The sequence below is a fragment of the Seriola lalandi genome, unplaced genomic scaffold (assembly GCF_002814215.2).
Source record: "Seriola lalandi dorsalis isolate HSWRI2012SDOR001 ecotype SW California unplaced genomic scaffold, Sedor1 jcf7180002054546, whole genome shotgun sequence".
Taxonomy (NCBI): domain Eukaryota; kingdom Metazoa; phylum Chordata; class Actinopteri; order Carangiformes; family Carangidae; genus Seriola; species Seriola lalandi.
Genome location: NW_019525099.1, coordinates 552,064 through 681,184, shown reverse-complemented (window position 1 = coordinate 681,184; position 129,121 = coordinate 552,064). Strand labels below are relative to the sequence as shown.

The window sequence follows — 129,121 nt, the reverse complement described above, 5'->3', positions numbered from 1 at the left end:
CTGTTTTTATTCCTATTCCTTCTTGCACATGAAAACTATGAGTGGTTTACCTACATCTCTTTGTTATATGATTCCATAATCTGATCTGAGGGATTTGGAGCTGCTGGATAAATTGCCTGGGGTATAGGCTTCATTTTATTGGCCACTAAGGGTTGTGTGAGTCAGTAAAGCAGATGCATCTCTTAGCAACACATCCAAAGAATTTATGTACTTTCCTACTATTACTCTCTCATTATCTTCCAGATAAATGTTCCACAATCTAACTCAATTTAATGTCAAACCTTTACTGATTCATGTTACATAATAAGTTATATTATCTTAATAGCTCTCAACTTTAAAAGGTCAGTCTAATCTCTTTGAACTATTCCTGCCTTCAGTTAATGTCTAAAAAAACTGTCTATGGTATGATTATTTGGTATGACTTCCCAAATCCTTGTGATTTCAGTTTGGCGATTATTGCTCCATTAATTCTGATAAAATATATTGTCAGTTTAATATGTAACTAATAAAATAGATATCAGATATAGCATCTACTGCTGATATGCCTGCTGTTATACCTCACCTGTGTAAAAGTAATCTCTGAAAAATGCTATGGTTGTGTTCATTTAATTGTTCAATAATATTGTATGTTATCAAATTTTAAAAAGTTTCCTAAGCTATAATATGCTTTCATATGTTTTTCAGTTTAAAAACATTATACAAAATAATTTTTTGGGGGGAAAATGCTACATATTTTAAATACTGTGGCACATTGTGTTCACGTTTACAGATACTAATCATTGGGACATATTAGCCGAAATGATGACAAGGTTTCTGAAGCATTGCTACTTTTTCATTTTTTCACTGAAGTTTATTTTACTGGGTAAGGAATATTACTTTTTATAATATTCCACAACTGTTTCTTACACGAGAGAAATTTTTTAAGAAGCTTAATATGCCTGTTGTTCTACAAATCCTGAAGGGTGTCTGTCAGTTGGGATTCATACAAGGCACGATTCTGGGATCCCTTATCTTCTGGTTTGGTTGGCTCGTTTCCAAAATCTACATTCATTACAGTCGAGGGGATAGAGTTCATGTGGCTACTACTTTATTTTCCTTCCCGTGGAATGTGCCACATAAAAACAGCTATTATTGCTATTATGTCTGCAGTTCACTTCAATGTTTACCGCAGAGACACTTGTCTTTCTTTCTCTACTGGGAATGCAATTATTGTTAATTATCCTTACAACAGAAATAAAAATACATATGACATATTTATATGCATGCATTAAACCTGACATGGATAACTAAGACAGACTTTCCTCACTCACAAGCAGCATGCTGAAGGCTTTCTGGATTTAAAGTGAAGACATCCTCTTGGATTTGAGCCTTTGATCACATAATAATTGCTATAAATCTCGACATAGACCAGACAGCTTTTACAAGGTGCTAATATTCCTAAAAGCTGCATGAAGAGAGACTACTGCAGAAGTTTAGTTTGAGCCCTATTTGCCTGCATGGAGGTCATTGCATCTCTTCCAAGTGCTCTTTTCAAACAGAAAATATAGCCATTTTTTCCTCACACTGCCTGTATTGTATGGTTGGACAGGGAAGACAACATCTACAGTGTATGATATACACTATTTATGCTGTTTGACTACCACAAAACTAGCTTTTCTTTCATTCAACTACTGCTTTTCACAGATATTGTGGTTAGAGGCCTCATGTCCACGGTGGTCCTCTGTTTTGGCACCACATCAGTATAATGATTTTCTATCTTTTTCACTTTTGTATATATGATTTTTAGTGAAAATATCCAGTTATAAATAATGGGAAAGTGTATCCAAACTTTTGAGTGGTACTGTACATAGTCACTGTAAATTGGCCATTCAATCTGGTTGCACAAATTGTCTATTTGAATACTGCACTTGTACTGTGCAGCTACATGTAGATGTCGAAGAAAAATGTATCTCTTGATTATACATTTCCCTGTCTATCCAGTGGTTACCTGCAGCACTGCATATTTGCATTGGAAATATAGTCACTCCATGACCATGTGTTCTCACGCCACTGATGCACCCTGAAGTGTGCATTTGAATAATTCAGAGTATCTGGAAATTAACAAAGTAGAATACACGAAAGTAGACCGCCAATGTAATCAAAGTGGGGGGGGGGGTTCAGATTCATAAGCACAAGTGTGGCTGGAAGATGAAATAGCTGTTAGACAGGAAGTGGTGTGTTTGTGTGCTTTTGAGTTCATAACGTCAACGAGTAAAGAGTCTCACAGAATTGAGCACTGTGCAGAAAAGGAGCACCAGCAAAAGATTAACTGTGCTCAGTTTGAAAAGGCCATGAAACTCAAAGCCAATAACTAAGCAACACACTACAGCAAATGACACAAAGCAGCTCACACATGCCTGGAGGTCTTCCTTTTGCAAAATAATACAATATAAATGTGCATATTGATGTGTGAAACACCTTCAAACTGTACGAAGAACTTATATTAACCTCACTTGTTAAATGTTACATCACTTAGACCCAACTTGGCAAATGTTAACAACCTGTGAATGTCAGCTTTGTTCTTTCTTATTGGAATCTCTAGGAGGGAAAAGAAAACACAATGTTCTTATTGTTGCAACAAAAAGGTGAAAATTAGTACATCACATCACATCACATTTTCTTAACAGTTAGCCTAATTAACGCTGTTCTCTAATTGGTAATAATTCCATGCAGTGTGCAGGATCCTGTGGTATTGTATGTATTTCTGCTGCTATATGAAACACATGCATTTATGTTTAGTTATCAAGCAATACTACCACTTTAGTCCAAACTGAACTATCTCAACAACGATTGGATGGATTGCCATTTGAAATTTTATTCATGTTCTCCAGAGGATGTACCCTTGTTGCTCTGGTGATCCCGTGACTTTTGCGCTAGTGTCATCGTGACTTTGACATTTTTGGTTTAGCTCAAGAGAGCCACTAGTAGACTCTTTTCTTTCATTGTAAATATTTAGTTTTCACATACATGAAATGCTGCCAGATCTCTTTTGATCAGAGATTTTTTTTTCTGTTTCCTTTAAGAAAGTAATACATTTAAGGATTCTTTATTTTTCTTGGCAACTTTGTCAAGCAGTCTTTCAGAATTCCTCAGAATTAATGACTGATTGTGTTGTCTTTGTCACGAGTCAACCCTGTCTATGTATATTTACTAAGTTGCAACAATCAAATACATAAAAAGAAAGAAACATATTTGGAACTGGATTATGTTTCCTGTTAAATACTGAGGAAATGTTGTTAGTTTTCATATTTGGAAATATGCAAATATACTTTCCGTATCAGTAAAATGTTCACAGACAGCATATTTGTTCTCCCATGAAATATCTGATCTTGAAGTACAACATCCAGTGACTACAGCCTAATTCAGCTGTTTTATGGCTATATTCAGACTCTCACACCATTTACAACATAATACAGAAAAGGTTCACAGTGACTTGAGACTCAATGTAACCAGAGCCACAGTTTTTTTAAAGGGCTTTTGCTGCCTTAACTTAATCGCATTTATGACTATCGATAAAAACCGCACTCTCTATGTTCGCCATCCACCACAACTACCCCCTGCTGTCTCCGCAACTGTTAATGTAGCACCTCACTCTACTATACCAACTACAAAATAATTTGTAAGAGACAGGGTTGACATGAGTCGACATTTGCCTCCTAAAATCACTCGGACATCTAGCATGTGCAACTGTTGCTCGCTCTTAGGGATTATGATGTCATTTCCATTTCCAAACAGGATTTGCTGTATTTCCACTGTTACGAAAAGTCACTATATTTCCTTAGTTCACATATTCTTTCTAGTTACATTACAAGTAAATTACCACAATTACTGAAATGTTATAATACAGCATTTTCAAACCTATTGACGGTTTATAAACATGATACTTTCTTTGCCGACAGTTTGCCCCATGTGGCCCCTTCCCATCCATCTCTCTCGCCCACTCTCGAGCTCTGCATCATATCGCCACTGTCCAGACACCAGGCAGGTTATTTTGGGCAATCCCTCTGACACCACTTTCTCCCTCTGTGCCGGGATAAAAGAGTTCATACTCCCCCTACTTTATATCCCTCCCACCTGTTGGAGCTGTCCGTCTCCTTGCTGACATGTCTGAACACACAGAGCTTCAACATTACTTCTAATAACTGCATTTAAAATCCCCCAGGGGTGATGGACTGAGGAGCCACATGTTGCAGCTGCCTGTATACAGATTGCACATAAGAAATCAGTTGATTTCACAGGATGTTTAGCTGAAATTGAGTTTTTAGAAAATATATTAAGTGGAGTTTTCCTTCTGGTATAAATATCCAATTGAGTTGCTATTTGTGTCACAGGTTATTAGGCAATATGATATTTTTTTTAAATAAAGTAACTCCTCAAATATTCAAATATAAGTTTATAAGATAATTTTTGTATCTCAGTGGCAGTTTTAGGTGAACAACAACATTTTGCCAGAAACAAACAACTGGTTGTTAGGCCATTCCTTGCCAGGCCTTTTGCATAACATTAGTTTGATAGAGCCCATCTGGCTGCAGTTAACGCTTGTATGGAGCCAGACTCTTCTTAATAATGCTTTTGCTGGCTGAATCATTGTGTAATTCATTTTTGGGGCACTGTGGTAGCAATTTCAGGAATTAATTGTTTCAAAATAAAGCTTCGATTGTTCCGAGGACGAAAACCCTTATTGTCTTGCATAATAGCCATATGCAAATAAGCAAATCATTTCCCCTCCACGCTGATAAAGCACCACTGCTCATGAAAACACACAGCCAGATTCCCTTTGACTCACAATGAGGCTCGATTTTGAAATCCCACATTAGTTCCAAGCTCAGTGTCGACTCACTTTGTAGGATCTGCAGCCTTGGCACATGTTCCTAGCTCTACGCAAGACAAAGCAGCGATATTTAATCACTGGTCGTTTTTACAGCTTTTCCACCATCCAGTGAGACTCGATCAATTGTAAAAGAAAAATACAAGTCACTGCTTTGAATTTTATGGTTGATGGAATAATATCTTATCAATATTTATGGCTGTCAAAAGCCAGTTACTCAAGAGGGATGATCTTAGACATGGTGGAAGAGTCCCAATGTAATAATGTAAAAGTATTCAAAATCCTGCACTAAGTAAAAGAGCAGAATTATTATCAATAAAATACTTAATATATCAAAAGTCAAAGTATTTGTTCCGCAGAAAATGAATGTGTCATATATACTATTATATTATGATTAGATTTTTACTACTGATGAAAAAATGTATAAGTCCCTTTTTTTAAATGTAAAATCTTAATCTGAAATGAATGAATAAACCTTCCACATTAATGTAGTGGAGTAAAATGTTCAAAGTTGAATTACAAAGTAGCATAAAATGGAAATACTTAAGGATCTTAAAATTGCACTTAAGTTCAGTATTTGAGTAAATGCGCTCATAAAACAATTTTATTTCCACCACTGCTTTTAGACAGCGTGGCAACCTGTTGAAAGTTGCAGTGTGATACACAGGAAAATCAGTTCATGGAGTATAAGGTTGTTTTTCCATCACAGCACTTGTAAATCCCTCATCACTCATATCACTGTCAAATCCAGCTAGTGTTTACGATCATTATATTTTGAGGTTTAATATGCAGTTCACTTTGGTACATCCACTCAGTTCCAGTTTTCCCACCCTATTAATGATCATATTTGGCCAGAAAGTGAAAAGACACTTGCTATGCCACCACCACCATCTGCACTGTCCTTTACCGTCACGGCAAAACATCAAGGTATCTGACACCTCTCCAACACGAGATGGATGTCTCTCTTGTCCTCTTTGTTGTCAACACAGCCGAACCCAGCTGGGACTGAGGGGATGAACACGTAAGCAAGACAGCTGCCCGTGCCTCCAGAGCGTTCCATGACCCCTGTCCAGAGCCTATTATCACCTTCTACATGTTTCTGTGGGGGCTTGAATCCCACTGTTACCCATCAGACCCTGTGTCAGACGAGAAAGGTGGGAACCCAAGAGGAAGCTGCTCGCTAAGGGGGGGTTTAATAGGAGCTCTGATTATGAGCAAGAGCCCGATGTGATTAGTAGAGAAATCAAGACCGCCAAAAAGTCATAAAAGTGGTGCAAAGCTTTTCAAGTGTGCGGTTGTTTGAAACCAAATAGCATGTCCCTGGCATATCTCCAAAATAGCATAATGAAGAGTTGTAATTGTCTGTGACGAACATATCTTAAAAGAAAATGGTTGGATAAACATGAAATTTGCCGTGACTTTTTGTTACTACCAAGAGAGAGAACGATATGGTGAAACAATTAGCTTTTAAAAAAAAAAAAAAAAAAAAAAAACCATCACAAAACCAATTTTAGTCTTCCCCTGTAATTGAGGGGAAAATATATTACAATAGAATATAATCCCAGAAAGATTAGCACCTGGGTCACAAAAATAAAACATTATGACCTTCATGAAAGCATTACTTATTGCAATGCTGTTGCATTGGATTTATAAAACATAATAATTTTGGATTGGGAACTATAGAGGGGAAGTGGGAAATGGGAAGTGTGGTGTGGTTTCTATGCTGTAAATTAGTAGCCAAAAACATCAAGTGCATCATACATTGTCAAATTAGATTGAATTGTATTTTAGAATTTAGTGCATTTATTTATCTTTTGGAATACATGAGGTGTGAAATACTAATATACTCTATACAATAATTACATTAAGTGTAAATTTAGGTCTTACCCATTCGATATTATCACTCACTGACTTACCACAGTGTGAAATGGCACTTAGAAAAAAAACAAAAAAGCAATTATTCTTATACTATACAATTTTAGAGAGGGAGAGTGAGACATTGTGTGGTCTTTGGTCCTGCTCAAATATAGTCACATTTAATCTTATCAGACTGCCTGGAAAATCAAATCAAATTAACAATTATGCTGCTGCTTTGTATTATGGAATCAGGATCAGGCTACTAGATCTCAAATAAACACCAAAACATGGACAAATATATTTGGAACAAAGAGGCCAGTGTGTTTAAATGATAGTTTTGCATTGAAAGCACATGTCAGGCACAGAACCCAAAGGAAAAAAAAATTGTTTTTCAAAACTTCAGCTATTCTCACAGGGATTTGTTTTGCACATTTTTTTTTTCTCTCCAGACTAAAGTACATATTGTATGTAACTTAAGCATCCCGACTGGCATCATTATGAATTATTAGATGTATGCAATTATCATATCAACCACGGATGAGCTGAGAAACGTTGGGATTTGTTCAACTTTCCTATTGTGAGTCACTCAAAGGGTTCTTCCCAGTTACCCATCACAGAATGTTGTAAACCACATTTTAAGACTGCTTCTGAACATGTTGTGCATGTCCACATTTAAAATACGGCATGTAGCGCAGTCACTTTTTGTCTCTTTGTTTCAAGAGATGGGAACTGGAACCAAACGCTGTCTGGCTTCAGATCAGATCCCACCACAACATTCTCTCCTGTCTTTCCACTGTATCCTCCCTATTGATTCCCACTGCTTCGGTACAGAATAAAAAAAAAACACCAAAAGGCAAGTGGGAGTGCCCACACTCCTTTCTTTAGCGATCACTCTCCCCCGGAAAAGGCTTCTTCTTTCAACTAAGTTTGGTTCTTAAGCCCCTACTTGGAGTCCATGCCAACAGCCCAGACCTAAATAGACTACCCATATGATGCAGCACAGCAGTCTCATAAAAGAGGAACTCTCTCTGTGCACACACAGCCCAGCAGCTGGGTCAGTTGGAGTTACAGCTAAATGCAGTCTGCGTCAACTGGGGGATTGTTGGTGGGGGGCTCCAAGGTTTCCATGTATGAGGTTTTGATGAATCAGTACCTGGGGGACTTGGAAAATGTTGTGCCTAAAGTGTAGGCCAAATACACGTCTGGTATGAAATGCCATGCAGTGTTAGAGCAAAGGGGCTGACTTGTGATGCAATTTTTTTCTCTCTTATGGGATTAGATTTATGATGGCTTTATTTCTAACTCAACTCAGCAGGAAGCGACAGCAGGTGGTATGGGTGTAGAAACGGCCAATGATTGCTAATAAATGACCAGAAAGTGAACTAAGGAGGGGTCTAAGGCCACACGACACCTCTTATGGCACCTCCCCAAATACTTTGCAGACTAAGAAACTGGATCCTGTTTGTCGATTGCCCTCTGTTGCTTTACACCTTCTCAAGTTTGATATTCTATCAGCCTAACGCTGTGTGCCTGGCTGTCTGGGATCGAGGGGCTTATTATGCTCTAGGTGTAGTAGGTGACTATAGCAACACGTTGGCAAGTCTGAGAACATTTTGCCACAGAGGTACTATAAAGCAGATGTTGTGGTGTGATTCAGCCCTTTCAGCAGCTGACACATTAAATTTCTATCCTCGCTGTGCTGAGATAAGACATTTGGCCATGCATCATACTTCACAAAGTGTTTTTAGTTTCAGACGGTCTTAATTAAACACAGATACAAGTAGTCTGATTAGTGGTAAATGGTAAATGGTTTCTGCATCAGCCGTATTTCCTTGTTTCCTTTACCTCTGGCAAGACACAAGGCTGAGAGTAAAAACAATGTGCGCTGTAACTGCAGCATGGCACTGGGGAGTTAACAGTGTCTCTATGTGTGCGTGCAGCCCTCTACATCACATGCATTTGTTTGTGTATGTGAAAAGCACATGGGAGACCATTGTGCATGAGGACAACACTTCAGCTTCCATCACAGCTGCACTCTCTCACGCCCAAAGGAGGTGTCCCTCGGGGGCAGCAAGATGCCCAGAGGATAGCCTTTATGATGAGTGCAGCTGAGGCTGCCACTCTCCGCTGAGCCTTCCAGGGCTCGGCTCAGTCCCATGGAGGGCAGTTTGCGATCTGTTACATCAATAAAAAACATTACAAGCTCACCTCTCCCCAGCGGCAGTCAGCAGGGCTGTTTGTGCATGAGGTGGAAGCATGAAGAGATGACCTGCTATTTTTTTATCTGAAGATGCTGCACAGGTGCGCTCTCATGCTGCGTACCGTCTATCTGTGCTCTTCCATGGATAAAATTAGTGCCTCTGCAAATCCACCCAACCTTTGGTGCCCTACCTTCCCTGAGCTGTCACTCAGTATTACAGGCTGTCAACGGTTTCGCTTACAGTTAGTGTTCCAATGGATCACTGGTAACCTGAGAACATCACCAGGAGATGGGCAGCATAGATGGAGGCTACCGATTTCATCATAAAACGTGCATATGGCATTCTGACACTTGAGAGGCTGATCGGCTTTCTCCCTTTACCTTATTTTCACCTTGTGGTGGTCTGAGAGTTAAACGGCATGTTTAATTTACTTCAGCTATAAAAACTCATGCATATAGTTAAACCATAGGAGGCAGTGAAAGCTCAGACAGGTGCTTATATGCAGCAAGTAGTCAAGTAAATTCCCAATTAGCATATCCTAAGCTAATTATATCAGTTGAACAACAGCTTATTTGCACTTTAGGTCTTTAGGTCATTTCTACTTCTAGAAATATTGTTTTTACAACTGTGAAACACATATAAGGGTAGTTTACATCATATAAATTATATTTATTTATTGATCTCTTCCTGCTGGCATTTATGGGCCTGCATGTTCTTAAAGGTCATCTCTTTAGCTGTAACTTCATAGCAATGAATGGATGGCATATTTTATGTCCTGCTGGTAGAGGCTCAGGGCTTACAGCCAGAACCTTGAGGTCACTTTTGCAACTGAGTAACATAGTGAGGTGGAACAGCAGAGTTCAAATTCCCAAAGCTGAATCACAACTTGAATCACTGCTGGCCAAACACACCTAACGGCACACATGGAATTAGCTTCTTCACTTGAGGAGCTGCAAATATAGAACAAAATGTGAACATTGTTATATTATCAAGGGCTGCTTCATTCCCTCTGATCATATAGGGGTAAAAGCTGTGATTTTAGAGAGGCACACACTGTTACAGTCTCCAGTTCCTTCAGTTTTTGTTAAAAATACATGAAGTAAATCTACTATGCTTTTTAATCCTTCTGCACATGGAAAAACCCGTAGCTGATCATATGCTCTAATTTAAAGCTGAGGTACCTTACCCCCCTCTGTTTTTTATTATTACACAATACAGTGTTTGAGAGGAACAGCCCTCTTGGAGTGAATTAGACTGAATCTTTGGTTCATTAAGTGAAGGCAGATGCCTACTACAGGGTTTCATATAAAAGCGCACCACTACCAGTGGATATTAATCAGGAACAGGTACAGCGCGACGAAAGAAAACAAACAAAAATAAAAAAAAAATAATAAATTACACATAATTAAATAAATACAAAGAAATTGGATTCATCTGCATTTAACTATCTCCTAAAAATATATCCAGGGAATGGAGAGAGACAGGAATGCTTTGGGAAGACCACAATGAGTCACTTTTGGTTTAAAAAAAAAAAAGAAAAAAAAAAGAAAAAGAAAAAAGAAAACACACCGCCAACACCACTTGTGTAGAAACAGAAAAATGGCAGTATGGCATACATCTCTTCTTCTATCACATGGCTTAAACACATTTTAATACATATTAAAATGATTTTAATATACTTAAGACACTGGATATTGGGTGTCAACCAGAGCGACTCCTTATCCTTGCTGTTGTCCTGAGCTGCTATTGTTCAGCCGTGTGGTGATATGGTCATATACTTGCGGTCTGAGCACGATGGCTTTTTGAAAGCTCTGCCTGATGAGACACACTGTGTTTATTTTCTCCTCTGTCTGGACACAGGATGCCTCTCATTGGCCCCGTAGCTGTAGGAGTGGTGAACTATAGGCCTTTACAGCCTGCTGACAGGGGCTAAATTTTTCCCACTCAATATGAAATAGGTGGATGTCAGTCCCAGCATTCACTCATTCACAATCGTGTCAGCCTCAGTTAAGCGCAGGCCTCGCTTCAAGTCTTTAAATTACTTGGCTGGCAGGTACTTTGTTGCGAGACAAGACAACAGCTACGTCTGAGAATGTGCGCTTATATATTAAAGGTAAGGTTCAACTAAATTACAAAAAAAAAGAATATTTCTGTATACCTAGCTATGCAGATAGTTTAGGTTTTATTTGTTCATGTTTTGAGATTAGTCTCTGAGATATCTGCTGCTACACTAATACAATGGAAACAAATAGATTTAGTTTGTGTTGCTGGCGGCACTGAAAACAAAGAATCCTCATTTCAGAATCACTTTCCCTGTCCACATAGAGCGCCATTTTTAGAGCAATTAATTTGCATGCCAAACATGGCAACGACTTACATGTCATTGTTCTGTAACAATGTTGGATCACTATCTTGTTTACGTCTGGAGGCAGCGACTCTCTTAATCCATTGGCCCTCTGGAACCAGTTAGCAGTCAAATTCTTTAATAACATGCTGTAATAAAAAAAGATGCAAACAAGTCCACAAAGGTGCACAGGTCCTGGTATTGGTGCACACATAGCCTACAGCCTGTAACAGGAGCTAATTAAACTATTGACATGATTTAAAAAGGTGAACATCTGTTGGTTTGCCACAGCCTTGGCCTCTGTGGATTTTATGAATGGAAAATAGTTTGATCCAAGCAGGCCAAGACCAGTAACCTCCTGACAGTGGGTCTGGGCTGGTCTGTCCTCGGTCTACCACCCTGTGGAATTTCTGGCCACTAGTAGTGTGAAGGCATAAGGTTTTTGTAAAAATTTAGTTTGTATTATTGAGGACACATATACAGTGTGGGTGAGAAACACTGAGTGTATATTCTAACTTTCTTGCCAGTGAAGGTTCGCAGCAGGAAGTGACAACATATCCTGCAGGGGCTGCCGTATGTCTTTGTGGTGGTAAATGTAAATACTTTTGATGCAACATTTCCAACAGTGAATTTTTTGTTTTGTTTGTTTTCTATATGTAAAAGGGCCTTTAATATGTGTAGTCCACAAAACACGCTGTTTTTAAACTGTTTTTGGAGGGACTTTTTTCCCAGAAAAACTGTTCACAGTGTGTTCTTTGGATTATCCAGAGTAATCAGATCGGGACTGTATTGTAGTGGCAGCAGATATCTTAGAATCTGGATAGATAAATCCAAAATTATCTGTATGGTTACTGAGAAAATATACGTTTTCTCTTGTAATTTGGGTGAAGCAACCCATTGATCCTTTTGGTTTTCTTCAGACTTTCAACTTTAACATCACACTATAAGAAAATCATAATCAGAGGCTCTCTAAAAAGTTATTCTTTCTGCAGACTATGTGCTTTAGAACATTTTAGCTCTAACTCATTTAGACTTTCTTTCCACTCTCATTAATAGCCTTTGGTGTTGCTGTTCCATTTACTTTGGCTATGTGAATGTTGCATGTGGCCGTTCAGTAAGGACAGACTGTCACCTGAAGATATAACTGAGGTTAGTCTCAGCAGTGTAGACCTCTGCAGTCGTTTCACAAACAAAATAAAGTCAGCGTGAATAGGAATGCATGTGCCAATTTAGCCTGAAACTGACATTTTTAAGTGAAGTCTTTACCACAAAGTCAAGTCAAAAAGTTTGTCCCCTTCTCCTCCTTTGGGAGAGATTAGTGCTGCACAGATTTATGTTGCATATGTTCATTTTAGGACACGTTTGCTCTGCACATATTTTGCTGTCCTTCTTTACAACTACAGCAACACACAGTCATAGTCAGACTGTCCAACATCCAAAGCATTTGACTGTTTGCTGACCAGCCCAACCAGAGCAGTAAAGCTCTTTTCTTAAAGGCATGTCGAGGCATGTAAACTGTAGCTCGCGAAGAAGTGGAAAAAAGACACTTCTTCACATTTCTGTTCAGCCAATCAAGAGACAGGGAAACCAGTGACCAGCTGGTCACAAGCCCACGTCTCTAACCGAGGCACCTAATGGGATGCTGAGTGATTTGCAAGAATATGCCATAGCACAACTCACTACTGCAACAACAGAGACGTTAGTTTCAGCTGACTGGATTTGTTGACTGTGTTACCCTTAGGCTGCATTTTACATAACGCTCCACAAGCATCACATTATAGTCCTCCATCTCTTTCCCTATAAAGTTACATAATGTTGTACAATGGTCCTTGGAATAATTATGTAATATTCATTAAGTCATCTTTAATAATAACGGTATACCTCTGCAGTTAGAGTTATTGTTGTATAAAATGGCTGTTATACAAAAAAGTCCCTCCATGACTGACAACATAGCAACTAACTGTAAATGGAGGCTGACACAAATAAAAAAAAATATATACAAAGAATCCATTTAGTCAGCAAGAGTCTGAATCTGGTCTGAATAATCTACTTGGAAGAGACACTCCAATACAGCTTTGGCTTTTTCCTCTTGAAAAGTAGCTGAATAAGAAAATGAACTCTCCTTTGTTGATTAAGTGAAGCGTTTTGTCAATTGGCTTTTTTTCTTTCTTTTTTTTTGCGCCGTATTTCTTGTTGCCTCTCAGCCTGATTTGCCCTTTTCTTGGCTGCTGATGACAGAAATGACAAACAAGACATTAGCTTTTTGTTAGGCCAGAACAAAAAGTGACCGTAATTAATTTCACATGGGAGAGAGTGATGGGGGGGGGAAATCTGGCAGTGTGTATCTATGTCTGAATGGGTATAATCTTCTAGATGATTTAAGACTCTGATGTGTCTGGACCCACATGCTCTCTAAGTCAGTTAGAAAGCTTCAAAAGGCTTAAACCAGAGTGGTATTGCTGGTTATGTTGTACATAATTTTGACTAACAAGGCTGTTGTTAAAATTCGGATTGACACTGGTTGATAGAAAAGAAAATGAAGAAAGCATTCCCTTGGTTTAGAAACACAATGTTAACCATCGCTGTTCACAAACAGCTGAGGAGATGTTGAGACTTGTAATTGTTTTTCAGTGTTAAAACCCCGGAGAGTAGCATAGTGCTTAATGAGTGAAGTCTGTAGGGAAATCATCATATCTGCAAATGTGTCACATCACTCACACACACAAACACTCACACACCAACCACAGCCAAATGCAACAGGTATGAGGTATGTCCTTTTGAATGTTTTTGCATTTTTGAGACTTCAATGTTTTAGTGTCCAGTGTTCCCCAAAATGACCAAAAATTGATTGACACTAAGCCTCAGTTTTTTTTGGGGAGAAATGTTTGCATTAACATTCCAAGATTAAGTAATTAGGGTAAGCCCTAAATAACCCTAAACCTAAATAAATTTGAGTCTTCTTTTGTAAAGTCTTATCGTTCTGGATGAATGTATTAATGACTTTATTAAGCTATTGGTTCTATGTTGGCCTTCATCAGGGCATACAATACCCCACCGTACATTACTGTTGGTGGGTTGCTAATAAACACACAGCCAAGCGAACCATGCTTATGTTTGACTGATCTGGCATCACATGAGCCTATTTCTCTTGAGTATCAAAGGATATGACGTTTTCAGAAGTGTATTTTTATAAGATGACTACGTGCTATAAAGTTGTCTTTCTGCCCAAATTCTTTTGACATTATGAAATGGAAACATTATCCAAAACAACAAGAACAAAGTGCTGTTCTTCAAACATGATAGACTACCTGAGATTTGTAAAAAACATTTAAAAGATGAACATGTTGGTAGAGTGCCAGCAGTTCACTCGGTCTCAACTCTTTACATGTTCACACCCAAAATGGCCATGACAATGAAACACGTTCAGTATAACCTAATATAGCTCTTTATAAATGAGAGCAGGCAGGGCATCTTAGAGATACACAGAAAGAAGCCATTCAGTTTGGTGATTCTTTTCCTGGAGGTGCTCCCGTCCACTGTGATGTGCCAGAATCCCATCTGGGTTTGATTCGCTCTCACTCTCTGTTACTTAACTGAAAATAATTGTTTCCCAGAGACTTACAGACTTCACTCAAAGTACATACAAATGACAAAAATGGTTTTAATTTCAATCAGATGTGGTGAAAATGTTTTCTTGGAAATTATATTTATTATTCCTGTGTTGTAGTAAATAGTTTTGAGACTAGTTAACACCTAATTCAGCAGCTAATGATGGAACAATAGATGACCAGTGTGCAGTCAGGTTATTTAGTCCTGTTTCCTTAATGTCAACCTCATTTTTAGGTAAATTTGGATCTTTTAATGTGACTTGCCACATGGTTTGCATAATTTAGAAATTTATGAATTTTCAGGGTGTGGAAAATGTCTACACTGGAAAAAACATTAATTATAATTTTTTACAGCAGTATACCACTGTTGTTTGTTGTTTTCAAACTGAAAGAGGAGTGGAAAGAGGAGATTTAGCTGTTTCCCCATGGTTTTGGCATTTCAGATTGGACCTTGAAATGACCTGAAATATCAGTGTCAGTCACATTATGATGGGCCAAACCGGAAGTACACATCACCTGATTCAGGCCAAAAGAACAGACTACTGTCATCTTTCACAGGAATTATCACCAAGAGCTCACAATATCAGCAAATGTTCAGATAACAACATCATTAAATGACAGCTGGTTTAATTTTGTGCGTTAGGGTTCGGCTGTGAATTTCTTAACTTTTCCCAAACTTGGGTGAAATGAAAACAATTTAAAACCTAGAAAACATGTGGATGCTCTTCAAAGGGGCATGTTTGTTCCTTTGATTTAACTTTGGTGCTTAAAACACTTTGAGTGGGGGAATCACACCAGTAATTGTTTGCATGTTTGTTCCTTGAGCCTGTGTTGCGTAGTGAAGGTCGGCAGTTTCACATAACCTTACAAGATTATAAACAATATTACAGTACATTGGAAAACGGCACGCACATACACAACAACAACAACAACAAAAAGAAAAAAAACCAAAAAGACAGCAGTTACTTAAGTTAGATTCCACTGCTCTTATTTTGCCAAGCCCGTCCTACAGAGGGAACCATACAATATATATCTCATTATGCTGATGATGTTTTGATATATTTTTTAAATTGTAGTCAACTTATTCAACATTCCTCATATTATAGGATTTTTTTCCCCAAAGTTACCTTGACCATTTCCCCATTATAACTATGTGAAATAAGAGTAGTTCTTGCAGCATAAACAGCCTAAGACATGTTTTTAATGGGTGGTGTGATGCCAACACTGGCATTAAAAGCTTTTTATGACAACTGTTGATTAAAAAGTTCAGCTGCTGCTGGTGCTAAAATAGCGACACTGAATACTTGGTCCCTTGCCATGGATTTTGTCAAGAACTTTATTTAAGTTGTAACCACATAGCCATAGAGTGCCTACTCAGGTATCTGATGTACAGTGTGACAGAGTGTACAGTATGCTATGTAAATGTGTTAATAGATGTTTGTGTTGTGTTGATGTGTTGTCTGTGGTTTTTCCATCCACCCACTTAAAGTGCATTCACAATTCAGACCCTTTCAATTTTTTTTTAGATATTTGTAATGTTGCAGCCTTATGCGCTCATCAATATACACGAGATACCCCATAATGACACAAATTCTAGACATTTTTGCTAATTTATTAAAAAGGAAAAACTGAAATATCACATTGACATTAAAAACTTGAAATTTAGCTCATGTTACTCCCATTTCTGGAGAAGGATAGAACAACATTTCTGCTGCAGTGAAGGTTCTCAAGATCACATTGGCCTCTATAATTCTTACATGGAACCTTCCTAGTGCCGGCCGCCCGGCCAAACTGAGCAATTGGAAAAGAATAACGTCGGTAAGAGAGGTGACCAAAACCCCTATGGTCACTCTGGCTGTGCTCCAGAGGTCCTGTGTGGAGATGGTAGAAAAAACAACCATCACTGCAGCACTCTACTAATCTGAGCTTTATGGTATATTCGCCAGAAACACCTCTTCTTCTCTTGGAGTTTGCGAGAAAACACACCCACCACCACTCATCACCGGCCGAAACCCACTGGAAAGGTGAAGCGTGGTGGTGGGAGCATCACGCTGTGGGGCTGTTTTTTCAGCGGCATGGACGGGGAGGTCATGGTTGAGGGAAAGCTGAACAGAGCCAAGTAGAGAGATATATCCTTAATGAAAACCTGGTTCAGAGCGCTCACAAACTCAGACTGGGCCAGAGTTTCACCTTCCAACAGGACAATGACCCTAAGCACACAGACAACACAATGCAGGAGTTGGTTAGGGACAACTCTGTGAATGTTGAGCAGCTCAGAGCCTTGACTTGAACCCAATGGAACATCTCAGTAGAGACCTGAAAATGGCTGCCCACCGACGGTCCCCATCCAACCTGACAGAGCAGAAAAGAAAAGAAAATGCAAATCTTGTTGCATCATACCCAAAAATACTTTTGACAATGTGATATTTCAGTTTCTTCTTTTTTAATATTTTGTTTTCACTTTGTCATTATGAGTGATTGAATGTTTTGAATTTTTAGCACAGCAACATAACAAAGGCTGCAGCTGGTCTGTGTATTTTTTGACTGATTCAAGCCATGAGGCTGTGGAAAATGATTCAATCTACAAATTGTTTTAAATAAAAAAAATTGTTCAGAATGAACTCTTAAAACAGGCCACGGATATACACAAATCAGCCACAACAATAAAAACAATTACCTGTTTTAATGTTTTGGCTGATTTGTGTATGTTGGCTATTAAGCCAAGCATTTGTTGGATATTGTTTTCTTTCTTAGATAATTTCCTTTTTAATTCGGGCTTTTCAAACCTGTCGTATTTGGCACCTGGAAGTCAGTGTAGCTTGTGACTAAGATCACTGAGTACGTGACGGCTGAGATGAGCCAGTCCACCTGTTTTCTCTCATGGGGTTTTTTTTCTGTCTCTAAACCATATATATAAAAAACAGGAGTGACAGAAGAAAGGCGGAGTCACGGGGGTCAAAGTGGAATCACACTTTGAATTTATTTGTCCGGTCTTACTCCGTTGAGGGAAACATTTCCAGTCCCTTCCACTTCTAAAAAGAAACAACTCCACCAGGAAAAAATGAGGCCTCATTAGCGTCAAACCAGACACATTTCTGTTTGTTGTACTGCTCCATATAGCTATATGGTAAAAACCTTATTGCATGCAAAGATGCATTTGCTTCAGCTGCTGTTGTGGAAGATGGAAAGAATTCCTCTGTTTTCATTTAATTTTATTCTGACATTTCTGTGATTACAAAAAAAAAGAGTGATCTCATTTTATACCCATTCAAACTGGTGCCAGGGAAAAATGGTTTGGTTTGAATGGAACCACTGTTCTGCTCTGTTCTGTCCTGCTAGACGTCTCTACAGGGCTCAGGGATGCTGGACCCAGAGCTACTTCTGTGGCTTTTGGTTCCGCTCCAACGTTCGGTTAAGCGGCATTTCCCCCTTTCCCCCTTTCCCCCTTCTGTCTGATCTATGCTGCAGAAACATGCACAGTCAGTGCACACACTCGCTTTTACACATAATGCAAAGAGCAGCCACGTTGTCACACATGTTCCATCACTCTCTCACTCATGTTAACACACACAACATCTTTGAGCTCACAAAGACATTTTTTTTTTTTTTTAACAGAACAGGGGCATTCACAGTTTCCTCCCTTAGAGGAGTGACTGTTGAGGGGAAGAGTGAGCAAGCTGTCTGTCAGCATTACACCCAAGGCTTTTAGGAATAGTAATGGCGACACACTACGCCTTCATAAACTCGCAAGTGAGACTGAAATTGTTCCTCTCATAAACAACCTAAAGCTTTGATTGATGAAATCGTAACAGGTTCATTGGAAGGGCACAAACTTTACCTCCTCTTAAACTGTCTCACTCCTGCACCTATTAAATACTTTTTTCTCTCGGACCTCAAAGCAACACACAAGTGCAGCTAACTGTTGCTTTTCATAGGCTCCACAAATAAAGCGTTTGTGCAATAGCTCTAAAGCACAAGTTGTAAAAGCCCAGATTTTTTGCTATATTACAGAGCAATGTTTGTGAAATCACATTTGGACAAGAGCAGCCAAAACATCCAATTGCTATATGCCCTATGCAAACTGACCATACTATTAATCTATCACTGTGAAACTATCATGAGAGATTCAGTGTTCAAAAAGATGTAGCTTGATGTGCTTTTGGTCTTCCTCCAGTTCTGAAACTTGTACGTATTTCCCTCTGTCCCAATGAAACTCAAAATGTTGCACAAGTTGGACATCCTCTCTGCGTCCATACAAACATTATAGGCAAGGCCAGGCCTGGGGAGATGGCTTTTTATGATCATTGTGTGCAAAGATGCTTAGCTTTGCAGGGGACTGCTATAATGAGGAAGCACCCTGGCACTGGACCCTCTGATCCCAATTCCCATCCAACTGCGCTCATCCAGTTTTTATCATCCTCCCACAGCTCCCACAGCCTATTGAGACTGCCCTTTTTTGTGTTGATTTAGTGCCTTTTTCACACCAGATGAAGAACATATGTAGAGGACTTTTCGTTCTGGTTCCTCTTTCCATGTCTGTTTTCTTTTTCTTTTTTTTTTTTTTAAGAAAAGTAAAAACAGAAGATAATTTTCTCGTGTGCACAAGGGTGCAATAACTTCATCGAGAATAAATAAACATCAATAAAGTTATTTGGACTGCTTCCTAAAAAACGCTACATGATGCCAAATAAAATTTACTTGACGAGGCGCTTCTGCCTTTCATGTATGATGCCATGTGAGTGTGTCATTTGGTAATAGTGAGCTCGGTTTAAATTCAGTAATATTCTTCATATCTGCTCATTTTTATCTCTCGTCTGATCCTAAACTAATAAAATGCTACAAGTTCACATTACCTCTGATCGGCCTCTTCTTTTACTGTCACTCATTTGGTGTTGGTTTTTTAAGGAGGAACAGATACACATGGGAACTGCTCCCTCCTCCTGATCCACTGCAGTGTGCATTGTCAACACAAAGCATGCTGACAAACAATCTGGCTCCCTTCAATTTTTCACAACAAAGCAAAACACAATCTTAAACACAAGCTTCTCCTGCAGAATGCACACATGTCTCGGGTGAGAGTGCCCAAAACTACATGAGAACATGTATGTACAAGAGCATGTATGTGTGTATGTGGTGTGTGTGTGTGTATATATGTGTGGCAACGTCTCCCAGCGGCGGTTCCTGGCTCGCTGCAGCCTGTCTTGGCTGCACCGATTGTTTTTGGATCTGAGTTATGCAAGTTCATGAATTCAATCAAGTCCAAGGCGATTTCAAAGTAACCAGGACCAGCTTACTCTCCTTCAATGCCAACCCCACGGCTTTATTGATGCCAGCCTTGGACAACTATTTCCTTGTTTGGCAATATCAGAAGGAGGACAAAAAACGTATGCAGGACTCTTTTAAACCCATGCAGTCTGGAGACACTTGAAGTGATTAGGCAAGATGCAACCTGTTTACTATGCAATGAGGAGCCTGATGGAGTAAACACGATGGAGCAGGAAAGGTTTGGGTCAGCTGCCATATTGCTGAACAAACACCTCCCAAATAAGAATCTGAGAACACAGGACAGAGGGGCAGGGTGCCGACAGAGGCAGGGAGCAGATAGATGACACCCAGTCAGAACCCTGCTGTGGGGCTATTTGTTAAGTGTCTACGAGTTTTCTTTCAAATGCAAAACCAGAGTGCAGGCCTTTTTTTTTTTTTCCCTCATGATGGTAGAAACTGATCTTGTGGTCCCAAGTACCACAAGCCTGGTGGGCGTCCTGCAGGCAGCTGCTGTTTATTTTTAATTAGTGCTGGTCTGAGAGGATGGAGGAGAAAAAGTACCTCAAGTTTCACTACGAAGAAGCTTTTGTCTGAGCTGAGGAGTCCCAACTCTTTAGTGTGCAGCTACTAAATTGTAATCAGAGGCAGAATGTTTCACACCAGTAGTTTATTAGTGAAGAGCACACGCAGCTGGAATCGTGAAAAAGACATGTTTGACAACATTACCGCCTATATGCTTCAGTCATGTCATTTTGATTAGCATCATGTGGTTATAGTTACCTTATATATTGTGACCATCTGCCTTGTATGGTCTCAATATGTTTGGGACAACAAGAGTTTGAATATTAGTGTTGGTTCTCAGTTCAAAGATGTTCTTCGTTCAGGCTTCAAACAGCGTAGCTTTTATGGATTTCCACCTTATTTCCATTCCTAAGCCCAAAGACACGCTGTGAGGAGATCTGCAGAGTGATGGCCCACAGGGCATAGGAATGGCCTATTGCATTTGTTTTAAATAACATTTCAGCTGCAGACCCACACATTATTATATGGGTTTGCATCTCATATTCTAAACACGATGCTGTTTTTAAAAAAATAAAAAAAAAAAAATTTCTGGATTTTCTGTCCCTTGACTGTTAAAAGACTGTGGACACCTCCAGGAAGCATCAGTCATCTTCACTGATCTGCAGAGACAAAAAAGGGGCCCGGCCACGTCACATCCAGCAGCACCGAACCAAAGACCCAGACAGACAGCTGATGCTGCTGGCAGGTCTGCTTCCTCTCAATGTGAGAAGGAAGGAGCAAGAAACTGAAAAAAGGGATGAGCAGAGTGATGCGCAAAACGGGGACTTTCCACGTCTCAGAGTGAGAACCAGCTGTGTCTGATGTGCCCACTGGGAAAGTGGAGAGAAAATGTTCAACAAATCAGGACAATGGTTAGTTTCTTCACAGATTAGTGGAATAAAAAGACCTCAACATTTATACATTTTTTTTCATTACAACATCATAAGAAAATTATTCAATATCATGACAATATCATTCTAGCTTAGTGCTTGTCAGATATTGGAGCATATTTACTGTATATATCTTGTCATGCTACCCCTCTGTGGTTGCAGGAGACTTATACACACAGGTACACCAAACACCAACAGAACTCTTTTATATAAAGCCTCACAGATACAGCTGGTAACTGTTTCCTGTGTTTTGCAGAGAGCTTAGTTTGATGAATGAAGGGAAGTATCAATAAGCTCCTTCATCTTTTCCTCTGGGAGAGTTCACAAAGCGAATCTCAGAAGTGCCACTTAACTTTTAGAGCAAAAGAACAATGAATATTTTATCATATATATGTCTCTTTTTTTTCAGTACTGTATCTACTTTGTTTTCTGTTTGTTTACCTTCTATTTGCTGTACCTGTGTGACTATAAGTGAACTTAGAACGGTTTTAACTTATGGACTAATAATGACCAAGCAATAGTATGTTATGGAAAGCATCCCAAGACGTGTAATTGGTTAGTTTTAGAGAGAATCATTTGGAACCTTGTAATATTTTAACGATAAGCCATGCTGAAAATGTCAGGCGCACTCACATTTGCTGTTTCTGCAGAAGACCATCACTAAAGCCAAGAGTCACACCATGTTAACAGAACACCACAGCGTGAAAAATAATGCTTGGAAAGAATTTGGTTTAATTAGCTCATTTAAAAAGTGCTTCGTCAAAGAACATTCAAATGTCAAATGCAGCTGTTAGTGTGTTTTACTTCCCCCTCAGCATCAGTGAACACTCACCAGGTGTTTTATGGCAGTTTATGTAAATTATAAATTTTCAGTCTCTTTTTCAGTAACGTTTCTATCACTTTGTCTAACCTGGGGTTGATCTTTGTCCCAGTGTGGTGTGAAACAGAAATGTGCCACTGTTTTTTTTTTAAACTTGCCTTCCACTACACGAATGCTTTCACTCTGACAGCGGTGACAACTCAGGGCCACTGTCGCCGGGCGGGATGGTAGTTTCAGCCCCCCTCCTCGATACTCACTCTCTGCTCTCCAGGGTCCCAGGCGGCTGTTCTTGTGTGTCATGCAAACATACTTGCTTGCTACCTCTCTCTCACACACACACACACACACACACACACACACACACACACACACACACCCACACTTAAAAAAGTCTGTGCACATAGACATAAATCCACATACAAACAGAAGTGTGGGAATGCAAACACAAATTCAGACACTGTCTCTTTCTTTATGTTTTTCTCTTTGACACACATGCAACCTCCCACACACAAACACACACACACACACACACACATATACACACAGACACACACACACACACACACACACACACACACACACACACACACACACACACACACACACATACACAAACACACCTTATTAACCCCTTGACAATAAATTATTGCAATCTTAAAATGGAAATCCTTCCATGTACTTTCTTAAGATAAATAAATAAAACAAAACAAAACAAAAGTTAGTGCCTTAGCAACATTAATTTAATTGACCAGTACTTGCTTAGGGTCAAATCATTTTGTCCAAACAATATTTTATGCTCTTGTTATGGAGCAGGAAATGTGAGAAATCACATTCTAATTCAAAAGCTGCTTTAAATTTGAGGAAAATCTCCCAACATTAAAATCAGTCAGAAAGAAAAGTTCCCAATGGAAAAAAAAAATGGTCGATTTGATGTGGCTGTGATGTTCCAGTGTGTCACAGCAACCAAGACACAACATACAGTATTGGAATGAGGCTATACTTCAGAGTCACCAGACACTGGAGGTGGTGCCAGTCCAAAAGTGAGAGAAATCATCTATAGGGGTCCTTCCTCACTGAGCCAATATAAACACAGGTCGACACCGGGGAGGATCTCTCTTCCTACTTTACACATATTTTGCTCCTTCTGTTATTCCTCATGGGCCTCTGTTTTAAGAGTTTTCCCTCCAAATGGAACACAAAGAAAACTCAGCAATCCAAAGGCCCCTACTGTAGCTGGCAGCGAGTCCGCAACAGGGATTAATTCTCAGTTATCCCATGAACTGAAAATAACCGAGTCTGCAAGCAGGCAAAATTGAAGCTGCTTGTCGTCTCCATGCCGATTGGAGATTATGCTGTAAAACTGTCAGCTCCATGATGAAGAGACAACAGATCTTTGAAATGAAACCTGTGGTGCTCTCTAAATGTGAAACCTCTGGGGTGTAGCTTGTTATGCTGTTTTTTTAACCACTAGCCACAGTAGTGGTGTGGCTATAGCGACGGCAGTGTTTGTTGGTCGTTTGGTGCGGACTGAAATATCTCCATGACAATAGGATAGATTGCCCTGACATTTTGTACACACATTCATGGTTCCCAGAGGATGAAGCCCTCTGACTTTGGTGAGCCCCTGACTTTTTGTCTAGCGCAACCATGGGGTGGGCATTTCAATGAAATGTCTCAACAATTATTGGAAGGATTGCCATGAAATTTTGATGAAACATGTTGACTTTGGTGATCTACTGATTCTTTTCTCACTTGGGCCACCAGCAGCTCTTAGTTTTTACTTATCTGGTGAAATATCTCAACGTGGATGGGCACAAAATTTGTACAGAGATTTATGGTTCCCAGATGATGTTACCCTGACTTTTCCTCTTGCATCATCATGAAGTTCAAATTTGTGGTTTTAAATGAACTGTCTTGACATCTGGTATGGACATTCATGTTTACTTCAGGATGATCTGTAGTAAGTCTCTTAGCTTTTTGTCTAGGGCCTCCTCAGGCCAAAACTTTCATTTGTCCAAAACTTTGGTTTTATCACTAAACAACTGCTAAACTAATGACATTCCCTGTCATTTTTAGTGCTGACTAGCAATTGTTAGCATGCTAAAAGGTGAAACTAAGGATGTAAACTTATAAACGTTATACCTGCCAAATAAAAGCATTATCATCGCGAACTAGTTAGCATATTGATGTTAGTATTTTTCTCAGCATGGCTCCAGACTCTTAGTCTTGCTTTCAAGTGGATCTTACATTTGTTATATTTCTCCAACAGATTGTACAGAAGCTGTGTCTTGCTTTCTTTTTCATTCTGTCTATATTCATAACAGTTGGCAGAGAGCAGTATATCAGTCTTTTTAGTATTTGTTATGGTGCAAAAAAAGCAAAGTAGGTTAGCAACACAGTTATTCAGGCCTACATTATTAGCAGTTAACGAAAGAATCTCAACACTAGTCGACTGCCAAGCTAATGCACCCATAAAGTAAATGCCGACTTGTCCAATAAATCTGTTCCCACTTTCTCTAAGGATGCTTTTATTCGCATGCATCAAACACTGGCTCTCAATCGTGTGAATGCAGAGTGCACCATTGAGGTCAGGCTTCTTAAATGCTTGAGGTCTGGTGGAACATCATACACTCTGGAGGGACCTCATCAAAGAGCGTCCATATCCGACAGGTTGTGACGATGATCCAGCAGCTGTCTATTTAAACTCAGCTGTTCCCTGGCCACCCCTGATAGGATGTGAGGCCTTGGGTTCTCTGTGCAACCTCAGAAGGTGGCTTTATGGTATCGAGGCGCTGTAGGGGTCTAATGGGGGTCGCTCTAAATCTTACCATCTCCCATTGGAATAGCTGAGAGGTTGCCCACCTCAGACAGCTCTGACAGGGATCAAGAAACAGTGCCGGCCGTTCTGTGGCCTTTTACTAATGTACTGCCATCCGAGAGCAGCTGGGTGACGGGAGCCTGTTGCCGAGCAGATAAAGACAGATGTGTATAAGAGACAGCGTCTCTTTAGAGGGGTGGGGGGTGGGGGGGTGAGCATAAACACTGAGCAGAGGTTGGGTTCGTAGGCTTTGATGGCTGTGATGTACGCATAACTGTAGCAGTGGTGGTCTTATCTTGAGTGGGACTGTGTAGTGTGACCCAGTGCTGACCCCCCACCCCCATCTTGTTTAAAATGGGGGCTGAGCAGGCACACTTGCCATTCTGAGATATTTGCAAGATTCCTCACAGTCCTCAAGTGCAGAGATTTATTACTGTAACAACAGTGAGCGTGTGTCTGAATGTAGGCTGGCTGCATGCTCTGCACAGGGCGAGACAAGAACAGCTTTAACACAAAGGCTTGACAACCGGCCTGTAAAGTCCTCCCACATGATGGGATGTGGTTAGTTTTTTGTTTTTTGTTTTTTTAAAGATGAACCTTAACAAGAAGTTATTCATCCTCAGCCAGTGAGGAGGAGAGTAAGAATAGAGTCAGTGTGACACCTCCAGCTCACCCATCGGAACACTTGCAGGCTGAGGAGATAATACGCCCATCAATCAAAGAGGCTGGAACCTTAACTGGCAGAAAGCACATTTATTCATTGACCTTAAGTGTCTTTTTGGATCAACCTTCCCATTTACAAATTCTGCTCCTTTTGTTATTTTTGTCAATCCTGATTCTGCGTGAATTTATTCAGAAACTTGACACTACTCAGCCTTTAACTGCGTATGGCCTCACTGACACCTCCCTAAAAATAGTGCCCACTAATCCCCAAGTCCCCTCCGAGAAGTACTACACGTTACCAGGGATTCACTTGCAGATAAAGTGCGTCCAAAACTAGAGAGAGATTGTGACTTTTAAATACATCTCCGCAGCTGTGTCATGTAGACACTTAAATTTACATGTGTGCAGTTTCTATGTTGACACACTGTTGTATCAAACTGGATTCAAGCAGGCAGGAATCCAGAGAAATGTAAGATGTTGTCTATTACCTCCGTGCTGCAGTGCTGCACCCTCTGCTGGGGTTGATGAATACAGCTTTTTACAGCAGACTCTCATGCAGGACATCTGCAGTAGCAACATTTTAAAACCAGTGAGCTCATGTTGTCGAAACTTAGACTAAGACTGTCGGCAGGGGTTTGCATCTTGCTCCAGAAGTTTGGGAAGCCAGTGGCTGCTGTAGTTTCAAACTGTGAGCTAACATGAGGTGACGTCTTTGTAAATTTGTGGTCATATTGGTGCCTCATTATTTCACTTGTCAAAGAAACAAAAGCAGTAAAGCATTCATGCAGATACAGCTGGAAAATCATTTTGGTGCTTCAACAAAAGCTTAAAGTTTGCCAGCGTTTGGCTGATTGAGGGATAATTTGTAGGAATGACAGCATCGTGAGAATAGCACTGTTTCCAGTGAAGACTTCCATGTTTCAATTTGTTAATAACTTTGAAAAGTCAATTCCCACTTACTTTAAATTTTGGTCACATGCAGGTCTGGTCTCTTTAATGATGAATCTTTTCCTTCTTTCCTCTTTCTCTTTTGGTTTCTGTTTCATTTTTGATGAAAACATTTCCCTCTAAAAAAGTAGTTAAAACAAAACAGAGGCTCATTGCTCAGGGCTTTCCAGTACATAATGATCAAATCTAATGCAGCCCACTGGGAGGTAAGACGCCATCTGTGTGTCGTAGGTTCAACTTAACAAGCTGTACTCCCTCGTTCTACTGGGCTTCACTTCAGTTACATTTCACTAGTGGCTGTAAGTCATTTAACTCTTATAAGTTCTACATGATGATCAGTGTGGCATGTCTTAGCATTTGGTAGAAGGGGGCATAAATCGTGTTTGTAATGCACTTCGGCTGCCTGAAAGCTGGAAATGCAGTGTGCCAGACCTTCCACTGGCCACTAGAATACATTAAAAGGGGGGCAGCACATAGGGAGGCATGTACCCCCTGTAGGGGTTTTGTAAAAGGAGACCCAAAGTGAAATGGACAGCTGAGCCAACCCGCATGCCTTGAACATCAACTGTGTAAAGCCTGCCTTCTGGTACCATCTCTAAATCTGTTTTCCTGTGGTTAGTATGCGCTCCATCTTTCACAGCTTTCAGTGGGAATGGGTATCTGCCCCCTCAAATGTCAACACACTATTGAGCCTCAAGAGTAAACAAGTCAAACTAAAATACAAAACATTTCCAAACTGAAATTAAAAACAAATGGTGACCAGTTTCTGTGCCTGTTTCAGATTGATGAACCTGAGAACACGGCCTTTAACATTGAAATTCAGAACATCTGCATCGTTTTCTCTCTTCTCACAAATAATCCCTGAACGTATCAAATCCATATTCATTCAGGACAAAGAGATGATGAGACCACAGACTGGACAGCTTGTCTTTAATAAGACTTAAGATACTCCCACTGACCTTGGAACGCACATCAAAACATATTTATAGCATTTACACGCACCAGAATTTCAAATACATATGAGTCCATGAATTCTCAATGCAGATGAGAGAAAACGGAGTCATGCTTGCACATGTGAAAACTGTTAAACAGTGGAGTAAACCCTTGTTTTTTTTTTATTTCTTAGGGATTTGACCTTTGATGACTTCTGGTTTCTTAATTGTCATGGTTGCACACTCATTATTACATCCAATTCTGCATACAATCAATCATAGCTGAGGTTTAGGTATGAACAGAAAGTATGTTTACACACAGTAAGAAGCCATTGCATGTGAGCTTACATTTCAAATCTCTCTTCATATTTCTCAGTTGAACTTTACAAAAAAAAACTGTTACAGGTAGCTTTTTACAGACCAGGATGTATAATACCCGGGTTTTACTTAGACCTACTCATAGCAGAGTAGCATACAACGACTCCCTTTCATACAGCTTTAATCTGCAGACCCTCTCCTCCTTTGTCTGACACACAAAGTTCATTTACATTATTCACAAATGTACCCAGTCTTTTATATTTCTCTTTCAGTTAAATAACTAAAGAACAAACAAAACAAAACACTTTTTTTTTTTTCACTCAGCTGTACTGTAATGTACAAAGGATGATACTGTCGAGTAATAGGGTGCCTGTAATTGGTGCCACAAAGATCTTTACAAATGTTAACACTGATGCACCTGTGTTGCATGCAGCAACACCTTTCATTTCATCCTGTTATGTCTTTCTCTCTCCTGTCCTGATGGTTGGTCATCATCTGCTGTGGCCCACTTTATCTTCAGAGAGACGTATTTTACTTTTTAGGAGCTTGGAAGAAGGTTGTTGATTGGCACAGGTCACAGGGATTCCCCCCCATGCGAGCGTTGGCAGGGCTGGTAAAGGTCAGTGGCCTAAGGCGACCAGCACTTCAGCACTGGAGCATGTCACAGGACCTCTGAAGGAGGCAGGCAAGAGAGGGTTAAGGGTCAGAAGGAGGGCAGCAGCCATTGAGGATTAATCAAAACTTGCTAACTGACAAAACGGATTCCACGTCGTTGACCTGAGTTATGACATGGTCTGTAAACTTCTGACCTGGTGACAATACTAAATGCTAAACCATGTTGAACATGTTGCAGGAGGCATAAGCCCATAAATCTTTACTGTCTCGTTTACATGAGAGGAATGAAGAGGCCACCAGAACAGCCAATAAGTGATATAAATTCATAATTTATGTTACACTGAATTATTATATGAGCGCAAATGTAAGGCCACACTCTCAATAAGTATGAACACTCAAATAAACCCTGGAAGTATGTCTTGAACTAAATTGACCTCCTTTGGTAACATTAAATAGTCCAACATATAATTATTCCCAATCATAGCCCACGACATAAATGTCTTGCCAGGTCAGAGTCGTCTCAAGTATCCAAATTTCCAAGAGTGAAGATGAGAGGAGAGAATGTTCACTTTTTTTATGACTGGGTTAACGGAATGAGAAACTAGAACAAAAACTATGATTTTTCTTCTTTTTTTTTTAAGGGAGGCATGAAGAGGGATAGCAAAGGTCATCACCCTCTGTTTGCTTTACATGATATTTATGACTGCTGGCTTGTCTTCAGGTGAACAGGTGAAGGTTACGATCTAGAGTGAGGAGGAAGAGTAGGGTGCTGCTGACGGTGCCACTGGGAGAAGGGGTTGAGTGATGGGTGATATGCTGCTTAATTGCTTCGGGGTCCTGTTTCTAACCTCTGGCAGTGAAGCACTTGTGGATAGTGTCTCCTCATTGCCTCAGCCATTCTAGGAATTCCTCCCTGGGTGCAGTCCCAAGTCAGTGGGGCTGCTGAATAAAAGCTGTCATCAGTATAAAGATACCCTGCTGCTCTTCACCCGTCCCTACACTATTTCTTCCATGTCCCATCTCCACCCTTTTGTGAGTGTAAGTGGAGCCCCCCAGGGCCACACCACCCTTCCCACAGGGGGTACTCACTATTACTGGGGTGATGACCTGCACATTAGATGAAGTTCAGGTTCATCGTCGCTTCATGCCAAGGACAACAGTACTAACTATGGTACTTTGTACTGCAGTCTTTATTGGGTAATGTGAACTTGGCCTGGTGTAAAACTAGCTCAGTGCAAATAAGCACACAAGCTCATTGCAAATGAACCATGGCTGTGTCTGCAACTACTTTTTATTCGGGACAGATGAAAAACCAAAGCCAATAAGGAGCCATAACCAGTTCCTTTTGCTCAAGATGCGACAGTGTGGCTACGAATATTAAGGATATTGTCTGATTTTATTATGTTGTTTTTTATTTTAATCTTTCTTTTATAGGCAAGTGAAAATTTATTTGTGTATTTTCCACTCTGGGGATCAAACCTTGGACTATGGCCAAAATTAATCCAAAATGCTGCTATTAAACTGTGACAAAGCCAACCAGTGCAGAGTGGAAACAATACACCCTTAAGTTTTAGAATCAATTTTGAAATTTTTGGAGTCCACATTTTGGAACATGCACCTTTTTATTTAGGTGGTTAATTAGGTGATATGATCAATACCAATCTCAACTGTTAGGCTACAGCAAATTAGCTTAGTTTAGCATAATTTGCTTAGAGGTACAGAAAATGCATCTGCCTGCATTTTCAAATTTCACCAATTAACAAAGTATATCCTGTGCCATTTGTTAATTAGTGTGCTGGTAGTCTGTAACTCTTTTCCCCTGCTTCCAGTCTTTATGCAAAGCTAGGCTAATCACCTACTGGCCATAGCTTCATGTTATGTAGCACTAACATGAGTGGGCTCCTGCCAGACTTCCTAACCAACTCACTGAATTACAAACTGTGAGCAGATTTCCTGCACAGGGCCCACCAGTTGTGGAGCTACCTTCCTCTCTCTTCCTCCGTTCATATTTTCATTTTTAATTTTTACCTTATTTAAGTCTTTGCCGAGTTTGTTTTCTATACAAGTTTTAGATTATGGCTTCTCTCGTGTGTTGTAAAGCACTTTGTAACTCTGTACCTGCAACATGCTGAGGCTTCATGGGGCCTGTCTTTTTCATGAATGACTCCTCACTGTCAAACGTCAGTATCGGCTCGGTGGCAATGCTGGTGTCAGACTTATCCCGTGCTCCGTTTGTGGTGTTGCCATGATTGGCAAGATGGATGATATCTTCAAAGTGGGCAGTGTCTGCTTTGCTGGACAGACCATTTTCATGCCTGGTAGGCTGGACCCCATTGACCACTTGGACAGAGGGGTTGCTGGAGAGAGGAGACACAGAGCAGAGCATGGTTATAGTTATGAAAGGTCAGAATGACAAGAAATGAGTCATTCCACTGCAATCCAATTATTCTTTTCAAGTCTACCCCAAGAAGCGTGTTCAGAAAAAAAGGGGCAAACATTTCAAGAACCCAGTTCATTCTCCCAGTATATATTACAGCTGTTTACTGCGAGCTTTAATCGTGTGGCTCCTTGTGTTTTCGGTTGAGGTTTACAACAATGCAAACCTCCTATACAGACTTGATTAGTAGTCAGCTCCTGGCTCGGTTTTCTGGCACACAAGTTTTATACTGTTCATGGTGGTCGTGCATTTACATGAGCGCAAAGAAACTTTCACATGGATTAAAAAAAAGAAATGTTTTACCTTTCTTTGACATCAGTCTGTCCATTTTCTGTCTTGTTGTTGGGCACATTGACCTCTGGCTTTGGCTGATAGTCAGCAGATGCTAGTGGAAACAAAGTGAAACAGCTGTTTAGCCAGTGGTAACCATGCACACCAACGTAATCAAACAGTATTAATGATCATCCATAAGCTTTGTAAGGCTAAGTTTATCATTCATTCCAGATCCCCCCCTTACTCAGCTCTACTGATGACATGGCTGTGGTTGAGACAGATCTCCACACCCCTGACTAGAATGGCAGCACGCCTGCCAGGCCTCTGACCACATCAGTGGGCTGGCTAATGTCTTCCTGCATTGGGGAACTTGGCTACAAACAGTATATCACCAAGACCACATTGATCCCCCTCATCTTACTCATCTACTGTGTGTGACGTGGAAGCTCAGACAAGGAGGATGCGCAAGTTATATACTCAATACAGTTGTGTTACAAACAGAATTGTTCCACAAGTTGCAGGGAGAGTACATAGGGCAAAAGGCTGTGCAACATCACATGTATCCTTATTTTATCATTTGTCTCAAAAGTAAATGTTTGGTAACTGCTGCAGGCTGTTACCATGAGCCCACTCTTCCTCTCTACGCCCTCAGTCCCCGGGCTTGGACAACAAGCAAGCACACATGGGTCCTATTGTGCAGAGAAGAAGAACTCAAACTGCAGCTGTACAGGATATGAGGCAGACATGTAATCTAATAACTTTTATACAAAATGGTTCAATGTGAATTTAACTCACATGGGAAATGAGAACAAAAGTACAACAAATACCTGTGACTATTGTAACATATGGAGGAGGGAAAAGAAGCAGAGGAGAGATGGTGCGGTCATGTGTCATCAGGTATCACTCTAAAGGTGGGATAACTAAAATGAGTTCCTCTCAGTAACAGATGAACAGAGTCAGACGCTGTCTCAAATTTACTATGTAGTTGTTGTGGATTTGCTAATTGAATCGGATAGAGTTAGAAATCTACTTTTTAAGTGGATTCTGGAAACCACCTGGTCACAAAGCGTCCACTTTGTTTTAAATCCCTTCCCAGATTACACATTAATGAAAGATACATTAAACCAATTATCCTGAACGATTGTTGCAGATTAAAGGCTTGGGGTGGGTAATGATTTTCCTCCATCGCTTGAGGATTTTTTGTAATAGGCAGACTACTCCAGACTGATGTTCTGCTTACCTTTGCCGCTTTCTGCCTGTTTGTCATTGACTTGTGCGAGGGGGGAGGACTTTGTCTCTTTCTGTGAAGACGGGAGATCATTTCAGTCATTTTTATCAGAATAGTTGAGCTTCTGCTTGTTCTTTTTGTTAAAACTGAACTACAAACGTACCTTGTCGCCTCCATCTGTCTTGCGTGTCCTTTTCATGATCTCCTCTAGACGCTGAGAAAAGAAGAAAGAAATTGGGGAAGATGTGTTTATAAAAAACGGGAAATAAAGGTTTCAGCTTCCATAACAACAATCAAATGTTGAAGTTCCAGCATCCACAACAAAATAGCTTTGTTTAACTTTATTTTAAAAAACTGGGTGCGTTTAGTGGGCTAGACGAGCCCACACACCTTGTCAGACTGCTTTGCTGGAAACTGAGGTTTCACATTTCGCTCGTTGCTTCTCTTCAAGAATGCAATAGGTTTCTTTGTCTCTTGCATCAAAGGCCATTACACTAAAGGTGAATGCACCGAGTCAAACTGAGGCGCCGATGTCATCAGGTGGAGGGCTGTGTCAATAAAGCTGAAGCAGCACTTGTGTACTCAGCTGGAACAACAGAGTAGGACGGTTGAACGGTAGGATGGGGGATAGGACAGGGTTGTACTAAAATACAAACCACTCTGTGTGGATAATTTGTATGCACAGAAGGCAGAGGGTTGAGACAAGGTGCGACCTTCATCTAAGGACACAGCTAGCCTGAGACAGCTAGACCATAACCGCAGCTGTCACTCATAAAAGTGAAGCATTTTTAAGTTCCAAGATTATTCATGGCCAGCTCACACACTCATGGCCTTGGCATCTAGATTGGCTGCAAAACATCTGGACTAAAGATTCTTGTTGTCTAATAAGTTGCTTTGTTGCCCCTCGGGATACTTTTAACCGCTTGTGCTTGTTGATTACAAACTTCTTTGTTAAGCTGATAACAGGAAGTGGGCCAATCAGGTTTGGGAGAATAAGGTTACAGTATATTGTGCAGTCTGACTAAGCAGTGAGTTTTTTAAAGAACATGCTGTTCTTGCGGGCTAATTTCAGGACAGAGCCAGGCTCCGGCTCCCTGAGCCAGGCCTGGCACGCCTAGATAAGAGCCTTTCACACGTGGAGAGAAGTTGAGCGTAGGGAGAGAAAGAAAGCTAGCACAGAGGCGTGAGCTCACTGTTGATAGGGGTGGCATACATGAGTGGTTGGCTATGGTCACAAAACGTGTGTGAGCAACACACACATACATATCAGCACACATATCAGCACACATGCAAAGATCCACACAAATCCACACATAGATGACTGGCATAGAAAGCTCTCCATTATTAGTGTTTATATATAGCTTCACACTCACACACACTCTAAGCCCTATTAAATCATGGCATGCAGACAGCCGATCCAGGATAAGCCAAAAACATCATTCATCTTGATTTCAGGGACACAGTTTTCAAGCCTGCGTTTGTCATGTCACAAGGCAAACCACAGAGTATACCACAGAATATAATACCCCTCACTGAGGCAGGAGAGCTTACTGTACTCTGGGTACAGAGTAAATTTTGTGTTACTCGGATATGTGTGCAGTTCAAAGGAGTGCTGGGACTTCAGTTACTTTCAAATCAAACAAGGGTATGATAAGGATATTTTCTTCCCCTAAAAAAACTACAATAAAAATACTTGACTGACAGGGAACGTTATACTTAAAAAAAAGTACATTTCCAATTTAATGTGTGACTTTAAAACCAGGATGGAAGGACAGATGTATCGCCCTACCCTTTTCCTCTCCAGCCTCTCCTGCTCCTCCTTCTGGAAGTGTTTCTCCCTCTCCAGACGCTGCTTCTCCGCCTCCTCCCGGGCTTTAGCCTCAGCCTCTTCTTTCTGCAACACACACAGGCGAGAATGCAACCACAATTTTAATGCTGGCAGGAGGGGAAAAAAAAAAAAAAAAGAAAAGAACTTCTGCCAAAACAGCATGCCTTTCACGTAACAAGGGTGTGGTTGCTGCCTGCAATTATTGTTTACAACCACAAAAGGGATATTTTCCTGCATCTTTGAGCCAAAAAGATCTATTTTCTACATTTATAGCCTCGTGAGGACCAGTCACAGTGAAATACAATACTTTGCATAATTATATTTGATCATGTTTAACCACAAATGACACTTCTGTGAAAGACCACAAGGGGGTGGCAAAGCGTAAGGACTAGATAACAGACCATTTAGACCATAGAGATAAGATAAGTGCCAGGGCTGATCAGGATAAACAGTCTGTCTGCTTCTCCATGGCAACATCCACAAACACAGGAAGAGTCAATTGCACTCGTGCAGGTTATTTGACAAACTCAAATGTAAAAATGGCACATTCATTGTATCTACTGGTTCATCGGTTTGGACTAATATTTGCCTTTGAGGATAATGACATCCTACTGATGTATAAAAAAGAACAATATACCGGATCACGTTTTAGGAAGAGCCTGTTATCAGATGAGGTCAGTGTGAGGTGAAAAGCTGGGACATCAAACCATGGACACCACAAACAGGATGTTTACTGAAGACAGGGGAGTGTGTAGGTTTGGGGTGTGAAGGGCAACGTGCCAGGGAACAATGTGAGGATGCAGTGAGTTTGCATGTGTGTCATGACCTTTACTTGAAAAGCAATAATAACTGTCATACTATAATGGGCTTCAACCACTTCAGCATACCTGTTTCTGCAGGCGTAAATTCTCCTCTTGCTCGGCTTTGGCTCTCTCCACGGCCTCCTTCTCCTCCTGCAGCCGTTGGGCTTCGTCTCTCCTCCGCTGCTCCTCTGCCATGGCACGGGCCTCTTCCTCCCTGCGTTGCCTTTCCTCTGCCTCCCTCGCTATTCGCTCCTCTCTCAGGATCCTAGAGACGTCGGGCATAAGGCCGAGGATAAGCATTTTCCACAAACTCACGTGCCAAAGACTTTGAATGCAGTAAACTATTTAATATGTAAATGATTCCATTGACAGGACATTTCCTCTTTAGTTTACGACATAGCTGCTTGGTTGACTTTGAAGCGCAGGAAACCAAACTATTTAGGGAAATGGAAACAATTGGAAGTATGAGTGCCAACAAAAGATCACATCAATACCCTTTCTGTAAATAGGAACTTGCTGTGGTTAGAGTCAGTCAACGGGCTATCAAATTCCTAATGCTCACACACATCACAGCCAGTGCTGAGTGAGGTCTCATTCAGACATGCATGTGCTGTGACAATGCATGGATTAGTTTTACTAATGCCTTTTATTTTATAGAAAAAATAAAAGTTTGTTGTGCAGCATAAAATCTCCAGCAGTGTACACACCACCAACCATCTCACAATGGCATTACATAAATAATCACTCATGAAAAAACTGCATACAATAATCCAGTATCAGTTCAAATGTCAAATACTGTCTTTGAGGGGAACTGCATGTTCACATAGTCCCCAGTATGAACTGCAGTCTGCTCAACTCTGCAATGGAGGCCAGAAAAAAGGAAATATAGGAGCACAGCTTGGGCAGTCACTCAGCTGTGAGACTGTGATGTTGAAAATTTCTATCATCGCTTGTAAAGTCAAATAACTCCACAGATCATTCACTGTGCCGGGTCAACTCTAGCCTGCTCTGGCCCGCCCTGTGTTTTGAGGCATATTAAAAATCTCTGACCTCTCCTTCTCTTCCTGCTCGCGCCGTTCCTGCTCCTCCCTCTCCCTCTGCTCTCGGGCTTGACGGCGTCTCTCCGCCAGGATGCGAGCGGCCTCCTCTGGGTCGTTGGTGCCCGCCATTGGCTTGGCTGACGGAGAGGGCGTTGGTGATGCTGCGGGGACAGAAGGAGTTGAGTGGATTTGCTCAGGTGAGGAGCAAGAGGTTGTGGTTGTAACTGGTGTGCTCGATGCATGGGGTGAGGCGGCGGCAGAGGATACTACGATGGCAGGAACCACAGGGGAACCTAAAACATGACAAAGCAACAACGTGCATTAGCCAACCTTCAATGTTAATGTTTCTTGACTTTTTAAAGTGGTGCTTTCTCAAGGGGACGCCTATCGATGATTACAAATAACACATTCAGTCTTTTCCCTTCACATGCACTGAGACATTCTGTCCCCTGCAACTGGAATTTGTAAACAAGTATAGCTTCAGCTTAAGAACTTGGTAATTACATAATTTAGGCTGATTAGAGCAGACTCTTAGCTCCATGGTCTGTGTCTTCGCACACACAGCGCTCTGTGTGGCTCACTCAGTACACTCCCTTTGTTTTCATGCCTAATTAAGCCTGATGGTAATCTTTACCTACTGCTCCTTTTAAAGAAATACAGATTTTCCAGAGGCTCAAAAAGATTTTCCAATAGATCCAGTCTTCTGGTCAGTGACAGAAAAAGTCAGACAGTGGAGAACTTTTTGGGTATATAATGATAAAAATACAGCATGACTCAGCCACAGAGGGAAAATCCAGATGTTCTGTATCTTATGATTGTGCAAATTGGACTGTTGGTCAAAGTGGCAACAAAATACAGATCATTTTAACACAAGGTCCATTTAGTAGCTTCTTTGGGCTGTTAACTGCTTCTCCATAGTCTTTAATCAATATATGGATATGGATCAGTGGCTATCTTGTGGCTTAAATATTAAACTTCAGTCAACTTATAACAGTTGGTCGACTAATATTCACATGGCGACAACTGAGCCATTTCCATGACAACTAAGGAAACTTTAAGCTGAGATCTGAAAAAATAGTAAATGAACCTTGAGTTAAATGTAAAATATGTAATGTTCTGCTGCTAGGGGTCTCTCATTCAAAACAATAACAAAAGATGAAGTTTGGTGACGTGAAGTAACGTGGGATTCTTCATCTGGTTAAAATATATAGTTAAAAAGTGTATCATAAAAATGCAGCTTAAAATGGAATAAAAGTCTGGCAGACAAACACAACGTTGATACATGCGCATAGGGGATATGATGGGAATATGATGCGCATGACAGGCAACCAAAGAAAACAGACCTTTATCTTGATTGAAATCACAGATTTTTCTAGGTTTGAAAACTGCTGGAAACATTTGGGATAATGTAAGTACAGAACTCAATAAATATAATATACATGTACAATATATAACATACTTCCAGTCGGTTTTAAGACATTTCAATGCAGAAAGGTTACATACTTTACCGTTAAGAATATCTTGTCAAACTCTTCCCAAAGTCAAAAATGAACCATTACGCTCATTTTTTAAGTTTTAAGTATAAGTAATCACTGTTGCATGACTTCCGGGAGGAAAGGAATTCATTTAATTTAACCTTAACTTCTTCACCTTACTGGAAATATGAACAGGAAGTCTTGACTGATGGTTGAGCATTGACCACCATCACCACTTTCTTTTGAACTCACTCTTTCGCTCCTCAGGGGTGGCGGGCCTGCGAGGCTCCTTCACTCTGTTGAGGGGGACAGGGGAGGATGTTCGGTGTTCTATCCTGGCAGGGGTCCGGGCTCTTTTGGGCCGGCCCTTAGGAGTCGACGGGCTTCCACGTGTTGATGGAGGTTTGGGGGAGGCAGCAGGGCTGGGGGAGGCAGTTCTGCCCTTGGGTGTGGCTGGGGATGACGGCCGTTGTCTTGACAAAGGACTGGGACTGGAAGAAAAGAGAATAGAGGGGGAAAATGTAAGGCTGATGGGAAATGATGTCAATAATGATTCTCTCATGGAGTTTGACACATTATTCTTTTAGACGTGGGCTGAAATGTTTGTTTGAAATAATGTCCTGAAGAAACCTGGCTTCAGCAAACAGATTCACACCAGACAAAGCACTCAAACATTGCATCATCCTTAAAGTGCATTATCGGTCAGCATCCCGGCAACAAGCAGACAATGCAACACTTGGAGGGGAAACGTCCATTATGCTGAGGAAGAAGTTTTTTAGGCCACTGGTACTGCCAGCTCTGTCAAGCTCTTTGTTGAGTCAAAAGAGTATTTTTTTTCTTCTTTTTTCTGTCATGGATGTCATTTATTTCTGTGGCCTGGGGATAAGAGAGACCTTTCATGCAATGCCTAGGCTCAAACAGTGCATGAAATACGCAGTCTGTGTGATGCAGACGTAAACATGGTCGCTGAGGCTAACACAGTTGCTGACCAGAAAAAGGCTGTGGGTCAATGGGATATGAGGTTAAATCTTGTTTACAATACTGTTTCAGTGAGCAAATAGTGGCTGCAACTAACAAATATTTTCATTGTTTAATCTGTGGATTATTTTCACAACTGATCGTTATGTACTGTACATAAAATGTCAGAAATAGGAAGAAATACGTTTTGAAATTTCCCAGAATTCAAAGTCACATCTACAGATTTTGTACAACAAACAGAACAAAATCTACAATTTACATTGTAATAAAAAGAGAGAGCATCTCAGAAAATCTTTACATTTGAGAAACTGAGACCTGAGAACGTTTGGAAATTTACTTGCAATATTGCTGAAATTATAAATAGACTATCAAGAATATTTCTTGCATTGCTTGCATTACTTTTCAAGTTATGACTAACTGATTGACTGACTGTTTCAGCTGTAATGTGATTACATCTACAGCAGCGCTAAAGGGGTAAGCTAATTTTTTGATTGATAGAAAATTGATCAATGAGGAGCTTCCATTGTAAAATTAATACCTTTTTGTGGTAAATATAAACAAAGAAAGAAAATAGCATAATTTTCTTAATCATTCAATTAGGAATAGGATCAAATTAAATAAACAAACTGAATTGAATATATTTGTAAATAGTAAAAAGTAAAAACTGTATGTTTTACCTTGGATCGGGTCTGTGTCTCATGCTGGGTAGAGACTGTCTCTTCTTGAGTACCTTCTCCTTAGTGAGGGCAATTTTCTCCTTCTCATTCTCCCGCTCTTTGTCTTTCTTTTCTTTCTTGTTTTTATCCATCTGTATTACAAAACAGATTAAAAAAGGGTAAACACAAATTCAATCACTCCCTGGAAATTAAAATTATAATAAAAACAGAAAGTAAGACAAGAAACAAGTACATGAAAAGAACAGAAAACAGCTGGTCAGGGATCATGTTTTGTTATATAGGAAATAGTTTCTCAAGAACAATCCAGCAATTTCACCATTAAATTTTCATATAGTTTCAGGTGAATATTAAAACCCACTTGTAGAAACAGAATCAGCTGTTATAGATTTCATGACTTGTTAGCTACGCTCCTACTCTGGAAAAGGACTTCCTTAATGAGTCTCTTGATACAGGTCAGGTTCCCTCTGTAACCCTGCCGTAACTTTCTGAAGACTGTGACTACACTTGACTGTGAGTGGAGAATATGTTAGATGCATTTAACAACAAGGCAAGAGCTAATAAGGCAGACATACGGGTGTGGAGCTGCGTCTGTGTTGGCGCTGGGTGATGTCCGGTGTGCTGGACGTCACCCTCCAACGGTCGGAGCAGCGGTGGTGGGGCTGGTGGGCGCACAAGGTGAGGGGACTGGCCGAGGCCGAACGGGGGCAGAGAGGAGAGTCTGGAGAGGAAGATGACGTAAAATTAAACCATATGTTAATGTATTTATAGTGAGTCAGATATTAAATTAATACTTTTTTTTTTTTTTTTTTTTTTTTTTTTTACAACTTACGACCATCTTTGCCGTTGCTGAGGACACTGGCGGCACTGCGGCTTCTGGCAAGGAAAGACAGTGTCGGCGTCATCAGCCGGTCAACTATACTGCTCTCCCACGCACTCAGTGCAAGGCTACGGGCTGCAAGTAGGAAAAGAAACATTAATTAATGTATTTTTTTCGATTAAATTGAAAGATGGATCTAACGGATGTCCTCAGTTGAACCAGAGCTCTGTTGTTAGTATATCAGCCCCAAACTTGTCAAACCTGAAGTATTAGTAGAACTTAGACACCTTTGGAATCTCTCCCTCATTAACAAAATATAGTAGTGAAGGATTTTTTTTTACCAGAAGGAAATAAAAAGAGACAGTTTCTTAGGTTACGGCTTACATGTAGCATATGTCTTCAAGCCATAAAGACCCGCTTAAATACACACAATCCCAATAAGACACCTCAGTGCCACCCACAGAGATCATGAGAGGAGGGGAGGTGGAAAATGAGCCCAATAAATGTGTCTACTATAACACTGGGCTGTATGGGTACCACCCAGGAGAGAGAGAGAGAGAGAGAGAGAGAGAGAGAGAGTTATTTGAAATGCTTGTCTAGACAGTGAGTCAGTTATTTATAACCACAGCCCTGAGCACACAAGCGGAGAGCACGACGAGTGGAGACTCATCAGGATTTAGAGAGAGAAACTTTCTTCTTTGGCTGTAAGGTGTTAACACGAGAAAGATGTTACGCTGAATCTTCATATGGTTGTGTAGTGGAGTGTGTGTGGGGGGGAAGAGAGGAGTGTGACAAGAAGGATAAAGTAGTTACCCATCTATTTTTTTGGGTAGCAAAGAGGAACAGTACCTGCTCCCGGGAGTTTTCAGAATATATTATCTCCTGAAAAATGCTGACTCACTGACTCACTCACTAACTTTACTTTTTTTTTTTTTTTCAAGCTCAAAAGTTTCTTTGCAGAAGTACACGGTGGCCTGGTTAACTTAAGACCTATAAAAAGGAGAGAGAGCTGTCTGAATCTTAAGAATAAAGAAAGATTGATTCAAAGACACAAAGTTGATTCAAAAAGAAAAATTGTCATAAATAATCACACCCATCAATCAATCAATAAAACATTTAGGACACCGAAAAGACATCCCATATCCAGCATGTTGTGATGAAAATGAGCACAAAAGGATCCATTTCACTGTGCAAACCCACCAGGAATGAAACGACCATTACCACACAATGAACCAACCAAAGGATAGTAAAAGACGGCAGAACAAAATATGAATACTGTACATAACCCATATTAAAATATGAGCATGCAGAGCATGTCAAACAAAGCCCCGAACCAAATTCTGGAGAAAACAAAAACAGAACTCATAGTGGTTTTGGAAGATGGAAATGGGTCTCCTGAGCTTGATGGTTGACATCAAGCACAGGAGAGGGACTAAAATCAGAAAGGGGAAGAGGTAACTAAGGAAAAAAAAAAAAGAGGACAATGATGGACGGGTTCGGAGATGTTGGCAGTGGCAGAGTGATGGACACATTTAACGAGAGGGGGGAGGGCATTCCAGATGTTGCCTTACTTCTGCTGGGGGAGTTCCAGAGCGTGGCGGAGGACTTGGAGAGTCGCTTGTTTATAACAGAGTCCACGTGTTTGGGCAGGTTGACCGTTGACACAGAGCATCTGCCTAAGAAGCCAAAAGAGCGCCACACAGATGTTCACACAGGTCACATGGTTGAGAGGAAGAGGAGGAACTTCGGTGGCGTCATGCGTTACGCTCAAATGATGCCCCCACAAACATACACCCACTCACTGCAAAGGCAACTACACTTACGTATTTGAAATGTGAGCAATGTTCATTAAAGCAAATTCCCATGTGCTGACCGTGTGTATAACAACATCACCTGCTTTACAGTCCATACACGCACACAGTACGACATCTGTTCACTTCAACTAGCCTTTAGGTGCGCAGGCAGGCACAGAACATGTGTTTCAAAAATGGTATTTCATGTTGTTATAATTCTTAAAGGGTCAGTGCACCCAAATAACAAGATTTATGTTTCCTCTTTAACCTCTAACCCATTTAGCATTGCAGATAGTTTTGGTTTTATTTGTCCCGGTTTTTGAAATATATAATAAATAATAAACTTTTAAAAACATGTTACACAGTCATTCACAAGACAATAAAAACATGAGCTGTGTCTCTGAGATTTCTTCCATGATATCGATAGAATAGGAATGAAAAGAAAATGTGTTCTTGCTTTTGCTTAAAAAATGGACAAATGAACTTTAAAATATTCATTACCGACATCTCTTTCCAGAAATTCTGTCCCTATTATTCTTGATAATCCACACAGTGCAGTGTCAACCATTTCCATTGACACTGTTTCTTAGGTAGAGAAGTAGTAGTAGAAACTGGAACTGCTTGAGCTGAATGGATTATTCAGAGCAACTGGGGCGTGTTATTGGGGAAAACAAGTTGCTAATGAATATTTTACATGTCATCTTTCAATGCGAGTGAGAAAATAAGGTTGCTTCTTTTGTGATATGGGTGAAATTATCCTTTTAAGGTTCATGCTCACTTCACAACAATTCCAATTCCAAAAAAGCAAGTAGATATTCCGAGGAAGAACCTTCACAAGACACCACACAATCCCAGTGAAACACAACTCAGAATAACCATAACAACCAAACAAGTGATGGAAAGCAACTGCTGGGAAACATGTACTCGTTTCAAGGCTTGATGACGTGAACTGGCGCTTCAGAAAAGAGCAAAATCTCAAATCCATGAAACCATCCATCTGCAATACTTGCATCAATTCCCAATTCTCTATCCCCTTAACACACTGCAATCAAATGAACACACTCTTTCCCCAAATGTCGTCAGACATGATTCAGAGAACATTACAGCAACAGAGGTACTGAAGCAGGCAGAGCGTGAATGTCCTCATTTAAACACAAAAGACTAGGAGACATGAGACAGCATGCTCTTTTGACAGAGGCCAACGTGGGTACTTTGTAGCAGTTCCTAAATAGCATCTTGAACTCTCAGCCATTCCACTGCAGCCTGTTTACGCTTGTATGCTTTCATCATCTGACAGACGGCAGGCTGAAGAGGGAGGGAGGAAGGAGGAGGAAGGAAGGGAGAGATTGATTTCAGTGTCAATAATTCCCCGGGCATATGGCAGAGGCGATTACATGACGTAAAATGCAACTAGAGACTCTTCAGATTTAGAGCTTCAAGTCGGGAGGATGGAACAAAGGGACAGAAGCATCTATCAAGCTGTTAACACATCATTCCTGCATTACCTGGTCTCTGCAGCTACTGTTGCACTATGAGGACATTTATCAACTCAAATTAAACATAATCAGACAGCATATTCCATTTTAGCTGCTAGTCGATAGAAGCCTGCTTAATACAGCCGGTTCAGTGAAGCAGCTGAATACATTTTCACCTTGTGTGCGATCAATACAGTCTGATCATGATAAGGGGCTAATGACCATGAACTAATGTTTAAGAGGCAAACAGTCGACAAGGACAGGGCGGAAGTAGCTTATACATCAGAGGAACTGGTATATTAAGGTGGAGGAGTGTGATTGATGCAGCAAAGGCACACCAGATTAAAATATAACAAAAGTGCTCAGTGCTGTCCAAATCTGTCTGGGCAGCATTCCTGACTGTGCTCCTGGCAGCATTATACGCCAACCCCAGCACTGAGCATTGAGCATGAAATACTGAAGACCAAACTAAGCTATCCATTTCACTGTTTGGATTAAGAAGCAGGCAACAAAATTCATTTCTTTATAATTCACCTGAATGGTGATAGCGCAGTAATTTCAGGCTGCACTGCTTCAGATCTACCTCGATGGTTCAGTTGTAAAAGAAACGATCAGAAATAACAAAAATTAAAAACTTGCTGGTTTCAGCTTCTTAAATTTGAGGATCCTCTACTTGTCGTATTATAGGATGGTAAATTAAAGACATTTGGGAGTTGGACAAAATGAGCAAAGTGAAAACATCATGTTGGGATTTGAGAAATCCGGGAACATTCTTACTGACATTTTACAGACTAAATGATTAATCGAAAAAACAATATCATTAATAAAGAATGAAAATCATTATCAAAAATTCATTATTTGCAAATCTGTGACAGCACAGCTGACAGACAAGCCTAGGAGGAAAAAAAGAAACTTCTGCAAAGACATGAGCCAGCTGCAGCAGGTCAGTCACTGAAAGAGAAATTAGCGATGTCAGGTATGCTATTGATATAACTGCTTCATATTGGCTACATGAAGCAGTTATTTTCCCTTGTCTAGTGCGACTTTATGAGGATGTGTGTCCAGGCTGGACAGTACACTCACTTTCTTTCTGGCTGGAGTTCTGACTTAGCGCACCGGCCCATGACCATCTTTGCTGGCGGATTTCTGCCCACGTCTTCTTGGTTGACCTGTGGATGGCAGCTTCATAGCGCTCCTGGAAAGGACACAAGAACACACACACTGTCAAATGCATCAAACCCAACACGCAGGACAGTGTGACACAGTAAAAAGCCTGGATTCAAGCACCCCGCATTGCCAAGGTGTCCTTGAGCAGAAACATAAATACCTTCATCTGCAACTGACCCTGTTGAGCTACCATTCCAATGAAGGAAGGTATTAACATTTCTCCTCCGGGTATCTAGCAGTAAGGGTAACTAACCCATCCCCCCCTACCACCTACAAATTAATACAGCATCATCTATTGAATAGATAATTTTCGACAGAGGCCATTGTCTCGTCCAAACATACTTTGTTCTTCTCCAGTTTCTGCTTCTGTCTCTCCTCCAGAGCGGCTCGCCGTTTTTCCGCCTTGATCCGCTGCTGCTCGAGCTTCTTGCGGCGCTCCTCCAGCTGCTGCTCCCTCAGCTGCTTTGCCTTCTCCTCTTTCTCCAGCCACTGGGTCTTTTTGGCAGCTAAAATGGGAGAGAAGACATGGTCAGGAGAGTAAGCTTTTACCAAATAAGCACAGGACAGAGGAGCTCTCTATTTCGTCCCTGTCTTTTCCAAATAGCTATAGTGCACATCGTCTTTCAAAAGATGCATTCTTTGAAAATTCTGTGTCGGTTTTGTCTTGAACGAGTGGTGTGATATCCGTTGAGAACCACTATTTAACACAAAATTACTGTTTGTTTGGTTTTCAAGCTTGAAGAAAATATGCAGAGTAAGGCCTCTCTGAAGTTTACTTCACATCTACAGCTGTCTTTCAAAAATTATTATGTTGCCTTTCACCTCAATCCCCTTTTGTGTTTGCAATTCAATTCAATTACTTGACTTTTCCACAAAGTAGCGCATGACGTGAAGTTAGACAGATACAGCACTTCTGAAGTGACACTTTTACACCACACTAATCGCATCAAGCCTGCACGTCAGCTTCAATAAACCACACACTTTGATATGGAAATCGTTTCCTTGTCCCTGAGCCATTCAAAGAGGGCGTAAAGACGCCTTTTGCAGCTGCCTTACTTTGTGTACACAACTCGTCCTATTTCTTTAAACTACAAAGTAAAACCTCCATGAAGAATCAGCCTCTGCAACGAGGAGAGGCTCAGTTCTCTAAAGCACTTGATGCAACAAAAGCAACTGGTTGTGGATTTCAGATTATGGTGACGGATCATTGCAGAGATGCTGGAGGCTAGCAGGGTTAAAATTTATTGCCAGACACACAGTTGGGCTTTTATCTGAGAGAGGGAAACAAAAAGCTGAGTTATACCAAGGCACTGCTTGCCAGCACCTTGCAGCCAAGGAAATATCTGCTGCAGTGCGTATCTCAGCTCATCGCAGCTTGATGGCCTCGACTTGAGAGAAGGCTTTTTTTTTTTTTTACTTCCAGTGGAAACAGCTTCATAATTCATCCGTTGTGCTTTTGATGAGGGAAGAGAGAACTGTCTCAACTGCCCACAAATGCAATGTTTAAGGCTTGCTAAAATAGATTACAGTTTTCCACATCCATAGTATTTCCTCCCTCCTCACAAGGGAAAGTCACACATATTTTGCGACAAAACTGCACCCACACTCTCCAAGCAAATCAAGTGTGTGGCAGTGTGACGCTCAGATTGAATATTTGAATTGGACTCATTCAACAGTGTTTTGTAATGGTTTTCCAGACTACACAGGTGCTGGCTGCAGGAGGGAAAATGAGCTGGAAATTGGCTGGGGGGGCTTCATGCTTACACTACGCTAAGAAGAGTTAGTCTGACGGCGTTCAGCTCACGATTTAACACAATTTTCAATTTTGAGTGCCACTCATCATCAGTCATTTATGAATCTATTTCAGGGCTTGAAATGATGAACATATGTACAATTCTGAATTTATTTAAGCTGACATGGCTTTAAAAACACATTCCTCAACTCCCTGCTGATGGTTATTGGTGCTGACATGTACCAATGAGACCTACTATAGTAAGATCATTAAATAATCATAAACAGAGCGCTGCTGTAAACCCTGGTGCATGAAGTATTCATACTACCCCTCCAAAGACAGACAAGGCAGGAGAATAGCTCCTGTGCTGTTGCAGGCAATTCTCTGGTGCAATTCTCTCAAAGCTTCACTCAAAAATAACAAGGACCCAATAACACACAAACAATAATATGTAGGGATTGGTGACTCTTTACTTTCTATTAAAATAGAAATACCACAGACGATGGTTGATGAGATAAGTCTTCCTGATCGAGATCTCTTTTAAGCTGATATTGTAAACACACGCTTTGGCAGGATCTCATCTTTTATCCAAGTCTGAATGAGAGTATTAGATCAGAGCCGTACCATCTGGCGTGCCCCGGTGATCGCCCAATTAGACTGATCCACGCTATGAAGTGTGTCAAACTCATCTTACTGCTGTTTAACACACAGCTGGATTAGACAACATGGCATTACTGGAAGTATGATAACAGCTAGTTTAAAAGAAACCTGCATTATGTGAGGATAGGATTGTGAATTTATTCTGCATTTGCCAAATTAAGTTAAGCTCTAATAAAATTGAGACCATTTAGAGTATGTTTCATCCATTTTTCCTGAACTCCCAAGGTACTAAAAAGCAAATGTGATGAAATATGATTTTTAAGAATTTTTATCTACCATGTTGATAAAGCCTTGTGAGACAACAGCAGCAAAACAAATTTAGCCGTGTAAGCTGCAATAAGAATTGTCGTTCAACTCTGTATCTAAACAAGTGAACACTAATTTAAATATTTTGCTATTCCAGACAGTTTTGAACTGCAAGATTTTTTTTTTCTTTTTGGCAATATAAGGTTGTTTAGATGTATATTCACAGCCAAGATAAATCTGGCTGTAAGCATCTCTAAACCCAATTTCTCCAGTCAGATGGTAATCATAGTAATTTTGTGGCATGTGGTTCAAACGTGTTATCTTTAAATACGAAATCGCAGGAGTTCTGTAGCATTTGCAGCTGGAACACGTGGATGAAAGAAGATTAAAGTCAGGCCACGCAACATCTTTTTCTGCGTGAACAGATGGTCAGCCACAGTCTGTCCTATTGTTTAACAACCAATAACATTTATTTACACATAAATGATTGGTTACATGATCGGTCTATGGCTATATGAAACTTTTGAGAAGTGAGAGAAAAGCTTACAATTAGTTGAAATTTGTAAGATAAAGAAAAACTAAAAACAACCACGATTTTAAAACAAGGAACACCATGAGGATTAAATGAATGAAACACTAGGGCTGGGCAATATGACCAAAACTCTTGTATATATAAAACTGTCAATAAAGTTTAAATATATTGCTTTTTGCCTCCAGTCAGATCTCCTACAAGTCTGCTATATATCTTTCTAAAGCTGGTATTCTGAATTTGCTCAGTTAGTGAAGCATTAGCATAAGTGCTCACTACCGCTTTGCTTTATCAGAGGATGTACTATGAATAAGAAATAATGTCAAAGCATGTGACTACGTGTTATCTTTATTTAAAGGGATGATTTTTCAAAGCCATATGGGAAGAACTTACCAACTTATACAACATTGAGTCTATATTTAATTTCATTATTGATATGTTCTTGGTGTGTTGCCCAGCCCTAGTTTAAACTACTGAACTTTATTAAGCTGAGACATCCACGTGAAACAGAGTGCTGAAAAACAGGCTTCACCACCACCACCACCACCACCATCACCACCACAGACACATCGGTGAGTGGCTTACCTTGTAGCTTGCTGAGCTCTTCTGCAGGAGGAAGGGGTGAGAGAGAAGACAGAGGCAACTGTCAATCATGCAAAGCAGTGCACCACCAGCGTGTAGCCGGGTGATAATGTGACAGCCATGTGTTCAATAAAAACTAAAGACTTGGGCCAAAGAGATGTAACAACTGACACAAAAAAATACAGCAGTGTCATTTGATGTGAGGCCCAAGTGAAAGGCACTTAGGACATTATGCACCAATTGATCAAACTGTCAGATTATGTGAGGATAAAATGCAGAAGAAGGTTCTGTGCTTTGATGACTCAACGCTGTTGCGTGGAACAAATTTCAAATAAAGTAAAGCCATATGAGATATTCATCACACTGCAAAAAGCTCACAGGTTTTTGTTTGTGTGTAAAAAGCGTACAAGTTTCTGTCAGTGTGAGGACTTCAAACTGTATTAACATACATTTCAGTGCAGAGGTGAGCAGAAGCAAAGTCAAACAATATAAAATAAGCAAATGTTTGAACACATTTCATGAGTATTTCAGCATGCATGCAAAAAAAAGGAATGCTCACTTGTCTGTAGTAAAATGGAGGCTTGGCTTTTGCTGAAGTCTGTGCAGAAGCCCAAATTAGTCTTCTCTCCTCTCCAAGAGTCTGTGCTACATGTGCATGCCATCTGCAGCCAATAGCCAACCCAGTAGCAACACAACCACAGACACAAAACAACCTCTTTCGCCCCAACACTAGGGGGCACTCTCTCCCTGTGTAAAGGACGTGCCCCCAACACCCCTTGTTTCCACTTACCCAGATATTTGGCCTTTTCCTCTCTCCGCTCCTTAGCAAGCTTCTGCCTCTCTTCTGACTTCATGATGTCTGAGATGAGAACAGAAGGGCAAGAAAGGAGAAAAATAGGGGCAGGATGTGTAAGTGAGAAGCTTCTTTTTACAAACTTATATCAAGTTTAATCCAGTCAGGCATTAGTCATAAAGCATTTATGTAAAAATGTCATATTTCTTTGTTTCCTAACAAATATTCAAAACAAACATTTGTAAATTTCATTTGATCTGCTAGATCAACACAGCCTCATTATAGTTTTGGGCTTGCAGAGTAAGATTCATGACAAAAATCCACATAAATGAAAGATATGTTTTACACACACACATTGCATTAAAAAAAGTACAGCTACTAACCCTGTATGGATGTAATATGATTGCAGTCATTGTTATATATGATGTCTCAGGTTAAACCCTTTGTAGAACATGAGCAGATAGATGAATGCCATAGAATCTTTCTTTTATTATTCAATTTGACTGTTAATAATTAAAATAAATAAATAAATGTAGGAATAAATAGCATTTCCTATGCTAGTTGTCCTAACACTAGTGCCACGCCAGAAAATTAAAGCTTTGCATACTGTACATGTTGCCTTTTTACAGCTGGGACTTTTCAGTGTAACATATTGCCAAATTGCTGACATTTTGCGAACGACTAATGTTACTCTATTTACTGGAAATTGATTCTTCTTCACTGCTCTAAAACATTATTTGCCAGTGTCTACACATTGCAACTTCCTGTCTCCTACTTTACAGCAGCAAAGAAGAAAAGATTTCAGGGAAAACTGACGTTTTATCCGGGTGTGAAACCATAAAGTTTATTAGTAAATTACTTAGGATCCGATTGGTATGGACTTTAGGTATTTGTTTTACTAGTATCAGTATCGGAATAACTCTTTAAGAAAAGACCTCAATTAAAGCTGGTTAGTCAAGTTGACTTAAACTGGAAACATTCCCTGCGGTGAGCTTCTGTTATGCAGAGAATATTTTTACAGAATTAAGTAAATTTCCATGGCATAACATATCCATAACGGAGAGAATGTCTTCTTAATATTCAATATATGTGAAACAGTAAATTATCGACAAAGCACTAAAGTTACCATTAAAACTTTTAGTTCAGAATCCTGTAAATTTTCTTTTATTTGTACAATACGTTCTGTGACATGGATATATTTTTCTGAATAGTACCTAAAACTGCCCTTTGATAAACATAACTATATGCATACATGTTTTCCTCACTACTCCCAAGTCTGTGTAGAAAAGGCTTTTAACTTTTAAATGTCACCGCAAGGAAATGCAGGCCTCAAAACAATGACAGGAAATGGCCAATGTCAACATTTCAACACAGATGCTCAACACATGGCTGAAAACTGGTGTGTACTAAATTTTCTTGATATAGAAAAACAAGAAAAACAAAGAACAAATGTTTGAAGAAAATTCAACAGGCAAGCTAATCTCCTCCAAATAAAAGCTGTAGCATGTGGCAGGCCCACTAAATCTCCTATGCCATCTGGATGTGTGCATGTTTGACTGTGATATGTTATGACTACAGGGGAGCACTTTCATACATTTCTCCTCTCTGTGACACCTCTGATGTTTGCTCACACATAACATTCCTTCCAAATACCCCGGAGGAACCACTCAGTGAAAGAAGGCAAGCGGAAGAGCAGCAGTGTTAACAAACACTGAACTGAGCCATTTCAAGAATTCAAAATACATCCTCTAATGGGAACTTGTGCCACTTCCTGAGAAAACTTCATAGAGAATATCCAAATGGAAATGACTGACAATGAACTCAAATACTACAATATTTGCAGTAATTGCTTATTTCATGATGCTGAATCATGCCGAGCATGATGCTGAATTTTTGGCTAGATTCCTGCAGTTTGTCATTTATTTTTCAGAAATCATGGGATGTTTCTCCTACATACTACATATTTTATTTCTAAAGCCCACAAAATTAAATTGTCTTGAACTGTGTAGTGATCAAAACAGCTAATGCATGAAATCATATTTCTGCATGTTTGTATATACACACATTTAAGTGTGTAATTCCAGAAATAACTTGTCCACCACTGCAAAACACTGACGCAGACTGCAGTCTTGATCTTTCTTGAGCCCTCATGCCTCATCATCCCCCTCAGTCTTCACAGACCAGATGTTCAGCATCAAACACAAAGGAACTCATCCTTCAGCAACATCTAATAGGGGGAGGCGTGAATCACAAACATGAAAATAATCTGTCATGCAGCCTCCCCTAAGAACAACCTCTGACCCACTTTGATATTTATAGGACAATGGAAAGCCCACGTGAATGTTTCTTGGTCAGTGTGACGTGCTGCTGTTTGCAACTCACCACCATGTTAATTATAATGTCGTGCACAAAGCTTTTGAGACAAAAACTGACATGCTCAGAAAATACTAGATGGGTCCGGTGTTTGGGCTCTGGACTGTGCACACGCGCACCCACACGCGCACACACACACACACACTGCTATCCTCTCAAAATCTCAGGCTTGTTCAACTCATAATTGGGGCACAATAGGTAAAGTACAGGGTGTAATGTATAGTCTGACTTGCAAGCCTCATTCAATGGTTGCACAAAAGAAACAAGATGTCTTTACAAAATGTGTTTTTCACTGTGCTCCACACCACCTGCATGAGGAGGTCCTCATGGACACATGTAAATCACTGCTTTCACAGGAAAATGTTTGATATGTGACTAAATACACTGACTGAACAGAAACTGCAGCTCCCAACCGAACTAAAAGCCTCACCATTTCATTTTACTAATTAAGGAGCCACAGAGTGCTTTTCATCCTCATCACACCCCTCTGGGTGCAAAACCTCACAAGTAATGAGCTTTACAGAACAAGCGGAAAAGGAACCTGAAGGACAAAAGGGAAGTGTGGGTCATTTTTGGAATCAGGAGACTTAGGACTAAACTACATATTCCTCTAAAACAGACAAATGAAGAATACAGCAAATGTCTTGATATTACTAATGTGGCAAATGTAAAGTAACAAGGTATCCAAACCCTAAACTGTACATTTATAGTTTTGGGACAAGGTTTATCCCCATCACCTCACGCTAAGGGAATAAAGACCACAGTGAATGGATTAATGGATAAAGAATAAAGAGGCTTATACTCCCAAAACCCTCAAACATGTTCCTTAGAGTCTGCATATGCTGTTAGCCGGTGGCTGCAAGGAGTTCAAGTGGTGGCCTTGTGGATACAGCTATGATGCAACTGCCAGGTCAAAATAAATGCCTTATTTGCATCACTTACTGAGAAGGGATTCTTATTCAGGTTCCCTCTGCCCACCATTCATTCGGGAACAAAGCTTATTTGTCCATATTTTACAGGGATATTCTCTGTCCTAATTTAAATCTGCCTGAAATCTTCAAACCCAAACCTGCACTGTTTTCACGTAGCACCTTCTCTTCCATGCTTGTGCCAGCACCTAAAAGGTAACCCACATCAGCTGTATTGGATTTAGCTTCATGTCTGAAAGCATGCGGTCACTGTTATTCCAATAGCGAAGCATTACCTTGCCTCGAGAGAGCTGACCTAACCCCGCAAGAGTGCAGATGTAATTGCTCCATTATCAGAGCACTGCCTAATATCAGGCCAAATTCAGCCTCGGTCCAAGTTTAAGCAACTGAACTCTATACAGATGACATGGATGGTTCAAAGGTGTAAAGCTTTGGTTTTCCTTTACCTTGTTTCGACCTGGGGATAGGTGATGCAGGCGATCCAGGTGTTCGAGGGATGATGTCAGATTTTCTGGGAGTAGTCAACCTTAGGTCTGTATCCTTCTTAACTGGAGACTCCATTCTCTGGGTGTTGTCCATCTTCGGGGGGCTGCTCTCACCCTCTGGGTCAGGCCTCGTAGGGTTTGTTTTCAGATCTGAGAGGGGAACTGGTTTACGAGAGAGACAGAATAAAAACAAGTGAGAAAATGACGAGGTAAAAAGGTGAGACAAGCACACAGACGGAGCTCAACCAGTTAGTCTTCATTCCTTTCACTGCCGGGCCTATGAGGTAGTTGAGTGTGGATGACATAAACTTCCACATCTAGGGTGAGGGGTGGAGTGCATGGCTAAAAGAAGACTGATTTCTATGAGACAATATTCAGTTTTCAATACTGTAACAACATAATGAAACAGAAAACTGCAAAAGAAACAATCTAGGCTCCTCTCTTTCTGTACAATGCTTCTTTCAGTTGTTGAGCAACATTATCTGCTGCAGAGATTACACCATTTGCTCAGAAGCACAAGATAATAGGTCTTAAGCCTGCTATTCTAACTCTACGCCTAAAACCATCTCTGCTCTGCGCGACAGATTGACAGACTGGCCTAAGTAAATAGCCTGACTTCCTGGCAGAACAAAGCATAATAATTGTTTTTTGGCATCCTGGCAATTCCATTGAGGTGAAATGAATTGCTTAGGGATAAAGAATGTAAGTGATCAACTTCCCAGAAAGTATTCAAACAAGCACTATCTGAGATTTTCAAAGTTTGTTTATAAAAGAATAGCTGGGCTGGTTAGTGGGGAGAGCAGCTTCACTCGCAGCACCATGACGCACATTTGGCAGGCTGTTGAACTTGAATCTCCTACTCAAACATCGGTTTGCCCAGGCTTTGACGGCCGAACAAAGACCCTCGTGGGAGGGACACTTGGCTTTGTCCACTCAGCACTGTACCCCTGTGCTCCCTGTGGAACCATGTTGGAGCACAGTTTCTTCTGCATAGTCTCTGAAGGTAAACACTGGGGCAACATGCTGTAAATTATTCAGACTTTGGCTAAAAACAACACATACAGTAGGGGGCTGTCACATCAAGACAGTAAGTGCACTGAAGATTTACTATATAAATGCTGGGCTATTCAACAGTTTGCAAGGGAGCGCACCAATGAGGAGCGAGACCAATGCTGTGCGACTTCAAAGAGAATTGATTATAGCTTTGTATAGAGTATGCAACTGTACAGTGTCCTTCTTAAGCCAAAAAAACAGGCCATTTAACTTTTTTCAAACAAACTGCTCCCTCTGGAGTAAAACTCTGATTATTATTAAGCCTAAAAGGCATATAGGTGAACAAAGGTCTGCATGAATAGGCTTCAGCTTCTCACTGCTGCAACTGCAGACGCTTAGTAGCAGTCAGTGAGATATCAGGCCTTATGGCAAAGTTGTCTGAGCTCATCTAGGCACATGGAAAGGCTATGTCATCACACTGGGAAATGGAGGCAGTTTACTGATGACCTTGAGATGGACAAAGCCTGATGGGCAGAGAGAGAGAGCAGCAGCATGAGTCTATGAAAGAGTTCAGCTGGGAGACAAGACATTGTGTATCCCTTGTCAAAGCATGCCACTATTAAATAAGCATTCCTCGGGCAGCGATGTGCTCTGACAGAGAGGGGCCATTGTTGTGGTCTCTGCATGGCAACGGGACAGCAGCCAAAACACTGCAATGACAGTGAGAGGGGAAAAGACGGAGAGGAATGGTAGAGAGATCAACTGAGAGAAGAAGAGGAATACCCCCCTACTCTCTCGCTTGTTAGGTAATTGCAATGCAATTTTAGGACAAAATGCAGCTTTGTGGAAAAAAATCTGAAAGTCGGTGCTTGTTATGTATTCAGTGATGAAATAAAAAATTTAAATTGCAATGCCTATAACAACACAGCACCAAGGGTTTCGACTGACTTAATTTAAACCTCAGTAAATGCAGTCACAGTGCGTGCTCTTAGTTTTTTCTCCTCCACTCGTCTCATGTTACTGTATTGAGGGAAAAACCACAGACGATTTTTACAAATGCAATTATAAAACAGTCTGCAAACAAACGATGCTACACACAACCCCAGGTGTTACACCATTGTGACAACTAACGTGACTCACACAACCCCTTGTCTCTGAATTTATCATGTTACACAATTTTCGTCCCTTGGGACAGATTTGACAGCGAGGGTATCAAGGGTGATAGGAGCATGTGCAGCCCTGATAGACGGGCATTGTGTTGCCCGATATCCTGCAAGCACTGTCCCATACACCTGGGAACTGGAGCCACTAAGAATTGGCTGGCTGACAGGACTGTGGGAGACAATTGCTGTGATCTATACTGTCAATGTTTGAAGAGAATGAGAGTGTAACAAACTCTGGTATGTAGGTGGCCCTCACAATGAATGCCAATGAAATCTGAAGCTCTCAGGAGGGAGAATGGGATGGGAGCTGAGGGAGATAGCTGCTGCTACTGATACAAGGGCTGATTGATGCAGTGCTCAATTGTCTGGGCTAACAGGCAACTGGTGGTGAAGAGTGGGAATGGGAAAAAAAATCATGGAATGTAATACAAATTTTGAACTTTACTTGATAAAGCATGCAGTCTATGTATTGTAACTGTTTTTTGTCCAAAACCCAGGGAAATTCCATCTACTATGATATAAAAGTGAGAAAAGCAGCATGAGAAATGGCGTAGACATGAATATATCGTCAAAATGGTTTGTCCTTGTTTTTTTTCAATTAAATAATCAACTACTCATTTGAGAAATAGGTTGAACAAATTAATTAATAAGTTACCCTGTGGAGTTTTTGACCACTAACAACTCTATGGAGCTATACAGATGTTTTACATACAAACACGGAAGACTGTGTCCCCGCTGTGTTTGTATTAGAGCTGAGCAATTTATCCAAATATTATCAAAATCACAATATGGCCAAGTGCAATATCCAAATCACAGGAGCTGCAATTGCCTACAGATCATATTCTCCAGCCGTGAGGGAACATGCATTTTTTTTTGTCAGTGAAAATTCATTTCAAAAACGAATCATTCCCACTGAAATTGTGGCTCATATCGCAATATCTGTCAAAACTATAATCACAATATGATTTTTCATTTCATTTTGTTCAGCCCTAGTTTGTGTCGTGCACAATACCACACATGCATGTGTGCAATGCAATACAGATTTCTACTGCCAGTATTGCACCATTCCGCTGATTAACAGATGCCAGCAGTAACACACAAAAAGAAGCATTACAATATGTCACCAACAGCAGTGAGGAAGACTGCAAGCTAGAAAACATGGACATAATCAACGCACAATTTAAAATATTTCTTTTATGGTTCTGAAAATATTTTGAGGAAATACACACGAGAAGAATACAAACATGCATTTTGGTGAGGAAAACTTAATGTAAACATAACTTTGTTTACAACAAACCTCCACAGTGCACCTTCAACAAAAAAAGAACAAGGAAGTCTGCTAAGCTGAATCACTCGGGGACTTTTGCCTGTCCTAGACTGACATACTGATGAGTACAAATCTGTTTGGAAAACTGTCCACACAGTGACCCTGGCAAACAAGATTAGGACATACTCATGTGGTGCTTTGAGGAGAATGCTTAAGTAATATTTGCACAGCCGTACTGAATGCAGTGACAAAATCTGTTCAGGAATCCACAAACTCTGTGTTCTGGCTGTTGTCACAGATAAAAAAAAAACAAAATGACTTGAGCCAAGCAAATTATCCAGTTTTACATAACAGTGTTCTCATGTGGTCCATAAAAGTGTGAAATCATTGCATAAACAGCAATATCAACCTAATTCTATTTTGATATTAATACAGGTCTTACAACAGAGGGGGTTGCTTGTATCACCTGAATAGCTGCCCCCTTAACCACATTTACGCTCCAGCTTCCTCGAGGATCTGCACCCAGGGGACTACATGCAAAAACCATTAGACCACCCTCTTGTGACATCACTTGCATTATTCATATTCATAAAAATCAATGCACACCAGCTTCCTCTGAGATGCTGGAGTCTCCAACAAGCCTAAACACGGAAAATCACTTTGATGTGACTTATTATTGGAAAGCCAGGGAGAAAAAATACACAGGACAAAAATTTGATCAGCATTTCACAAGCTTGATGACATCTCAGGCAGGCTGAAGGTTTTGGTGTATGCCACCAGTCCATCTCTAGCATGAATAGTTTGGTCGAACACGATTATTATCCATGAGGGGTATTATCCATTTGAGTTTTGTCTATGCTCCTCTCCCTGCTGTGAAGCTGGCAGGGACCTGCTTCCACATACAAATCATAGCTTTACAAAATAGTTATCAGAATCTGATGATAGCTGTTGGGTTGTATGTGTATCATGCCAGGTAAATGACGCCATACCTCCACAGCCCTGATAAAAATCGTTTGAGTCCTTGAGTAATAAACTCATTATGTCTAAAGATGTATTGTCTAAAGGCTACCCATTGCCACCTGAATCAAATCAAGTCACTACTGCTTCCTTTCAGAGTAACTTCTGGGTCTGCATCCATCTACTTGAACACAATCATACAGCCTTATGCTCCTTCTCAGCCACTGCGTTCCTCCAAGGAATGTCGTCTGGCATTGCCATCCCTGCACACGAGGTAATCTCAGTCCAGACTGTTCTCGTCTGTGGTTCCCCAATCGTGGAACAAGCTACCCAATGCTATCAGAGCAGGGGTGTCCCTCTGTCTTCAAGAATCTCTTAAATACGCATCTCTTCTGAGAGCACCTCCTCTCCTAACACTTTTAACACCCTAACATGTCTAACTAGCATTTAATATGCACTTTCAATGCACTTCATTACTTGATCTCCTTGCACTTATTAAATAGATGTAGTACTTATGCCAAGCTTTCCTACTGCACTGAATCTTGAGTAATGTCCCTCACTTGTAAGTTCTTTCAATAAAGGCATCTACAAAAAGAGTGAATGTAAATCTAAATGTTTTTTCAAACTTTAACTTTGATCATGCTTGTTAAGGCACAAATATAAAATGTTATAAAGAAATACTAGAGATTTGAATTTCCCAATTTCCCACTGAGTATCTAATGGGTATTTGACCCCACGAAGTGGGTCAGAGGAAGCTCAGGAATCTGCAGCATGTTATGTGTGATCATTGGTTGAACATCACACTGTCACCCTGCACCACAGCTTAGTTGGCTCCTTCATGTCTCCCTATGGGGGCCTCTCCAGCTGCAGGTGTCAAACAAAGCCTGAGGCACTCAGCTGAACCCATTTACATGCAAAAAGTGATACAATAGGATAAGATATCTGTAAAAGTCAGCAGAAAGAGAAAAGGAACCCCTGCAGAAGTGGGTGTATGCATGCATGCATGAGCACAGTGTGGGAGCTGAACGGCAGGTTGAGAATCAGCAGGTAAGTAGTTGCCATTTCCTAGTCAGGGACATGTCAGGTTGGACAAAATGTGTTAGCAATTCCAAAAGGTTGGGTTGCGAAAAATGTGATGCAGTCTCAGAAAAGCACCATTGTACATTCACTCCCAAAGTATAATTACAAAGGAATTTACTACTTTACAGTTTGGCTGATGACAATGTGAATAAAAAGCTAAGTTAAAACTGGGACAGCTGGTAACGCTGCCACAGAAAATGTGATTTAGCAGAAATCCAATTTCACACCATATTTTGCTGGGGCAGGTTATAAATACAAACTGCAGAGCCTGCTTCTCCATGTAGTCCTGCCTCAGTGCCATTTAACAGTCACCTCTAAACCTGCACGACACAACAGCCCTTCCAATTTAATTATTTTAATTATATTGATAAGAGTATGAATATTTATGTCAAAATAAGAAGAATTCCATGATAAAAGTATTTAAAAATACAGGATATGTCCTTGCAATAGCATGTGCCTACATTATAATTGGAGTTCTTATATCAACACAGCTATACATGCTCAGGGATCCGACTATTGTGAGCACAGCCTTCAGACAATATACCACGCAGCTATTTTTCTACCTGTTCAACCTCACTAGGGGACGTATGAATCAGGGCAAGAAAAGCTTGTGTCTTTTACAGCAGAACAAAACACATGACTCACTGTATGACAGAATCAGCAAACTATGACAACACATTCATATGACAGTGTTTGCTCATTAACAGCTCAGGGAGGGAAACTTTCGGTCGAGAGCAGCTGTAAAAAAGCAACCGAACTGCCAAACTGCTGGATACAAAAACAGCTGACATTTCTAATACGGAGAAAATACAGTAGGGTCCAGAAGTCTGAAACATGGGACGGTGTACTCAGACTTTTGGGACCTCACTGTACATAGAAGTAATTATAAGCTTTAAAATGCTCTTGGTTATGCGATAATGATCAGTCATGAACACAACTTACAACTGCTGCTCATTCCCAATGCAACACCCCGAGCACTGCCAACGTCTTGCCAAGATACTGTGCAGAGTAAAAATATAGAGCAAGGCATGGAATATTTATGAAGCCAAGAGCTGAACTCTTAAACACAACCCTTTCCGTCTCCTGGCAAGAAGATAAGAAAAGGAGTTACCACACTGTCAGACCACCAACAAAATTAACTAAATGCTCATAATACAACATTGTACGATTTAAATATACCCAATCTCTAAAAAAAAAACATGGTAAACAGGGTGTAAATGCAAGACATTCTCCTGAAAAATGGAAATGAGGCAAACAAGAGCTGAGGAAACAGTATTGAGTGTGAAATCAAAAGACTGGAAAGGGGAAAAGGGCGGCACCAAAAAAAAAGAAAAGAGGAACTCTGAAAACCCAGAGAATGGATCTGCATCTCATTTGGGATGGGCCAGGGGACTAATGAACTACCTCATCGCTTACCCCCCCTAACCCGTCGCCCCTTCACCCTGTTGTGTCCCTCCTGCACCGAATAGGGTGATGTAAGAGGGCAAGGGGGCCCAGACACACAGGAAGCGCAGTGTAAACAACAAGCACTGACTCCACGCCTGACCAGGACCTGTGTGTTTAGAGAGCAAAGTTTCCATTAGATGTGCTTACAACTGAGGACTACCATCTGAAATGGGAATTGGGAAAAAGATAATTAAATTATGCACATAAATAGCACTTGAATACCAGCAGCACTGCAATTAATGAAAATTATAGATTACACCATTCTTTGTTTAAAATGAATTGATTTGCCTTCTAAATGTCTCAAATCTCTACTGCTGACTATTTCTCAATGAATTAATTCATCTTTTATCCGATTAAAAAATACTGAAAGATGTCCATTACAATATCCCAGAGGCATAGATAACATATTCAAACAATTTGTTTTGTCAGACCAACACTCCAAAGCCTAAAGATTATCAATTTATGAACTCATAAGCAGCAAAATTGTTTTGTGAATTTTTTTTTTCGATGGACTAATCAAATAACAGTTTCAGCTCTAAACTGAATAACACAAAAAAAGAATAGGTTACAGATATCTGATGCAGACCGATGAACCCTGTCATCAGGCTACAACTGACCTCTGCCTTAAAAAGACAAAAGTGGTTCTGCATACCAGCCAACAAAGCTGAAGACAGCATTCCTTCATGGCATGTCAATCGGTCAGTGAATACTAATGTCTCTGTCAGTGACTGCAACAACTCTCATCCCATCACCTGGCCCAGGCAGAGGACAATGCTTAGCATTTAGTTGCTGCTCTTCTCCTGCACTGGCGTAGGTGCCAAAGCCTCCGCGCTGATGAAAACGCTCAGCTTATCTGAACTAGCAGCAGCTCCCTGGGGACCCTGCATCTGCCCTCTGCGACCAACACACTCCAATATAAACGAATAAGTAACCTTGACAGCCTGACCAGTGGTGGTCGAGAAGTGTCAAGGACCGCCAAACTTCAGCCTTTCTCGTTGGTATTAGAGAATGTGGTTGGATGTCTGTGCCGCACAGGCACAAGCTGCCATTCATAACTCAAAGCATTATATCGGCATGCCAGACAGTTGCTCCTGGCAACCTGCTTGATTTCCCCTTTGGGGGTTGGGAAGTGACAGCATGATCTAATTCTAACTAGTCTTAATGGGGGGGGGGGGGGGGGGGGGGGTTTGGGCCAGTTTTAGGCAGAATAGGATGTAACCAATTTGTACTAGTTTTGGAAGAGTTTGATCGTTTGTAATTTAGTTTGTGATGACCCCCTATTTCATCTAAAACTAATATGATAATGCCAAAATCCATTTCCCTAGAAGAACAATGCTTCACCGAGCCGTCAATGGCAACGTGACCAAGATTTATAACTAATGACTAGCTACACTGTTTAGTTTGAAGGAAATGGAGCTATGTTGAGCTACATTCATATTAGGTTAGAAGTATATACAGTGGGATTTAATGGCCTGCGGTCAGTCAGGTAAGCGCTCACAAAGCTCTGTCTGACTGGTCCTCAAAGCCCCTGCAAAGATCTGAGATCTATAATCCCCTGAATGAATTTAGTATCTGTGTGGCAGTCTGCGTGGCTGTGCGCATTCATGTCTGAGGTAACTCACCGGGCCGTTGTTTGTCACCTTGTTCCAAAATGGTTATTTTTGTGAACATTACCTCAAGTAAAAACTCTGCCCCAAGCCATAATCTTGTGACTGTTCAACATACAATTACTCCCAACAGTTATCATTAACTGGATTTTTGTCTCCCCACACAAAAACCCAGTCCTTCTCTACGGGCAATGGGGTCCACTCATAGTCTTCATAAACACAGGTAACTACAAAAAGGCAAACATCCACTCCCATCTACTCATTTAGTAATGAGGTTCCAATCAGGATCCACAATGTTTTTAAATATCTTAGAAACAGGCACAAGAATGGAAAATTGCAAAAATGGGCCGCACAATGACTCTGGGTTAAATATGGTACACCTGCCAAGGAATGTTTAGGGAGATCAAGATGTGTTTACAATATAAGAGCCAGAACAAGGACGGTCTAATATCAGCAGATAGGTCTGGTGACTGGAACTTTCAGACAACCAGAGAGCACAGAGCAGACACGTCTGGGATATTTTCAGACTTGATGGAGGTGGCAGGAACAAGCGACACAGTCCAAATCAAGACTTCCCTCCCCTTGTCCTTCTTCTAGTGTCCCAGGAAGAAGGGTGGTACAGCTGACTGATAATACATTTAAGCCACAGCACTGCAGCATTGGCCTTCTTAACGTATGTCACAGTTGAGACTGAAAGTCAGAAAGGGGTTAGAGGAAGAAGAATGCCCCGACTAGCACGTTTGTACGTTTCATGGGTCTTGTGCTTTTAAAGTGAGGGGGTTAGTAGTAAGAACGGCATGTGTCTTTGGCATTCAGTCACTGTCTTACTGCAGAGCCACAGCAGCTGTGCAGCATCCATAACCAAACTTAGACCTAGATTCTCTCTATTTGTTTTTATGTCTTACACTGCATTTTGTATGCGCTTTAAAATGTCGTTGCGCATAAGTATGATCAATAAATAAACTCACCTTGCTTTTCCTTGGTCCAATAATTTGAATACACTTAGCACCTTTGTTGCTCTGGTTCCATCATGCTTTGGTGCTGTAAATGTATTGGTTATAAATGTGTTTCATCTTGGAAACAATTTCCCCCATTCTTATAGTTACAAGAATAATTCAACATTTTTCAGAAATATACATTCTTCTTGATAAGTGGATTTTGTTACCTTTGGACAGAGCACGGTTAGCTGTTTCCTCCTGTTTCTGGCCTTTGTGCTAAGCTAGGCTAATGTGCTCCAGACTGAAGCAACATCGATCGTTGTCAATCTTCTCAACAAATTCTTGCAGTCTCATCTTCATACAGTTTGTACTGCCAGGGGGGCAATTGATTGGCTTTCATATATAATATTCCTTTATACAACAACACGCCTACTAGTCACCAAATAATTTGGAGTTCTGCTGCCAACTTTTAGTCCTGCAGCTGAAAGCAAAACACAGGTGGTCCTTAACAAGACGTAGCTCTCTGAGTGATCAACTGTATTATATATCAAAGGGTCTTGTTTGTTAGAAGAAAAAGACTAAAGGAGGTGAAGCGTTGAAGACAAGTTATAAATCATTCTTCAAGGACATTCTCCAAAAGCCATATACATTCTTGGGCCAAAACAAGGATCTTTGACCCATTTTCATTTATTACAACCTTAGCCCCCAGACATTTTTTATAAATGTGACTAATAACACACATAATGGGACTGAGTTACCATAGTCAATTAATTATCAGCATTTAAGTGACATTAGCTGTAATGTATTAGACTGATTATTCACAAGTTGAGACCACACAAAGAGTCCCTGTAGTATCTGAGCTACCAGACGGGTTAGAGGTGGTTTAAGGCTAAGCAAGTTCAACTCTAATCCTAACTTAATCCATGTTTTCACAGTAAACACTGTTATTATCAAGTTTCTTACAAAGTGAAATAGGAGCTCTGAAATTAAAGACCTTCAGAATCTCAATTAAGTCATGTCCATCATGAAGGATTCACCAGCGTATACAAGAGCAAACACGAACTGTGGCAGCAGGCATGTATTGACCACTTTCAGCAGCCATTTCCTGGTAGAATACTGCAGAGACTGAGAGTTTGCACACTTTGAGTGCTTGTTAATGGGAAGGCTTTCCGTATGATTTGCCTTTCCAGAGTGCTCCGTTAGAGATCCACCTCTATTCCCTTATGAGAGGTCAGTGTCTGGGCAGTGTGATTTACATCATCTCGGTGTTACAGAGTGGACCAACAGTGACGTGATGCCTCCTCTATGTGGAGAGTTCCGAAGAAGTCAGTTTTTGTTTTTTCCCCCCACATTTTTCACATTACTGCTCATCTTGCCTTCTTCTTGTCTCTTTCGGTCTTGATTTTGTAACTTTAGTCCTCTCTTTTGTTTGGATTTGTTTTTTCTCAGAACTGGACTATATGGAACAGGAAGGTTGCACTCTGCCAAAAGGAATGCTTCCTGCTTTGATACTTGTATATAAGCACAAACATGCACATACTAAAGTTTGCAAATATATGGATTAATATTATGCATTAAAGGCCTTATATAATAGAGAATCACCTCCTTCTCGTGGTTGGCACCAGGAGAATATGAACATACTTGCATACTAAGTGCCCCCCTTGAGTATTTGGACATTACGTTGGACATTTTTCTGGCTCAGTACCCCATAATATTGGATTTGAAATGCAACAGTGACTCTGCAGTTTAAGTGCCAACTTTCAGCTTTAACTTGTGGCCTTGAACAGTACAGGAATTGTAGCCCTTGCACTGTCACGTTGTGCTGCTCATAACGGGATGAAAAAAAAAAAAAAAAAAACAATTCAACACAGAGATGCAAATCAACTGTTCAAATCAATATGATGTGGACACCCTCAAACACTCTTACAGCTGTAACTCAGTTCTTTAACCTCAGTTGGTGTTTCATTTTAAATCCAGTGTAATGGCGTAGAGAGGAGCCAAAACAGCTGAAAATGTGTCACTGTCTAAAAACTGCACTGTAGTTTTAAAAGCAGACCTCAGCGCCACAGTGCTGGCATGACTTCAGTCAGTTCTTTGTGACTCAGATGTTTCTGTTCATCTCTCGTCTCTCCCTAAACCTCATAAGGACAGGGCTCAGTCCCTTGTATAATATGCGCTGAATGTGGGATTTGAACATATCTGAACAAGTGGGAACTGGGAAGCCCCCAGTCTCCTACACCACCAAGTAGCTTTAGAGGAATGATCAATTACATCTAAAAGAAAAGTTCTATCTTGTGAAAGAGTGTGGTACAGTTTAATACTTCTCTGTTTGCTACTTAAATCCTTTTAGCCACAAATGCAGTTTGTCATTTCTTCAAAAAGGTAACAAGGATTAAAATGCCATTTGATTGACAAACTAAACTGTGCCATATATGCTGAATTAAATGGATTATGCAGGAGCCTTGACATAGGTTGGTCCGCTTTGTGCACACTACCCAGTAATGTATTAATTAGATTAAATAACAGCAAGAACAGCAGGATAAATATAATATTGTACCATGATTTTCTCTCTCAGATACAGACAAAAAACAGCACATTGCAAGAGAATACTGGCATAACCAAGCCTATTGCCTGACCAATACAGTAAAATTCATATTCACGTAGTGTTACAGCTAGCATGCAACATTATTGCACTCCCACAAATACAGCCGTGGAGGTAGAGTACTCATGCTCTATGTAACAGAGGATGTTACATTGCTTGATGACACATTTCAAACATTAGTGGTTTCACATGTGTCTAACCTGTCAAGAGTCATATGCATATATCTCCTGCAGAACATCTCATTATGACACCCACTTCACCTCTACACCGTTCACATTTAATCCTGCACAAAAACAATGTCTCCCCTCTGTTATTATCAGGCAGTGAATCTAGGAGGGCCCATGGGATCCAGCCCACTGCTAATTGACAAAGATACTAAAGCGCTTCTCTCCAAAAATGGGACACGGTTGCACATATTCCCCTGATTACATAACAACTCCCGCGGCTGAAGATGTGTAGGTGACTGATCCTGTTCACTACAGGCTTGACAGCCAAAGCCGGCGGATTCTTCCATATCACACAATAGACGAGGACTATACACTATGATCTGCCTCCCTGTCAGACTGCTGAGGCTCTTTATCCTAATTATGGCTGTCGTGACGCAGCTCATCTTTTTGGCTTAAAACAAAGTTTACATAATTGCTCATTGACAGTTGCACAGTATGTTATACGTACTGCACCTCCAGTTAAGTATTTGCCTGTGTATGCCTGTGAATATACTAGAAAAGGCTAATCACAAAGGACAGGAAGATAAAAGTTTCTATTCATCTCAGCTGGTCACAGTTTAGCTGTTCAGGTATGGAGATTTGACTGTCAAAGAGGGTCAGAACACAGAGCACAGAGAGAAGAAAGCCTGCGTAAAGAAAAGAGGGATTAGAAGATCTTCTCCAAAAGTCCTGACAGCAGATATTCACAATGCTGGGCTGGGCCTTCAGAAGCTCCACTGCAAGGGCATCTGGTTCACAACCAAGACGGATCCAGTGAGCTTTCTTTAGAGGCTGTATTCTAGTAAAAGAAGTTGCTGCTTTTAGGTTTAAATATTTTGCTAAAGGGTGTTTTATGCTTGCAAAACACAATCTTGTGGGTTGATAAGGCAGGAAAACATTGTCTTTTTATCTAAGGTTTTTAGTAATGGGTGTGCTACTCCCCTTTCCCCTTCACCCTTCATGTTCTGGTAAAGATCTTGCTCAAGAGCAACATTGTGAGTTCAAGCTATGTTCATCCTTATGTGATGCAGCTGTACAGATGTGTGAAAACACATGAGAGTAACATCATGAGACGAATGTTGCACTTTGTCCTTGAGTTAAGCACAAGAAATGTCAGAGCTCTGATGAGCGTAACTTATTAAAGCAAGCTGGAAAAACAACTTTAGATCACTCTCGATAAGCATGAGAAGCATAATGGTCTGATTGACATACTTTACATCACATGAAACAAGAGGCCTGATGCTAGTGCTTTTGCCATGTAAAGACTGCTGTCTAAAGACACCCCAGTCTGATTCCCACAATCTGGGTGGATGCATGAGTCTCCTCCTGCTTGATGCAGAGCCAAGACAAGCTGACCTCCCTCCATGAAGCCCCCTGTTAGCAGGAAGGAAGTTTTCTGTTGTCAGAAGGAAGGGGTCACATTGTGAGTCCCCCTTCTATTTCCAGAAACAGTCAACATGTCAGTGCACAATGCTTTGGCGTGGAGTTTCAAACATTTGCCCAAAGCTTTGTGACTTGCAAGACCAACGTCACACTGGCAGGTTTCCAACATGGGAATTTCATCTTGTCTCGAACTGAGACATTTGTTATGGCTGAGTGAGCAGACATGACATTGGCCTCAAACTGTATGGTCACGGGATCACATAGTTTGTAATTGCACAAATAAACCTGTTACTAAGCCGGATCTGACCGGAGTGTAAGGTGGAGTCTTTATCCTGCACTTTGGCCCTGAGCTGATCTCATTAAAATTTTCTTGATTTCAGGAGTTGGTTGATGCATCTCTGCACCAACTGAAAAGAAGCCTGACTGCACCTGCGCATAAACAACTATTCACTACATCTTCTGGTAGAGCAGCAGGAAAGAGGAGATAGGAAGGGATGCCAGACCGCCTGTGACTGCATCATGATAGTAGTGAGCTTAACATAACATAAGGAGGGGGATGGGATGGGACTATAGTCACATTACCTCATCTAGCGCAAAGTGTGTTATTATAACGCCAGTGGCTGAGCTCTTTGCCAAAGAAATCACAACATACATTTTAAAAGACAGTCATTAGCAGTCAGCTGATGATCAACACCAGTGATTTGTTTTTATCATCAAAGGATTTCCAAATTGATAAATCACCTTTTCATCAGCACAGATTAAAATCTCACTTGAGGTTTAGGTGTTAAGCTTGGCGAGGACAAGAAAGTTGCGTTAGCTGTATGATTTGTGGGCTGGCTCTATCCGCACCTCCTTATGGATGATTCATAATTCATCAGACAAATTAATGCCCGACCACACTTTCCATCGCTTCTCTTGCAACACTGTTTCCCAAGCCCTACATGGGCTGGGCTATGAAGTTGACACTAGCTAGATAACATTTTAAATAATTTTGTTACTACGTAACAAAGGATATGAATGACAAAGCACTTGTGCAAATTATTTTAAAGATAGACTCTGCTCTAAGGTAGACTGGACTACCGTCCAGAAAGACTTACATGTTGCTGGCACTGTATTTTCCTCCATTTCGGCGGTAATACCCACGCTTTCCTGTCTTTTGTTCATTCAAACATGCGAGTTTCTGCTCTTCCTCTCCGGCGGTCCTCTCATTCCTCAGGCAGAATAGGAGGGGGGGTTGGGGGGAAACTTGGTCGAGTCACTCCAGTTGCACCCGATGTCCTGAACGAACCGGGCAAGAAACCCTCCTGAGAGCGCCCAAATGGACCAGAAAATAAATAAATAAAATAAAATAAAACAGAGCCCGGCAAATTACCAGCCTGTTGACGGAGGCAACGGTGGCTGTATCTGCGGCTGCTCCTCAGAGAAACTGAGTAAAAAGGTGTTCAGGGAGAATTTGGGAAAAAGAAAGCAGGGGAGGAGTGAGGGAAGTTTCTCCCTCTCCGACACACCACAGCTGATGCTCGTGCGGATAGTCCCTCATTGGCCTCCTGATCGGACTGTACCATTACCAAGAGAGGGGTGTGTGGCTCTTCACTAAAACTTCGTTAAATAACAGTTCGTTTTAACGTTATCGAAGACAAGTATAGGTAATGTTGCGTTTCAGTAGAATTTAATGATAATGTTTTGGTGGCACTCACAAAGCAAAAATACACTTTTCTGTATATATAAAAACATTCGTAACCTACAACTTTATCCATTCAACCTCCCACAAAACTACAGTGCTCCCACAGACAGTTCACAGTTCACATTTAATATAAACCTTTGACTTGGAAAACACACCTTTTACAGGTATGTGTGTCATATTATCTTCTGTGTTTATGTCTGGTTGAAGCACTTACCTTTAGCAGAAAGTTAAGAGCCCGTACTATCACTGTTATAACAACCTATTCTATTGAAATAACCTGAAATCGTTGTAACCTTCCATTGCAGTCAACATACACACCAGCATAACAGGATTTCACATATTTTTGTTGAGAAATAATTATGATGACACATTTAATTTTCTCTGCACAATTCATATGTTTTTAGTAGGCATTTTAAGCATCAGTATAGCTAACCCTAACCCTAAGCAATGAATCCCTGCTAAGCTACCTAAATGTAGAGAGCACAGACTGAGGATAGTTTCCAAAGTGAGCACCAGCTGAGTACAGGGTCAGGACAGAAGCAGTATAAACACAGTGTTTCAATGTTCAAGGTCTTAGGCAAGACAAGTTTTTTGATTTTTTATCAAAAACTTTTGGGAGATAAGTGTGCAAACTTGTTTTCTCACATAAATATAGAAACCAACAGAGGTCTTTCTATAATCTTTAATTTTCATTCTCCTGTTATATTTAAAAGGAAGCCTGTGGCTGTCTTGCTTCTATAATAGTAATCTGAAAAGAGAAGAAAGAGAATTTTGTTTTAATCAAATGTACACATTCACCGCTTTTAAATGATTAGCCTTAGTAGCCTTCTTGCTACAATGTAGACTCAACCATAATCTGTTTGGCTTATTTGTTAGAATTAATAGGTTGTACATGCATGTAATTTCACAGTAAAAAGAACACTAGATTTTCCTGTCAGCCTGGTTTTTGTTTTGGATGATGGATGTTTGGTGTGTTAAACAAGTTACTCCACCCAAAGTAGAGCTACTAGTCATATACTCAGTTTTTAATTTAATCAGAGACATGAACCATGTCCAAACATGTGACTTAGATCTTTGTTACATAACAGTTTTAAAAACTCCAGGGTGTCTTCTCATCTACCACCTGTGGATCTCTTGGAGCATCTGCCAAGGTGGGGGCTGGGCCAGGGGCTGATCGGCACGCTTGAGAGGGGACACCCCGTCAAAAGGACCCCAGTAGGGCTCTTTTGTGCAGCTGTTGAGTAGGGTTCACCCAAACCCCCAAGAGCCACCTGTCACTGCAACTGGAAAGTGGGGGATGTTGAAGGAGGTGGGGGTTGGGGGTGCTGTCCTGTGCGTGGTACTTCACAGATTTAAAATCAAAAGAGGGACTGTTTAATGTGTATGTTTCCAAGTCTACTTGTATTTGTGATCACATTCTTCTCAACTGTCCTTGATTGATTCACACCTTGACTCAAAAGTGTTTTGTCAAAGATCTTAGTTCCCCTAAAGTCATTAAAGTCTGTTGATTCAAGAACTGTCTGTAATTGAATCACAGATAAGTATGGTATTTTATTTACTGGGGAAAAGGAGCTATTAAGAGTTATGTTTCCACGCCTTTCAGGTCAAGGAAAGATTGAAGGAGAACACAAAATACATTTAATGAAAGATTAAGGGCTTCATACCTCAGCCAAGAATAGACAAAAGGTTTTGTTGTTTTGTTTATTTTGAGAAAACAGAGGCTAGACAATGGAAGGTCTCATTTGCCTACAGGGTGAAAGATGCATCATTCCCTTCCCACCAAATATAAAAATCATGTTGTTCTCAGTATTGTGTATACTGAAGAAAACCGCAATCATACTACTCTGAACTTCATTGTCTCCTCTTTATACTATCCTTTGTATCCTGTGGAAAGAAAGCAAAGCAAAGCGAATCCTGAAATCATTCCATTTTGAAATGAGAAGATAGCTTTTATAGCTTCCTGTTATGAGTTTTCTCTTTACATATGTTGGGAAAGTAAGGAAAACTATTCAGAAATTAACTGAATTTTCATGTGCTTAGTAGATGTATGTCGTTAGATCTTTTGTGCTGCCTCTTTAGCCAAGTATTGAAACCCTTCTGTCCTTTCATCCTTTCATTGTCATCTCTATAGCTCCTCAGACAACGCGTGCGAACACTTGCACACGAACACCTGTGCACACATACACACAAAAAACAATTTTCTGTATTTTTGAATAAGTATAATGTTAGTGAGCTTGTTATCTATTTTTGCAAGACACATTGAGAAATGTGTCTTGCACTTCTGTAGTGTTTTGGTTTAGGTTTGTTGAGAAGAGCTCTTATTTTGACACGCTGACCTCGGACACAAATGAGCACATTTACTTTTGCAGACTTAAAAGCAACATTAATTTTCAAAGAAAAATGTCAATGTGGTTCATGCCATGTTTTGATTTATAAACTGTAATATTAAAACTGAATGGATGTTTTTAGAGTGGATATGACTAATACAACATTAAAAATTACATTTTAAATGTTCTGAGTTTTCTAATACCAATAATAATAATAAAAATAATAATTTATATCTTACCAAAACAAAGGTAACTTTGCCTTTTTTTTTTTTTTTTTTCAAAAGATCACGTGACAGTGTTACAGATAAACCATTACTATTCGACCCTGCACTAGACAGAGTACCTGGTGCTTGAGCCAACAGTCTGATAGGAAAATTAAAGGGCAGGCGATAAAAGCATACCTCAAAGTCAGAAGGCATGTGTCCATTTATCACACAGCACTGTACCATGCTGTGCTAATGAGCCATTCAGAGTAAGGTAGATGCAAATAGGAGAAAATAGCACAGTTGGCCTCCCTCAGATGTGTTGAAATGTTGCGTGTCTTGTAAGAGGTCTGCACACTGAAAAAGATAAACACAAAAGTGCAGTCTAATGATACCTCTATCTGCTATTCCCATCTCACATCCCTCTCTCCTTTTTTTTTTTGTTTTGTTTCGATTTCATGACAAGTTTTGTGAGCAGCCCGTGAACCCGTGTCATCTCCATAAGAGTGAACCACTTGTGTGACCTCATTGCACACAGGAAGTGGAGGAACCCCTCCTCCTCTATCCATCCCTGAGTGCTCAAGAAAGGACTTGATTTTGGAGCTGCAGCTGCACCCCTCACTTAACACACAGAGACCCTCACACACACACACACACACACACACACACACACACACACACACACACACACAACACAGATCTCATTAAAGTGCCACTGATCGCTGTAAGCAGTTCATGCATTGAAAGAGGGCAGTTAACAGAGAACACTAGGACTAAGACAATACGCAAAAATCATTACTGCAAAGAGGACATGATTTCATCAGTAAACACACATCCTGAAAACTAGAGTAACTATTGGAGAGACAATAAAGCAAAGGAAAAAAAAGCTCAAAGGAAAAGGAAGAGGGAGTTGACATCTAGTAACAGACTAGAGTATGGAACAACTGATACTGGGAGCTCATGATGAGGGCTTATCTGTGGAAAGATAGCATTCTAAAGCCTGTTGTGGCTCTTTCATTGCACCTCTTTTGAGTTATTGTGTTGTTTGAGCAGGAACCAACAACAGCACTCCTGCTCCTGAAAGGGACAAGGTACAGTCTAACGTGACAAACAAAAGACCCATTTGATCCCATAGTGTTCAGGGATGGACGGAGTGCTGCAACATCCTGCTCAAGTGGAACTTATGTTGCTTGATTTACATTTAACAAAAGTAAGCTTACCCCTTTTGAAAACCACTCAGTAAAAATTCAAAGGTTGCTGTGTTGGACTTCTCTGAGAAATAGTTTTGAAAGTATGTAAATTTCCACCATCTCAGAAATGCAGTCGAATATGGTCCTTGACTTTTATGGAAAAAGGCTCAAAGGCTATAATAATGTCTAAAACCATAACAGCCTAACTCTGAGCCACTCTGTATCAACCATCAAGAGACTACAACCATGCTTGTGACTCTGTGAAACCATCCTCAGCCTCAGCAGTGCTTTGAATCATCAGTATGCTAAACTGCTCACAACGAGATTGGTAACATGTTTAACAGGTAATGTTTACCACGTTAACCATCTCAGTTTTGCGTGTTAGCATGCCCTAGTTTGCTAGTTAGCACCAAACACAAAGTACATCGGAGTCTGATGGAATACTATTAGTTTAGCAAGTATTTGATCATTATCCAAAGAAGCTTGTCTACCTACCTAAATAACATCGCTTTTACTAAAGAAAAAGCTCCTATCTCACAAACTGTCTATTCCAAGGAACATGGTCACCACAACCGCCACCGCCATTGAGTCTAGAGGTCAGCTACTGTGAATGGCAAGGGTAACCCTCAGCATGGTAATGAAATAACAATAGCAGGAATGTTCAGAATGTCCCTAGAGAACATAGGCCCAGTCTATGTTATAGACTACTGAATACACTATCTGGGCAAATGCTAGCATTTTAAGCAGCAGGGGGGGTGGGGTCGCATAAGGGAAGGGTGGATATATATGGCCAATTAACTATGATGGATTTAGTGCTGAACTATGCTTGTTTGCTAGTAGCTAAGACATTTAGCAAAGACTTTTTTAACATTTCAGCAGTGTCATCCCTGGCGTTGAGGTTGGCGAACAGTTGCTGGTTCAGGCTGTTGTCTGGTTTCAGAAAGGGACACTATTTTTGTTTCCACATCACTGTCTCGACTCAGCGGGGTCAAAGGTCACCATCACCTGTAGGGGGCTTGTAGATTCAAATAATTTACGACTATGTTGTCTTTTGTTTCCTGTAGTGTGATTTAATCAGGCACTATATCACATGTCACACTGGAAAAATGTGTGTGTGAGCTCAGGCAGAGAGGTAGGGAGAGATAGAGTGTGGGAGAGTTGCCTGTTTCTTTGTGTTTCTCTCTAGGGTGCTGGGAAAAAGCGTACTGTTTGGTCTGAATCATCTGAATTTGGTCTGCCTCTTATTGTGGGCTGGAGTTTTGACTGGAGCTGGGAGGTCTTGCAGTATTGTAAGCTTCACATCCAAGAGTCTTGTAATTTGCATATTTTAGATACAGTATGTTTGGACCTGCAGCTACATTGTTTTGCGATTGAGCTAGGCAAAATGTCAGTGCATTGAAAAAATGGTTCAATATACCTGACCCAGAAATAATAATAATAAATAAAGTTACAAACCAGAATACCCATCAAAGCGTGAGACACTTTGAAAAATAATGGTCAAAACCATAACAGAATAGATATCCTGACTTTTAGTCTATTGTGTGGTCAAACTCCAAAAACAGTTGACTCTATATTTTCCAAACAGTAGAAAGTTTCCTCCAGAGCCACAGAAACATTACACAATCATGTTCACAGAATGAATAGTACTTTAAGTGAATAGTAAACTGACCGTTAGGGTAAAATCAGCTTTGTCCCCCTTTAAAAAAAAATCAACTTTTCTCATTAAAAAGTGAGATTAAAAAAAACGACTACTCAGTCAAAGTGTGCTGACAAAGCCATAACTAAACAACAGCGAGCACTTGCTGTGTCAAAGGTCAACCAATAAATAACAGAATCAGTCTTTGTTCATGGGTTTGTGAAGTCTATTTATAAGTTCAACTGTTTTAAACTGTTCTCCATATGGCATACAATAAAGGCTGCACTTAACACAGGCCACCACTGCTCATTAACGCCTCTTGCACTGCTCTTCCTCGTACAGTTTTCCCTGGCCTTTCCGACAACAGGTGGCGTTACCATGGGCTCATTTCACCATCTTCCATGAGGAATGTGATTCCGCAGCAGTATGTCTCAAACAGCACAGAGCCTGGCAGACCATGACGTAATGGCCTAAAACGTGCTATCAGTTAGAAGCAGGGCCAAAACACGTGGAGTTGGCTTCTCTCTCTCCGCTTGCCCCCGAGGCCCCTTTCTATTCTCCTTTTCCCCGTCCCGCTCTCTCTCTCTCTCTCTCTCTCTCTCTCTCACCCGCAGCCCCTCCACCTCCCTTCTGCTCCACCGCACTCTCTGTTTATGAGTGCATGAATCGCTCCATTTCACTATACCCAACTCCCAGCCCACCACCAATCCCACAACTGCTTCAATAATAGAAGCCCCCTCCCTCTGCATTCATTTCCATGACAACCCACAAAAAGGAGGGAGAGAGAGAGAGAGAGAGATGGGGAAATAGCAGAGGAAGGGAAAAAAACGTGAATGAGAGGGTGAGAGTGCTTTTCCTTGACCCCTGGTTCCATTTGTAAGGAGGGAAAACTTCACTACAACAGCCTGAGTTTCAGTGAGGTTAAACTGACCAATCAAGAGAGCACCAGCAGCAACATAGCTCAGTCATCACACCCACATGCACCCCTGAGTCGCAAACAAGCAAGTTAACTTAATTCCGTAACTATGCTTTAAAAAAAAGAAAAAGGAAACAAAGTTACAAAGTACTTTAAAGGAGAAAGAAAGAAAAAAAAGAGAGAAAAAAACGGCACTGAAAGAGGTAGAGAAGAAAACATAGGCTAAGTGTAAGTCAATTAGCTGTGTGGAGGATGTAATGAGGTAGCTAAATGGTGTCTCAGCATGCTAAATTGCTCATGACAATGCTAACATGCTGATGTTTAGCATGTGTAATGCTTACGATCTTAGCATGCTTAACATTTGCTAATTAGCCCTATTGAAAGTGTAGTTTAGGCTGATGTGAATGACTTTACAGCTTTACAGGAAATTGGTTATAAATAAAGTATTTGCCTAAGTAAAATAATCATCACTGATAGTAGATGAGGTCAGAGGACACAAAAGTTGTTCCTGTGGGGAATATGAATACGTGTATCAAATACTACAGCAATACATTCAATGGCTCCGGAAATATTTCTCTAACAACAGAGAAAGTGTCATGTTCCTAAGGGTTACTTACTACTTTTAAAAAAGGGTACTTACTACCTTTAAAAACAAATTGATTTATTTCCTTTGCCACCTTAGGAAAGGTCTCATTAATACTGAAGGTCAAAGGTCACTCCACTGTGATAGAAATCAATGATTCAGTGCCAAACAGTATGAATGGGTGGCCTTCAGAAGAACACAAACACAAGAGATAACCAGAGGGTGAAAGAAGGTCTTGAGGTCAAGCCCCAGAAGATTTGTGACACACATGCTCTTACACATGTGTACATATGCACACATGCACTCACACATAAGATTAGTTTTTTAATTCAACTCCCTGGATTACAGCCGGGATTAACTCTATACCCTCCAGAACTAAAGGGGGAATATTTCTGTCCAGCTGTAAACATCATAGTCATCCATCCATTATGTCTCAGCATGGAGTCTGGCCTGCTCTAATACTAGCTGCAGCTTATAAGCTATTCTTTTCCAAAATGTGGCAGAGTGGAACAGATAACGTGACAATATTGGCTTCCAGTTAATTGCTTGTAAGATTATCATTTCCTCCTCCCGAGGATCATAAAGATAACAAAGTTCCTATCAAAATCTCCTGAGGAAGACAAACCCTGATGCATCAATTAACAGTTAAATGCAAAGGCAAAAATATTTCATATGTCTAATCTGTGAATGACAATTACTATCTAATCTAAAAGATTAAATTATACTATTTATATACAGGTCGAAATTCCAACACAGCACTCAAGGGAGTGACAGCAATGCAGAATATGTGCCCATAATGTGTCATGTGATCATGTTGCACACTTCCACTCTACTGTAAACTGTATGTTGTGGAGACGGTTGTGGAGACCAATTTAGAATGGAAATCAGGAGTAGAAATGCCCTGAACTGATCTGTGCACGCATGCAGTGCGAATGTGTAAGCACCTGCGTGCATGAAAGCATTTGAGTGCACACTTCATACAGACCTCACTAATAGAAGCAGCATACAGTTTGTTCATGAGGTCTGTAGTTAATGATATGTTATAAAACAAATGACGAATTGGTAATCAACAAGCACTCAATGGCGCACTCAAGACCAGAGACACACTTCACTCTCCAGAGCAGAAGCAAAAGTCTGAGTCATGCTGCATCCCCACTGCTGTATTTTTAATCAAAACCTGCAAGAAATGGTCACATTTTGCTTTTCCTCCGAGTTCAATCCAGGACATCCTATAGGAGCTGGTGAGGAAGAGGGTGAGCTCAGTAATCCTGAAGGTTCTGGGCCCCCAGTGTGGCATTCTCAATCCCCCCAAGACCTTGACAAAATCCCCCTGACAGCAGTCCTCATTATTTGCCTATCAGTGGCTTAGCTCCACCTCCACACAGAGAAGAGATGGAGAGATTAGTTAGAGAAGGAAGAACAGAAGAAAAAGAACAATAGAAACATGTTTTCCTTAATACATCCCATAGTTGTACTAAAAATATGTGGAAGACAAGTGAATGTGACTGTGAATGTGAATGCAAGCTTTAGGACAAGAGCTACCTTGTCAGTGCAAATGATAAAAAAAAAAAAAAAACACATTAACCTTGACTGTTAGCTCTCTCCATTGTAAATAGATAAATTCTCCCACATGAGCAAGTTGACACTGACTGTGCACCATTATGTCTGATCAAAGCTAAGAGTTTGCATCCAATTAGATGGACAATCCTAATGCTATTGTGTTACAAAGCTTATTAGAATAAGGGAGACTCAGGGGGTTGCACTCACATTACATTCAATTATCTGTAATAAGACATGAGTTTGAGGTGACAGCCGCTGCCGTCGTTGTAGCTGTTGGGCACCGTGACTCACAGTAAAAGTAGCACATTAGCATTAGTTTGTCAAGACAAGACAACAGCCATAACATGTCAGTTTACATTAAAGAAATCTGTGTTTGTGCCAACCATGTGCAACCAAGAGCCACATGGATACAGGTGTTCGATCCAGGCCGAACAGTAATACAGCTGATCTCATTTATTAGCAGTTGTAATCAGAGACAGGAAACCTGCATGCAGCTCTCTCAGTGGCACATGGGTAGACAGGACAGCTTTATACTATAAGAAAATCCTCCTGTTTACCACTGACTTTAAATCCAGGATGAATATACAGTAAGCATTAGCATGTAGAAATCCCACATTAGAACAAACCTAATTTCTTTTAAATCAAATATCAAGAAAATCTTTCTTTGTATATGTATCACAGTATTCATTTATGACACAAAAAATAGGGAAGAAGGGGAGTGGAATGAGAGGACAGGATGATACCAAATTTAATTTAGTTGATAAAATCTGAGTATTCATTTTCTTTCCGATACCATCCAAGGACAGAATTTGTGTAGTTTGATTTATTGGCCTCCTACCTTCTCATTTGTTCAGCATTCTTGATTATTGCAAAGGTAAATCAAAGACTGTGACCTTCGCTGTGGGGATGGCAGGTTTTTTGGACTTCATGATGCTGAATAAATAATGGTTGTCATAAATCTATGAACAGAGGAAAAGGAAATGCCAGTTTTAAATTACAGCAGGGGATGCTGTTGTATATGAGATGAAACGCATTGAAGCTTATGTTAATTATTTGTTTGACAATGTATGAGCCGAGCAATGTTGAACATACTTAACATACAAACATTTTAAATTGATCAGGGCATCGTGCACTCCAACAGGTAGGCGGTTACAGTCAATTCTTCAAAACCAAATACTGAGTGAATAAGGTATTACTCATATCAGTGAGTGCCATAGTTATAAGGGGCCAAGCCCAGTCTCCCAATGAAGTCATATCCTTTTCGACAGAGCACCGGAGCTGACATGCATGCGGCGTTTAACAAGTCTGTCTGCAGCTCATCAAAAATAATGAACATTTTCTGATCTGACACGTGCCTACGGAGAACAAAAGGCAATGATGACACACTGGAAAAATCTAATCTGATATGTGCCCAAGTTTCTTACGCTTGTGAAGAGTTTTCACCTACGACGTTAATTCCCTAACATCATGGTGATGCTAACCTTTGCCTTCCTCCGTTTATTTCCATTCCTATTATTACACAAGCCCAGTTTCAAAAACACTTCTCTCCTACCTTTTAGAGGTCTAGACTAGAAAAAATGATTCATCAGAAAGGGTCTAAAACGGTAGACCTGCTCAGAAGAGCGGCAACACAATAAAACCCACGCATACAGCACACAGAGACACCAACACACACTGAGTCCTATTGCTGTTCCTAAGGAGATGTCAACATTGTGAAAACAAGATGAGGAAACACATGTGGAATTTAAAAACTGTTCACCACTTCATAGCTTCTTCCATTCTACGTCACTCCCTCAAACCCTTCCCCTGCCTGTTACATGCAGATAACAAGACATTTGGAGAGATTCAGTGTTCTTGTTTATTATTTGAATGCATTTTAATAGGTTATATAGTACAAATCAGTCTCCTAAGAATGCAGAGACATTCAGTTTAAATATAGTATACCCCAAATAACTTAGGTCCTGCTAAGTTTTCTGTAAAACAGTGTCATCAGAAGACAGCATTAAAATAACAGTAACAACTTTGTTTGCAGATAAATCAATACTTTTAGTCCCATTTGCAAAAGCCCTGAGAAAATGTAAAAAAAAACAAAACGCTGGCAAGGTCTAGCTTCGAAGTGAAGATTTTTGCATACAATAACTGGAAGAAGGATACTGGTTCAGTATCTTTACAAAAAAAACACATTCACAGCTCAACAAGGTTCAAAATCTATTCTGCTTTACATCAATTCCCTGCAAGTCAGCTATGTTCACCAGCACTGCCTCTCTTCCTCCAGATAGCGCAGGACCAGCCTGTCGATAAATCTGTTCTCTGATGTACAACATCAGCAGCCACTACAGAGAAGTGTCCTCACTGTCCTCATTTTGCGTGCTGAGCTGGGACTTCCTGCGAACTGTGATGGCCGCCCAGATTCGACACAGCATGCCGCCTCTGAAACGACAATATTAGACAGATTAAAGGAGATTTACAGTAAATACGGTGTATCTCAAAAACCAACTTAAACTAATGAGGCAGACTGCATCTTTTCTCTACCACCACCTCAGAGGTCATGCCTTTCTACATCCTGTGAGGGTGATGCTTGGAGGAAGCCTCACCTTATTCCACAATATATCAAATCATCCCTGGAGGCCATGTAGAGGAGACAGTCCAAGGTGAACTCATGAGAGAGCAACTGCAAAACAGGATCGCACATGTGTGGATTAACAGTGGGTGGATGGTTAATACCGACCAGCCTCAGGAATTAAAAAAACAAACAAACGTAAAAAAACAATGCTGGGTTTCATTGAATTTACCTTTTCAATGGTGTCTTGATCTACACGGATAGACTTGAGCCAGCGCACCAAAGCCATCGACTCCGGATTAGAGCTTTTCTGTGAGGCCAACTCACCATCTATGATGTAAAGAGATTAAAACCATTCAGGCTGTCTGTTCTGAGATTTAATGCAAATTACGATGTTAATGTTACACACAACTGGAAGACTTATTGTGTTTCCGCAGGCAGACTGTATAATCATTATCTCAAGTAATGAGTCAAGTTTGAGCACATTGGAGAAGGTCTACGCCTCCGTCAGAAACCAGTCAGGCTGAAATCCAGAGCCTGAAGCTGAGGTGTGGTAGGGATTGACTGGTACAAGTGTTAAGAAACAGTAATGAGAATCACTGAGTGCATTGATAAATCTGACAGGGCTTGGTCCCGTGACGTACTGCTGCTCATGTTGCAGCTTGTGTGGCTAATTATTGGACTATAGGCTGAGAAACAACTTGCATGAAATAACAATATTAGTTATCAACGTGTGTTTAATACCCTTATTTCAATTCGGTATATTTTCTTACCCAAATATTACAAGTAGTCATGCTACAGTAACCCAGACAGTAACTCTCTACCCATGTGAATATTGTACAGAGATAAACTTTAACAATCTATCTAAAACTACAGTATGTGAACTGAACTGTGGTTAAAAAAGCAAACATTACCCTCAGTGACGGCTGCTTTTCTCAGTCTATCGATCTGTTCCTGTTTCCTCTGGACAGTGGTCTTCAGCAGCTCCTGGTACTCTCTCTCCTTCTCACTCAGCTGACTCAGCAGTCTGAAACACAAACAGCCATCATCACTCAGCAGAAAGCAGTGCAACTAAAAATCCTTATTAATTACTGTGCACTGCCCGATGGAGATGCCACTGTTATGCTTAGTCACACTTTTTTCTTTTTTTTTTCCAGCATGAATGTTGTATTTAAATTCCAAATGTCAGATTATGTCGCCTTGAAATGAAATTTTATTTTAGTAGAACTAATACGTATCTGTAGTTTGTTCAATGCATATTAAAACCATCAAAAATGTAGCTCAACAAAAATAAACATGATGGGGGGAAAAAAAAAGACAGCTGAACGCTACCGTCTGGTCTCTAGTCGTAGATCTCTCAGATTCTCGCTGAGGGGACAGCTGGTATTGAAAACAAGGTCTGTAGGAGAGTGGGGGTCAGCTGCCGGCATGATATCACGTATTGGTGCTGTCTGCTGCAGGTCTGCTAGCGCCCCCAGCTGGTCCGGCACAGGAACTATTGGAGTGTCTGGGTCAGGAGAGAGCTCCTCAGGAATGCTGTCCTCAATCTCAAATGAGGACTGCAGCTGGATTTTCAGCTCTGAGAGGCAGAGAGGGGGGTGGAAGGGGTGACGAGAGGAGTGGGGGTGAATGGAGGAAACAATGACACTGAATAAATAACCAACAGAAATCCCTAGAAAGTAAACAACTAAATATATAAATTAAAAAATGTACACACTGGATACACACGGGGAGAAAAATATAAAGTACAATTACAACAAATCTCAAATTAATGGACTTAAATAGAGAAAGATGACGCTCTACCTGGTAGGAGCACGGTGATGGCATCCTGTACTGCTTGTCTCAGCAGGTTGTCCAGAGCAAACATCCAATGAGGTTTCACTTGTTGTTGCTTCAACACCTTCTTCACCTGCAGTCACAGCAGTTAGTTGAACATGATTGTGAGAGTAAGCTGACGGCTGGATGATCATCAGGAACATCTGTGAGTTGTCTCAGAAACAAACTTACTGCATCTTGGAAGCTGAAGAGCACCGCCTGCAGGCTGTTCAGAGGTACTGAGGCGGCAAGCAGCGATGCTCTGAGGTCCAGCAGGCCAACGGTCAGCTGCTTCCTGTCTGGGGAGCGGATGTTGTCTCGCAAGCAACCAATGAGCTTGGTGATGTGGTCTGCGGTGAGCGATGATCCTTTGCCATACTTTTAACGGGGAAAAATAAATAAATAAATAAATTAAAAATAAAAAGACTGGAAAATGGCTGACGTATTTGTTCTGGGGAAAAATGTTGCCATGCATAAGACATAAAACGCTTTTAAGTGGAAAACAAATTCCAAACTCCAAGTGTAAAATAAGACGGCAACTGCAGACAGTCATGCCAAGATCATGATTTTCAATGTCCAACATGTCTGGGCAATCTGAGTGATATCAAACTAAGATGGGATCCAGACATCCAGAGCTCAGTCTTTGCTTAGACTTAACTGACACTGATAAACAGCATTTGTGAAATATAATAACTGGCTAATAATAATCAGTTTGACTCGAGGACTTTTTGAGAAAATATAACGAGTAAAGTGTAACACAATATTTTGACCTGCGTTGTTGTGACTTTTCTTCACTCACCTGAGGCACGGACTCCTGTATATTACAGATGACAAATCCGATATAGTCAGTGAGAACTCGGTGCAGTGTGTCTCTCCTCTCACTATCCTTTCTCAGCATAAAAAGACCAATATTCTCCTCTGTTGAGGCTGGACTGCTCATGTCTGATGCAGAGTCCTCTGGTATTCTGGACAGCAGGGGGCAATAAAGAGATAAATCACACTAGATCAAACGATTCTTTTTGAAAAAGCATGTGGTTTATATGCTGAAATTAATATCAAACGAAAATGACAAAGGGAGATATGGTTATCAATAATTAAAGTGTGATTCACAGGTGTATGTTTTTACCAGTGTCTTTTAATTTAACTGATTTGCACCAAACTTGGTGTAGGGGTGGATCATAGGCCAGGGAAGAACACATTAAATTCTGGGGCAGATAATTTCCTATTAATTTGAATTTTTTCTCAGAAGTCTGGTGTATGTTGTTTGACATTGGCCTTGGTGGAGGTCTGCGCTCTTCGAGTGCTTGTCTAGTTTCATAAGCAATACTTGGTTAACTGCAGGGTTTGACACACTGGCATTATGCCCTTTTTATACCTACATAGCATGCAGGCTCAGCGGAATATCTGACTGCAACCTCATTGTGGTTTGCCAATGATGTAAGATCCCGTAACTATGTTCCATTACAGAGTTTATAAGGCTTTTATCTTCAGTTGAGCAATAATCTAACTCACAGCAGGAAGCTGCTCGTGGTGGGTGGGCTCTCTTCACTTGGTCTGAGGGTGGAGTGGTGCCTTCTGAAGTCCAGGGAACAGGACAGGTCAATTGAATCCGAGTATGAATCAGTGTCCTCCACAAGGATGGATATAGGTACCGACAGGCTGCGTTGATAGTCAGCTGCAAAATCCAGCAAGATTGTGGTTAGATACTGTATGCCACCGTTCAAAATCTCTGACATTTACCAGATTTCATAACAACACTTACCGCACAGGTGTCATTACAGGTGCAGTAACAACAGTGTATTAGAAGAAAAAGACAGCAGAGGAAGAAAGAATACAAGAGAAACAGAAATGTGACTCAAAGAAATGTGATAATGATGCAAAGGAGAAAGATAAGATGGTTTAGATAAACTTGCTGATGAAAACAGGTACCATATGAGATAGAAGAGCACTATGTAAATTTGACTACCAGAAAGGGCGTCTGTAGATTCTGATTCCTGCAGAGCCTTGGCCCTTTTCCTGGGGGACGACCTGAGGAAGGCGTCCATGAGCAGCTCTGCAGCTGTGGCTCTGTCGTCTGGGTTTGGCTCGAAGCAGTTCATGATGAAACCCTTTGCCTCGTCTGACATGCACTCTGGGACTTTGGGGTGGATCTTAAACATGCCCACCTTAACGGGATTGTTTAAATGTTACTGACATAGTTTGGACAAGATTGCATCTTTTAGCATTAAAAGGAAAATGTTCATGTTCATTAAAATGACTTTCAGATTGTCTTACTTTTAGATTGTGCATTTTAAAAGAGAAAAGGTGGTAGTTGCTCATATTTATTAAACATACCTGCACATGCTACATGCTAGTGGCTCTGTGAGGCTGCACAGCAGTACTTTGTGCTAAATGCTAATATCACCATGCTAACAAGCTCACAGAACAACTCTAACATGTTGATGTTGGTCATCTTAGCATGCCAACATTTGCAAATATAGTGCTAAACACAAGATACAGCTTAATCTGATGAGAATGTTGTTCGTTTTGCAGATATTTGGTTAAAAAAAAAAAAAAAGGAAAAGGGATGACGGAGTCAAGACAATTGAATGGTTGAACCAAACTGAATGGCAATCAATCCAATACTTGTCGAGACATTTCACTTATAACCACAAATGTCAACCTCATAGTGGAACGCAAGGAAAAATTGGGGTATCACCAAGTCACTAGGATTCATCATCTGGGGATCAGGAATGTCTGCAACATTTTGCAGTCCATCCAGTATTTAAATATTTCAGTCCAAACCCATAAAGAGTAACTTTTATGATTTTATCTCAAAGCCCCACAAATATCCACCGTCTATATAAAATACAACTTTCTCTTCCTTACCTTGAACATGGCTGCCTGAGGACTTCCCAGCTCATGGAAGGGTGTTTTGCCTGTTGCCATTTCTATAATAGTGCACCCCAGGGACCAGATATCAGCTGCCTTCCCATAACCCCGAGGTCCTTGGTCTATAATTTCTGGGGCCATATACTGGAGAGTTCCTGTTGGAAAATCATCAGAAATTGTTGAAAATGCAGCTACACTAATAGTCAACTTTGCATATGGGCATCACAATATACTCATATACACCATACACAGCATCTTACCAGTAAATGTCTCCGTACAAGGGTTGATCCCTGCTAATCGTTTGGAGGTTCCAAAGTCAGAGATCTTCAGTACGCCACTATATGTGTTGATCAATACATTGTCACCCTGCAGTAAAACATATATACCCCAATTAAGATGTTTCACAAATACTGCTATCTAATCCCACAAAGCTATTTTACAAATTTTTCTTCAAAATAAAAGTCCCAGGGTGATCTGCTCACCTTAATGTCTCTGTGGACTATCTGATTGTCATGAAGGTATTTGAGCCCCTCTAGGATCTGTTTGGTGTAGAAGATGATGGTGGCTTCATTGTCTTTCAGAGGACCCCATTTGGAGCGCAGGAGAGATGACAAACTGCCTATAAGCAAGAATGTAAAATTTAATAAGACAAGTTACTTTAAGCAACAGAATCTTGCGGTAGAAATATTTTTTTCTCATGTTCATGAAGGCAGAGCATAACTTCTACTTTTAGTGTCACACAGAAAATGCTGGTTATTTCTCAACAGTTTCTTAAGAAAGCTATGGACTGTTAGCTTCACTGCACTGGCTCCCTGCAAAATCCAGAATAGAATTTAAAAACCTTCTCCTCACCTACAAAGCCCATAGTACTCCCCCACTAGAACACTGTGCTCCCAGAATGCAGGCTTAATGTTGTTCCTAGAGTCCCCACCAGTAGAATGGGAGCTGTCAGGCTCCTCCACTGTGGAAACTTCTTGCAGTTTGGGTCAGACAACCTCTCCATGTTTAAGGCTCAGGCTTGCCTAAACTATCCCCTAGTTATGCTGCTATATGCCTTGACTGCCTTACTTCCTATGATGCAACATGCTCTTCCTCCTTCCTCTTTCCTCCTCTCTCATATCCCATACTAACTCAGCTTCTTCTCTCTCCTGTAGTTTTGTGCTTTCGCTTCTCCCTCCTCCTGTTACTTTCTGTAGTTTCTGTCTCCAGAGCTTCAGAGTCTGGATCTGTGTTTGCAAACTATCTACTGTCCCCATGATCCTGCTCAACACTCACTGCTACAATTCTCTTTCCCCTTAGTCTCTCTCTCTCTCTCTCTCTCTCTCTCTCTCTCTCTCTCTCTCACTCTCTTTCTCAACCCAAACGGTCAAGGAAGAAGGCCGCCCACAATGAGTCAAGTTCTTCCAGTTAAATGGGCGTTTTTTCTCACCACTTTCGCCAAGTGTTTGCTCATGGGGGACTCTTGTGTCTCTGTTAATAACATTATAACAGTCTAGACAGTCTAGTACTGTCTACACCTGCACTATATTAAAAGTGCTGTGAGATAACTTCTGTCATGATTCGGTGGTATATAGATGAAACTAACTCGACTTGACTTGTTCACATTATGCAAATAATGTCAGTATTTATTCTCCAACGAGCAGGATGTCTTTGGAACCACCCACTTCCCTAAAACTGGCTTCCAGTATATGTTATGCAATCACACATGCACTTACAAATCAAAACACATAAGACAGGCCCAAACTTCCTTGAGACTTAATATAGGCATCACCTGTAAAAACAAAAGCCACGCAATAACTAACAGGGGCAGCGCTTCCTTGTCTTTTGTAACTTCCAATGGAGCAATGCAATGTGGCTGTAGTCTGTTTCTATTCTGGTGAAAATGTTGAGAATATTACTTATCTAATCTTAAGACTCAATATTTTAAGTGGAAACAGAGTCATGTATTAGTCAAGCTCCGTAAAAGTTAAACGTCATTAGCATTCGCAGAAGCAGATGAATGGATAAGAATAAAACTAAACAGAAAGAAACAATTACATTACAATAAAAACTCTTTCCTCAAACTTTCTTATTCATTATAGCCAATAACTAACTTAAAGCATTAGAAATTTAAATCTTGGGATGTCTACCTCCTGGTACTTCCTCCATTAAGATCTTAATGAAACCATCCTCACTGACAGAGCCCAGGTACTGGACAATATTCCTGTGTTTTAGCCTCTTGTGCAGAGCTATCTCCTCATGAAGGGGCTGGGAGTACCTGGAAGACACACAAAAAATACAAGTTTGAGGTTTTCTTAAAAATAAACTCAGCTCTCCTACTGTGAAGAACTTGAAAAACCTATATGCATTATATCACATAACATCTGCTATTGCACAACACTGAAAGCTGCTTTTTTTTTTTCTCTTCTTTCTCACTTCAGTTAACAGGATCTTTACTATTTTTTTGTCTAGCCAGATAATTACAACATCAGAATAGTGACATATGATAAACACTCTGCTGCATTCTGGACTCAGAGAGGTTTGGCAAATGCTTATAAAGTGATTTAAATATCACATTTCCTTCCACTGAATCCATCATTATTTCCATACGACACTGCAGTCTGGGCCAAAACTCTTTGTGCAGATTATGGAATATTAAAGAAAGAATAAAAAAAGTCTAAACACTCATCCATCTCCCCCAAGATTCCTCAAGAGCCGGAGCAAGCCAGTGAGTGTGCAGTCTGCCAAATCCTTTCCCATTAAGGGCATTACAGGAAAAAACATTCATGTGAGAGACACTGCAGCCTCATCTCTCCCAGCGAGAGATGAGTCTGAATGAAAAATGGTGTGTGTTTCCCATACGTGCTGTCCTTCTCCGGGATCTCTTTGATGGCGATGCGTACTTGGTTGCTCAGGTCCCTCCCGGCGTAGACCACACCGTACGTGCCTTTACCCAGAACCACCTTGTCGCCATTCTCATTGGTCTCATAGATGTACTGCGCATTGAGAGGAAGATGGCAAGAATGAGAATTCAGAAGTGTTAGCAGAATTGTGAGGAATTTCACATGCAAACACACAAGTAATGAAAGAGAGAAATGTTAAGTGTGCGAGAAACGATGATTCATTCAGGCACTTCTGACATGAAAATACTGTACGAGCTTGTCATTATGTTAAGGGAATGGTTCTGTTCTTGAGAATTAGACTTTAGCCAGTAATTGTAATCATTTTTCTACTTGTTGTGGCAAGTGAGACCTAAATATGAAGCACACTCTGTGTCAGAAGTATGAAGGCCTTTGACCAACCTCTAGTATTCCTTCAGTCAGATGGTCCAGGTCCTGAGCAGAGTCTTCAGCCTGCTGCAGCAGAGAGTTCACCAGCTCGCAGAAGCTAGAACAACATGAAAAGACATCAATGTAGATGAGAATATACTCTTAGTGAAGCATGTGGTTACAGTTTCTTTCAGTTAATATAAAGCACCCAATGACATAATAGGCGCCTGTAGACTTCTGAATTTACCCATAACAGGCCAGTGTGTGGAAGAAAAATTCTCTTAAAAGTTCACCTAAAGGCACCTTGTGGAGTTTTGTAGTATATATATAGTTTTTTTATAGTACAGTTTTTTGTGATTTGGGTCAAGTGATGTGAGAGGGGGAAAAAAACCTGCCCTATGGGGGCGATAAAGGAAATATGACTCATACAGTGTAATTACATCACACTTGCTTTCACCAGGGCACCAACCATACAGTCTGCAAAGCTAGCTTGCCTGTTGTCCTGTCGACCTCTGCAACGATCTGTTTTATCTTTTACCTAGCCAGTCATTTGCACTGCCTCACACACGCAAAAATACACACACTCTGCCTTGCCGTATCTTTGCAAATTTAGTAGCCGCTCACCCTTTACAGTGAAGCTCAGAGGGGAAGCAGATCTGGAAGTCATCTGAGTTGTAGTGGACGTACAGGAAACAGCTCCGCTCGTCAATCTTTGAAGCACTTTAGATGGAAAGAAGCAAGATTTTAACTATTCAAACAGTCATAATACCTAATTTAAATGTTGAGAATGTACATGGCTGTGTCAAAAACTGTATGTAAATTATAAAGATCCTGACACCGATTAAATCCCTGTCAACCCCTTTTCTGCTCGAGTGAAGCAATGGCTAATGTTTGAATTTCAGTATCAGCTTTAGGTAAACAAATGGGGGCGGGGGATTGATTAATTCAGTAAATGCTGATGAAGAACAAGGCCCTGCTCTAACAAAAACAGTTTCTCTCTTCTCCCAATGATACGACAATCTAATAAAGTTGTTTGTTTGCCTTTTTTTTCAAAATTCCCAGCAGCTGACTGTTTTCGGTGAAAATTACCCAAGTGGCAAATCAGCAGACAAGACGAGGCTAAAGTACACAGTGACACTGATGAGTAACCAGTATGGAATTAACAAAAAACCTGCAAACAACAGCCTGAAATCATACTGACAGAGCAAAAATTTGACCGACAGCCAAAGTCTCCCAGACAACCCGCATGTTTTGGGTCCTCTAGCTTTGCTGCTTGGACAAGCCCAGAAAAGAGAGGTAGATATTTTAAACATATTAGCACATGCTGTACTCCACTTTACCTCACTCCACGGATTGCAGAGGCTGGGAAAGTCCACTGGTGTAAGCCTTTCTGCAAAAGCAAAGATGACATTAAAGAAAGGATGAAGACAGTTTAACTGTAAATACACAGAGCGCTGCACATGCACAGGTTTCAACAGGTTTCATATACACATGCAAGAGAAAGAAAGTAAACAGCCCTGAGGTATGAGGTCATTTTTTCACATCCAGCGAACACACCTACATACTACCTAGATCAAACATTCACTAGACCATAAATGAGTGGAAGAAAAATGACTTCTTCCTCCTGTTATGCAATCTATTCTGCATTCTGTGTGAATGGCAGGTACTCAGAAACATCATCAGATAAGAGGGTGGCTCTGGCGGTTGGTGGGGACAGAGGGTCTACGTACCTTTAAGGGTGTGACGTGTTTCAACTGGACAGTGCGACTTTCGTCCTCTTCACTCACACACACAATAGCTGGTTGAAGGACTTTACTGGGCTCCAGAATAAGCACCTGAAAAGCAGCAATGCAAAAATTCTATTTCCAAAATTTTATAATACAGACATGACTTTCATTTATTTCTAATTATTTCTAATCATCTGTCTAGTTTTCTCCATTATTTCCTGACCATATTGTAACAGCATTACAGTAATGTGTGTTAACCTTAAGATCATAGTGGGTCCACTGAACAGACACCAACTTTCAAAGAGGATTCAAGTTCAACTGTTTCGTTGTAATTCTGTTATCTTACTGGGCAGCGGTCTGTGGAGTCGGTGGGTTTACAGGACTGCAATAGCAGCTCCATCCATAACTCCATGGTTTCCTGTTTAGGAGATGCCACCTCGGACAGCTTGGCAAACTGTCGGTACAGGATGTATGTCTCCATAATAGATGCAACATACCTGAAAGAAAGACGCTGAAGTCATGAATCCACAGAAAATGAATTTGGAAAAAAGGCAGGATCCCTCTAAATGCTTTCTAATGCACAGAGATTTTTTTTCTTTTTTAATCAAAGCAATGAAATTAGAATAACATGCTCCAATAACTGAGTACCGATGATGATTAAGCACCTTGATCTGCATGATTATTACTATTAATCAAGAACTGGTGGTGAAGCCTCACCAGATAGGAGCCTTGAGCCTGTAGAGTTTCTCCGAGGCCTCGATGACTTTCCGGTGCTCGTTAGCTAAAATGTTTGCGCCGAGGTAGAAGCCGACATCCCAGTAATCCCTCATCTTCTCCAAGCTACCCTTCCTACCGAGAAGGCTGCTTAAGGTCACACCTAAATAGCAACATATCAACACAGCACAAAACAATTCATGGACCAAATTAATTTTAAAAATGTATTTATACATTTTCAAATGAAAACCTGCATTAACATATGATGAACCTGTGCACAGCTATCAGCTCATTCGAGTTGCAGGGTGTTAATACATAGTATGAACAATGCAGCAATATAAAGCTATTATTATGTGTATACATACTGTGTGTCACCCATTAGAAATGTAACACTACATTGATTCTAATTGAAGAACCAATGCTAAAGACTATTACATATCTGCATCAATCGAAGGAACATATCATGATGTGTATTGTTAAATGCATATGGAGAAATACTCTGCGTGTGACTTGCGTGTTGGAAGAAGTATTCAGATCCTTTACCCAAGTAAAAGTGCCACACAATAACACAAACAAACTAACTGATCGAGGCAGCGGTACGGCAGAAACTCCTGAGGTAAAATGACTGTTTTTGTCAATGGAGTCTTGTGGCTTTGAACAGAGCGGTAAATTGGCTGTTTCCAGTTAAACAAAAAGGATCGTACTCTTTTAACACAAAAGTATATGTCTGTAGGCGTCCTATCCAAAATGTTGTCAGACACTTACAATAACAATGTGAACCTGTGGGTGGCAAAAACATGCATTTTTAGAGGACGGACTTTGACGCGGACAGATGCACCATGTGATTACACTGCAGTAGATGCTTTAACGGTTCCAGGTATATGGTTCTTGCTCAATGGTAAACCAAGGGAAAATAAGGACTGGGTTAAAAAAAAAAACAGAGTTATCCTTTAAGTATAATAAACTTTATGACTATATCTATATAACAAATCTGCAGACTATAAAGCTGTATTGCCTCCAGATCATCAAAGCAATGTTATTTGTCATCAAGTCTCTCTAATAAACGAAGCAGGAAACATAAAGCACCTATTTTGCGCAGCTCAATAGAAGTGTCGAATTCATGTCCGGCTGCCATCAGGAGGACCACGTTGTTGATACCCGAGTGAAGCGTTGGCTCTGTCTCAAAAGCTTTTCCATACCTAAGAAATAATAAAACGATGACACTTATAGAATATACCACAGCACTGTCAGACGGGACAAAATTAACAACAGAATAATGATGCGACGTATAATCAACAATCACATAGTAGGCAGCTATTAAACAGGTATGTAGTGACATCGTACTGTAATACAAAAGAGTCAAAATCTTCCTTTCTCATTAGGGGGGGAATACTTTGCATGAGCAGTACTAAACACACACGCACACGCACACACACACACATTGGTCGTACCAGTAGCAGGCCTGATCTCTGCTGCCCTGATCAGTGAACCCAGAGCTCATGAACATGTCTTTGTAGATGCGTCCACACAGGCAGTACACATCAGATGCCACCATGCCCCCCGACTCCACGATAGGCAAAATGGCCTTCAAAGCCTTAGCACGATCTCCAGGGTGATTCCTCCTGGCATGGTAAAAATGCGATAATATCAGCAATATTGCAGCTTTAGCAACTACCTTTTATATCCTTGTATACACACAAGATGAATAAAGGCTACAGGATGATAATGGCACAAAAACACTAAGCTGAAACCAGATAGGAGGAGATTTCAATCGTTTAATTATGTTTACTTATAAAACAAAATGCGGATTCAAAAGGAGCCATGTGGGTACCTGTTCAGAGCAAATATATAGTGGAACTGAATATTCTGATGTCTTGCTACCACACACATGGGCAAGTGGTTCAGAGTCTCCACCAGTTTGATTATGGAGTCATAGTCCTGAGAAAAGAGGGTGTAGAATTACAAATTATTATTTACAGTGCTCACATTTCATGACATGTTAGTTTACTTTACAGTATTACAACATTTAGTACTAGTGTTGTTTAGTTGATCTAACATATAATCAACAATTGATCTGAGTAATTTACCAAATAAGAATGCATTTGTAGGTTCCAGCTTCTCAAATGTTTTTGCTTTTTTTTTTTCTCTACCTCAGATCATTATAAACTTTCTGTTTAAATAAAAACCTACAATTTCACAACATTAGAAAAAATAATTGAAAGATTAATTAATAAAGACAGAATCGATGTTTGCAGCCCTGGGCCTATTGCACACTCCTTGCAGGTTATATTTACTCCTAGCCACACAGATGCATGCACACATAGATATCCACATACACACCTGAATGTCCCTGTAGGACAACAGCAGGTTCATAACTATATCAGGGGTGAGCAGCTCCACGCTGTCGAGGCGTTTCTGGATGTGGCTCAGCTCTTCACTCAGGGCTTGTCCGCTGAACCGCTCCCGTGCCATACGAATCTCGTGCCTGATCGACTCCCGGAAGTACTCGCTGTCAGCATAAAGAGCAGAGGGGTTCATGACATCCCACACTTTCACGATCTTCAGCAAATCAGCCAAGTGAACTCAAACATAATACTGTGAGTTACAGCATAGGCAAATGCACGTGTAATCTGAGATGATAATGTTATTTTTGTGCAAAAAGCACATGGTGGTGAACAGAGCCCTGCAGTTTGTGCCTGACCTGGACTGAATGTGTACATTGTTCAGCAGATTCACCAGCCTCTCCACCAGCGGGGTGAGCAGGGGCTCCAGCTGGAAACTAGGCTGCATCAACTCTTTGATCCCAGTCATTATTGAGGCATCGCAGGCAAACACTTTACCTTGCGGTGACACGACATAAGGGATGAACGTGTAACTTCCACACTGCTCCTGAAGGAAGACAACGCATGCATCATAACAAATTCACACTCAGTAGGGCTGAAGCATCTGATATTTTTTTGCTTTTAATACTTCATGTTTCATTTCAGTTAAATTCTTGGATAAATATATGTGATTTGCTCTTGATTTCAATTATTTCCTTCATCATTGACATACCTTCTTCATGAAATCTCTCTTAAATAGGACCTTTGATCAACTTTTTAATAAAGGATTTAAATCATTTAAAGCAAAAATGTCAAACAGTTGTGAAGATTTGCTTTCCTCTGTTTTACATTATTCTAAATTTGAAAATATATTTAGATTTTGCTCTGATGGTCAGACAAAACAAAGATCTGAAATGTCACCTTTGGGTCTGAGAAAAAGCGATGGGTATTATTCAGTATTTTCTGATATTTTGTGGACTTAACAATTAACTGATTAGTGGAAAAAAAAGATCATATTAATCAATAATGAAAACTGTTATTTGCCCACATTGACATGCCAGGAGCGCCCTGGGCCAGAAATAAACTGTGTGCCAATATTACCTCCCACTTCCATTAAGTACAGCGCACACAATAGAATACATTTGAAGCCCAGAGGACAACCACAACCCCCTATGTACATGCATTGTAGAGGGCCCAAAATGCAGGGGCCTGCTGCAAAATAGGCCCCTCAGGTAAATTAATAATGCAGGACAAGCCTCGGGTAATTTTCCTTACAGTTCACATTGTACTTGAGAAGTGTGCATTCTGAAACAAATGTGAAAATATTCAAAATCTCTCATGAACTGTTATCCATTCATAATTCAGACCCTGTTTACATATAACAATAAACAACGGGTTGTTGCTGTGTTACCTTCACCGCCTGTAGATCACTGTCTTGCTTGTAACAGTACAGGATAATGTTATTGGTCATACTGAAACTTTCTCTCACACCAAGGTGATAGAAGAGGGAAGGCTGGCAGAAAGTGTCACTCATCTCAACCACTGCTACATCTGTTGGGTACATTGTAAAGAAAAACTGGGTCAGTTTGACTAACTGACAATGTCTCGCGTGTAATGTGTCATCCAAATTACCCTTCAGTCAGCATGCCTGAACTTGCCTGCATTGTAGAAATGATCCAGGATGTCAGTGGTCCCCAGTGATATTCTCTCAAATGAAATGGTTTTGAACACGGCGTGTACGTCCGCGCAGGCTTCCTTCAGACACTTCAGTGACAAGTTCTCCTCCGTCTGCGGCACCGACGCGTCCTCGTTCACAATATATGCCACGGATACTGCCCTGGTCCGGCTCCGAGGAGAAACGATCTGTTTACCCGAGCTGCTGGCGCTCAGCTCCATGGCCAGAGTGTCCTGCCACAAACTCCCAGCAGACACCCACACTGGATCTTTCCTCCTCAGCTCGTGCAGGCTCATTCGCCTGCGCTCTGTAGTGTACATTTTCTGCTTTGATCCGCAGCTGAAACTCAGCGCATGTCCTCGGTCAGGACAACTTCCATTAAAAATGCAACAGCTCGGTTACTTGTTCTGGTAATTCCCCAGGTGCGTCGCTCGCACCACGCATTCACTGACATTCCCGGCACTCCTCTCCACTCGATACGCCCTCGTCTCCTGCCCCGCCCGCTGACACTCAACTATAAACTGTACGCCACACAGCCCCGAACTCTCGCGTGACCTCTGCTGCAGGATCACATTTCTGAGGAACACTGACGATGTGGATGTACAAATGCACTTAACAAATAGCCTGATAATCTGCGAATCAGACAAAATACACACATCTCACGTGGTGTCCACATTAAAACAAGACACAAACAGAAATTTTCTTCTTTATTTACAGTACAAAAATGGAAATTTACTATGAATGCTGTGGGCCTGTGACCAGACAAAAATAAAAAGGGGAGTCTTTACTTACACACAACAGCATCAACTATTTCCCTGCACTACAAAGCAAAAAAGGCAATATCATTAAAAGTTGTATGTATGTATGTTTACTCTGACAATAAGCAATGCTTATTAAACATGAATCTAAAGTTCACATTCCACATTATCATGTACATTAACATATGCAGCCTGGACTTAGACAAGAAATTAAGTTTTCAGGTATACTTTGTACTCAGTGCTGTGATCCAAAAATATAAAATGAACTATTGTATTTAGCAAGATATCTTTATCTGGCACTGAGCACTTCTTTTTTATTTATTGTGAGCACTGTCAGTTGAGAGATCAGTCATGCATCACACAGACATTGCACAAACAACCTGAGAATAGGAAGTCTTCCTTGAGACAGTTGTGGCAGGTTTAAGCAATAGTTCAGTAATTACAAAATACACAAACCAGCCCTGCTCCATTATTCTAATAAAGTTCCACATTTACCAGTTAACCAGTAATTAATTGTTCCATTCACTGCAGAAACCGCTATTTATTGAAAACTGGTGATGATGGTATGTAACCTGAATGAGCTTTAGGCAATACAGTTCATGGGAACAATTTTACTCATCAAGGCCCTCATCATCATCTTCCTCTTCCTGCTTGGCGTCCACCTCACTTGTGTCTGAGAACTCGTGCAGGAGGACGTACTCGCGGCTGCTGAAGCCAAACTTTAGTACGTCTTTTTCTTTGAGCTCATAATAGCGCTGGGCATCGATGCGCTGGTTGTTCAGGTAGGTGCCATTGCCAGAACCCAGATCAATGATGTAAGGCCTCACCCTGCGGCCAGTGGTGCCATCTGCACGCCTAAACTCCACCAGTCTGGAAAAATACAGAGATAATGGTAGACATGTTTATTTACACAGCAAGAAACTAAGTATAATGCAACACAATGTTCAAAGATTACTATAGGTTGAATCTACTTTGTCTAAATTATGCTGATTGAAGTTATCAATATTTCTAGACCATACCAAAGTAAAAACACCTCAGCTGATGATTGTTATTCTTACCTATATTGGAATACCGCATGTTGCTTGGAGCAGGATGGATGGTCAATGGGGATATCAGCAATTTTTCTCTGCCTCCCCAACAAATAGGCACTCTGTCTGTGAATGTACATGACTGGAAGAGGTTCATCATTCTTGAAAGGGTACAGTCGCCATCTGCGCTTGGGAATGCGAGCCTCAGGTGGCTCGTTGTACTTGATCACAACCCCTCGGAATGTGTTGGTATCTTCTGTGAGCGCCCCTGACAGTTCAAAGTTGGGTTTCTCTTTCTCAACGGGAGCAGCATTTGGGTCACTGCTGCCTCCTTCAGACTCTCCAAAAGCATCTTCTTGGTTTTCTTCGCGCCGCTGGTGGTTTTCCCTGCGCCGCTCATTGTGCTGCTGACGCTCAGCTTGTTGGGAAGCAAATGCGCCTCGTTCTCTGTGTCTGTCTCCGCCACGGTCTCTCTCCCGTGGTCTGTCTGATTCCCACCTGCTCCGTCTCTCCTCTGGCTGGTCATTTCTTCTCCTCCGCTCATCACCACCAGCTCGATGCTCATCTCGCTCCTGTGAGATATGGCAGTTAAAAGAAATAAAGTTTATTAGCCCAAGATACATTTGCATAGTTAGTTTTATGCAACCATTACAGATTGTATTGTATTACATTCAACTGGACTGATAAGACTGAAAAGTGGCAGTTTTTATGCCATTGATGTATCTAGCATATGACACTGCTGACTATGCCGCTGCTGTTCAACGTGGCAAGAACAACAGCTATAATGTTCTGTGGGATTATCATTTAAATTGATAATCATCAGATTATGATACTTGTAGATACGTGTGTCTTCTGTGTAAGAAAATATCTTGGTGGCAGGAAATATTGAGTCTGCAGACAACGAGCATAGTGTGTGGGTTTCAGATCAAGTTTGACTGACAAAACAATTAAATTGTTTTGTGTGTATTTGTTGATTGGCACTTAATGGTACTAACAATTTTATTGCACAACATTCCACTTGTTTGAGCATTAGATACCAACAACCACTATAATACCTGTGCCCAAGTGGGTTTATGCCAGTGAGCAGTGGTTTCTGTCAGTGAAACACAAGTAGCATACTTACATAATAAAATACCACATGTCAGTGCAGCAACAGTGACAGCAGCAAAGAGAGGTAACAATTACGAATAATGTAAAATGCCTATGAACTGGTCTACACTTTTTAGGTGACACACCAAAAAAGTCTCATCAAGACCTGTTGTACATGACTGAAAACCTAATCACCCGCTTTATTTTGACATCAGCACCGCGATGGGGACTGCGACTTCTCCTGTTTCTGGGGGATCTGCTGCCTCGTCTGGCGGGAGATGTCTCTTTTCTGCCCGGTGAGCGGTCCTTTGTCCTGGCAGGGGACCTACATAAAACAAATTAAGACCCCTTACATAACGCCCATCTTCAAAACAAAAACTGATTCCGTTAAAATGCCAATAGTCCTAGCTGTAGCCTTGTATGTCAAAAGGCTAACGGACGAAACAACTATGGTCGCTAATATTGACTCACTTGTGAACATCCGACAAGTTAAATAGCACAAAACACGTGGCAATAGCGACCGTATCGTGTATATACCTGCTTGTTCTTCTCCTCTGTGGACTTGAGTTGCCGCTGGATCTCGACCTGGAGCGGCGTGATGTCTGTGGCCTAACAGGGCTAAGCTTCTCCTGCTTTATCTTAACTTTAGACTCCCGCTCGGGAGATTCCCTTCTCCTGTGTCGCTTTTCTTTGGCCATTCCAAAATAATTACGCAAAGTCAACGATTAATGTGACTAAACACACATCGCCGACCTCACAAAAGTATGTAACAACAGAGCAAAAGTCAAACTGTAGCGATAACAAACTTCGACTATTGTAATCAGTCACGCACTTCCGCTTCGTGCGGTACGCCGAGAATTTATGTCGGATGGTCGCTGTACACTTTTCATATTGGTTCCGTCATGATTCCGTCTCATCTTTAAAAATATCCACGTTGTTTAACGAGAAGAAGAGATGGGAAGGATAATAAAAAATTATAGAACGAATATGTGCATTAAAACACACAGAGCACTTTGTGAGATGCACGTAAAATTACGTAAAATTAAAATTACAGCAAGTACAAACCCAACAGTGCTACAACTGTCTCCTTATGTCGTTCCAATTAAATATATACGATTAATATGTATATTTGACAAAGGATATGATTAACCGAATCGCGGATTCCACTCGGGCAAACTAAAGTGGAGCGCCGGGGAACTGTTGCCATGAGAACGCAAACAGCGCTAACTTTTTGTCAACAATAGCACCAATATTTCTCCAACTGAAGCCCATACCTGGAAGCTTCTGATTTTAGTCAACAGCTTTATCATTATTATTTAATGGTAAAACACAATGCTTCCACCGACCGAATCTCTCCTGAAATACAACACTCCAGTTTTGGTCAGCAAAAGCACAGACAGGAAATCACCAAAGGTGAGTTTGCCAGCAACGCCAGCCAAGTTTAGTGAACGTTACCTGGGTACCGTCGGATGGAGGATTGAAGTAGTTCCAGGCAGAGGCGTAGAAAAACAGATAATGGGTACAAATGAGGAAAGAATATATTATTTACAAGCTAGATGTATGCTGATGTGTGCCATGTATGCCAGGAAAGAACAGCTTGACATGTGTATCTTTATTTTTTTATTTTTTTTTATCGCTGTCGTGTGTGTGTGTTTTTCAAATATATACAGTCCTGCGCAAAAGGTTTAGGCACTGGTGAAAAAATGCTGTGTGCAATCACAGTTTTTCAAGATACTTAGCAGGCAGGTAACTTGCCAGAGTTCTTCTGTTGATTTAGACTGTCTCAGTATCTTCTGTCTCATCATGTAATCCCAGACTGACTTTAGAGATCAAGGGTCTGTGAGGGCCAGATCATCTAGTTCTTCATGACTCTTTTTGGGGTCTTGCTGCACAATGGTCACAACTGGTAGACATGAGTCCCAGGCAGGTTTTACTTCAATTTAAGGGGTGGCAAGCCAGAAAGGTTGTATTCATTTGTATTATTAACACCTGCATGAAAATTTTTAATGTTAGACCTGAATCAATGATATTCATTAAATGAAATATATTCATTTAGAAAACCTTCTCCTTGGTGTTTTACAGCAACAAATATCAAAGTGTAAAATGTAAACTCTTGAAATGCTTATACAAAAACAATGGCAGCTCTAAAAAGAAAAAAAAACTAACACTTTGACTGCAAATGGTTCAAGCATTGAAATTACAGCTAATTAAAGGTATCAGCTATTTTAGAAGTATAAAATTAGGATAGGTTACATAAAGTACACACCATGTCTCACATTAAACACTTCACTACAGGGGCGCCCTTTGAGAGTGAGCCCTCAGCAGCCTGTTGACTCAGGCCCTGTTCCACCACCTCCTAAACCCAAATCCGCCTCCACTGAGGCCACCAAGCAGGAAAATGAGGAGGTCCTGAATGCCATCCTTCCACCCAGGTATAGTTTCCCACATCAACAGTATATTGCTCAGCAGGTTTAACCCACTTTGTCATCTATCTCAATTTCTGCTGTTGCAGAGAATGGACGGAGGGGAACCAACTGTGGGTGCAGCAAGTGTCCAGTGCACCTTGTACAAGAACAGATGTTGTTCATCTTGAGGAACTCTTAGACATGAAGCTGCAGCAAAGACAGGCCAGAGAAACAGGAATCTGTCCTGTCCGCAGGGAGCTCTATTCCCAGTGCTTTGGTAAAGAGGAGTCTGAGATGCTGGTGATCACTGAGGTCACTGTAGCTACAATAATGGAAGAGACATAAATAGCTAAATAGCATGGATTATAGCTAGTGTTGAGATGCCAATGTCTAGATTTTTTTCTTTGTCAGGCACATTTTCACCCACGACAACAGAAACTCAACTCTTATCCTCTTTCTCTATTACTTGAAGATGAGCTGATCCGACAGGTGACCATTAACTGTGCTGAGAGGGGTCTGCTGCTGTTGCGGGTTAGAGACGAGATTCAAATGACTATTGCTGCCTACCAGACACTGTATGAAAGCAGCGTGGCGTTTGGCATGAGGAAGGCGCTGCAGGCTGAGCTGGGAAAGGCTGACATGGAAGAAAGAGTAAGGGCATTGAGTTTTTTATGTTATTTGTTATGGATTACAAATACAGAGGAACGATAACCTGAAAAGCCAACACTGACATTTATAGTTAATTGAGAGATTTAATTTGCCAGTCCTTTAAAACTATGGGAGTACAAGTGTACAGTTGTTTTTCAGTTGGGTGTCCAGCAGAGAGCACCATTTCTCTATTAGAGTAAAGTAAGGATGGTGGCAGTACACTTTGCACAATTGATCCTTCCTTGTGTCTAACTAATTTACAAGTGTTTTATTACATATCTAGATTTCTGATCTGGAGACTGAGAAACAAGCCCTGAAGGACCAACTGAACGAACAGAAAGCTAAATGCGATGCAATTGAAAAGAGAGAAAATGAAAGGCGACAGCTGGAGGAAAAGAAGCACGCAGAGGAGGTACAGGCCCTGAAGAAAAGCTATCAGCAACTCAAGGTGAGGTTTCATAGTTACATGCGTAAGAAAAATGTCCTCTTAAGATCAAGCATCAATAGTAACTGTGTCTGTCCCAAGATTTGTATGAGCGTATTTGTCTTTCTTTTCAGACCCAACTGGAAGGAATCATTGCACCAAAGAAATAAGTGGAACAAGCAAAAACTGAGTTGCCATTTCCAAGTACAAAATGTTACTTTGTCCTTTGTCGTTTCTCAATGAAATCAATTCATGTAAACTTCACTGTGTGTAATTAGCAAATATTTAATTTTTCTTTAACAGTGTGACATGACAAGTACAATTCAAACAATTAATGTACATTTCTCTTGAACGTCAAGAGAGCATTACATTAGTAAATGTTGAATGAAATGTCACAAAAAAAGAAAGGGGCTGAAGGGAAAAGAAAGTTGAAAAGGCAAGATAGTCACTTTCCTGAGGGACAGTTAAGGTCACGATAAGGCATCAAGTGGCCACTTAACAAGGACCATTTAACACTCAGTTAGCATTCCACCTTTTATCAACTCTGCATTTTCAATAAAAACATGGCTTTTTTGGCCAATTTAAACAAAGATTTATTACATGTGTTGTGTTTTATAACGAGAGTCTACTGCTTTGATCTTTTGGCCTTTTGGCCCTCTGTGGCTGATGCTGGGGCCTTTCTGTTCTTGTTCTTGTTTTTCACATTGTGTGTTTCGTAATAGCGCACGCCAACTTTCTTCGTCCTGTTAGCACGATCCATTGCTCTTCTCTGTAGAGACAAACAAAGAGAAACAGAGGGGGAGAAAACAATGAATTTTTCTGCTGCAAAACACCAGGGCTTTGATCTTCATTTATGTTACATCAGTAAAAAGGATTAGACATTCATATAATGTATCTACTACTAAGACTGGCCTGTTTGACATCAGAGAGAACAAACATTGCATACCTGTTTAGAGGTCAATCTGTGCGGCTTGGTGGAGTCATCGTCCTCCTCGGCTTTCCTCTTCTTGCTCCTCTGGTTTGCAGCTGAATTCAAACAAAGATTAACAAAGTTGATGCTTGTGTCTCTTACCAAATCTGATACATCTTCTAAAATAATTTCTGCATTCAGCACCAAATAAAGTCATGATGAACATGTTGATGACTACCTTTCTTTTGTGCTTGCTCAGCTGCTGCCGCTTGTTTAGTCTTGATGTCTGTGAACGCTTTGTCAGACAGTGCCTTAGGTATCCTGTCCAAAGAGAAGAATAAAGTAAATCAATACCCAAAAAGGCAAAAAGGTCACTCTTGTTAGGAGCTGCTGAAATGAACAGTAATTAAAATAATCTCACTGTAGCTATACAACTGTCATTTGACTGCAAAAGTTATAGAAACAGGACACTTATCAGAAAGTCAAACTGATCACTGCTAGTTCTCAGGAGATACAAGGCTGGTTAGCATGGACCTTCATTTTACTTCACTGGATAAAAGACATGAGGGCAAAGAAAATAAGTAAGTGAGGTTTGGTTGAGGGCAGACTGACCGGATCGCAGAAAAGCGTTTGGATTTGGCCCGGTCCAGGAACTGCTTGTATTTAGTGATCTTCTCATCCAGCTCACGGATTACCTCGCGTGAACTCTTGTTGCTGTTTTCTGCTTTGCCAGTCTGAACCGTAGTGGGTTCGGAGTCCTCAGTTCCTCCATCAGCTGGCCCAACACTGGTCCTGTCTTCCTCTCCATCCTGTTCTTCCTCACTATCTTTCTCGTCATCAGAGCCGGAGAAGTCAGACATGTCCAGGTCAGGCATCTCCACGGGAACCAAGTCTTCCTCGCTGAACTCAGGTGCCACATTAATCTTGCCAAAGTTCTGTCGCACATTAGCCAGAATCTTCTGGACTTGCTCTTTCTGTCTCTGCTGCTGCTGCTGCTGGTGTTCCTCATGTTCCTCTGACATGGCGCCCGGATTGTCTGGCTGTTCCTCCTGCACATTCTCAGTTACCTTTGAGGGTCCTTCAACTGGCAATAGCTCCTTGTATTAAAAAATAACAATAAAAAACTGGTTGACGCATAGGGCACAGGTTGGTGTAGAAAAAAAAGTAATTTACTGAACAAACACAGGTGGAAAATACAGTAAATTATCACCTCTTGATCCCCCTCAGGTCCAGGGGGTTTCACAAAGAAGGGGATACGTCCTCTCTGCCAATCGTTCAACACCATTTTGGAGACCGTAGAGAGATCTGGCTCACCACCCTGCACAATACCGGGAATAAGATTTAAAACTAGTGGTCCACATACACTTTGCTATTTAACTGAAAGCCGTCAAAGCCGTATTGCTGGTTAAGGTCCTGGTTAAGGACCATTCAGACCTTTAAAAGTTTCCCAGACCGAAATGCCAGCTTCTCAAGAAAGTCTTCAGCAGTGTCCCAACTAGGGATACGGTAGGTCTTCTGAATGTATTCTGGTTTGGCCCGCTCCAGTACTGCCCCAATGTGCTCCTCTGGGTTCCTGATCTTCTCCACTTGAACCTATGTTAGGAAAGGGAAGAAAAAAGCGTGCAATTGAAGATATGAACCTGCAACCTTTCAGTTACGGAGACTGCATGGCCTACATGTTAAATCTATGATCCGGAAAAAGGATCTCGAGGATCAGAATTGGAGCTGATCAAGGCATTGTTTTAACAGCTGGGCATTAGCACTATGAAGACCAATCCACTTTAAAGTCTTTGTTCATTACTCTCCAGTTACTCAGGAGCTGTCAAAAATGCCACATTAGCAGTTGGTGGATTAATTGGAAGTAACTGGAACAGTGTTTCTGCAAAGAACCACTGCTGGTAATTTTTCCAGATGCTACTGTTTTTCATTGCTATGAGGAGCAAAAGTTGTATTGGTATGGAGGCAGATACCACAAAACCTCAACAGATAACGGGAAAAAGTGATACAGAGACTTACCACTCCTTTCAAGACAATATCAGATTCACTGTCTTCTGAAGGGTACACAACACCGGGGCAGTCAATGAGGAAGATGCGCCTCATTAAAGTGATGTACTGCCACACCTAAAATGGAAAAAGACAAATGTTAAGTGAATGTTTCACACAACGTGAAATCTATTTCAACTTGTTGCTATTTACTGACGTGAAAAGATGAGCCAAATACGATGAGCCAGCCAGCAAAATGTAAAACAAATTTAACTTTGGGAGAAGAAAATACTATATTCACAATCTCAGTTTCTTTTCTCTCTCCTTATGAAAAAACTTAAATGACTGGTTCATCAGGTAGAAGGATTTTAAAGTAACTATTCACATAAACACAAATGCACATCCAGTCTACAAAAAATAGAGGAATGAGAGTAACAGCAGTGCTGCGGATCATGAGCTTGTTTGGCTGTCAGTAAACAGCGTCAAATGTGTGGTGAGAATCAAAGACAAGGTGGGAAATAAAAAGTGTGCTGGCCACAGGCCCATCAGATTCACTGGTTAGGTGTGCATATAAATCTCCTTTCTGTTGTGGTCCAAGTTCACAACTTTCGCAAGCATGGAAAAGTAAAATATATTTTCCCCCTTCTTTCCCCTTGACCCTTCTTTTGACATTTGGGTTTTCAGACCCTTGTTCGTTTCCAAACAGGATAAGCAGCCCAAGAGAGAGGAAATTAAGGATAAAAATGGTTGTTGTTCTTTCTCTTGGCCTTGTCTCCACTTAGATTTTCAGCTATATAGTTAAGAACACGGAGCAGACTACTTCTGTTGTTGCAGCTATCAACAATTACTGAGTTTAGAAAGGTAACATGTATCTTTTGACCTCCCGACCCCTCCCACTGAATCAAACCTCCTTTTGGCTTCATATATGATTCAAACACCAGAGAGCTTATGTACTATTGCTCTGATCATTTATTTCAGTATTCTACTGTTTTGGCATTGGAGCTACATCAGACAAATGTCCATTATGTTGTGATGGACTGCACAGTTTTTCATCTGAATGTACTGCCAGACGTCTTCAGTGTTAATATAAACCACAATGTATGCAAACCTGTAGAGCTGACATTAATAATCATTGTAGTGTGCTATACAGGACTGCCTCCTGCAGCGTGGCTGAGATGATGCATCGATGTTACCTTTGTTTCTCCAGCGAGTGGTGCCACATTGCAGACCTTCTTAGACCGCAGTGTGTTGATGACTGAGCTCTTTCCCACATTAGGGTAGCCAATGAAACCCACGCTTATCTGTTTCTTGTCTGTGTGGAGCTGTGGGAGACGAAAAATAAAGTCAGAGTGTTGTGTTTCGTAAACAACGGTCTCAGTCTGTCTTCGGTTCATGGAGGTAATTTTAGATGGGGCTCTGTTGCCATTAGCAATAAAATAAGTGGACTTGTCATTGCTCCAGAACTATGTTCGTTCAAAACACATACCAAAGAATATCTTAAAAAAGGATTTTTTTATGTAAACAAGAGAATCACGAAGGTCTAAAACCTTTTAAAAACAAGAGGTAAATTCTGAAGACTGTTTTGGAAAAGGTTTTCTGCCTTGTTATCTCCTGACTTTTTGGAGAATATGGTCCAACAGAGAGAAACTTTTACAGGGAAAGGAACACACAAGTTTTTCTGTGTCTTTCCCATAAAAGCCTCTTTAAATCACAATATTAAATCTAACGAGAACATTCCATTTGAACATCAAACCCTTTCGATTTCTTGACCTTTTAGGTCTTCCCACGCTTTCATAAACACGCTTCATTCCATAGCCACTACGCCACATTGCATGACCAGGTAGGTGCAGACAAAACCTTTTATATCAGTGAATTTAAAATTAGGTCTGGTTAGAAATGTATGTTATCATGTAGTAAATGTTTTGGAAATGTGTTTAAGGAACTATTCTTAAATTAAAAAATACTACAGGAATGTCTTTTGAGTAATCCAGTGAATAAAATATGTAAAAAAAAAAAAAAAAAAAAAAAAAAAAAAAAAAAAATCAAGCTACTTTATCCTCACATTGATGTATATATTTAATGACGTCAGTGATTCTAATGTTACCACATAGCAAGTGATAGCAAAGTTCTACCAACTGTCCTCTTCATAATTTCACACAGTCATATTTCTCAACTCTTCTGTTTATACATAAAAGAAAAAAGTTAGTGATATAAAAGTGATATAACCATGTCTTTTAATGAGGAGATGCGATGGCTCTTATCTTGCAAATTTTACAAAGTATATTAAACAAATGAATTGTGATAATAGTGAAATAGGAATAATGAATTATACTGTGTAAACCATTAGTTCATAGCTTCGATGACAATAAGAAGAAAGTACATCTTTTACAAGTGTAAACAGATACACTCAAAAACCACAGAGATGCCATAAACCAAAAACTATTGAAATGGCAGATGTGATGGTTCCACACACTGGTTTGTTATTGGATCAGGAAATGATTTAGGCTTGTCACAGATTAAACATATTTTGCCATTATGAATTGCGGACTTGTGCTTACCTTTCCAAACTGCCTGAGCAGCTGGATGAGGGAGCCTTTACCAAATGAATTGGTGAGGCTGGCATGGAAAGCCAGAGTGGGGTACTCTTGGGACAAAACAGCGACCCACCGTTTCTGGTCCAAAGTTGAGGGAAGGAAAAAAATACAATCATGTGATTTAGTACCATGAAAGACAGACCTCTCAGTCAAACAGGGGAAACAAAAGACAAATATGTTGTAAATATCTTACCGTGACCCAGGTGGGGATGAGATCACACTTGTTTAGCACAAAGATCAGATGTTTCCAGGGTTTCTCCTTCTTCAGATATGTCTCTATGCTTTTGGAGCGTGTTCCCATGGGATCACGGGCATCCAGCACTTGGATGATGACATCAGATGAGTCAATCACCTATTACAATAAAACAGTTAGAGATGAAGAATGTCCCATCAACTCTTTGGTGTACTAACTCTACATTAACATAATGCATGGTACTGAGGGAGGGAGGGAAACAATACCTTGTAAAGTTCTCCCCAGATCCTCTTGGACTGACCCTTCTTGAAGATTTCCTCACGTGCTTCCTCCCTGTTGCAAATTGAAAATTTAAAAAACAATATATTCCTACCTTACCTTTTAATGTCATATGTATTGATATAGTATCTACTGAGAGTCTTACCGGACTCCTGTATCCTCAGTCACCAGGTCTTTGTCCTTGTCTGCACTGTAGCTCAGGGCTGAGGCCTCAGCCTGCTCTACAAGGTCTTTCACATCCCCCACCATGAGACTGGGCCTTTTCCTCTGAGACTTAGGTCCAAATGTGGTCTCAAAACCCTCCGTGTCTAGAATGTGCACCTTGGAGTTCTGCAGTTGTAGAAAAAGAGAAAATGATCAGATCAAACCTGTGTTACAGCTCTGACCAGAGATATTTTATTCTGTTTGAGACAAATGTAATGTGTAATTTTTAAGTTATTTGTCATCATTTAATACAAAGTATGTGACAATACTGAGTTTGAATCTATTACAGGCGTTTTTTTATTTACTACACCTTCATTGTGCATATTTAGCAAGAATCATATATAGGGAATACAACCTTATGTAATATAGTGTTCATTAGTGTTTTTTATATTATTTGTTGATAGATGGTTGTGTGGATCTGTTCCATGAAGGTTTGGACAAACTTTCTTAAAAAGTAGACCAATACGGGACAGTACAGTACAGTAATGTTGTATTGAAACAGATGAGGCAAGAGGAGGAAAAGTTTTTGTCAGTGTTCGATGAGGTCAAAGTGATGCGGTTCCCTGAGCAGTGTCAGACAGAATCACACAAAAAATGCATACAGTCAGCAGAACACCCAAGCATGCAACAACCAAGCCAATGAAACAGCCAAGTCTGCGTTCATGCTGTGTTCCAATTATCTTAAAACACAAGCCATACGCTGTTGCAACACTGCCATGAGGGGTGGGGGACAATCAGTTCACAGCTTTGTCACAACCAATGCTGTTAAAGGCTTCAGGTTGCCTTGACTATCTGCCAACATCTTCTACAGGGCCTCCTGGGTCTTTGAAAGAAAAAAAAAAAAACATTTCCTCTACTGAACCACAAACTGGTTTAATCCACCTTCCTTTTTGGAACAAGATCATTCCACTGGTCAATCAACGGTCAGATGTCTGAATTGAGGATTCACAAGTGTTTAACTAAAACCATCAAATGTCAGGACTTGGTTGTGAGACTGTTAGCAAATAAAAATGTATTCACTAAGACAGGAGAAACAATACTGTACATATGCATGAATCCACTGACCTGACAGACTGATCACATATACTCATGATTTCAATGAACTGAGCATAACAAGAAATGAAAGAAAACAAATATACCACAACACGTACTTTTCTCTCATATTGTCAATAATTAATTAGCCATAAAAGTAACAGAAAACATTATTATCTTGTTACGCTTCAAGCTATATGCCTAAGTTCAATGAGGGACTACAGTATATTTAAAAAATAAAGAGGACTGAAAGAGACCCAATGATATGTTGGAAGAGAACAAAAAGAAGTGGATGTTATTTGGAATCATGTTGGTTTTTCGGATGGAAAAGTTACAGCCTGGCAGAAGGCAACTTTTTGATGCCAAACACAGTGAAAATACACTCAAGGTCACAGTAGGGCAGTGAGAATTGAATAAAGATTAAAGGGATGACTGGTGTTCATCTCACCTCATAAAATATCTTGAAACAAGCTACTGAGGAAACAGAGGTATGATTCTCAGCGCTCGATATAAGCCAGGTAAAAATGTCAATACTTTTATAAGCCTGTGCGATAAAAATTTATAGGTGTAAATTTGGATTAACAATGTTCATCCCCTGTGGAGGGCCTTCCTAGAGCCATGAGAACCATCATAGAGACTGCACAGGACAAAAAATTATTCTTCCCTTCAAGAACAGTAAAAAGTGGTTTATACCCTTTATACTCACATGGGCTTTGACTCTATCATGCAAAAGGGACATGGGGAGTTTGCTTTGTCTCATCACCACACGATATGGATCCTTCTGTACTGCTCCCATCTCTTCCTGGAACTTCTGGAGAGACGACTGTTTGATCACTCGGGTATTTGCTGAAATACAGTCGATGGAGATGCATGTGATGTTGTGAATTCAGATATCCCATCTTTGATCATATTTATAAACCTTTGTTTTATTGATTTCACATTTTTTCCTCTGACTCACTGATGAGTTAAATCAAGGGTACTCAAACTTGTTAATTAAATTAGAATTTAAATTTATCTAACAGCAGCAACTGGCACTCACGTGTAGTACATTGCTCTCCAGATAGATTATAAAACTGCCATAATGATCAGATTTTGTTAAGGGCAGCAAGGTAAATATAAACAGGCAACAAGTGTTCAGTGTTGCCTTGTTTAAACAAACATGAAAACATATAAGCGTAATGCATTCTGAGGTGTAGTAGCCACAGACACAGACAGAGAAAACATAATATGCTGACAACTACCAAAGAAAACACTGTGAGAAGATAGACAACATATACAACAGTAAGGAGGTGCACCTACTAAACCATTTGATGTTCGGTTCAACTCTGGCTACAGTCCCTGGAGCCACTGTGGACTGGTACTGCAAAGGTTTGATGACTTTTCCACGGTTATTACTGGAAACACAGGTTCAGAGTCAGTTTGAAGATAACACTTACCGTCATATTTAACTTCCACTTAGACAATCTGCCAATCAGCAGTTCACGAAAATAATCATCAATTTATCATCAATTACCATCTCTGCTTTTGTCTGTACATATTCAGACGCTTGATAGTTGATCGGTCCCTCATGTTGTTCCCACCAGCACCTTTGACTCGATCTGAGAAATACACACACGGTTACTTTAATGTTTTTGTCTGTTAAAATAAATTCTACCTGTAGATAGGTTATATGTTTATTCTTTAGTTGAAATTGTTTTAGAGAATTATTGATTGGATTTTATGGTCATTTTTGAGTCTGTAATGTGTGGTGCTGTTTAGTTGTATTGCTTTACACTGAGAAGTGTTTCCACCATTTTGTCTCTGAAACAGTTTCTATAAATACATGACGTTATAACCTATATGAAGGTTTCATCTATTGTAGGACATTTACATTTGACTATACCAGTTACAGCTATGTGAAACTGACAACTGAGTTTATGTTCACTTTTCAAGGAGCATCGAAGCTGCTTTAGGGGACACCTTACGATCAGTTTGTAATAGCAGTTGTCTCCAGACTTTGGGAACAATTAGTCTCAACACTTTCTCTCAAAGCTGAATGCTTCAGTGTCAAATTTAAAAGGCCTAACGCTAACGCTACAGCGTGTGTTGTAGCAGTAGCTAAAGTTAACCTTTTATTTAAGACACCCCGGGTTGTGTGATTCATTTTGACACATGTCATGTATAATATTAATGACTAGTTTAACTTAACGAAGGAAAATGAGCCACACATGTATATTCCAGAGCACAGTATCGCCCGGTTAGCAAAAATTAGCATTAGCTGTAAACAAACGGTGTGGCTAATGGGGGGTTAGCTCACCAGGGTTGCTGCTGGACGATGAGGGGTTTATCGAGCTTTTCCCCTTAAAGCGAGGCTTCACCATTTTGACCGCTTAGTCGGCAAAGCCTTGTACAGAGAAAAAAAAACGGTAGACACAACTTGGAGATGTCTGAAAGCGTTGTTATCGCTGTTATTCCCTTCAGTTGGAAACTGTACACTGTACACGTGTTGGTACGGGGAAGCAGGAAGGACGTCATCGAGGAAACAACAACGACAAGAACCAATCAGAAAGCTCCTGTGACTACAACCGTGCACAGGACGTCGGTATGTTGCAATAATTGTATGTGTTTGAAATTGCTTTGGGCTCTTAACATTGATTAATTTAAAATGAAAGCATGTAAAACTCTGAGAGGTGAACTTAACATTTATCCTGAAATAATTAAAAACATTGCCTTCCGAGGTAGATTAATTAAAAAAAGAAAAAAACAGCAAATCAAGCATCTGTTACTTTGAAAAACTAGTTGCAAAAAAAATTCAACAGAATCTAGACCTCAATAACAGTCTTACTCTTAACTTTATGTAAATGTTGAATTGCTATGCTCTTTTTATCCCAGAAGGGGGTGCAACACAGTTTCCATTAGGAAGCTGTCATATGCCAACATGTCCTGCTGAATATCCATGGTCTGCTATGCTTACTTCAGTCCATCATTACCTGAGGAGGCTGCTGTTTGCAATTTGAAGTGAATAATGAAGGTCACAGGAGACACGAGACTTGAAAGGAAAATAAGTTTTGCTTGATAAAAGAGGTGTGGTAGTAGAATAAATGTGTTTAGGCTAAAATAGGGTTTTAAAAAAAGCATCCACGAACAGGGCTGTGGCAGGGAGTTTTGATATACTGAGGTTATGAGCGTCCCTGGTTTACCAAAAAAGTTTCAAGAAAGTTTTTTAATTGTTGAATTATATGTTTTGCCCAATATGAGGTTCTAGCTGCTGATTCGAAGCCTGTGCCACACTACAAGGTATACAATTGGTGGGGAATTACTGAATACTTTTATTTTTTGTTGTCCCAAAAGTACCAAGAACATGGCCTCAGTGTCCTCAGTGGTGGCTATGGCATTGCTTATGAAATGCAAAAATAATTGGATCAAATATACAAATTCACATTGAACAAGTATAATTATACTATTAATGTTGTTTCTCTATATTCATTTAAGTAATTTTTAAGGATTCACCCTGACTGAGAGGAAAAAAACAAAACAAAACAAAAACAATACTCCCAGGACAATATTATACTTCTCTTACCCAGGCCAATGATTCTCATTAACGCAGAACTAACGCAAGCCTTCAGTCGGCCTATTTCACACCAGAATGTATGAAAGCCCAAATTTGTCTGGTTGTGATGATGCTGCCTTCACAGTGTGTATGATATGTTACACAAGTGTGGCCTGGTGCCAAGGTAGGCAAGTTTGTAGAGACTCCGGTCTGGAGAGGCGCCATCCAGTATTCAGTTTATACAGCAGGGAGACCAAGGAATGTTCTCTGTTCATTTTCATACACATGAAATTGGAACTGACTGCATCAGCAATCCAATGCAATAAATGATTTTTTAAATCAGAAAGTAGCATTTTTTGTTTCCTTTTTAGGCTGAAACCCATGCAGAAGAAAATCCAAGCAGAAGAAACAAAAAGAATCTGTTTAGGTTCAATCCAAACACTTCTTCCTTTTTAAAATCCACATTTACAATATAGAAATCCTCCATACAAAGCATATTTATGCAGACAGGAGAGAAACAAACATTGTTAAATCCCTATAATTTTAAGCCAACTTTATTTAAACTCAAATGGTTTAAAGTTATAGTTACAGACAGAGGTTGTTTCTCTTGCAGTTTCCTACAATTTTTACCTTTAAATGTGACCATTTTCAGTCTTATGCCTAAACACAACCTTCTCGTTTGGCCCAATTACAGCACTTAAGTGATAAGATCCATTGAGGAGTGCTGACTTAAAATACACACCCATTTCTGCATGTTGTAGTTGCCTTTTTGCATCTGATAGACCTTAGTGAATGTCTTTAGGAATAACTAAATTATCATCATTGTATGTAGTGTCTTCAAGTCCAACACAGCTTAATGAGAGTCCGTTTGAAACCCTTATTCTTCGGACTGGTTGAAACACTTTGTAGCAAAAGACTGAAATGAAGATGATTTTTTTTTGTTAGTCTGGGGAAATTTAGTTTCCTTCCATAAAAAGCCACCACTAGTTAACCTCCTCAATTAGAAGAGGCACTAAACACAGTTTACAGTATGTAGTCTCAGTCATTCTGTCATCAGAATGAATGCAGGGTATATTTTGTCTGTCTTCACATCCGTATTCAGCGGTTGTGCATTTTACAGCTGCTGAACCAACAGGTTGGCTGAACTTCACGTGACCTTGATTTGCATGAAAGTGTGTATTTAGGCACAATGCTGACACAACTGAGAAAACTAAATGATTGTGCAAGCATCAATCAGAATGCAACGGGACAAGGATTGACCATCCATCTACCATCTGTGACAGACTGACCACAATTTATGATTGATGCCCCTCAGCAGCAGGAAGAAAACCAGACTTATGCAAGGCTTATAAACAATTTTAAACCAATAAATCTTATGATAGGGCACATATGGTGCATAAACAAGAGGGAAAAACGAACTAATGTGTTCACCTGGAAGTAGAAAATCCAGTAATTTTAGTAACATTATATTGCACGCCTGAACAATATTCTGTACCAAGCAGGCATCAGCAGTTGCTCTGTTCTTGTTTCATATAAACATAAAAACACATAAATAGCAACCATAAATTAAACAACTACAATAAATAGCAGATTTGGGGAGCAGTTTTATATTACAACACACAATTCTGTTGTACACTATATTTTATAGACCCATATAACTGGAAAAAAAAGTTAGAACAGAGGAGCTCCATGTTCTCTGGCCTCCCATAAGGGTGCTGGAGTGAGAACACTTGACAGATGATGTGAGAATTTCCCCTGTTTGCGCTCTACTCTTTGGTCTCCTGGCTTTGGTGCATGGCAGGTATAGCTTGTTTATTTTCTGTCTAACTATTTGGAGTGCCACCTCCTGAGGTGACAGCACCCTTCACTTAGGCAGATATCCATTCAACCCATCAGTCTCAATGGTTTGTGACTGACTGCTCAGGAGTTATAAGGAGTGGGGCATCAGCACTAGAACACCTGCGTTTAATAAGGTTACAGCACAACTTTGCACAGACTGATACCTTAGTCCCTCCATGTGTTTTACAGATTTCATATATTCCGCTAAAGTGGTTCATTCCAAAATGAAATAAATGATGAGATGTCTACTGTTTGAAAAAAAAAAAAAATTCAAAAGGAAAAATATTTACACATTCTTTTAAAGTGATTAATGGTATAAAAAGCATCAAAAAGAGATATGTTTTAACTTCGACAAAGGCGCTAGACCTGGAAAACACCTGCTTGAACAGCATGTCATTAAAAAAACATTTTAGATTTACTGAATGATTTTCCTGACAAACACAACTTTGATCCGGTTCAGATGAAATAAAACAATTATTGCAGAAGGTTCAGTAAGAATTAGGAGAAGAGAGTAAAATACAAAAAAAAACAATAAACTGTTTTTAAAACGGGATTTGTTTAATGGAAAACAGTGAAAATCTAACAAGCTTACACCAGTAACAAATTTACAGTGGGTCGTAAAACCACAACACCCAAAAGTACAGAGTTTCATCATAAAAACAATACCATTAAGCTATTACTTCCTCACTGTTGCTCAGCGAGGCTATAATATGCTGTGGCAGGAATTATAAACATTTGCTTTAAAAACTTTTGCACCCCCACATCTCCCGTTCATTTGGTGAGAAATACCAGATGCAGAGGATTTCAGTGGGCAAAGGTACTCAAGGTTTTTGAAATCTACAATACACAGTAAGATGGGAATAAGTTAAATGGGGTTAGTGTGACAGATGCTGCTTCACAACTCAGTAGTAGTGCATTGAAGCTGCTCATAACCGTTCATGTGAATGTGTGCATTTGTGGATAATATTTCAGCCTGGCTCACTCGCTGAGTGTCTGCTTTGAGTCAAAATTGGAAGACGGGCTAGATGACGGAGCGCAGCCTCCGGTGGGCCTGACTAAACAAAAAGAGAAAAATTATCGAAGGCCTGAAAGTCGCTCCTCCTTATGGCCTCACTGGAGAGAGGGTTAGCACTAGAAAGCCTACATTTGTGCTGAGAGTGCTTCCTAGCTTAACTGGAGGGGTACTGATATGCTAAAGGCTGTTGTCAAGGCTAGTCACTGTTGTGTCATGACTCATTTGATCAAGTTCTTCTGTATTTAGACAGAATAAACTGCATTAAGGGTGTGATAATGCAGAGACACATTGCAGCCTAAGTTTAGGTGGAAAAAGACAGTGTCTCTAGTTTATCTGAGAGGCTGTACTTTGGCACAGCAATGATTTAAGCTACATGCTAACATGCTGATGCTGAGCAGGTTTGCCGCTGATGAAAATGTCATTAGTTATATAGTCATAAACCAAGGTATTGGACGAACTGAATTTTTGACTAGCTGTACGCTAGATGTAATCATTGCAATTTATTCTGAGATGGACATAAATGTCCATACCAAATTTCATGGCAATCCATCCAACAGTCATCAAAACATCTTGCTAAAACCCAAAAATGTCACCATAGTCAGGATTCATTCTGTGGTGACCATGAAAGTTTGTACAAAATGTTATGGCAATCCATCTCATAGTTGTTTAGATATTTCGGCCTGAAGCAAGACCAACACTGCCAACCGCAGAGATTAGGGGCTTTTAGCGACTAAAAATCAAATCATGGCAAACGCTATCTAGTAGATGCTATAAATTATTAAGTTGACATAAAGGTTTGATGTCAAGGCTTACCAGTATTACTTCCCAGACGTTAAATGCATACGTTTTTAAATTTAGGTAGTGAAGACATTTAGAAATATTAAGATCTTGATTACAAATTGTGGACTCTTATATCCATTACACCACTTTTTCCCATCTCAAAGTGCTGAAGAGAGCAAAGCACTTCAGGCAGGAGCTCCTGTCTTCAGATAGCATGCACACCTCATTTGTATATAGAGATACAATTGACAGTTTCAAGAGGGGATTAGACAGATTTCACATTACATAGAGGCAAGAGAAGGAATAATGTGAAGTGAGAACCATGAATCATGAAACAAATGAAAAACCAATGTTGGAAAAACCCAGCTGGAGATGAAGTGATGGAATATGATGTTTTTCATTAATGCGTAATATCCACTGTGTTTATTTTCACCAAACCTAAATCTTCCACTTATTTAGTTCACGGCTTGTCGCGACCACAAGTTTCACACCACATAAATCATAGCATAATCTGTTGGCAAGGACCTTTGGGAGGCGTTCTCAGAGCCCTCTAATGAATGGTGTTTATGAGTGCTAATCTGTGGCATGTAAACCACCATTTTTGGTTGAGATAAGCCACAATAAGGTGAAAATTTATTTCTCAGTGTGTTTAGTGCAGGCTGTACACTCACTGAACTTGGCTCACAGGTGAGTTTCCACTTGTATAATCAGTGACCTTAAATCTGAAGTATAATATAAATGTGAAGCCAAGATATTTACTATTTACTGATGTCACGGAGAACCTCGACATAAAAATAAGTCAGAATACATTTACAAATTTTAACATGGACATTTCTTACTCGGTGGAAATTCATGCATAATCACTTCTCAGTCATTGACACGCAACTCTGAACCACTTCTGATGTTAGTAAAGAGAAAAAAATGCCTTGGTTATCACACTGCCAGGCCTCCAGGTGAAGTTAATAACTGAACGTGGTTTATGGAAATATCTGGGTTTACAAGAAGTTGTTTGGTTACCTGAAACAATTTTTTTTTTAACTTTTGGTTAGTATTTTTCCTGATAAGATTGATATCTCATAAGAAACATGTGGGAACTATTACAGGAAAATAGTCCTAAAAGCTCTAAATAACCACGATTTGAAGGGATTTTAATGGAACTATGTTAAGGGCTTCTATAATGGTAAACCACAGTGCATGACTGACCTAACACAGACAGGCTTGTGTCGAACAGTTTCCATGGCAACAGAGCATCAACGAAGAGCTCTCCCACACTCGCACTAAAGAAGAGAGAAAAGAAAAGTTGAAGCCTGTCTTTCTTCCTGGTGCCTAAAACAATCTTGTCTTTTTGTTGTGGCCTGAAATGTCAAATAAAATGTACCAAGAAAGGCAGGAATGCAAGTTATCCCATGTGTTTAACAGAACAATAAAATAATTACGTTCTGATAAGAAAAATGTGTGTGTCAAGAGTTTCTCAGAAACATAATACTAATATTAAGTGAAATGCAAGATCGCTCCCCCACCCCCAATCTTGAGGTACCAAACCCATTCGGTTTCTGCCTGAGCACTTGCTCAAAGAAGCTGGCAGCAGGTCTGTCTCTAGCTCATCCAAGACAAACACACTCCTCTCGCTCCAAAGTCCAAAGATGAGCTGCCATGGAGTTCAGGCCTTTTTTTTTTTCTTTTTTTTCTTTTTTTGCACCATGCCGGTGCATCTGGTCCGCAGCACCAGCTTGACCTTGCCAGTGCACGGTGTTTGTGCAAATATGGTTTGGACCGTCAGAACACTTTGAGTGTCAGTAACTGGACTGTGGTACAGCCATGATGTAAACTTAAAGGGTCAGCTAAAAATAAGCCATGCATGGCAAGTTTTAGGTGGGCCGCGAGCCATGATGCTTCTTGCCAACAATTTTCTCCACTTGAATCGAAACAGTGTTCACCGGAGGTGGGCACCACCACCCCTCTCTCCTCTCTCTGCTTGTTTTTCTGTGGCTCACCAAGACAGCTTGTCTCTAATGTTTATCTGCTGCCCTTTCAGTTAGATAGGGACAACAGAGAAGCCTATTTGGACAGAGGTCTGTGTCACCTCAAGACTATGGTTGCCACTACTGAGGTCATGCCATGAAAGGGAAATGGAGAACTACTGTTTCCCCTGAGTGCTCTGAAACACAAGTGATTACACTGACTGATCTGTCCAATGGTCCCTGGTTGGTGTGGATCAAAGGAAGCCTGGAGACCACCTGGAACTTCCCTTGGCAGTAGACTTGGCCTGTAGAGGCATGAGGGGCTCTGGGAAAAGGAGCAGAAGTGCTGTGCCTCTAGTTCCCATCCTGATCTTCGTGAGAACACAGGCTCTTTGAGAGAGGAACCTCCTTTGCTTCCAATGTGATTTTTCTAAGCATTCAGTGTCACATTCAAATATATGAAGATGAGTGATTGGGGAGAAGAGGCTACAGTTCAAAGACAAATTTTGAGAGCTCAGCATGGAAAGCTTGGCTCCACTGATCCATAGCCTTACTCTGGCACAAGCTAAGTAGACTGGGGTTGAATGGGGTGGATTGCCATAGTTAAACAATTGACCTCTTTGGCCTGATCATCCTGTTAGGTCTTCCTGGACCCCCATGAAAGCTGGATTAATTAGTTAGGACCTGGCACAGAAAGTGCGCAAGAACCCACATATCCTGCCCAAGCTTCAAAGCTCACAAATGTCTAATATAATAATTATAATAATATTAGAAATTGTTTTTTCACACTTTACAGTCATATTTCTTTCTTTTTCTTTTTTTTGTTGTATTTTCAACATTAGGCAATGCTACTTTCAGTACATAGTCATTACACAGATATCAAGATTATTACAAAGTTAGATATTTATAATCGCATTTCTGCAGTCCTCAGTAAAAGCTATTTCACCTAAGTGCATTAAATGCTGTGAAAGTGAGGAAATATGGAAAAATACTGCAAATCACAGAGGGATGTAACTAGAGTAAGTAAAATGTTGGACCATTTAGCTCCTAAATTCCTATCTATGGGCCAGTAGTGTGGTTTGGCGGACACATTACCCCTCTTTCTACCCTATGACAAACATACCCAAATGTGTACTCAGTGCAAGAGAAAAGACAGGATACATTTGGTGCTGAATCGTTGGGTGGGACTGTGTAACTGGCCGAGGTCAACTCTTTACATAGAAGTAGATTGTAAAAAAAAAAAAAAAAAAGATCGAGAGGAAATGGATACAAATGTGTTCCCTGTGGTCTGAAAATGTATCCACACACAAATTGATATTGCATGCATGCAGGCGATATTTTGTACATATGGCAGCAGTATACATAGATTTAACATGACCATGAAAAATCAATTTTGTGTGCTTTGTGAAGGCCGTACAAAACTGTTAAACAACATATCGATTGCATCTTATTGTTTGACGCTTTCTTGGTCTGTGGCTATGCGTACGGGACAACTGTGCTCTGAATTTTCTGAGCAAAGACAATAAAAGAGTTGAAGAAAGCTCATTAATCTAAAAGTGTTACAACCTTGCATCCAGGAAAAAGTCAGTCTACACAAACTCTCTATAAAAGTGAGATTGCTCAGACCTAATGGTTTTGTTTGTTTCTGTTTCCATTGCGTTCATCCATGACACTGTGGTAGATAGCGAACTAGGTTTGTGTTACTGAACACCACTGGAAGTAAATGCTTAATATCCTCACAAGCTACCAATGGAAACAGACATGGGGATGTTTGTTTCCACCAGCTAAGGTCTTTAATGATCTGTGTCCCACATTGTTGCTAGATGTGATTGTTTCCCAACCATGTGTCCTTGGCAAGCAATACAATGTCACTATGGTTCAAATGTTACCTTTAAAGGCGAGAGCAGCTTAGAATGAGTTTCCACCCTACCTCTCCATTATCTAACCTGCAGGAACCGAACAAGACGAGAAAAAGCTACGAGATTTTAATGGTGCATAAAAAACAAAATCATCCACTCAACCTACACCATCTTCTTTCTATGATGCCACCGAAGTGACCCTTTCTATAGTGGCTTTTCTTTTAGCTGATCAAATAACAAAAAATCACTGCAGAGGGATTTATTCACTCTCCAGCACTGTGCGAATGTACTCAGTACTCTTTGATGGTCTGCTGGGGCCACAGATCTGTTGAGCACGTACCACTTTATGGGAGGCTGAATAACAAATAGAGGACCAAATATGGGCTAAGTCTAAAAGATAGAGAGACACTGAGGACTATCATTGAGCAATGTCCTCTGCGCATACAGTGAAGTTGGTCCAGAGGAAAAGACGAATGAGTTTGCCTTTCGGTGCTATCAACAAGTCATGGTGTTGCATGTTGGCTGAGGAAATGATGACAAGGCTTTTTAAGCAGAGAGATGGGCTAAGTCAGTGTTCTGCTTTCTGAATCAACTGAGAATGACTACTGTCAAAGGAATCTTTGTTGTGAATTAAATTTATACTTTGCCATTGTGGAATTTGTCAGTATGACTCCTAAATGACGTTAGAGCTGCAAGTTTATTTTTTGGGACCAGTTTTCAGGGGCCACAACTGCTCTGTTCTTCACAAAATAAGTCAGGAATGGCATGCAATCTAAAAACATCATAAACAATTTCTAGACACGCTTGGCTGGAGCTGAGTATTGTCCACAAATATGCAAAAAATGATAAAGCCAAGGCTTCCGAACCAGAGGCCAGAAAGAACTTTTTGGCACCCAGACAGGTTAACAAATGAGTCCTTAAGAGAAGCTCCTTAGGGGTAGATTAATTCTCGCTTTATATATGCCGAGAAAACTTCACTTGAATTAATTGACTACTTTGGTCACCGTGCTGAACTCCTTACAATAGTGGTCTAAAATTGTTCTGAAAATGATAAGCAGTTAGTCTGCCGGCCCCCTGCCATGAGCTATATGAGATCTGAAATATTGGCTTCGACAGGGGAGTTAGGATAAAGAGCCAACCTGCGTCTGTCTCCAGGAGGAACTAAACCTGAGTCTGAAGGAATGTTCCAGACCATAGAGAGTTTCTGTGGTGCAGATCGGAACCCAGACGCACAGACCATTGTGAAGGGATTATTAGTTCCCATGTAGTCCTTATGCCCTCCAGCCCCCCTTTTTCCTTCTCCACACTCGTCTTTGTGCTTGACTCTACTCCCTGGGTCCCCTGAGCTGAGAAAATTAGGTTCTGCTCTTTAAAGATTCACGTCCATTAACTACATGACTCAACATCTGTAAAGTTGGTTTGATGTGTCAGTCGGATGTAAAAAAAAAAAAACCTGTTTCCATGACGTTGGCCTACAGATGCTTATTAGTGCCATATTTCTCAAGAACACTTTTGACCTCGGTTATTTTACTGCCTTGCCCTTCCTCTCTAATGGATTCAGTTTGACCTGACCTGACGAGAAAGGAACAATTTGCCATTGGCTGCGGTTTTGGCGCTGAGGCATCCCCAGCCAACCACAACACTCTCTCCATGGTGGGCCTGAGGACCTGTAAATTAGACGAGCTCCCCCAAATCCCCTATTTTTTGATTAATTGACTGAAGCAATCTAATGGTGTTTTCTATCTGGGCAGGCAAAAACGGCCGATTTGGCATCAATCTGACTGTCTTGCTGTGCAGAGTCCCATAAATTTTGCGCTGAGTTTTGGTGTTACTGAGGTCGATCTGCCTTTCCCCTCACTCTGTCTGTCTGGAGGATGAGGAGAGATGAAGACACTCAGCTTGCTCCTGTGTTGTTTTGCACTCGGGTAATGTTGCATTGAACCTCTCCCAAATCCTGGGCCTGGTAGCCTATTTATGGGCTCTTTCATGCCTCACCTACTTTCAAAAACAGTCCATCATTTGTGCGCCATTAAGTTTGGTGTAGATGGATGTGAGATTCCTTAGATCACTCTTTCCAGTCTCCCAATCTTGGATACAATTTTGACACGTTTGTGACTGCATTTCTTCTTTGTGGTCATACAATATATTAGCAGGCAAACATTAAGATTAACAAAAACTGTTGTGAAGACATTTATAGGCCGTATCTGCTCAATATAGCTGTCCATCTACAGCATGTACAGCACATATTGGGGAATACAAGGACAAAGATGATGGTGTTAAAGGAAGGAGGATATAGTCACATAAATATCATATACTCCTCCGCATCATCCTTTCCAAGTATCTGTGACTTGTCTTCTTCATGCATTCGCTTACTCTAAATCTACCTTGTCTTGTTTCAACATGTTAATAAATTTGCACCCACTAACTAATCATGCTGTGCAGTGACACCCAAGCCCCTAAATTAGCTTTACGTACACAGTTCATGAAACACATTCCTCCTGCTCAACATTTGGCCATTTCTGACGTAAAGAAACACCTACACTGGCAGACTATCGCTGTTACACTATCATCATTATGGTTAAGGTTCCTATGGGGATTTTAATGACCATGTTGTTAGTTTGTTTAAGCCCATTCTTACAAATTACACTTAACAAACACTTACCTCTAATAAGCCAAAAGCGCTTTTAAAATGTTATTTGATTTGATTTTTTTTTTTTTTTTTCCTACCTTCCATCCAGAGCGGCTCTAATTTTAAGTCAGTGCACTCAGTACAAAACAAGTATCAACATATATATAGAGACACTTAACATTGGTCTTGCTAATGTTGCATGGTAATGCATTTGCAAGAAGCCTGATTCTGTTTTGAAACCTCCTCTTGCTTTGGTGTGTTCAGTGAATCCTTTATTACAGCTGAGTCTGCGAGGCTGCTGAAAAGCAAACATGAAAATTAAGAAAAGGATCATGTGAAGTTGCATCTAAAATTTTGCTTATAATCTATTTGACTGTTTGTTTTAAGCAGATTTTACATTGTCACATAAGAATGAATCATATTTGACCAGATCTGAAACTGCCTAAATATTTACTGGGATGAATTACAAATATCAGTTGATTTTCATACTGCACTGAAATAACCTCAAACTAGTAGCCGGGGTAACCAGTCTCAATATTTAGTATATACAGTAAATGCAGTTAGCAGTTAATGGGATAAAAGAAAAATGATGTGTATAACATGATAATATGCCAGATTATTATTAGGAGAAACTGGTTTTGGTTGTCACTCCAAGCAAAACCGGGAGCAGAAACATATTTTTTTGCGAGCGAGGACATTTCCCTGTGTTTGTGACTCTGTGGCCATGAGCTCCTCTACAATGTTTTGGCGTGATCGTCCCACTATTCATCTGTTCCAGGGCCATTTGAAACAAAAATGTTTTTGAACCTTGCAGCAAATGAGCCCCGAGGTTTTTCTGTGATTGATCAAGATATGGCATGTCTACATTCATCGTGACAGTGACTGGCCCAGCGGCAGAGTTTGTGGGCAGTCGATTGCGGTGGGGATCAATTTCCCTCCTCCATTTTTGTGAATTTTTGTTGAAAACCCACAGAATTTGAGGGAAAAGTTGGACATGAATCCCATACCCTTGCTTGTGTGTGTGTGTGTGTCCTTTGTGTGTTTAATATATCTTTCTGAACAGACATGGAGAGACAATGAAAGAGGTTGAAGGAAAGCGTTTTTTTATATGAAATTGATGAGCTTTGTGCGTGTGCGTGTGCGTGTGTGTGTGTGTGTGTGTGTGTGTGTGTGTGTGTGTGTCCCCACATATGTGTATATAGGACGGAGTGTCTTTGCCCCTGCTTACTCACTCACCTCCCACGTGAACTACATCTGGAAGGGATCAGCTGGAAGGGCTGGAGACCGTGAAAAATTAAGAAGCACTTAAAACACAGAAAAATATTTAAATTGAGCGAGCAGATAGGATGTGTGAACTACACCTCCTTGCACTGCAGGAATGTGGAACTGGAGAATCTGTGGAACATGGCATCCCTTGTTTCCTCCCTCTCCGCTGTTTATATTCCTTTATGGTTTTGTTCTAATATGGAGACTTGATGTTACATCTTTTTTAAAAGTCCCATAAAATAATGTTAAAAATTCCCTTTACATATTCATTTGTGTCCCCAGGTTTGATCTCCTGCTTTTATTATGAAATGTTAAAGATTATTATTTTTATATCAAAACCTCACTCATTTCTTTTCCTGTAAAGGGTCAAGTTTAATGCCTCCTATTATTTAAAGCCTTAAAAAACAAACAGCATATTTAGACATTTTACAAAGAAAAACATTAAATAATATTAGAAATATGACATTAGGTGTATGCTTGATTCTTAGAGAATCGGAATCTTTTTATTTATGCTGAATTTTATCATTTCATTTTATATTATAGAAAATATGAATATGGCAAGTTGAGCAACATCAAAATCAAACACATAATTTAGGGTTCCTATTTGGAGGTAAAGAGGCAGAAAAAGAGAAAATCTATTCCACCTCATTCCTTAACTCCCCAGCCCAGCATACACATTTCAAATGATTTTTTTCCCACATTGGAAATTTAACAATCACAAGGTGTCCATCCCAAGTGATTCAATAAGAAAACTCAAGTTTAACAGCTGTCCAAAACTCTCTTTTTTCCAGAGAGGAGGAGACTTTAGCGACCAAAGTAAAAAGTGGAAATTTACTGACCCATGCTGACCACCCGACAGATAACATCAGACCACATGTATGCTAAAGGAAGCACAGGGTCAAAGGTCTGCATATGTGACATGTAAGAATGCTTTTGCAGTCTATCAAACCCACATTACAGGATATTAAATGTTGTCTTTAGCAGCAAAATAGTGGTTCCATTTGAGACAGCTGGGATAAATTTTGGAGAAACCAAGCTCAGTGTCCTGTTTGTTGTTGTTCTTTTGTGTGCAAGTCTGGGATTTCATTCATGTCCCAGTCTCTTTGTGTTCCCATTTACTCTGTTTCTCCACTGATTAGATCTGTTAAGTCATATTTGCAAAACAAAAAGTCCTCTATAGACAATTCTTATGTCTCCAAAATATATCTGGGCTTGTTGCTTTTTTAAGAACTGCTTTTAGTCCTTATTTGATAAAATCATTGCATTCTTTAAACACTTTTTATAATCTGTACAGCATGTTGCAAAGTTCAATCCCTGAGCAATATTCTGATGTTAACACCACTTGCTAAAATCATAATGTAGTCATTTTAGTCCCATTTACAATGGCTTCAATTCCCCCCAGATTACTGCTACACACGTCTCATCATGATGCCCTCACTGTATCTCTGTATGTACTATATTTCAGACAATAAGGCAATTGTCCAAAGAAGCAAGAACCGAGGTGAATACTGGCATTGACCAGTCTGTGCTCGTTCGCGTTCTACAGAAGTTGTGCAACTGAATGTGCAACCACAGCGATGGCATCCTTCCTGCATATTTCCCTCAAACTTTCATCTCAAACACACAAGATTTGATTTAGAGGAATTCCCAGTCTGTGCCATATCTTTTGGTTCCTCAACAAATCTTCACTGGCAACGTCGCTCTCTCTTCCTAAGTAATCAGTTATTCGATCCTCCATAGGGTCTGTCTCTTACTGCAGCACTTGAGCTCAGTTATTGGGCTGTGAGCAATTTGTAGACAGTTTAACTGACTTTCAAGCCCTCTGGGTGAAACCAAATCTTGTCAGAGATTTTTTTTTTCCTCTTTTCTTTTCCTTCCCTGTACTTACAAACTCACATACAAATCCAATCAAAGTCATTCTATGAGGGTCAATTAGGAGTCGTTAGGACAAATGTAGCGTGTTTATTAAAGCGGCATTGGGGGTGCATATGTCTGCAGTAGACATGTGATCAGTTCAGATTTCTGTGCAGTAGGGGGTCATATGGGGTTTTAAATCATGGTGTTTACTGCACAGTGACACACTAAATCACTAACACATTCAGACTCCCAACATGCAACTCCTCTTATGTTTTATTTGTTCAGTTGGGAAACAAGTCCAATTAATGACTTCTGCTACCAATGATGTTTTTTTTTGTTGTTGTTGTTTTTTGGGTTTTTTTGTTTTTTTGGGGGGGAGAGACATGTGCATGTTCAAAGAATTAATCTGCAGCATATGGATAATTTATTTTTTCTCAAAACAAACAGACACAGTAACACTTTGAAATGTAAAGCTGGTAATAGAATAGAATAGAATAGAATAGAATAGAATCACATTGCCTCGAATGTGACACACTCGTAGCACCTGACCCATCTCCTTTAATAAGACTATCTTCTTATATCATGATTTTTTTTTAAAAGGAAGGAAAAGAAATATGCAGTAACTCTTTTCCTGAATGTATGAGAAGCTGCTGTCAAGTGTCTGGTCTGATGCTGCTGGCCCTTCAAATATTATCTTTCACGCCATAAAATACAGAATATACATTGCAAACAAAAATGTGTATTTGACATGTCTGCTCAGGGCACGACGCTACATCTCAGCTCTGTAGGGGGGAGAAAACCATTTCAAATAAAAGACAGAAAAGAACTCCTTTCTCCTTTACTGCCTGAGGAGACAACACCACCACCCTTGACATTCTGTTCTTGTTTAACAGTTGGTGAGAAAATCCTGTAAACGGGCTATTACAAGCATGTTTTCTGTAGCGATGTCATTGGAGATCTTCAGAAATGTCTTTCACTGTTATGAACCAATAATACAAGTGTTTCTATAGAGATGGGTAAAAGCTTAAAAAAGAAGATAATACACAAAGTCCTCACTAATAGAGATATTTATGAACAGCCAAGCAAGCTACTCCGTAATACCTCTGCAGGTTACAGGTACAGGCTATCACAAAAGCAAAGCCTGTTGTGACTCCACATGTTTTTCCTGTAAATGTGTTGAAAGGTGTATTTATTGAACTAAGGCTAAAAGAGTTGTTTCAGATGGTTTCGATTCATCAGCCAGATTGGACAGCTGTTCCTGGCTCAACCAAGAAAAAGGACTTAACTTACAAAAATGTGTTTATTTTGGAGTGTGTTTTCAATGGCCTCTCCAATCCTAACAAGTTGTCAAGTGTATGCAACATGCAGGTAAATTGCATAGTGCTGCCTTCAGAGCCGCTCAAAGACGTGATGGCTATTTCAAGAGGCAGAATAAGAAACATGCTTTCACTTGGATCGCAAACTGAGACAAAAAGTACTTTCAGAAGATATTTTATTGCAATTTAGAGGTCCGAAAAAAGGAATCGTCTCACCACAGAAAGACAACACAAGCTCGGAAACTGTTTTCCATTCTGAAGCCGACAGTGTGCTCATGTTAATACATTATGTTAAGACAAAGGAGAACAACGTAGGGTGGTTAAAAATCATTTCAAGGTGTTTAAAGAGTGGTGTGCTGGTTTAACAGGCATTTGTACTATTTGGTATAAATAATTGTAACTATTTGATGTTGAGAAATACTTTGATAAAATTAAACTCAACAAAGCAAAACTGTGAAATGCTACTGAAATAACATCATGTCTTAAACCTACTCAAAAAAAGAAAGAAAAAAAAAATCCCAAACTGAAAGATGTTGGAATGTCACGTGCTGTTCCTTTAGCATGTTTGAGCGAGGAACTCAGCATGTTATCAGTGGTGATCAATGTTCACGGAAATCAAAGGATTAGAGAGGAAGGATAAAATTACCCCACAGAGAAGCGATTTAACCCAGATTTAGGTTCTCACCCCGTATCTGAGAAAAGCATTAGTGTGAGTCACAGCTCCCCTCAACAAAGTGCAGGGCTCTCTGCTTCACAACTGGGGCCGTTTCCACATCACTGTTATTCATTCCTTATCACTACATTATCAACAAAGCGTGAATCGGGGAAGTGTTTCCTATGATTAACAGCTGAGTTTAGAAATGAAGAAATATTGTGCTGCTTCCTTCCCACCTTTTAGGGGATCTAGAGACTTGACATACAAAGTAATGATAAAAGTTAAGTTATTTTTCATGCAAATGCTTCCTCTGTGATTTCTAAACGCTTCTGCAAATATGTGAATAATAAGTTATTGGTGGCCATAACTCACACGCACGTCTACAATGGAAGGACTGCAGGTATTTGGTCCTAAACCAATGTAGTTTTGACCAGATGATGGTCACAGTCAGGAGTCAGAGGCTCACCAAAGTGGTTCATCCAGTGGGAGAGATGAACATCTGTAACAAATTTCATGGTCATCCACCCGATAGTTGTTGAGATACTTACTTAGACCTAGAAATGTCAACCTCATTGTCTGAGTGTCTGTAAATACAAAATTTGGTGCCAATCTGGTGGAGCTGGATGAAAAAATCAGGGGATCACCAAAGTCAGTGTGATTTAACTTCTAGGGATCAAGAACACCTGTACAAAGTTTCATGGCAATCGATTCAATGATTGTTGCGATATGTCAGTCCAGACAAAAGCGGTGGATGGACCAGTTTTTAGAAATAAAGATAACAGATCATGTATTAAACCAAAATGTTTTTCTTGGGAATTGTTTAATACCAGATGATGATGGAACACATTTGGTTCTGGCAAAAACTACCCATTCCCTAATCATCTCATGTCAGCTTCAATAAACAACTTAAAAGTTAACATTACCCATTTTTTTAATGTTATGGTTATCTCTGTGACTCATTTTGTGCTGTTTTTAATGTGTGGCCTTTTGAGATTGCATTAGGCAGACTTTGTCCCAGGACTCTGAGTCCAAAGAAACATCTGAAAATCAAGAAATACAATTATTTTACAATTAGCTATTAATATCTAGATGCTGTTGTAAATTGTGGAAGTCAGAATTGGCAGGATCAATCGCAATAACTGGTACTGAAAGGGGAACTCGAAGACGTGCATTACGATGAAATATTTCTGATTCAAAGATAACTATAGGCTTCCACTCCAGTGGGGAACACCAACAGTGTTCCCTGCCAAAGCTTAAATGAGCTCAAGGCCGCTGACACAAGTGATTTTCTATAATGATGCTGCTCTCTCTCCAGTTCCTTATTTTGAAATGGGATTAAAACAAAATGTGGGAGGATTCCCAATATGTCTATACAAACAGGTCGTTCTAGGAAAGGAGGTCACATGAGGATGGATGAGCCGAGTTGGGAGATGGTAGCCGTAATTCTCTTGAGTAAAGTCAGAACGAGTTCTTCCACCACCTGTACTGTCTTATACAATCTAGATGTATTTAAGAGTACATCACATGCTTTCTCAGCACATGCAGGTGCTGTTGGACCTTTTTGATCGCAACAGAGATACTGACAATATGTGACAAGTTGAAGCTTTTAAATAGCTGCAGATGCATTTGTTCCATCTGGATGCTCTTTTATGAAAGAGTTATTGAGTGTCAACGGTTTTTACAATTTGATGATGGCTGGAAATGTGCAAGACATGTACCACAGCTGACTTCGAACAAATGCATGCTGCTGTGATTTATCTTGTGGGCAATAAACTGCAGTAATGGCCGCTAAATAGCACAGCTAATTTTCACATGCAACAAAAGTGTCATATAAAATCTGAACATGTCCAGACTGTGACTAGTTAACATCCAGCAAATGCATTAAAATGGTAAAAATGGCCGTGCCCTCTTTGCTGCAAATACCTCACAGATTTCTGGTGGAATGTGATGATTAGTCTTTGCATATGGCTGACTGCTTGATTTCTTTCTTTTATTGAATCAAGTATAATCACTGTAATGTAGCCTGATTCAAAACGTTGCCACCTTTCTGATTCAGATGACTTTATAAAGGAAGCACTGCTACATCTTAATTCTCTTGATGTAATTGTTGGAAAAGACTCTGTACAAAACAACTGATTTTATAAGAGTTTCTTTCAAGCTCCGTGTCTCTGCTGATCAAGTTAGCCGTTCTGTTGCCTGTACAATGCGTAGGGGTCTCCCCACATTTCCCACAGCCATCCTCAATGTTCCCAAATCATAGTTCAACCCTAATGAGAGCAGGTTTCCAGGCATGGATCACAGAACCTTGGTGCGCATCAGACCTGTGGCTTCTGGTTGTCGTTCCAGCTAACGCAGGGGTGGTGGTTACATAACTGACGGCAATTTTGTAAAGTCACGCAAGGCAATCCAGTGTCTTTGTGCTGACATCATCAGGCCATGCCATTAGAGATTTTAAAACTTTTTACTTTGGTTGTTTTCTCGTCGGTTGCTAGTCATGCGATAGTGTAAAACAGTTCTACACAAATCTCACAGCTGCTCATGTCTTTCAGCTGACTAACTCTATCAGCCAATTATCCAGCTCCAAACACTGAAGCTAAGATTATTTATTTGGATGATTGTTTCTGGTTAAATGTCAGAACTACTGGCCAAAAGTGTTCTTTGAAGAGTGGCACGGCAGTATCACACAGTACAGTACAGCTTGACCAAGACTTTATGAACTTGCTACATTGTTCACCTTCACATCACAACACACACAAAAAAAACAAAACAAAAACATTTTTATCATTTTACATTAAAAATCAAATATGTTATGCATCTGCTTGTTCCAAAGTGTAATTGAAATGTGTTGCTTATTTTGGTTGAAAAATATTCAAACACAAACTGTCATGTGTTTTATGGTTATATCAAATGGAAATATTCTAGTTGCTAATTGTATGCATATTGTCCTATAATCAAGGGGCACACATGTGGTACTTGAGAGAGGATGGGAATCTTGACTAGAATATGACATTAATTTCATTCGGTTTGACCAGAGCTTGTCTGCAATGACATGCATCTGTGATGATGGATCTCTGGAACTGGTAGAACTGAAGAGGGAAAGCCTCTGAAGCACAACTTATCCATTTATTTCAAATCTATTTTAAGAGGAGAAAAATAGAGCAATGGATGC

At 40.3% G+C, this 129,121-nt stretch overlaps 5 protein-coding genes across 9 annotated transcripts; 1 reads left to right on the top strand and 4 right to left on the bottom strand.

The window, feature by feature from the left end:
* Positions 1-27,755: 27,755 nt before the first annotated feature.
* Positions 27,756-68,156, bottom strand: map7d1a (MAP7 domain containing 1a). Of its 5 annotated transcripts, none has more exons than XM_023415248.2 (19): positions 67,767-68,156; positions 52,989-53,189; positions 49,238-49,306; positions 48,451-48,471; positions 45,041-45,204; positions 44,615-44,726; positions 41,835-41,939; positions 40,276-40,398; positions 40,019-40,164; positions 39,447-39,577; positions 38,044-38,282; positions 36,327-36,477; positions 35,361-35,541; positions 34,435-34,539; positions 32,809-32,859; positions 32,658-32,718; positions 31,448-31,529; positions 30,826-31,064; positions 27,756-28,764 (listed from the first exon to the last, which is right to left on the bottom strand). In XM_023415248.2, exons 1-19 carry the CDS (start codon positions 67,831-67,833, stop codon positions 28,754-28,756), a joined length of 2,259 nt encoding a protein of 752 aa, XP_023271016.1. In that variant the 5' UTR covers positions 67,834-68,156; the 3' UTR covers positions 27,756-28,753. The 5 variants fall into 5 exon arrangements, with proteins under 5 accessions (XP_023271016.1, XP_023271012.1, XP_023271013.1 ...); XM_023415244.2 differs by having other exon boundaries at positions 36,327-36,609; positions 67,767-68,155; XM_023415245.2 differs by lacking the exon at positions 48,451-48,471 and having other exon boundaries at positions 36,327-36,609; positions 67,767-68,155.
* Positions 68,157-78,608: 10,452 nt separating this feature from the next.
* Positions 78,609-94,172, bottom strand: LOC111661628 (mitogen-activated protein kinase kinase kinase 5). Its single transcript, XM_023415263.2, has 28 exons — positions 93,683-94,172; positions 93,436-93,575; positions 92,405-92,592; positions 92,044-92,212; positions 91,535-91,641; positions 91,155-91,325; positions 90,790-90,902; positions 89,707-89,866; positions 89,336-89,486; positions 88,993-89,097; positions 88,603-88,652; positions 87,887-87,982; positions 87,296-87,380; positions 86,856-86,989; positions 86,144-86,271; positions 84,497-84,633; positions 84,275-84,380; positions 84,012-84,169; positions 83,110-83,308; positions 82,656-82,818; positions 81,943-82,108; positions 81,336-81,521; positions 81,132-81,237; positions 80,661-80,907; positions 80,243-80,355; positions 79,561-79,658; positions 79,363-79,439; positions 78,609-79,198 (listed from the first exon to the last, which is right to left on the bottom strand). The coding sequence occupies exons 1-28, from the start codon at positions 94,017-94,019 to the stop codon at positions 79,102-79,104; spliced, it is 3,987 nt and encodes a 1,328-aa protein (XP_023271031.1). The 5' UTR covers positions 94,020-94,172; the 3' UTR covers positions 78,609-79,101.
* A 221-nt stretch (positions 94,173-94,393) lies between these two features.
* Positions 94,394-97,414, bottom strand: snip1 (Smad nuclear interacting protein). The gene is made up of 4 exons (XM_023415230.2): positions 97,112-97,414; positions 96,770-96,899; positions 95,516-96,057; positions 94,394-95,327 (listed from the first exon to the last, which is right to left on the bottom strand). The coding sequence occupies exons 1-4, from the start codon at positions 97,270-97,272 to the stop codon at positions 95,069-95,071; spliced, it is 1,092 nt and encodes a 363-aa protein (XP_023270998.1). The 5' UTR covers positions 97,273-97,414; the 3' UTR covers positions 94,394-95,068.
* Positions 97,415-97,581: 167 nt separating this feature from the next.
* dnali1 (dynein, axonemal, light intermediate chain 1) lies at positions 97,582-100,278 on the top strand. Its single transcript, XM_023415252.2, has 6 exons — positions 97,582-97,987; positions 98,870-99,006; positions 99,087-99,256; positions 99,452-99,630; positions 99,911-100,075; positions 100,186-100,278. Exons 1-6 carry the CDS (start codon positions 97,907-97,909, stop codon positions 100,219-100,221), a joined length of 768 nt encoding a protein of 255 aa, XP_023271020.1. The 5' UTR covers positions 97,582-97,906; the 3' UTR covers positions 100,222-100,278.
* A 38-nt stretch (positions 100,279-100,316) lies between these two features.
* On the bottom strand, positions 100,317-109,758 carry gnl2 (G protein nucleolar 2). Its single transcript, XM_023415251.2, has 16 exons — positions 109,543-109,758; positions 108,760-108,844; positions 108,546-108,640; positions 107,953-108,092; positions 106,156-106,340; positions 105,998-106,064; positions 105,732-105,890; positions 105,503-105,616; positions 104,138-104,266; positions 102,978-103,082; positions 102,396-102,554; positions 102,172-102,279; positions 101,574-102,058; positions 101,200-101,282; positions 100,998-101,077; positions 100,317-100,820 (listed from the first exon to the last, which is right to left on the bottom strand). Exons 1-16 carry the CDS (start codon positions 109,604-109,606, stop codon positions 100,677-100,679), a joined length of 2,202 nt encoding a protein of 733 aa, XP_023271019.1. The 5' UTR covers positions 109,607-109,758; the 3' UTR covers positions 100,317-100,676.
* Positions 109,759-129,121: the final 19,363 nt, after the last annotated feature.

Coding starts and splice junctions, on each gene's coding strand:
- map7d1a (XM_023415244.2), bottom strand. CDS start 67,833: ATGAACAAAAGACAGGAAAGCGTGGGTATTACCGCCGAAATGGAGGAA. Junction 41,940..44,614: donor GAACTCCAGCCAGAAAGAAA/GTGAGTGTACTG, acceptor TTGGCTTCTTAG/GCAGATGCTCTGTGTCAACG. Junction 40,399..41,834: donor CTGGAACTCCCCCAGCAGAA/GTAAGGCAACAT, acceptor TCCTACTTGCAG/CCCGTAGCCTTGCACTGAGT.
- LOC111661628 (XM_023415263.2), bottom strand. CDS start 94,019: ATGTACACTACAGAGCGCAGGCGAATGAGCCTGCACGAGCTGAGGAGG. Junction 84,381..84,496: donor TAGTCCACAGAGACATTAAG/GTGAGCAGATCA, acceptor GTTTTACTGCAG/GGTGACAATGTATTGATCAA. Junction 82,109..82,655: donor ACCACGAGCAGCTTCCTGCT/GTGAGTTAGATT, acceptor CCTGCTGTCCAG/AATACCAGAGGACTCTGCAT.
- snip1 (XM_023415230.2), bottom strand. CDS start 97,272: ATGGCCAAAGAAAAGCGACACAGGAGAAGGGAATCTCCCGAGCGGGAG. Junction 96,900..97,111: donor CAGAGGAGAAGAACAAGCAG/GTATATACACGA, acceptor TGTTTTATGTAG/GTCCCCTGCCAGGACAAAGG. Junction 96,058..96,769: donor CTGATGTCAAAATAAAGCGG/GTGATTAGGTTT, acceptor CATATCTCACAG/GAGCGAGATGAGCATCGAGC.
- dnali1 (XM_023415252.2), top strand. CDS start 97,907: ATGCTTCCACCGACCGAATCTCTCCTGAAATACAACACTCCAGTTTTG. Junction 97,988..98,869: donor CAGACAGGAAATCACCAAAG/GTGAGTTTGCCA, acceptor ACTTCACTACAG/GGGCGCCCTTTGAGAGTGAG. Junction 99,257..99,451: donor GCTCTATTCCCAGTGCTTTG/GTAAAGAGGAGT, acceptor TATTACTTGAAG/ATGAGCTGATCCGACAGGTG.
- gnl2 (XM_023415251.2), bottom strand. CDS start 109,606: ATGGTGAAGCCTCGCTTTAAGGGGAAAAGCTCGATAAACCCCTCATCG. Junction 108,093..108,545: donor ACCGAACATCAAATGGTTTA/GTAGGTGCACCT, acceptor ACTGTATTTCAG/CAAATACCCGAGTGATCAAA. Junction 105,891..105,997: donor TCTGGGGAGAACTTTACAAG/GTATTGTTTCCC, acceptor TTATTGTAATAG/GTGATTGACTCATCTGATGT.